The following is a 144,179-nucleotide window of genomic DNA, read 5'->3' as shown; positions in this document are numbered from 1 at the left end:
ATTTTGTTGCATGCATAGATTATGTAGTGGTCAAGTCAGGGCTTTTAGGGTATCTATCACTCAAATAACATACACTGTACCCATTAACTAATTTCTCATCATCCATCCCTCCTTCAGCCCCCTCACCCTTCTGAGTCTCCATTGTCTGTCATTCCACTCTCTACATTCATGTGCACACGTTTTTTGGTACCCACTTATAAGTAAGAACATGTAATATTTGACTTTCTGCGCTTGGTTGTTTCACTAAGATAATGGCCTCCAGTTCCATCCATATTGCTGAAAAACACATGATTTTATTCTTTTTATGGCTGAGTAGTATTCCATTGTGTAAATATACAACATTTTCTTTATCCAGTCTTCCATTGATGGACACTTAGGTTGATTCCATATCTTTGCTATTGTGAATAGTATTGTGATAAACATACAAGTGTAGGTATCTTTTTGATACCTAGAAAAGGCAAAACAACATGAATTCCAAATAATCTTTGACTGGTCTTTTTTTCTTTTTTTTGGTCACATGTGATGCATTCCTCAGGACAGTCATAAATATTAGTGTGGAAGACAGGGGACTTGAAGAGCAAGTGAGAGCAAAAGCCAGTGATACACTAGATTTTTAAATCTGATACACTAGATTTTTAAATTCCATATATGCCATAAACCACAATTCCCAGGAAGACAGTGTTTTCAATTTTTAAGAAATTGGAAAGTTGGGTTAGGTAATCATGCTTACTTTATTTTCTTCTTTCTTTTTTAAAATTTGTGAGTGGTTTGTATATATGTGAGAAGTACTGGCAGGGTTATAACTTTACCTTTGTTACTCCCAAATTGTTTAGTAGTGATTATGTAATCAACTTCCTCCATTGGACTGAAGCCAAGGTTGATTTTATACTTACAAGGTCATATATGTTTTTAATAAAGGTTTAGGAGGGTAATGTAATTTCTAAACAATGTGAATGTTTTCAGATATTATTAGACATCTTTTTTTTCCCCTTTAAAATGTGCTACGGGGATTCTTTGATGACTTTGATTTAACGAAACATCTTTGTTAAGTAGAATAAAAGTAGTAGTATCAAAACTCAAACCTAATATGTTCACCAAAAAACACAAAAATATCTTTAAATAATAATAATCACAATAATAAGGAGCATTTATTGAACACTTAGTATGTTTTAGGCATGTCATAAACATTAGTATTAGTTTATTTACTCTTCACAACATTTTTTGAAATAAATAGTAGTAAAAGATATTGGTTGTGTTTTAAAACTTTCTAAAATGTTTTTTAAATGTAATAATGGTAAGTACATTCATACCAATCAACTACTAAATTCATCTGAGTTTAAAACAGAGAAGATATCCTTGACCAAAGAAATTGAAATCTTCCATTCAGATATTCTTTAAAAGCTATATAATAAAAATATGTTGTTATGCCATCTTATTAATATTTTTATTTCTTCTTTTTATAGCAAATATCTTCCATTCAAATTAAAATGACAGAAATTCTTTGAATTGATTTTATTCTTCATTTTCTGCCAGAAGATTCCCCTGGCAGAATCTTAAACTTTATTTTCAGAATATTAATCATTTAAATAATTATTTTACATAGTTTTATTAAAACTATTGTCTTACTATCTCATTCAACATTATTGTTTAGTATATTCTTTGAAATTTAAATGACAATTGACATATGGGAGAACATTTAAATTGGTTTTCTTAGCCATTTAAAATTGGCTCAAGGAGTAATATATAATATCCCCAATTGAAGCATAGTGGAAGTTCAATTCATTTCAATTGTTTAGCAATTTTTCTGAATTATCCAGAAGAAAGAGAAATACAATGTATACTTAAGTTGCACATAACATGATTGAGGCTGTTCACCTAGATTATTTCTGTTAGTGTCCTCTTGAGAGTTCAGTCTAATCTCTCTCTTTCAGAGATTATATCCTGAAGATCTTTTATCTTCCTATGTTTTCATTATTGAAGAAATTCTTTTTCTAAAAAATCTTGGATAATCAAGTCTCCTCTGAAACTCTATAACTCTTATATAACAGAAATTAATTTTAGACTTAAATACTTCTAATTTACTCAGTAGTCTGGAATGTCTGTATCAAACTTGACTTTATTGATCTCGATAAAAACTGTAAATTTCACTGAACTAAGTGCTAATGAAAGGAAGTGGTATGCTCTATGGTGAAGGTGAATTCAAGAAACCATGCTGCTCCCTATCTGCACCTCCTAAAGACATTTAGATTAAAAAATTTGAAGATACTATCCTTGTCAAATAAAACTATGGTCACTGTTCACACTCATTCAATGATAAGCACAACCCTTTCCTTACACATTTGTGTTTGTGTACTCTTTACGGGAATTTTTTTTTTTTTTTTTTGCGGCGGGGGTGGGGGTGGGGGGGCGGGGGGAGAGTGTGAAAACAAAGTGGGAGATTTGAAAGAAAGGACACCATGATTTTTTTAAAAATATGGACCTACTTATAATTTTTAAGTTGTTCTCAATGATTTTCTACCATATATTTAAATAGATTTCTTTTTTGTTTATATTAGGCAGGAAATTGTAAATATTTCATAAGATGAGATTTGGCTAACTGGAATATTTAATTATATGATTTGATACATTTGATTTTAATACCTAATTGAATAAAGCACACCATGTATCTATAGGTTTTAGTCAGTGCATCTGAAAAAATTTGGGAGTCCCACAAAATATTCTACTTATATTTACAAGAATAATCCTGACTAATATACTTATTTCATCTGTTCTGAATTCATAGTATCCCAATGTGGACCAAATTACCCAATCTCTAATGCCAAGCCTTACTAAGAAAGATGGGAAGCCCTATGGATTGGTGTGCTTTGATTCATTGTTAAGGGGGATTTCTTCCACACTACTATTTTCATTTACGCTTTTGTTTGATACTCTGGAGGTATAACCCAGGGGAAAGTACCACTGTAAGATTTGAGTTTGTTGAGGATATGCATTTCTTTTGTAGAGTGAAAGACTTTTATGAACATAGGCTCATTCTCAGGTAGATCAATTGTAGACAAGTTTTCTTGAAGATCTGGAGGTTGATTTCTCAAAAACATCCTTGGATGATGTAATAAAGTTTTCATATGTGTCCAGGGCTACCAGTATCCCAGTTTGGAGACCACTGCTTTATATCATGTCTGCAGGAATACCCTTTCTTTTGTGAACAAAGGCATTGGTTGTCTGAATTCTTCAAACATATTTTCCGTTTCCCTCTCTTTTTTGAAGGTTGACTTTCCCTTAATAATAGTCCCCTTGAACACTCCCCAAAAGATGCTGCTCGCTCTTCACCTCCCATTGTGTCATAGTTCCAGAAGATGAGACATCTAATCTGATCACTGGTCTGACATTTTCATTCTTACATTTCTGCCTGAGTTTCTTTACGGCCCAACACAAAGGTCCTATTCTTCAGATCTCAATGCAAGTATTTTTCATGAGGGAAGCCTTCTGCAACCCCTCAGTTTTGGTTAGGTTCCTATATTACATACTGTCATAAAATTATGTTTTTACAAAATATTTACTTCATTTGGAATTATATATCCATTAGGGAGATTGTGAGAATATTTCCTATTTCCCCACAAGACTCCAGTAGGGACAATGTTTGTTTTTACTACCATTGATCTCTAGCACCTGCAGAGTGCTTGAAAAATAGTAGATACTCAATAAACATTAGAAGGAATGAATGGTGTCCTCCAGGCTTCTTGATCAAATACCTTTATCTTGAATTTGAAAGCTCTTCAGTTTGATTCTGAAAGTCAGCCAGATTGGGGGACCATTTCCACAACTACATTACATATGATAGAGGGTCCTGTTTAATATCCTGGGCTGGATCAACAGGTGGAAATATGACAGAAGAAAGGCTGGCTACCACTTATTAATTTCTATGTCTACCAAGATTCTTATAATCTTGCTAGCTATATAAATAAATTCTGGTTGGTTTGAGTGGAGAACCATTTATTTTAAGGATATTAGGTTGCCTATAGAATGATTAGGAAGACTGGAGAATTGGGTTTACAGGTGTGCAACCAGGAATAACAATCAAAATCATGTTGCAGAACTGGTCCAGTGAGAACATTGCAACTAATGTCCTCACCATTAGTTGTTTCAGCTTTCTCTGCAGACAGTGTTCAAATACATCTGCTGCAGTTGCTCCAGGAGCCTTATCTGCAATTGCAGCTACTACCGCAAAGAGAGTTCTATGCAGTCTTTACCACTGGGCAGAGTTGGTGGGTGATGTCTGGTCAGCTGAACTTAAGTCATGGGCCTGTGTTCTAGCTGCAAGGGAGAATGGAAAAGTCACATTTTTAGTTTCCATAGTGCAAGTTGGGCTCTGCCTTACTAAAAATCAAAGGTGAAGGAATTTTTACAAGCATAGTGAAAAGTGTTAGATACCAGGTAGCTAGAAGAGTGGTAAATGTCAACTACAAGTGCTTATTGTGGGCTGCGGTAATTGTTTATTTCTCCCTTTGCCATGTCCCAGTAGTTCTTTCTTTGCATTGTGTTTATCATGTTCTACACTGTGTAGTGTTACTTGTATACGTGTCTTACTTCCCACCTTGAAAGGAATTATGTTGTATTTACCTCTGCATTCCTTTAGTAGCTAATGAAGTGCCTAGGTTATATGATAGCTAGGTGGCAAGAGGTTTGGGGTAGTCATTAGCATTCATTGAGAATCTTCTATTGAGGTATGCTGTGAATAGCTGTAAGTTGAACTGAATTTAATTTGTCATTGGGGGCCTGCTATCTAAAATATTCTGATCTAAAAATTCTTCAATCTAGAGTTCTTAAGTAATGTATAATAAATCAATTCCTGATACTATCAATTGTATAATCTTGAAATGTTGCAGATTAAATTGTAATTGTAGTGAATGTTTCTAAAATCTCTCTGACACTTAAGTTTTACTAGTCATAAGTGAATAGAATTATCTTAATTAACACTAAAACAACTATTTACACTCTCTTCTAATGCCTTCACTGTTGATCGCATTTATTCTTTTTAGGCTGAAGAGAATAGATCAATTTTTACTCTAATTTTTAGTGTTTAACTTCAGTTTGATAAAATAGTTAAATGTATATGGCCAAGTGAATAATGAGGTCACTAAAGGTTAATGCTTTAATGCTTTTAATAACTATCAGTGCTACTTCTGCATCTTGTCAAAATGATACAAGTTCATTCTGGTAGGACCCAGAAGAGCTGCTAACAAAGAATTACTTGATTTAATTAAAAAACAAGAAAGAGTAACCATCCTTTTCTGTACATAATTTAAAAAATACCCATTCCAACTCTGTCATAAATATAAAGAAAAGTGCCAAATATTCATAAACATTATGTTAAAATTGTGAGTAACTTTTTATCCTTACTAATCCTCAGATTAGTCTGAGCTCATCTGTCAGTGCCCCATTACACAAAACAGACTGACAATGACAAAGTCTGCACAAATAATGTGCATTTCTATATTATGCCAAATATATGATTAAAGGAAAAGGGTGGTATAATGAAGAAAAAGTCTTAGAATATTTAATTCTACATTTTAAAGTGCATTTATACAAAATATCTGACAGTCCAAAGTCAATGGTGAAATTTCAGGTAAAGAGTGTCGGGGTCATCAATGGTGAAACCCCAAATTCTCCTTGATATTATTCAATTCTTTAATTCATACAAAGGCAATTCACCTGGCCATTTAAACCAGGCCCTCCCCCCAACTCTTAGCAGGTGCTCATACCCCCTTGATGCTTTGGAGAAAAACTATTAATAATATATTTCCTAGCACATTTTGACTGGTATATGGAAAAATATTGGGCAGTATTATTTTCCAAATTCTCTAGATAAGAAGTCTAGTTATAGAAGTAGCTGGAATACTTTAGAAAATTTTCCTGCCCTTGAAACTGAGATTGTCATGAGATTTAATTTATTTATTGGTGATTTTATTAATATGATTTAAAATATATATATTCTGTAAAAGATGACTGTAGAAACTTTATGAAATATTATTTATTGCTAATTAGTAGCTATATATTTTTGGGACTGTCTTTTTTTCCTAATGTTCTTCAATCCTCTGATGGAGCTGTTTCTTTATAAACAAATGCTAATCAATAAGATTTAGAAAATATATTAGTTATATAGGTAGAAATGTCCCTGCCATTTTCTACAGGTTTCTTCATTTTGAAAAGTCTGATTACACTAATGTACTAGAAACAAAATAAAAATGAAGAGGAAAATATTTTAGAAAAAATATCAACTTTGGGCTAAACAAGCATTTATTGTGTATTTCTTATATGCAAGTCACTGTATCAAGCACCAGGGAGATAAAAACAACAACAATCTCTGCTTGTAAGGTATACACAATGAATTGGTTAGATAAATATGAATAAAAACAATTATAGTCCAGTAAGATAAGGTACTAATATATGCATAAACAAATTGTCAGCTACTAGCGCTCAATTTTCCTCCTACAAAATGAGAACAAATGAATCTTGAATTCATTTATTGAATGAAAATAATTCCTTGAAAATGAAAATGAACTCCTTAATTGAGTATTCTGACTTTCTTAAATGCTAGCAGCAGCTCAGTTGATTAACATAGCAGCCATTTATTCTTTATCATTCATTTGTTTATTTGTTCATACAAAAAATAGTTATTGAGTGCCTATTTTAAGCCAGGCCCTGTGATGGGCACTGGGAACACAATAGTGAAAAAGATAGTCACAGACTAAGAGTCTAATAATATAAAAAGATAATGGATCACCAGTCATGGATTGGAGCCTTTTCCTGCTCCATAGCTATAGATTGATGCCTTTGGCCAGCAAAATGCAATTATGAATTGTGAAAAGTGATAGAAAAGCAGCTCAAAGAATATACTCAATTGATGATCAGTCACTAGTATCATATGTATATAAAACAAATTAGCATTCTAAGGCCGGGCGCGGTGGCTCACGCCTGTAATCCTAGCACTCTGGGAGGCCGAGGCGGGTGGATCGCTCAAGGTCAGGAGTTCGAGACCAGCCTGAGCAAGAGCGAGACCCCGTCTCTACCAAAAATAGAAAGAAATTATATGGACAACTAAAAAAAAATATATATATATATATATATATATATATAGAAAAATTAGCCGGGCATGGTGGCGCATGCCTGTAGTCCCAGCTACTCGGGAGGTTGAGGCAGGAGGATCGCTTGAGCCCAGGAGTTTGAGGTTGCTGTGAGCTAGGCTGACGCCACGGCACTCACTCTAGCCTGGGCAACAAAATGAGACTCTGTCTCAAAAAAAAAAAAAAAAAAAATTAGCATTCTAGCTTTTTGCCTTATCTTTCTAAATTAGTAATATTCTCAATAAAGCATGAAAACTTGGGGAGAAAGGATTACAACCAAGAAGCATATTTTCCTATAAGTTACTTAAAACTTTGTGGCATTGTCATTAAATCCCAGTAAACTGTCTTTTTTAATTGAACATTTAAATCTAATTTTGTTTGGGGGTACATAAATTGATAATTTTACTTATGCCATCTCATAAGAAATATATCTTAAACTAAGAAATATATCTTAAGCGTTCTCCCACACTCTTCACTCAGTCAACTGAAAACTAAGTAGAATAGAAAATAATGTCTCTAACGGTTGCTTAAGTAGGAATCTGACTTTTGTAATTTGTAGACATAAATAAGCAGCAAAAACTCAGCATTTCACATCAGTGGATAAAATCACTATTAAAATAATTACCCTTATATAAAAAAATTCAGATAGACTGTCTAGAACAGCTATGCCAAGAGAAATGCTGTGGGTCCTGAGGATTCTTTCATAATAAATGGAAGGCAACAAAATGCTAGCATACTCTTATAATTAGTGGCAGTAGCTTTTAAAGGGCTGTTACTTTGCCCAGATCCTATTTTTTGTTTAGATTTTGTGTGACAAGTGTCAGATTAATGAGTAGAAGAGGTGGTTTCTGCTTCATTAATGAGGCTGATGATGGTTAATTGCTAAAGTGGAATAAACATTTCAAAATCAGATCAAGAGTGAAAAGCCAATTATGTAGAAATGATCCAGCTGTATTGAATATGATTTCCTTGTACTATTAAGAGCCTAAAATATATTTCAAAATACCTGAGGGGGAAAAAAAAACAACTAAACCACCTGTCTTATTTCTATATTTCTTTCTGTTTTGTTTGGGATTGAAGCTATTAATATATCTAGTTTAGTTTTCAAATCCAAAGAAACAGCTCCAAAATACAAAATGAAATTCACTTGATTTAAATATAAGGTGAAATCAGTAGTTTAAGAGGCATTCATTTTGGTTACTAAATATGAACTCCATCTGTAGATCCTGGATTTTTGAAAGAAGTTCAGGTGAGATTCATACAACATAAAACAAACCATTTTAATGTGAACAATTCAGTGGTATTTAGCACATTCATGATACTGTTCAATTACCACCTCTATCTAGTTCCATGCATTTTCGTCACTCACAAAAGGAAAACCCATACCCCATTAAGCTGTTAATCCCCATTACCCCCACCTCCAGCTCCTGCAACCATCAGTGTGTGTTCTGTCTCCATGGATTTAACAATTCTGGATATTTTGTATAAATAGAACCATATAATATGTGACCTTTTGTGTCTAGCTTTTTCATTCAGCATAATGATTTTTGTTAGTTCGTATTTTTTTTAAATTTCCATATATTTAGGAAGTACAAATATTTTTTGTTACATGGATGAATTGTATAATGCTGAAGTCATGGCTTTTAGTGTACTTGTTACCAGAATAGTGTACATGCTACCCAATAGGTAATTATTTATCCCTCACCCTCCCTACCCTCCTGCCTGCTTAGTATCCACTGTCCATTACACCTCTTTATACCATATATATACCCATTGCTTAGCTCCCACTTATAAGTGAGAACATGTGGTATTTTTTTTTCCATTCCTGAGATACTTCACTTAGGATAGTGGTCTCCAGTCCATCCAAGATGCTGCAAAAGACATTACTTCATTTCTTTTATGGCTGACTAGTACTCCATGGTGTGTGTATGTGTGTGCGTGTATAAATATATATATGTATGTGTGTGTATATATATATATATATATCACATTTTTTATCTACTAATCAATTGATGGGCACTTAGGTTGATTCCATATCTTTTTAACTGAGAATTGTGCTGTGATAAATATGTAGGTGCAGGTGTCTTTTTGATGTAATGATTTTTCCTCTGGGCAGATACCCAACAGTGGGATTGCTGGATTGAATGGTAGGTCTACCTTCAGTTCTTTGAGAAATCTCCATACTGTTTTCCATAGAGGTTGTACTAATTTACATTCCCACCCAAAGTGTATAAGCATTCCTTTTTCACTGCACTTATGCCAACATCTGTTGTTTTTTGATTTTTTAGTAATGGCCATTCTGACAGGGGTAAGGTAGTATCTCATTGTGGTTTTAATTTGAATATTTCTTATAATTAGTGACGTTGAGCATTTTTTCATGTTTATCAGCCACTTGTATATCTTCTTTTGAAAAAATCTGTTCATGTCGTTTGCCCACTTTTCAATGCATTGTTTTTTTCTTGCTGATTTGAGTTCTTTGTACATTCTGGATATTAGCCCTTTATCAGATTTATAGTTTGTGAATATTTTCTCCCATTCTGTAGGTTTTCTATTTACTCTGTTCATTATTTCTTTTGCTGTGCAGAAACCTTTTAGTTTAATTAAGTACCATTTATTTATTTTTGCTATTGTTATATTTGCTTTGGGCGTCTTAGGCATAAATTCTTTGTCTAGGCCAATGTGCAGAAAGTTTTTGCTACATTTTCTTCTAGAATTTTTATGGTTTCAAGTCTAACATTTAAGTCTCTCATCCATCTTGAATTAATTTTTGTACATGGTAAGAGAGGGAGATCATTCTTTTGAATGTGACTATCAAGTTTTCCCAGCACTATTTATTGAATAGGGCATCATTTCCCTCGTGTGTGTTTTTCTCTGCTTTGTCAAAAATCAGTTGGTTGTAGCTGTATGGTTTTATTTCTGGGTTCTCTATTCTGTTCCATTGGTTTCTGTTTTTACTTTTATACCGGTACCATGTTGTTTTGGTTACTGTAGCTTTGTAGAATAATTTGAAGTCAGGTAATGGGATGTCTCCAGATTTGTTCTTTTTACTGAACATTGCTTTGGCTATTCAGAAATTTTTGGTTCTAAAGTTTAGGACTATTTTTTCCCAGATCTGTGAAATATGACGCTGGTATTTTGATGGGGATTGCATTAAATGTGTAAATCACTCTGGGCAGTATGGACATTTTAATGATATTTATTCTAATCCATTAGCATGGCATGTTTTTCCATTTGTTTGTGTAATCTGCAATTTCTTTCATTAGTGTTTTGTAGTTCACCTTGTAAAGGCCTTTAACCCTTCTTTGTTATGTATATTCCTCAGTATTTTATCTTCTTTGTAGCTATTGAGTCCTTGGTATTGAGTCCTTGATTTGACTCTTTGCTTGACTGTTAATTAGTGTATAGAAATGCTACTGATTTGTATGCGTTGATTTTGTAACCTGAGACTTTGCTGAATTTATTTATCAATTCCAGGAGTCTTTTGGTAGAGCCTTTAGGATTTTCTAGATAAAAGGTCATATTGTTATCAAACAGGGGTAGTTTGACCTCCTCCTTCCCAATTTGGGTGCCCTTTATTTCTCTCTCTTGTCTGATTGTTCTGGCTAGGACTTTCAATGGTATGTTGAATAGAAGTAGTGACAGTGGGTACCCTTGTCTTATTCCAGCTATTAGGAGGGATACTTTCAACTTTTACCAATTCAGTATGATGCTGGCTGTGGGTTTGTCATGTATAGCTTTTATTATTTTGAGGTATGTTCCTTCTATGCCTAATCCGTTAAGGGTTTTCATCATGAAGGGGTGCTAGATTTTATTGAATGCTTTTTCTGCATCTATTGAGATCATAATGTGGTCTTTGTTTTTTTGTTTCTGTGGTGAATCACATTTATCGATTTGCACATGTTAAACTATCCTTGCATCTCTTAGATGAAACTCACTTGATCATGGTGGACTATCTTTTTGATGTGCTTTTGAATTTGGTTTGCTAGAATTTTTTTTGAGGATTTTTGTGGGTGCCTTTTATTTCTTTCTCTTGTCTTATTGTTCTGGGTAGGACTTCCAGTACTATGCTGAATAGAAGCGGTGACCACGGACATCCTTGTCTTGTTCCAGTTCTTAGTAAGAATGTTTCAGTTTTTCCCTATTCAGTATGATGTTGGATGTGGGTTTGTCATATACAGCTTTTATTATTCTGAGTCTGATCTTTTTATGTCTAGTTTATTGAGGGTTTTCATCATGAAGGCTGCTGGATTTTATTGAATGCTTTTTCTGCATCAATTGAGATGATCATATGTTTTTTGTCTTTAATTCTGCTTATGTGGTGAATCACATTTATTGATTTGTGTATGTTGAACCCTCCTTGTTTACCTGGGATGAAACCCACTTGATCGTGGTGAGTTGCCTTTTTGAGGTTTGCATTTGGTTTCCTAGTATTTTGTTGAGAATTTTTGCAACTATGTTCACAAAGGATATTGGTCAGTAATTTTCATTTTTTGTTGTGCTCTTGCCTGGCTTTGGTATCAGGATCATACTGGCTTCATAAAATGAGTTAGGGAGGATTTCCTCTTTCTTGATGTCATGGAACAATTTTAGTAGGATAGGTGCCAATTCTTCCTTGTAGGTCTGGTAGAATTTGGCTGTGAATTTGTCTGGTCCTGGGCTTTTTTTTATTGTTGTTGGAAAATTTTTTATTACTGTTTCAATATTGCTACTCATTATTGGTCTGTTCATGATTTCTATTTCTTCCTGATTTAGCGTGGGAGGTTGTGTGCTTCCAAAAATTTATACATTTCCTCTAGATTTTCTAGTTTGTGTGCATAGAGGTTTTCATAGTAGTCCAGGATGATTTTTGTATGTCTGTGATATCAGTTATAATATCTCCTTTTCCATTTCTGATTGAGCTTATTTGAATCCTCTTCTGTTCCTGGTTAATCTCACTAGTGGTCTATCAATTTTGTTTATCTTTTCAAAGAAATAACTTTTTGTTATGTTGATGATTTTTATTTTTTTTGTTTCAATTTCATTTAGTTCAACTCTGATCTTTATTATTTCTTTTCTTCTGCTAGCTTTGGGTTTGGTTTTTTCTTCTTTTTCTAGTTCCTTGAGGTGTGACATTAGGTTATTAATTTGTGATCTTTCTGTCCTTTTGATGAAGGCATTTAGTGCTACGAACTTCCCTCTTTGCACTGCTTTTGCTATACACCAGAGAGATTTTGGTCGTATGTGTTTCTTTTGTTGTTCAATTAGAAAATATTTTGATTTCCATCTTGATTTTGTCATTGACCCAATGATTGTTCAGAAAAAAGTTGTTTAATTTCCATGTGTTTGTGTAATTTTGAGAGTTCCTGTTGGAATTGATTTCTAGTTTTATCTCACTGTGATCTAAGAAGGTACATGGTACAATTTCAATTTTTAAAAATTTGCTGAGACCTGTTTTGTGGCCTAACATATGATCTCTCTTGGAAATGTTCCATGTGCTCATGGGAAGAATGTATATTGTTCAATTTTTGGATATAATGTTCTGTAAATGTATGTTAGACCCATTTATTCTAGAGTCCCTTTTAAGTCCAGTGTTTCTTTGTTGATTTTCTGCCTCAATGATCTGTCTAGTTCTGTCAGTGGAGTGTTGAAGTCCCTGGATATTATGATGTTGCTGTTTATTTCTTTCCTTATCTATAGTAGTATTTGTTTTATGAATCTGGGAGCTCCTGTGTCATGCGCATATATATTTAGGATTGTTATATCTTCTTGTTGAATTGGTCCCTGAAAGTCTCCTGCACACCTCTTCCCTGGGTTTTGGTCAGGGGCTGCTCAAGGCACTCAAAAAAAGAAAAACAAAAAAACCCCTCATGCAGTCAGTAAATCTTCTAGCTTCACCCTCAGGTCCCCTGTCACCTCTCCATTGTCTTTACTCATTGTCCTTCTGATGATCTATTTGAAATATGGATTTTCTATGGATGTTCTGGTTGTTCCCTGGAGAAGAAGCATACACTGCTTCCTCTAGTCAGCTTTCTAGCCCCTCCCTCTCATTCAATATAATGTTTTTGAGATTCATCCACATTGTAGCATGCACTAGTACTTCGTTTCTTTTTGTGGTTGAATAATATTCCATTGTATGTGTATACTACAATTTGTTTATCCATGCATCTCTTGATGGACATTTGTATTGTTTCTGTCTTTTGGCTATAGTTAATAGTGCTGTTATGAACATGTATTTGTAGTATCTGTGTTAAATTCTTTTGGTTATGTACTTAGGAGTAGAATTGCTAGGTCACATGGTAATTTTATGCTTAACTCTTTGAGGAATCATCAAACTGTTTTCCACTGCACTGGACCACTTTATATTCCAGCCAGCAATGTATGAGATTTATAGTTTCTCCATATTCTCACCAACATTTATTTTCTTGATTTTTTTATAGCCATGCTAGTGGGTGGGAAGGGGTACTTCATTATGGTTTCGATTTGTGTTTCTGTAGTGGTTAAGGATGTTGAGCATTGTTTCATGTGTTTTTTGGCCATCTGTATATCATCTTTGGAGAAACGTCTATACAAGTCTTTTGCCCATTTTAAAATTAGTTTGTCTTTCTGTTGTTGAGTTGTAAGAGTTCTTTATATATTCTGGATACTAGATCCTTATAAAATATGTTATTTGAAAATATTTTCTCCCATTATGTACATTATCTTTTCACTTTATAAATAATATTATTTGATGCACAGAAGTTTTTAATTTTGAGGAAGTCCAATTTACCTATTTTTTTCTTTTGTTACTTGTGCTTTTAGTGTCATATCTAGGAAAACATTTCCAAATAGAAAATCATGAAGATTTACCCCTATGTTTTATCTTAAGAATTTTATTGGTTTAGTTCTTTTATTTAGTTAACTGACATATTTTGAGTTTGTTTTTTGCATGTGGTATGAGGTAGGGGTACAACTTCATTCCATTGCATGCGGATATCTAGTTGTCGTCTTAGCACAATTTGTTTAGACTATTGAATGGTCTTGGTACTCTTGTCTAAAATCAATTAGCCATAGATATATGAGTTATATCCTGGCTTTTATATAAATTACTGCAAAACCAGTGGACATTTTAATCTTATGACAGAGATTCTCAAAAATTTGGCTCCAGACTAACAGGGTATGTAAAGATTTTCCAGATGTTAGGTGTTTTGGCCTCTTGGTGTCATTTATATAATAGGATATAGCAGAGAAGAAGCATTCCATAGTCAAAACAGCCTTCTCTCTATGATGCCTAGGATTTGAATCACATCTCTAAATTCTCTAGTCATTGACCTCAGGCAAATAATATTATCTATAAAACAATGTCTAAAAGTTTCTTGTTTGAATTAATCGTGGTGATCATTATTGTGTATTATCAAAAACTTCAGGCATGTTTCTCAGTTTTTGTTTTTTTTTTTCTGCAATGACAACTGGGTGGGTCCACTTGATTTTTTTTTCTCCATAATGAAGAGTATTGTTGAATAAAGAAGTTTGGTGTTTACTTTGCTATTGTACATGATGTTCTCCCTACACCCTTCTAATCAGTGGTTTGGACTTATACCAGTTATGAAAGCTGATTGCGTACATCTTTTTGCAACTGTATGTTCCATGGCATTACACTAATAGCTTGAAATTGGCTGTGGTGGAAGTATAAACACCAGTGAAATTATAAAATAGTACAAATATAGTTTGTTTGATTTTTTCAGTGAGCTGTTTTTACCAGCACACCACTGCTTTTCCTTCTTCCTTGTCCTCGTCTTTTTTTTTTTTTTTTTTTTTTTTGAGATAGTCTCAGTCCATCCCCCTGGGTAGGGTGCAGTGTTGTGATCATAGCTCACTGAAACCTCAAACTCCTGGGCTCAAGAGATCCTCCTGCTTGAGCCTCACAGGTAGCTGGGACTACAGGCACATGCCACGATGCCCAGCTAATTTTTTTTTTTTCTGTTTTTAGTAGAGACAGAGTCTTGCTCTTGCTCAGGGTGGTCTCAAACTTCTGAGCTCAAGCAGTCCTCCCACCTTGGCCTCTCAGAGTGCTAGGATTTACATTCTACATGCTTCATAAACATTTTAATCTCAACATGTCCAAAATTGAACTATTGATTTTCCATTAAATACCTATTTTTCTTTCACTCTTATTTATCTTAGTAAACTGTAATATAATCCATCAATCAGAAACCTAGAAGTCATCCATGATTCCTTACTCTTTATCATCTGTAATGTGGCAGATACTGTGAGCTGGCTTATCTGATACTCATTGAAATAAATGTCTCTCTACTTTTCTCTATTTTAGGGGCTAGGAAATGAAATACTCAGGGATATGCAAATTAAAACCACAATTCAATAGCATCTTACCCCAATCAGAATGGCTACTATTTTTTTTTTTTTATTTTCTATTGGTTTGATGCTGTGCATAAGCAGGAATGAATGGCTACTATTAAAAAGTCAAAAAACAACAGATGTTGGTGAGGATGTGGAGAATAAAGAATGCTTATACATTGTTGGTGGGAATGTAAATTAGTACAACATCTATGGAAAATGGTATGGAGATTTCTCAAAGATATAAATATAGAACTACTATTCAATCTAGCAATACCACTTTTCAATATCTACACATTGGGAAAATTATATGAAAAAGATGCCCGCACTCATATGCTTATCAGAGCATTATTCACGATAGCAAAGTTAAGGAATCAACCTATATGTTCATCAACAGATGACTGTATAAAGAAAATGTGATGTGTGTGCACACACGCACACACACACACACACACACGCAACACAGAATACTACTCAGCCATAAAAAAAGAATGAAATCATATCTTTTGTAGCATCATGGATGGAACTGGAGGCCATCATGCCAAGTGAAATAATTCAGAAACAGAAAGTCAAATACTGCATGGCATGTTCTCACTTATAAGTGGGAGCTAAACAATGGGTACACATGGATATACAGAGTGGAATAAGAGATATCCAAAAGGGGGGAAGGGATAAAAAATTGCCTGTTGAGTACAATGTATGCTATTCGGGTGATGGGTACACTAAGAGCTCAGATTTCACCATTATGCAATATATCTGTGTAATACAACTGCACTTGTACCTACTAAATCTATAAAAATAAAAAAAGATAATTTTCCTTAAAAGGTTTTCTTAAGAAATAAATATTTCTGATATTTTACAAGTTAACTATGGCTTTTAAAAATATTAAGTACTATGTATTTCTTTTGCTGTATTTCAGCATAAGGTTGCTAGTAAAGTGTCACTTCTAAAGTGTAATTTGGAGCCTGTTTTTGGAATATTTTAGAATCAATACAAATGAATTCTAATGCTGTGATCATTATTCTTCACTTCACTGACTAAAATTCACAGATACAGGGCCTATTATTTCAAAAACTAAACAAAACTCCACGTGACATTACTTACAGATTTTATCGTAAATTCTGCCCTGTGTAGATGAGGATCCTTGAAGAATTCAACATGAATATAGTAGTTGTGAAGTCAGAAACAGGATGGGGCCAAGATCAGATGCCAGGAAAAGTAGAGGTCTATAATGAAGCTCTGTGTTTTTAATGTGAGTGTAGAACTAAGCAGGACTGAGACCAAAGCCTAGAGTCAGATAAAACAGGTCAATCATTAGGTCAGAGAATATGTGACCAGAAGAATCAGAGTTTAGTGGCAGAGCCTGTTTGTAACTTGCCTCCATAGGAATGTCTTAAAGGGATGAGATGCTGAGCTTACTATCCGACAGACTTGTGTTTGTGTATGTAGGTGACATTTAAAAAAATTATAAAATTATTTATATATCCCGTTCAAGTCTTGGATTTTCATTGACGCTCATCTCTGCTACTAATTAGCTAAGAGAACTTCTACAAATATTAACAACTATTTGTGTTGCAATTTTTCTTAGCAAAAAATGATGAGAGATTAGGTGACTTGTATACAACTAACATTGTATCAATCTATGAGTTATTTATACTTCTGATTGGTTTAACAACTTCTTTTTTTTTTTTAGGGTAACATCTAGTTGAGTTGTTACAGTACCTGTCTTAGTGAAGTTTGAATTAATAAGCTTTCTTTTTTCTCCCTTCTTGTATATTTTACTTATTAGTTTGTAGAGATCTAATGTTTTGTAACCAAAGTAGAAGAATGTCAAATTCAATGAAGAAAACAAAGTATTTATTAAGTAAACAATAAGGAGTGTGACCTGGAGGTTCCAAAGGCCTGAATCCCTGATGATCTGGTTATTTGATTTAATGTCAGCTAGTAATTGCCCTTGTTTTAACCCTAGAGAGGATTGTGTGGGAAGTTTGCCTCTGAGCTAGAGCTGAAGCATTGCTCTGCAATGTGTCTGGAGCCTAAGTGTATGCGGAGTGCACCCCCTCTCCATCCCTTGATAAACAAGGAGAAGGCCCAATTTGCTCCAGCTGGAAAGTTGAAATAATTGCTAAATCTATCTATGTCCATTCTGTGAGGAAAAGGACTTCTATAGTAATATCATCTAATTGTGAGTATTCTGTCTTCACTAAAATTAGAAAATTTTATAATTTTATGCTGTCTAAACTAAATATGAGTGTTAATTTTTTTGGCAATTTACTTTAAGCTATTATTAAACTGTAAGATGTTAATAAAAAGGATATTTTTGAGATCTTTGATTTCCAGTAACATTACATGAATTTTTGCAAAGTGAGTAAGCCAATTATTACTTTAAGAGTCAAACTATAAAAAGCAATTTCTCCTTGAAAATAAAAATGTTAATTAAGTAAAGTAGATTATGTAGTAATTTGGTTCTCTCCTAAAGAATATCAAGGCAATTTTGGACTGTAGATGGACTTTAGTTGACATTTGATGTAGTAATGTAAGTTGTTTCACAGTGATGTTTACTGTTATATTTTTTAAATGGAACTTGTTTTTAAATCAAGAAGTTCTAGATAAAATGTATTTTATTTCTTGAAACAAGAGATTACACGTAAATTCAAAGCAACCTGAAATACATTATAACAAAGCTGCATTCGCGTAATTACATTTCTGTTGAAAATGCTATGATAATATAATGATGAAAATTACCCTAGACTATGGGAATGGATGCAAAATATTTTTATATATCTCTGAAATGTATAAAATATTAATTTAATAATCATAAATTTAAAAAATATTAATCAATTTTCTCTTTCTGCTATTTTAAGCTGTGAACATTACTTAACATAATATTTTTTTTTTTTTTTTTTATTTTTTTTTTTTTTGAGACAGAGTCTCACTTTGTTGCCCAGGCTAGAGTGAGTGCCGTGGCGTCAGCCTAGCTCACAGCAACCTCAAACTCCTGGGCTCAAGCGATCCTCCTGCCTCAGCCTCCCGAGTAGCTGGGACTACAGGCATGCGCCACTATGCCCGGCTAATTTTTCTATATATATATTTTTAGTTGTCCATATAATTTCTTTCTATTTTTAGTAGAGACGGGGTCTCGCTCTTGCTCAGGCTGGTCTCGAACTCCTGACCTTGAGCGATCCACCCGCCTCGGCCTCCCAGAGTGCTAGGATTACAGGCGTGAGCCACCGTGCCCGGCCTTAACATAATATTAATGAAATAATTTTTTCATTTAAAACTACATGTGGAATTGTATGATTCTATTTGTATGAAATGTCTAGAATAGGCAAATCCTTAGAGACAGAAAGTAGGTTAGCGATTGCCAGGGACTGGTGGAAGGAGGGAGTGGGAAGTAACTGCTAATGGGTATGGGATTTCTTTTTGCAGTCACCACAATGCCCTGGAATTAGATGGTGGTAATAGTTGCACAGTCTGTGAATATTCTAAAACCCACTGACTTGTACACTTCAAAAGAGTGAATTTTGTCAAATGTAAATTATATCTCAATAAAGCTGCTATAAAGAAAACTATATGCGAAGAGTTTACAGTGTAAAATCCTCCCTATATTCTAAAGTTAAGAGATATATTCTTGTAAATAATTAAAAAAACCTTAATTTGTGTTGTTATTCAAATACATTCTTTTCAATTTTCTTAGTTCCAATAAGTTCTAACTAGAATAACATGCAAACCTTTTTATAATTATGTATCATACAGTACTATCATTCACTCTTTTAATATATGCTACTAAGAAAACTGAAGTGTTTTTCTTGTGAGGCAATATACTTTTCAGTTATATAAATTTCATGCAATGCATTATTCATAATTCAAATGACATATATTGCAAGAGTAAAACTGTAAAAAATATAAAATTCTTTTTTTTTGAGACAGAGTCTCACTCTGTTGCCCGGGCTAGAGTGAGTGCCGTGGCTTCAGCCTAGCTCACAGCAACCTCAAACTCCTGGGCTCAAGCGATCCTCCTGCCTCAGCCTCCCGAGTAGCTGGGACTACAGGCATGCACCACCATGCCCGGCTAATTTTTTGTATATATATATTTTAGTTGTCCATATAATTTCTTTCTATTTTTAGTAGAGACAGGGTCTCACTCTTGCTCAGGCTGGTCTCAAACTCCTGACCTCGAGCGATCCACCCGCCTCGGCCTCCCAGAGTGCTAGGATTACAGGCGTGAGCCACCGCGCCCGGCCTAAAATTCTTTAACATTAAGAAATAAGAATTCATTTATAGAATTAAACATCTTTTTGGTAGGATCTGTGAAAAATACAGTTTTTATAAAGGTTATATTTGTTAAAGAAAAAAATATAGACTTTGTTTATGCCAAATTAACTCTCTTGATAAAAGCTCCCCTTTTAACTAAGTTATTTTGCTTTAAATAAATATTTACTAAGAAAGATAACAAAACGGAATGATTCCAGACCCATTACAATTTTTCTCTTTAACAGGATAGGAAGTTTTTGATTACATACCTCTCTCTGTTATTAATAATTTACTTAAATGTTTTAAAACTAATTTCATGAGCACTTCAGTTTTGAAAGCTTTGTTTTACTGTGCTTATGTATTATAATACTTCTATTAAACATTTAAAAGTCTGAAGAAAAATTTAATTAGTAAAAAATCTTATGTAGAAAATAAAGCAAGTGTTACTATGAGCATATAAAAGAGATAAATATTGCATATTTATCTGTATCATATTATTTGTATTACCAGAGTCTTATTTATGTATCTATCGCAGACATATCCTGGAGTATAACTACTTCATAAACTGATAAAAACAGGTCTGCTTTAGATAATATTTTAGGGCATTTATTTACCAGTATTGGAAGGCCTTGATTTATAACATTGTTATTCATGATATGAACTCTGACGGTTACATTATTATCAGGTATTTATGTGTGTTTGTTAGGATATTACTGGTTTTATTTTAATGTATTACCTCTGGTTTGTTCTATATTATTTTACAAATGAACTCTCACCCAACAAAGTCTATTATCTAAACAGTAATGAATACTTTTTAATGCCTGTTTAAAAACACTTTTTAACAGTTCTGAGTACTTTTTAATTTTCAGTGGTCTTCAGATGTTTAGTATTATGTGAAGCTTAGTGGTAAATGGAGCAGTTTTAAAAGGAGGGTAAATAACAGCTTCAAGTTTTCACATTCATTTGTAATTTTCTAAGATCTAATTGAGACAAGTGAGAAGCTTGGAAAGACCTAAACAGAAATATTGTCAAAAAGTATCACACAAATTAAACGAATAACATTCAGAATTCTTTTTATGTGGAGAGCAAATTGACCTGTTGTAATATAAGTAGAAGTGTGTATTGACTGGTACGACTGATGTTAGTACTTACTTTTCAGGGAAAACGTCATTCTGCAAGTGCCCTTATTTGAAGGCACTGCTCTTGCTTCATCTGTCCCATCCAATACGCATTTTGTACAACTGATGCGCTGCTATCAGAGGAGTGGGAGATTCATGTCTTTTTTTTTTTTTTTTTTTGAGACAGAGTCTCACTTTGTTGCCCAGGCTAGAGTGAGTGCCGTGGCGTCAGCCTAGCTCACAGCAACTTCAAACTCCTGGGCTCAAGCAACCTCCTGCCTCAGCCTCCCGAGTAGCTGGGACTACAGGCATGCACCACTATGCCCGGCTAATTTTTATATATATATATTTTTAGTTGTCCATATAATGTCTTTCTATTTTTAGTAGAGATGGAGTCTCGCTCTTGCTCAGGCTGGTCTCAAACTCCTGACCTCAAGCGATCCACCCGCCTCGGCCTCCCAGAGTGCTAGGATTACAGGCGTGAGCCACCGCGCCCAGCCTGATTCATGTCTTTTAACACATTGACTGCCATGTGAGTTGTATTTAACTCAGGCTAATTTCAAGCCCAGGACCTCGTGAAGCAGTTGGTTCATGAAAATCTTACTTGTTGATGTTCTTATTGTTACAATTAATACTGACAATTTAATTCTAAAAATGTGGGTTGTGTTGCACATAACTCATGCACTGAAAACAATTAAAAAATAACAAATTAGAAAGGATCGTTTTGTTTTAATAAAACACCGTGATCTCTGGGAAAATTTTTCTAGGGTGGCAGTCAATGTGTTAAAGGAACCTACATCCTATTAGATGATAAAAGAGACAAATTTCAGAGATTTACTATTTGAATCATCTTCATGGATGTAGAAATCTTAGCCATGAACCTATCACATAAGTAATGAACCAAAGTAAAGGTTTTTCAATGTAGTCTCAGAAGCTATTTCAGAAGTTTGTCATGTACATATATCTTTTGACATGATTTAAAACTCATTTTCCTATTTTTTTGGTTCTTTTTAAAGTTGAAAAATAGTTTTTATCTTCTAATGGAGAGGGTAAAGACATAGAACGTGATGGCCTCTAGAGTGATGTTTATTTTCTTCCAACAACTGTGATTTCCTGTTTGATTCTATTCAAAGATGCATTCTTTTTAGAATTCCTTCCTAGGAAATAACAAAAATAAATAGTTTTACCTATAAAGGATAGTCTTCAATTTTGATAATTTTTCCTCACAACAGTTTATGATTTTCAGGTTTTACTATAATATTAAAACACTATTTTCAGTAATTAATAAACTATTGTCATTAGTCAAGCAAACCTAAAATTAATGTTTTAATGTTTAGCATAGCACAGTGTTGTGAAAATACTTTCAAAGGATTTAGAAGACAAAAAATGCTATGAAAGCCATTTTTTACTCTTTAATTTCCTTTATTTTCATGAAAAAGTCTAACTTTTCTTTATAATTCATCTTAATCTAGAACACTGAGATCCTGAAGCCAGTAGAATAACAATTATGAGAATCAATTATTAAGTCAAGAACTCTGCTGGGTTTTACACACACAAATTAAACTCTCCCAATAACTTTGCTAGGAGTGCTTTACTGTTTCTCCTCTAAAAATGAGGAAGCTAAGGTTCAGGGAGATTTAATACAGGACCCATAAGTAAGTGGTGAAAACAGTGTATGAATCCTAACTACAAAGCTTGGTACACTTTCAAGAGCCACAATGATTATTACCAAGACTTATTAAGTTACCGTAAAGAGCTGAGTGGTAAGAAATGGGCAGAATTAAATAATTTGGTGTATAGCGATATAAAAAAATCAACATTTCTCCAATTTAAAGTATAAACATAAATGTCTTATATATAAATTATGCTAAATCCTTAGTTTTTTAAAAAACAGCATTGTACTTTTATAAAATCATGCTGATTTGATGATCATACTTTCAAATAGTTTGCAAAGATTTTATTTCCCTCATGTTTTATTCTGAAAAGTCCAGCGTTGACTGCAGTGAATGAAGCAGTGAGAAAGGGACTGGAGAATGGCAAATACTTATGTCACTACATCTGATGGGTATTGTCGTGCTGAACCAGTGCAGTGCTATGGTACATAACAAAAAACTACAGTAAAATAGACAATAAAACATTTTTTTGGTGGGAATTACGGTTAATCACAGAGATTTAAAAAATAAATTTTTTTTTTTTTTTTTTTTTTTGAGACAGAGTCTCACTCTGTTGCCCAGGCTAGAGTGAGTGCCGTGGCGTCAGCCTAGCTCACAGCAACCTCAAACTCCTGGGCTCAAGCGATCCTCCTGCCTCAGCCTCCCAAGTAGCTGGGACTACAGGCATGCACCACCATGCCCGGCTAATTTTTTCTATATATATTTTTAGCTGTCCATATAATTTCTTTCTATTTTTAGTAGAGATGGGGTCTCGCTCTTGCTCAGGCTGGTCTCGAACTCCTGAGCTCAAACGATCCGCCCACCTCGGCCTCCCAGAGTGCTAGGATTACAGGCGTGAGCCACCGCGCCCGGCCCATTTTAATCTTAATATAAGATTTTTGTAAAAGAGAAAGAAATCTTAAATAGAAAACAGAATGCAGAAGACAATAGGAATTTTCTACAAAAAGACTGAGGCTATAATATATAATCTTTTTTTTTTTTTTTTTGAGACAAGGTTTCGCTCTGTTAACTGGGCTAGAGTGCAATGGTGTCATCATTGCTCACTGCAACCTCAAACTCCTGGGCCCGAGGGTCCTTTTGCCTCAGCCACCCAAGTAGCTAGGAGTTCAGGTGTGCGCCACCATGCCTGGCTAATTTTTCTATTTTTTGTAGGGGCAAGGTCTCACTATTGCTAGGCTGGCCTCAAACTCCTGGGCTAAAGCGATCCTCCTGCCTCCGCCTTCCAAAATTTTAGGATTACAGGTGTGAGCCACCATGCCTGGCCTATAATACATAATCTTAAATGCAGTTTTCTTTTATAGTTTGAACTCTGATTTCCATGCTAATGGAACATCACACAGTATTCTACTGAGGTGAAAAAGAGACAGTCTTTTTTGACAGTCATCCAAGAAAGGACCTCTTCTTTTTTTTTTTTTTTTTTTTTTTTTGAGACAGAGTGTCGCTTTGTTGCCCAGGCTAGAGTGAGTGCCGTGGCGTCAGCCTAGCTCACAGCAACCTCAAACGCCTGGGCTTAAGCAATCCTACTGCCTCAGCCTCCCGAGTAGCTGGGACTACAGGCATGCGCCACCATGCCCAGCTGATTTTTTTTTTTTCTATATATATTTTAGTTGACCAGATAATTTCTTTCTATTTTTAGTAGAGATGAGGTCTCGCTCATTGCTCAGGCTGGTCTCGAACTCCTGACCTTGAGCGATCCACCCGCCTCGGCCTCCCAGAGTGCTAGGATTACAGGCATGAGCCACCGCGCCCGGCCAAGGACCTCTTCTTTAAAAAAAAAAAGAAAACCTACTGTGCTTTATTGATAATATTTCTTCTTATATCAGGCTGTCATTTGGTGTTCATTCAACAATTAGTATTGAATTGGAGACTGTAAGATTATAAATTATTTATGTGAGTTAATAAAAATTATGGTGTTTACCTATCTTGTGGTAGAATTCTGAGGGTAAGGATAAGTCTAATTACCTGTTAATTCAGCACCAGGAAAACCACAAATATTACTAGTTATAGACATAGAGCAACTAAGTATTCCTGGGTTTTTTGGAGCCAATTTTTTGGAATTAAATTTAGTATTTCTCCTGAAAGCAGAAATTAATTTGGTGTTTGTGAGCTTCTGATAATAATAATAATGATATACATTATTTTATAGTATTCACATGCTTTTAAATACCATACAGTCATGCGTCCCTTAATGACAAAGATTGTTCTGAGAAATGCATACTTAGGTGCTTTCGTCTTGAGCTATGACTTTAGAATGGCTACAATGTCACTAGGCAATAAAAATTTTTCAGTTCCATTATAATCTTATGGGACCACTGTTGTATGTGTGGTCCGTTGTCTACCGAAACGTCTTTATGTGGCACATACCTCTATTTCATTTCATTCTTACAATAACCCTGAGAGATAGGTGAATTTATCCTCAGATAAATAACAAAACAGAGAGGAAACTAGTAATTTAAATCAGGCTACAAATGGTAAAGAAGGGTGTTAAGGCGTAACAAATGGAGAGTTCAAACAAAAAAAATTTTTTTTTTGGTTTGAAATAGCCAACTAGTAAAAGTATATTTCAGTTTGATTTTTTGGGGGGAGGAGTGATACAATTTATTAATTCATATAGGTTTTGACTTGATTTCACTGAAAATGGTTATATCTACAACAAAGGAAATGAAGACAATGGGGATAACTGTCTTCCATTCCAAACTCTGGGAAATACTCATTTCTACTTAAGGAGGGAAACCGGATTGGTATGTAAGCCATTAGTAACTAGTACCCTGTTTGCGAGCTCCTGAGCAGCCTCTGTGTACCTCTGGGATGGTAGCATTTATCATGTATTGCAATTCAGTTCACTGCCCATCATGTTAGACGCAAGCCTCTGAGATGTAGTGAACATGTTGAACTGTTTGTTGATCTTAAAACACTTAGAAATTTGAAAATAATTATGAAATTTTGACTTTTTATCATTTTTTATGTTAAAAAAACTAGATATTTTGCCAGAACAGATTAGTTATCAGCTGCACGACACTGATTTTCAAGAATCACCTTATTGTCAGTATTCTACGGCTCGGTTTCCTACAGCTTTACAGTCCCAATCTTTACAAAGTCATTTCAACACTTACAGCTTGGATCCACAGTACAGTAGGGGTGAACAGTGTGGACTTGGTTCCTGTGAATGAAATAAACCTATTTATATGGTTGCTTATGATGCTGAAGATGGATACCCTGGAATAAAAAGGTCCAGACCAACTTATTTTTCCTTGCAAAATAAAGGCCAGGAAGAACTCTGTATAATTTGTGGTGATAAAGTATCAGGATATCATTATAATGCACTTAACTTGTGAAGGCTGCAAAGGTAAGAATAAAGTTAAAACTGAAATCTTAGTGTTCACTGAAGAGTCACAAAGTTTTAGGCAAATGAGAATACTCTTACTTTTGAAAGTGTGAAAAATAAAACCAGAGAGAGCCATGATATGTTTAAAGGGATCAATCTGGGGGTCAACTACATGAAAATGGAGTGTGAAGTTTAGATTTAGTGTTCTTTTAATTTTCGATGTGGTTTTTTACATTTAAACATAAAATTCAATATTTATATAGTAGAAGGTTTCCATATTATATCCTCGATGAATCTGATGTTGGAATAGAAAACAATGTTTTAAAAAGCTCTGAATGCTAACATCTTTTTTTTTTTTTTTTTTTTTTGAGACAGGGTCTTGCTTTGTTGCCCAGGCTAGAGTGCAGTGGCATCATCATAGCTCACTACAGCCTCAAACTCCTGGGCTCAGGCAGTCCTTCTGCTTTAGCCTCCTGAGTAGCTGGGACCACAGGCGTGCACCACCATGCCCTGTTAATTTTTCTATGTTTTTGCAGAGATGGGTTCTCTCTATGTTGTTCAGGGGGTTCTCAAACTCCTGGCCTCAAGGGATCTTCCTGCCTTGGCCTCCCAAACTGCTGGTATTACAGTTGTGAGCCACTGCACCCAACCATTAACATTTTTATATGGTTGACATAATTCAAGCATTTGGAGGGAATTTGAATTAAATGACTTCTAAGATTCCATTTTTGGGGGAATGCCTTTTTGAATACAAATTAAAGGTCTGAAAGTGAAGACCATCATTGACAATGGCATTTTCAAAGAGTTAAACAGTCCTTGACAAAGTTTTGAGGTTTTGAAACATTCCTGCAGTGTTTTCATTCACAAATGCAGTGTGGGGATAGGACCTGGAAATGATTAGGCCAGTGTAGCATTAGATACACTTGTCTGTTAGAGGTTCAGGGTGAAGTTTCACTGTCAGAATCTCACAACTCATCCTCACAAAGAATAGCCAGATGAAGAACATGGGAAATGAGGTAACAGCTTTGTGAATAGTAATAGAAAGCATTTGCTTACTCTTGAAATTCAGGTCTTGTTAAAACTAGGTTGAACAATGAGGCATAGTTCTGGAAACCTAAGCTGAGATTTTTACTCCCTTTGTTGAATCTAAATCACGAAACTCCCACTCTCGAGTGTCTACAGGAAAAGGAGATAAGACAGGGCTTTAAGAGGGGTATTGACCAAGCTTATTGACTTCACTGCTTGGAATGGAAGGAGAGTAAGATAGCAGGGACTATTGTGTAGGAATGAGAAATGAAGAAGGAAATAGGAAGAGGAACTGCTATGCATGGATTTAAGGAAGTGAAAGAGAAAATGTAGACACCTCTTCTCTGCCAAACATGGCCCCTTCAATGTCTCGGACAAAATAAACTAGAAACACTTTCATCTGGGAAAGTCCTGAAAAGAGAAATGGACAGAGGAGTAAGTTCGAAAGAATATTTCTCCTTTTGTGGGTTGAGGTGGAAATGTGAGGTGAGAGGAAGGGAGGATTTCCTAAAAAAAACTATCAAAATATAGTTTTATTTTACATGACCACATATGCTTTTAAGGGAACCTTGAGGGATGCTTCATTAAAACTTGATATTTTGTAAAACATAGTTTTAAAAATGTTTTTACATGATATATAACCATAGTAAAATAGACAGTTGTCTATTTTAAATGTATATTTAATATACATTTATCTGGATAATTGCCTTAATCCTTTTCTGATTAATATATTTTATTACAAAGTTATTCCTTTTGATAATCACATCCAGAAATTAAACTAAATAGCTCTATCACATTAAGACAACTGTGACTTCAGTTTTTGATTCCTTTAGTAATGCAGTCTGATCCTCATTGGTCAAATTTTGAAATCCTTTAAGAAAAGATCACACAAGTATTCAAAATAGGTAATGAAAAGACAATTTTCAGATATAGTATTTAACATTTTAAATTATTCATTTGCTTATGATAATTCTAAATGTTCTCTCAGAATAATCATGATATGTAATTTCAAATCTGAATAAAATTCTTAATTCCATATGGTAATATTTTGGGGCACTTTTATCAGAACTAGATAATACTTTTCCTATAGCAAGAGCACATTAACATAGTTGATTTAGCCTTGAATAATTTATTTTTACAATAAGATATCTGTACATGTAAATAGCTAAGTTTTGGCCAACAGCGGCTTGAATTTTTAGTATTGTACAGGGAACTTTTTTTTTTTTGATGGAGTCTCGCTCTGTTGCCCGGGCTAGAGTGAGTGCCATGGCGTCAGCCTAGCTCACAGCAACCTCAAATTCCTGGGCTCAAGCAATCCTACTTCCTCAGCCTCCCAAGTAGCTGGGACTATAGGCATGCACCACCATGCCCGGCTAGTTTTTTCTATATGTATTTTTAGTTGGCCAGATAATTTGTTTCTATTTTTTAATAGAGACTGGGGTCTCGCTGTTGCTCAGGCTGGTCTCAAACTCCTGACCTCGAGTGATCCACCCGCCTCGGCCTCCCAGAGTGCTAGGATTACAGGCATGAGCCACCGCACCCGTCCCAGGGAACTTCTTTGTTTCATGTTTTATCTAAAAGAAAAAAAGTCATTTCCAAAAACTAAAATAAACTAAAATAAAACATACATACAACCAACTTTTTGTTTGTCTTAACTCTAAGTCTTGTTCATTTGAATATTTTCAAATATTCAGATTTTCATTCACCCGATTAATTAAAGCAGACAAACATGGTTTTGCTTTTAGAAGCAGCTTTGGTAGAAAAATAGAGGTTTTTGTTTTCCTAAAATGTCCCCTTGCTTTAAAACAGGGAACTTTTTAAAAAAATTAGTTTAATTATTAAACTAATTTTTTTCCAAAGGTAAAGTAATTACCTGGGAGTCCCTTGGTAAAATTTATTAACCCATGTCCATGTAAGACTGTTATCTTTGAGAGTCTCAAAAAGCTTAATTCAGGATTTGCATAATCCTGCAGCTAATCCATAAAAAGAAATAAGATTAATAAATTTTATTTTCTTTCAAATAACTGTTGAAATTTTAAACTGTTATGTTTGTGCTCTTATTTTCCAACATAATTATAAATTATTTCATATCAGTAATGAATATATACAAATTTCTTTGTTTCCTCTAAAGGAATTATGTATTTTTGATGGGCAGACACAATGTTATTAATGAGCTGATGTTCCTCTTGAGTTAGTTCCATGCGCTCCTGGATCTATAAGAAATTATAGGGGAAAAACTATAATGCATACTTACTAAACAAAACACCATCATTAAAGGAATAAGAAATTTTACAAAAAGAAATCCTTGCCACTTTCCCAGATCTAGTGGTGGATATTACAAGTTTGTCATCTACTCCCTCTTCCTCCACTTTGATGTTACAATAAAGACGATTGCTCTGCTTAAAGTTCTTTCGAAATCTCTTTGATTTACATTGGATTTCTGTGAGCAAACCTGTGATATTACAAAATTCATATAAAATGTTTTTAGTATGGCAGATAACATTATAGGATTTGATTAAAATTGTCTTGTACACATGTATGCTCATAGACTTGCCTTGTTACAAAGAACCCTTCTTTTTGGACAAGTATGTACACAGCAATTAAATTTACTACGCTACTTTTTCCTTTTCTTTCCACAACTGTCTTGTCTACTGAAAAGTACATAGTCATCCTAGACATTAGTTAAAAATTAATCTTGTTATCTCCAAATTATAAATTTAGACTTTTCATATTAGAGCAGTTTTCACATTAGTTATATCTTGGAAGCAACATAGAATATCAACTGTTAGAGCAGCTGAACTACCTTACCTAAAGGCTTTTGTCCTTGATTTTTATATCATAACGTCAAGCGAATACCTTGTCATTCTTTTAAATCAGCTAAGTCAGTTTTTTCCTTATAAACAAGATGAGGTGAACAATTCTTATTTTTGGCTTGTCACCGTTAAAGGTCTTTTAATCTTCAACTGGTACCTCTACCTGAACAGCAGCAGTTATTATAAATCACTACTAAAATTAACCAAATATTAATAATTCCCTTTTGTTATGTCTGTCATTTTTGCATAAGTATTTAACACATACCTATTATATAAAAAGTATTATATCAGGAGCTGAGGTGGAGAACAAAACAAAAGCCTTAGCCCCTTCCTAAATGATTTCATTACTTTGTTAGGGAACAAAAATATACCGAAATATGAAGCCATTCAACACATATCAAGTAATATTAAAATAATTTGAACTCAGTGCACAAATGAAAAGGAGTCAGAATCAGAAGGGATTAATTTTGGGAAGGATTACTAAAGAGGTATATTTAAAAGAGGTTTTAGTTTAATTCTGAGATAGAAGAGTACCCTAAAGGGAAAGGGAATGGCAGAGAAGTGAGGATAAACAAGTCATGAAAGGGAGAAAAATAAATTGATACAATCTTACACAGAGGCAGGAGGAAATGGTGGTAAGGAACTTCAACTGTAGAACTATTTCTAATTAATAAGGATAAATTGTTTGGAAAGAGAAATTATACACTCCTTTAAAGAAAGGAGTTTTGGGCTAGGCCTGGTGGCTCATGCCTGTAATCCTAGCACTTTGGAAGACTGAGGCGGGTGGATTGCATGAGGCCAGGAGTTTGAGACTCTGTCTCTACAAAAAATAGAAAAATTAGCTGGGCATGGTGGTGCATGCCTGTAGTCCCATCTACTCGGGAGGCTGAGGCAGGAGGATCGCTTGAGCTCAGGAGTTTGAGGTTGCAGTGAGCTATGATGACATCATTGCACTGTAGTCAGGGCAACAGAGTGAGACTGAAGGAAAAAAGGGAAGAAAGGAAAGGAAAGGGAGGGAGGGAAGGAGGGCAGGGAAGGAGGAAGGAAAGAAGGAAAGAAAGAAAGAAAAGTTACATTCAGAGCAAAAAATAATGAGACTCACAACTTGGGGTATATATATATATATATATATATATAAAATATTGATGATTACTTGAAGAAAAGAAAAGTCATCATCCTTTTTGGACAGCAAAAAATAAATTGGTCATCCAAATGAGTAAAGAAATTATTGCAGAACAAGTGTTCTTAATGGGTTTAAGAACCCAACTTCAACTGAAAAAAATAGTTTCTGTGGAATTGAACTACAGTCGGTGATATTGGAGGAGTGTTGGATAGTAAGAGGAATGTCATTAAAATCAGAAGACTTCATAATGATTTTCAGAAAATGGCAGAAAGATACATTTTATACAAACTATACACCTGCAAAATTGTTTATGGAAACCCAAAAGAAGAAGCAATGATCAGTGAAACCCAATATAAATTAATCAGAACAAATAATCATGTCACCTTAATTTCAGTTCTATCTTGGACAAAATACTTAGAATGGCAAATCAAGGAAATACTTCAAAGTATATATGGAATTTAACATGTCATTTAGCAACTTCTCTTAATACATGCTTACAGCCAGAATGGAGACATAGATTGGATTCCAGATTGTTGATATAGAGTAACAACTAGTTTACTAACCATACTCAAAGTAACTTGATTAATGGAAGAATGTCAATCTATAAAAATATTCTTAATTGTAAGTCACAGGGTTTCATCCTTCAACTAGTTCTAGGCAATATTTTAAACCACAATCTGAATCACATTTGTCAATTCTGGACATCTTAAAGAAGTAGCCCAAACATTATAAGACAGAAAAATAATTATCAAAGATCTTCAGACTGAATAATGTGCTGAAATGTAACAAAGGAAAAGTTCACTGAGCATAGATATTAGAACCTGTGTATGTCAGTCCCTGACTTTTCCAATGGTCCTTAGCAGGAAGTGCTAGTATCTTAAACCTGCAAGATCAGCCCTACGATGTTTTGAACCAATCTTGAATAACACAAAGGGGACACTGTCACACATAACGTATTTCTGATCGTTACACAGAATAATGGTTAACATAACAGACACTGGAGCTAGTCAACATGCCTGAGTTTAAATTGTGGCTCAACCAATTAGTTAACTGTGTGACTCTCTATGACTTGCTTTCCTTATCCATAAAATGATATGATAATAATATCTATTTCATTGTATTATAGGGAGAATTAAATGAGATAATGTGTAAAATGCTTGGTTCTATTTTTTTACTTTTATTAGCTTTTTATTCAGCTCCCCAGTGAGAATGAAACCTTGTCTTGAGCCCAAATATATTTTTCTAGGGACCTAAAACCATTCTTAGATATTATCAGCACCCCTGAAAGTAGAGGACTAACATAAGTCCTCAACCTTTGGTTAGGGTCTTAATTTACTAATAATCTGGAGCCATGGCATTACAACTCATCTGGTTTCAGATGACTTCTACCACCTTGGACACTATATAATAATCATATCTCAAAGTGTGGATAGAGAACATCCTTGTTAATAAATCAAGCCTTTGACATGCCACTTTTGAACATTGTAGAGTGAATTGATCATTTCCTCCCTCAAGATCTAGTCATACTGCTAGATCATTCATCCTAGTCCTGAATCTTAACCAATTTCAATTTCCTCTCATTTCCTACAAATCTATGCCTCTGAGGATTCATTATGTCTTAAGGCCATGCTCCCCTGAGTTTAGTCCAAATAGTTACATAAGGATGAGCAAATTAATAATAATACATGTAGGAGCAATGAGAGGTAGTTTGTCAACTCTTAGCCCAATATGAGACAATCACTTCAGGATCCAGATCTACAGGCAGCCTATAACATTGAGCTAAGATTAAAATAGAGAAAAATGGATCAGTAATGTATATGCCTTTAAAAGCCAATATACTTTTAAAATGTATTAATATATCCATAGTATCTAGAAAGATAAAAGTATTTGAACTCCACCCTTCTATGCACATGTAAAGCCACACATGGAGTAACATGTTTGATAGTGTCAGTAATAAAAATTATAAATCTATTATTTGTTGGGAATGTTTCCTAACAGCTATGCTGGATTTTGAAAAAGATTGAACTTACTATCTGTATAAAGATTAGAAAAAATTGGACTTCATATTTTTTCTTTTTACTAGGTACTGTGAGAATATCAAATTATTCAGATCATACACAGAATTGTCACAATCAGAGTGGTGACAGGAGTGTTATTTTTTCTATGGACAAATTTTGCAATGAAGACTGTCCTACTACTCTAACTGGTAATATTACATACAATACAAAATATTATAGTGGATGGAAAAATTTGATTGGATATGTTTTATTTTCTTTTACTACTATAAGATAAAATGATAATTACAATATCATAGTCATTCTGTACTATGTTCTGATGAAAAATATTTTGATATTACATTTTTTAGGTGTTACTGAAGAATTTATTACTGCACTGTTTTACTTCTACAGAAGAATAACTAAACTTAATATTACTAACACTGAATATGCTCTACTTGCAACAACAACGGTGCTTTTTTCAGGTAAAAACCATTCAGCCATACAAATATGGATTGAATGTGGCAATGAAATCATGAAGTTTGTGGTTATTAAATTATTCTTTGAAGCCAAATGTACCAATTTTGTTTGATCACAATTTCCTTCTCTATGAGAGTGTTCCTTTAAGTTTATGAACATGCTCTGATTTCTTGCATCTTAAAGAATGCCTTCTGGACCTTACATCCCCTTTCATCTACTCTCCCATTTCTCTGTTCCATTGTACAGAAAAATATTTCTTTAAGGAGTTGTGTATACTCTTGTCTCCATTTCTTTCCTTTTGTTAACTCCTAAACCCTCTACAGTCAGATTTTGCCCCCTCCTCTCTACACCATCATAACTTGTCAGTATCTTCAGGATCTTGTTATTGCTGATTCTAGTTGTCAATTCTTAGTCCTCATCTTACTTGAGTTATCAGCTATATTTAACAGAACAGATCACATCCTTTCTCTTTAGAACACTTTTATCACGTGGCTTCAGTTGATCACTTCCTCCTTCTTGACAAGAATTTTTTTCACTTGATTTCCAGAGTACCACACGCTCTTGATTTTTCTCGTTAGTAGCTGTACTTTCTGTCTTCTTTGTTAATTTCTCCTCGTCTCCCACAATGACAAATATTATAGTGTCCCAGGCCTCAGTTCTCTTTCTTCTACATCACTTTGCAATTTCATCCTATCTTATGGCTTTAAAGGTCATGTATGTTTATACTGACCACTCCTAAATTTATATACCAACCTGGAATGCTCCCCCAATCGCCATTAAATAGCCTACTTAAGATTTGAATTTGTATGTCTAGTAGGCATATCAAATTTAACATGCTTGAAGGTAAATTCCTAATCTCCCCTCATCCTCCTATATTTTTCTTCCATCTCTGCTAAGTGGTATCTCCACTCTTCAAGTTGCATAAGCAAAAATTATTTAACTTATTCTTAACTTCTTTCTTTCTCTTATACCCATATCAAACATACAACATATCCTTTTGGCTCCACCCTCAAAATATATCCAGAACTTGACCACTTCTTACTGTCTCTATCTCTACCACCATAATCCAAACTGTTCTCCTAACTGGCTTACCTCTTTCTACCTTTGCCTCTGTAGAGTCTATTCTTTGTATAGTAGCCAGAGTAATTGTTTGAAAATACGTCAGATCATGCCATTTCTCTGCTTATAACCCTTCAATGATTTCCTATGTTACACAGTCTAAAGCCGCAGTTCTTTCCATCATTGTCTACTACTATTCCTTTTGCTTATTCCACCCCAGCCACAATACTTTTGACACAAATGTTCCTTGAAAATTTCAAGCAGGCTCCTGCTACAGGTTCTACTGTACTTGGTAAGTCTTCTGCCTGGAAAGCCCTCTTCCTAGACACCCAAATATCCCCCTCCTTTATCATCTTGGATCTCTGCTAAATGCCCTTTTATCTTTCATTAGTCTTTTAAAAATAGCTACCACCCCCTGCACCCTAAATTCTTGTTCCCTTCCCTGTTTATTTTTCTCTATAACACATCACTCTGTTATATTTTTATTTTTACCTTTAAAAATGTTGTATATGTCTCTTTTCTCCTCTACTTATTTCAGACTCAAAATATAAGCTAAATGAGGGGAGGAAATTTTGTCTGTTATGTTAACGGCTGTATCTCTAGCACAATATCTGGAGAAATGAATGCTGTCTAACCATTAAAAAATTTTTGGTTGGCTTTTATATTTTACAGCTAGGTACTTAAGAAGCTTTGCCTTTTATTTACTGTTGACCTTGGGAAAATTACTTAATCTTATTAAGTTACAAATAGGCCCTTGGTTGCTCTTATGTTATTACAACTACTTACTGACTCTTCCTATGTGTCTTTGTGGAAATTACTTAATTCTCTAAGTTTCAAAAAGCTCATTTGAAAAATGGTGGCAATAATAGAACTTACCTAATAGAGTATTGTGAAGATTTAATAAAATAATGCACCGAGGCAAGTTACTTAGCATGATATCTGGCATATATTAAGGGTTCAGTAAATATTTGTTTTTATTATTTAAAAACTACACTGTTTTAAATGAGTTCATTATCTTCTATCACTTTCCAATATACATTAAGATAAATATGATGATGTTTTTCAGATCGTCCATGCGTTAAAAATAAGCAACATGTGGAAAATCCTCAAGAACTCATTTTACAAATTTTGTATAAATATTCAAAAATTTACCATCCAGAAGACCTACAGCATTTTGCTCATCTCAGGGAAGCTTACTGAACTGAGAACTCTGAATCACAACCACTCAGAAATACTTAGCACTTGGAAAACAAACGACCCTCAATTCTCTGAGAAATGGCATTTGTATTTACATTGCTAAAATTTTAGAAATGTTGTGGTTTGTCTTAAACTTCCTAAATCTGAATGATTACACGGTACTGTAATTGTTTACACATGTTTTCTTTCAAAGATTGTGAGCTCTTGGAGGGTAGAAATGGATTTTTCACTCCCAGCCTCAGTCTGTCATAGGACTGACAGTTTTCGAAGCATTCTTTGACAATAGCAGAAGCTTAAAGAACGTCAACTCCAGGGAGAACTAGAATTCCCGAAAGAATTGTTCCTAGCGACAAGGGAAATCTCGCGAGATGCAGGTCTGGGGAGCCAGGCCCGCCCACTCCGCGGACCGTTATTTAGCCGTTAAACGGCCGGTCGCCCGGCCATACCCTTCCCACCGCCCAGGGGGAGCGATTGCCGGCTTCTCTGAGGTTCGGAGGCAGAAGCTCTTAGTTCTTTCTGCTTCCCTCAAAGGCAGTAGGTAGCAGCTCGCGTGGGCACCCAGCCCAGGGTTTTCTTTTAGTTCTTCAAAAGTAGGGGCCAGTGTACCGAGTTCCTTCCCTGAGGACCAGAGCTGAGGCGGTGTTGGGCTACTGCTCCTTCTCAGAGCCGAGGCAGCCCGCCATTGCGTTCTTTTCGCTAGTAGTCCAAGAATTTAAGACAGTTCCTCCTGGCGATGTGGCGGAATTTAACAGGGCTGGGGACGGGAATGGGCTTTCTTTTCAGGCTGTCACTATCATGTCTTCTTCAGGTTTCTCGCTCATCTCCACCTGCGGCGTGACGACGGGCGGGGGGCGTGGTGGGAAAAACGGGGTGTTTTGCCTTTGACCACCCCGCAACAAGCCGCGCGGCAGGTGACACTGTAGCAAGGGTCACACCGATCGCCTTATCTAGCCGTGTCGTATACGAACATGACCTTTTTGGGATAAATAGTGTACTAATGAAACACTGTGTAAAACTTACCTCCTCTTGCCCCCTTCTCTCCCGGGCAATAGATATTTACAGCTGGAAGAGAGAAAATGGAAAAGCAAAAGCCTTTTAAACTGTTTGTACCACCAAGATTGAGCAGCAGTCAGGTATCTGCAGTGAAACCTCAGACCTTAGGGGGAGATTCTAATTTCTTCAAGGTAAATTTCTATAAGACTATTCGTAACTTTAGGTAAATGAGGCAAAGTATACTTTCCTACTGGCGATATCTTATAATTATTTCTTCTCAGTAAATATGGTCTGATTTATCCAAGAATTTTGAATAGCATTGTGTTGAGTGAATAATGAGCATTATTGTGTGTAGGCATCATTCATTTAAAGAAATAACTGCTGCCGTAGAACTCTGCATACATACATAGTAGGACCTACTTCTTTTAATCCTCCTCCTTTCCTTAAATGATTGGTGGCAGCTTATAAGACTTATACAATGAAATACTACAATATAGGTTAGAAGAAAATTAGGAAATTTTCCAAGGAAAATTAGGAATATTTGGATAAATGCCTACATATGGGCACTAATTAGTGTTGTGACTGAGCTTCAGATTTGGCCCTGAGCTTCCCGGTGCTCAGAATCAAGAGGGAAAATCATTTATATAGTAGAGTTCTCATTGGAAAGGAGGAATTATACTAAGTTTCTCAGGTGAAACAGAGCTTTTTAAAAAAACTACCGAATTATTTAAAAAATTTGTCATTGGTACTTTGTGTTGGAGGAGGAATGGTGCAAAGAATAATTTTATATGCTATAGAAAATTTCTTATGGCTGCTGTAAGCAAGAATATGCTATTCCGTGAAGTCAATTCTAGATTCTGTTTCAGAGAAAGATCATAATGAAATTGAAGAAAACTAATATTTTATACTGCTAGTTAAAATTACTGATACTATTCTTGAGTACCTACAAAGCCATGTATTGAGTAATTTAGTTTAGCTTCATCTTACAGGTAAAAATAACTAAAAATTTTTGCTTTGTTTATGTAACAAATGCATTTGATATTTTAAACATTATGTTCCCATTAAAGGATTTACAATTATAGTCACTTTAAGCAGATGTGTATTACATATGTATATATTACACTGCTAGGTATCAGCATATTTAAGAACTTCTTAATGAAGTTCTGAAATGAAACAGCATATTTAAGAACTTCTTTGTGTTTCTAGAGTTTCAACAAATGTATTGAAGATGATTATGACTTTCCATTTGCAATAACTACTCTCTCCAAAAATGGGGCAAACATTGATTCAGGTAGGAGCCTGGAAAAGCAATATATCATCTTGCATAGAAGCATTTTATTATATAAGTTGCTAGTTATTAAAAAATAACAAATATTATTGATATGCTTGACATGAAAGCTAGATGCAATGCTTAATATAAAAAATAAGATGTCGGGAAGGGGGGTGGAGGGGAGGGACATATACCTACATGATGGGTGCAACGCGCACTACCTGGGGAACGGACACGCCTGGAGCTCTGACTTGGGGGGAAAGGCGGTACATGGGCAACGTATGTAACCTGCAATTCTGTATCCCCCATAACAATAAGATGAAATAAAAAAAAATAAAAAATAAGATGTCGTATTTAATACCAGTTGTCTTTTATCTTGCAGATCCTGCCTTACAAAAAGTTAGCTTTATACCCATGCTTGAGCAGGTCAGTTAAGCATAGAGTATATAGATATAATGTGTTTAGGTACTGAATTGCTTACTTGAAGAAGAAAAAAACTCTTTACTTGTTGGATTATTGGTCTTATTTCTGTATTTAGTTGCTAATATTTGGAAGCTCTTATCAGAAATATTTTCTTATTGGAAAAATTTATTCTTTTTTTTTAGATTGGTAATTCTGACTGTTGTCACTATCAAGAAGGACTAAAAGACTCTGGTTTTGAGGTAAGATTTCCCATTCATATTAAATTTCTTATCATTGGAGTATAATTTGTTGTTTACATATCTTTCTTTTGAAGCTTCAGAAGGCTTAATATTTGGTTAATGTTTTAAAATATACCCTTTAACATATTGACTGCCACACTAGAAAAAAAATTTTTCCTTGAGGTCATGGTGTTTCTTTAAAAGGAAATGATCCTTTCTAATTTGTTACTTTTTATTGTTTTCTGTGCATAAGTTATATGCAACACAATCCACGTTTTTGGAATTAAATTGTTAATATTAATTGTAACAATAAGAACAACAAGTAAGATTTTCAACCGCAGCCTTTTGCTTCATGAGGCCCTGGCTCAAAACTAGCCTGAGTTAAGTACAACTCAACATGGCAGTCAATGTGCTAAAACCTTTTTTTTTTTAAAGTTGCTGAAACACTAGGCTTCTGTATTTTCCTGGACTGTAAAATCATCCAGTTCTTTTTAGATGTAACTTAATTTTAAACAATAGAAATCAAGAGTAGAAGAGAGGTGGATACAATATGTGAAAAGGCTGAGAATCAAGCCAGTATTTTATAAAATGATCTTTTAATAGATGAAATTGGTTGGCTTGTTTATTGTGTAAGGAATTATAGGACATGCTATACTTCTGATTTTAGTTATAAAAATTGTTCCTATAGCATATAGATGTCTTTAAAATGAAGAGAAATTAAAAAAAGAAATTCCATGCCCAATAAAGTACTGTATGTTTGTCGCTGTGATTATAGTATCACAGAATTAAAAACATAGTACCTATTCAAATATTTTGGTAACAAAAAGCTATCAGTAAGCAGAAATCAGTGTGATTTAAAAAAAATAAACTCTGGTATTTACAATATAATGTGGACCAAAAGAGCAGGAAATCCAAATAAAACTTCAGGCTTGATGCAAGTTATATCTAGTGTTCACTATCATTTTTCTTCTCATTATATTTTAAACTTCATGTCCTTTAGTTAATCCTCAAATTGTTTATATAATCAAAATGTTTTGAGACTATCAAGATTTATAGATTTCTTGTAAAGTGATTTATTTTAGATTTTAGCGAGACAGATACTTTCATTGACTAAAATACTTGTAACTTCTTAAGTACATTTTGGAGCCATTTGATATAGCAAGCTATATATTGCCTTAGTAGTTTAAAAGAGTTATTGTAGCTTTTAGTATGCTACTAGGGCATAAATTGAGGAGGGATGTGTCTCAACTGTTAGCATATGGATATTTTCAATACACAGGTATAGTTTGGTTATGTTAAAATTTTGAGTGGATTAATAAAATGTGGCATATGTACACTATGGAGTACCACTCAGCTATAAGAAACAATGGTGATATAGCACTTCTTGTATTTTCCTGGATAGAGCTGGAACCCATTCTACTAAATAAAGTATCCCAAGAATGGAAAAATAAGCACCACATGTACTCACCATCAAATTGGTTTCACTGATTATCACCTAAGAGCACATTTAGGAATAACATTAACTGGGTGTCGGGCAGATGTAGGGGAGTCGAGGGGATGGGTGTATACATACATAATGAGTGCAATGCGCACCGTCTAGTGGATAGACACGCTTGAAGCTCTGATTCGGGGGAGGAGGGGGGCAAGGGCAATATACATAACCTAAACTTTTGTACCCCCATAATATGCTGAAATAAAAAAAATTTTTGAACAATTAATTTTTGAAAACCTATTTTAATAGAATTCAGAGCCAATAAGCAGACTATATTCAAAACTATATAAGGAGGCTGAAAAGATCAAAAAATGGAAAGTGAGTGTAGAATCTGAACTGAAGCAGAAAGAAAATAAGTTGCAAGAAAATAGGAAGATAATTGAAGCACAGCGAAAAGCCATTCAGGAACTACAGGTATAATGGAATTTTGACTTGTTATATAGTATAGTAAATCTTGTCATAATACTGTTGAAAAGAGAGTATTATTTTGGGATAAACTGGGTTATTGTGATACAGATTTTAAGGATAGTGCTTTTTGAAGTTTCATTGATACTAATTGAATTTTAGCTTTAGAAATGAGCATAGAGGGCAAGTTGTACAAAATTTAAGCCAAATGATTAGAGAAATAATAAATTACTTTAGATAAATATTGATTTAATAATTCAAAAATTCTAATTTATTAGTTTTATTTCCTGTTATTGATTTGTTTCATACAAATGTTTTTTTTATTTTTAAAAATATTTATTTATTTATTGTTAATTTTTTTTAGAGATAGGGTCTTGCTCTGTCACCCAAGCTGGAGTGCAGTGGCACAGTCATAGCTCACTGTAACCGTGAACTCCTGGGCTTAAGTGATCCTCTTGCCTCAGCTTCCTGTGCCACCATGCCCAGCTAAATGTCTTTTATTATATTAGAATATATTTGTAGATAAAACTTTAAATTTGAAACTGTGGCTTTGATTTTATAGCATTAAGTGAAAATAATGTTGAGAAAATGCAACATTGGGTTAAGACAGAGAAAACATTACTTCAAAATGTTTATATTGTGTTAAAATATTGTTGAGTGTTTTTTGGAGATGATTCAGCAAACTTTATTTTAGATTGATGAGCTGAGATCCATATTTTTATGATAAATCCATAAGCTGTGACAAAAGTTCCTTTTGTGTGGAAAGAAAAGAATTCTTATAGACTACTGAAGTATGTTGCAAAGAAGTACTGCTTAATGATTTATACTCATGTTTATTTTGCTAAGCAAAATGTGGTGAACTGTTCTTCTGTTTTGTAAATTAGTTTGGAAATGAAAAAGTAAGTTTGAAATTAGAAGAAGGAATTCAAGAAAATAAAGATTTAATAAAAGAGTAAGTAGTAATTTAATGAATTTATTCTTCCAAATTTATTTTTATACCAAATTTAATTATTAAAATAATTTTCAAAAATTTATTGAGCACTTTCTATGTGTTACATAATATTAATTTATAAGTAGAATTCTACCTAATTGCTGTAGAAAAAGGAAGATATTACCATTCTACATTCTTGTATTTGGCAAACTGTGGTCACGGACTAGTAACTTTTCACTTTTTAAAATGTCAGGCATCAGAAAGAGCCATTCCTTGGTGTCAAAAAAGATGCTTGATAATGCTGTATCTACAACTGCCTATGCATATTGTCTTTCTGTTTCACTATTACCTTAGGTGCAGCATTTATAAAATAGGGCTCAACTTAGTTCCAAGCTAATTCTCACTCTCAAATTCCTGTTTTTGTCAGCATAACAATATATTTCAGAAAAACTGTAAGTTAGAAAATTAAATCTAACTGCTGTATGTGTTAGTAACTTCAACCAGACAGCTAGAGGCCTCATTATTCACATAATGAATGCCTAGTCAGAAGGTTACCTTATTTTATGTTTTGAAGGTTAGACATGTAGAACATTTCTGGGGTAATTAGTAAATGAAAGGCCCAATCCATTCTTCTCATTGTTTTTTTTAGGCAATTCTGGACGTTTTTACTGAAAAGTTATTGATAGCAACTTGGGTAGAAACTTCTTAAAGGGCTGTCACTTTTACTTTTAAAGGGAGGCAGCTACTAAATCATCTTTCCTAGTAGTACAGTGAACCCATTTATTCTTTTTTTTTTTTTTGAGACGGGGTCTCACTCTGTTGCCCAGGCTAGAGTGAGTGCCGTGGCGTCAGCCTAGCTCACAGCAACCTCAAACTCCTGAGCTCAAGTGATCCTCCTGTCTCAGCCTCCCGAGTAGCTGGGACTACAGGCATGCACCACCATGCCCGACTAATTTTTTCTATATATATTTTTAGCTGTCCATATAATTTCTTTCTATTTTTCGTAGAGATGGGGTCTCGCTCTTGCTCAGGCTGGCCATTTATTCTTCATATAGTAATTTATGAGTGATATGTGATATATATCAAATATTATATTTTAAAAACTTCTTTAAAAATTGCAATGATATGTTTTAAAATTTTTATGTATGATTTTGCTTTGAGATCATTTTACACTTAGGCAAACGTCTTCCTTTGTTTCAGGAATAACGCTACAAGACATTTGTGTAACCTACTCAAAGAAACCTGTGGTAGATCTGCAGAAAAGACAAAGAAATGTAAGTATCTTTCTTGTTTTATATGATTTTTATCAACATATTATTATTTTAATGGTAGAGGTTGAGAAGGGAAGAAATTGTCTTTTCACTTTATGGAACCACTTTTGATTTGAACAAGTTATGTGTGCCTCAGACTTTTTTTATTTTTTAATGTAAGTAGTAACTAGAGTGTCAGTTGAGTTTTGAGATTTTTGAAAGCTCAAAACTTTTTGAAAGGTAATGTATTTCAAAAGGTATATACTTGATATTTATAGTTAATTCCCATTTCATTTTAAGTATGATTTTGAGACTAACCTATTTATGTTTGGACTACCAGGAAATTGAATCAAGAATAATATATAGCCATGTACATAATAGAAAATACTGGTGGACGGCTTTGCTGAAGCCATAGTACTTAGGAACAGTGATGCATTATTATTATTTATTTCCAATCTAGATAGAATTGTCCAACTTCTCCTAAATAAACATTCTTTTAAAATATTCTAATAAGGTTGTGGTGTGTATATGAAAGAACAGTTTTTAAAATTTTATGCATGTTTTGATATTTTAATTGTAAAGTAGGATTTTTTTCATTTTGATGAAAACCAAAAATATCTGATTATCAAAAATAATAGTCTTTATCTTTGTCATTTATTTGACACTGGCTCTACTTTGTTTTTGCCAAGAATGCATTGTGAAATACTGTTTACCTTCTTTTTCAGGATATTCTCTATTTTTCTTAGCTAAAAATTTTAATTTATATCACACAGCTTACTGCTTAACAGCTTGGGCTTAAAAATTAGACAGCGTGTGTTCAGATTCAGACTTTTGGTTTCTACTTGCTTGAGCTTGAATAATTTGAATAAATTATGTAGTCTCTCTGACTTATTCTGTTTATTAAATAAAAGGCCTCTTAGTACTGTTCTGAGAATTAGTTGATAAATATAAAATGTTTAGAACAGTACAAGTGCTCAATAAATGTTAGCTATTTTATTATTATTAATATTGTTATTATTGTTATTTCTAACATGAACTATTGCTAGTTTTTTAAATTCCTGGTCCCTGCTTGTAGTACTTTGCTTTTTGAAACTATATATGTGTTCCAGAATGTACTATACCACTACCAGCTCTTTCGCTACATCCTGTCTATTCAACTTTCAAGATTAACTTTTTTGCCTAGCTATAGAAGGTGCTGAAAAGTACAGGGATGCGAGTAGAGGGTTAGTACATTACCTGTCTTGCAGAAAGTAAACCGGGCTAGAGAGATAGGCCCGCTACTTCTTTCTTCCATTTATTTTTTAGCTAAGTCAGAGATCAGATGGTGGGGGAGGCTTGAAGAATCTTCTAAACATTTTTTAGGTGATCTCTTAAATGAACTGAAGTTGGGGGGGTATGTCTTGATGTGACATGTAGATAGTTTTTTAAAAAAATCTTAATATTTGCTTTATTATTAGTATAAACTATCCAGATTCTTGCCTTAAGTTGTTGTCCAATCTTTTTGTTATTGTGATTTTTCTCTTTCTTTTATTTATTCATTCATATAACACTTTTTAAAATGCTTACTATGTGTTATGAAATGTTCTAGATGCTGAGGAAAAACAGCAGTGAACAAAGTCTCTGCTTTTATGGAGTATACACTCTAGTGAGGGGGATACACATCATGAATGAGTAAATAACTGTATATGAGGTGATAACTGCTTAAGGAGAGAATATTTTGGGATAGGGTGGTTGGGGAAGTTTTTTCTGATTAAGTGACATTTGAGTAGTGACCTGATTAAGTGACATTTAAGTAGAGACCTGAATAAAGTAAGGGAGTGAGCCAGGTAGCTATTTTGAGAAAGAATATTTCCGACAGAGGAAACAAGTGCAAAGCCCCTGGGATGATACTCTTCTGTATCTTCTATATTTCTTATTCTCTATGTATTTTTCATCTTTTTTCTCATTGTGCTCTTTAGGATGATTTCTCCTAGCCTCTCTTCCAATTCATTTGTATTTTCTATTTAGCTAATTCTTGTTTGTTTTAAAAATTTTCAATTGATGCCTTAATTTCCATAATTGTGTTTTCTGATTGAGCATTAGCTGATTCTTTAAAAATCTGTAGCATCATTTTTTTAGTATTTTAAGTTCCTTGCTGAAATTTTAAAGCTCAATTTTTTATCACTGTGAACATAGTAAATGTAGTTGTAGTATAGTTTGTGTCAGGGTTTCCTTTTTGCTGCTCATATTCCTGTTACAGTTCTGCAGAAGACTTAATGCCAGGAGACAAAGTAGGAAAAAAATTAAACAAACAAAAAACTCACCTTCACCTGAATTACTTCTTTAAGTTTTTACTCCTCTTCCTGAGTTTACCTGCTTTTGCTTACTTTCTTGAGTCTTCAAGGAGTTGCTTTTTGTATTTTGTTCAGAGGTTTTAATTGTAACCAATGGAATAGATAGGCTGTAGGACTCACTCTATCTTGGGTAGCACTGGAAAATGGTTTTGGTTTTTGAGTTTTATCCTCAACCTATTCTAGGCCTGGTGACCCATTATTATAATTTTATACATTTGATTCTTTTAATAATTAAAAAAGATTTCCTCCAGGTTGTCTTCATCAGGAAGGTTGGTTTGAATTACTTATCCATTAACAGAAAACAGAGTCCTTGATGCTTTTCCAAAATGTAGATTAAATCATGTCACTGTCTAATTCCTCCAATGGCTTTCCAAAATTTTCAAGATAGCTTGCTATTTGCCACTTCTCTCTACCTTGCAAAATGTCCTCCGCATGTCTCACATGCACAAGCTTATGGAAGACTACTTTCAGTCCCCTAAACACATTATGTTTCTGTGCCTTTGCATGTATTGTTCCTTTTATTGGCTGATTCTCCTTTCTTTATCTTCCAAATTCAAAACTCAGCAAAAATATTACCATCCTTGGGAATTATTCCTAATCTTGCAATCTAATTTAGATGCTCCTCTTGTTTCACTTAGTACTTTGAGTATATATATCTCTATCATGTATTTATTAATTCCTCCAGAAATATTTATTGAATACCTACCTATGTGTTAGACATCTCACTGCAAAAGATCATGTCTTATTTGATTCAGTATATTCAACACTTAGCACAATGTCTGTGAAGATGGTAGGCAATAAATAAATAAATACATTAATGAATAAACAAAAACAAATCTGATCTTAGATATCCCTTAACAAAAAAACTTTATGGCTGTCTGTTGCACAGATAATTATATTGAGATTCTTTAGCCTGCTATTCAGAGTGCTGCGTAGACTTTTTTCTAGCTTTACTCTCTAACCTACTTTAGAACTGGAAAGGACCTTAAAACTTTTGTAATCCACTTACATTTCTATTGCTTTAATTTCTTTTATAGCATTTCTACTAAATGGTAATCTTTCCTATGCTTGAATATAATATTTAATAAAGGGATTTGTTCTGTGAAGTTTGGATTTGGTTGAGGGGCCACTCTTGGGGATCTGGAGGGCCACATGGGGCCTTCAGGCTGCAGGTTCCCCACCCCTGGGTGATTTCTCTTTTCTTATAATTATTCTTTTTATGACATACAAAAAAAGTCTAAGGCATGTTTTTAAAAAGAATTTATCTTTTAAGAGCAGTTTTGGGTTCACAGCAGTATTCAGAGGAAAGTATAGAGGTTTCCCTAATACTCTCTGCTCAACACATGCATAACTTCCCCCATTATCAACATCCCTCACCAGAGTGGTACATTGGTTACAATTGATGAGCCTACATTGACACATCATAATCACCCAAAGTCCATAGTTTATATTAGGGTTCACTCTTCGTGTTGTACATTCTATGGGTGTGGAAAAATATATCCACCATTATCTTAATAGTATAATACAGAGTAGTTTCATTACTTTAAAATTCCTCTGTGCTGTAACTATTCATCCCTCTTTACCCCACCCCTGGCAACCACTGATCTTTTTACTGTCTCCGTAATTTTGCCTTTTCCAGAATGTCATGTAGTTGAAATTATACAGAATGTAGCCTTTGCATATTTGCTTCTTTCACTTAGCAATATGCATTTGAGGTTTCACCATGTCTTAAGACTTGATAGCTCATTTTTATTTTTAGTGCTAAATAATAGTCCATTGTTGGCATGTACCATAGATTATTTATTCATTCACCTACTGAAGGACATCTTGGTTTATTACAAGTTTTGGCAATTATGAATAAAGATGCTATAAACACCCATGTGCAGGTTTTTGTATCGACATAACTTTTAAACTCCCTTGGATATATAAAGAAGCATGATTACTGGATTGTGTGGTAAAATATTTTCAGTTTTGTAAGAAACTGCCAAACTTTCTTCCAAAGTGGCTGTACCATTTTGCATTTCCATAAGCAGTGAATGAGAGTTCCTGTTATTCCATACCCTCACCAGGATTTGGTGTTGTCAATGTTCTAGATTTTGGCTACTCTATTAGATGTGGTATCTCATTGTTTTATTTATTTATTTATCTCACTGTTGTTTTAAATTACATTTTCCTGATGACGTATGATGGGGAACATCTTTTCATATTATTACTTGCCATCCGTATGTCTTCTTTGGTAAGGTGTCTGTTAAGGTCTTTGGCCCATTTTTTAATGAGGTTGTTTTATTATTGTTGAGTTTTTAAGAGTTCCTTGTATATTATAGATGACAGTTCTTCTTTTTTTTTTATCTCAAAGTTGTGATCTTTTATTTTATTTTATTTTTTTATTTCAGCTTATTATGGGGGTACAAAAGTTCAGGTTACATACGTTGCCTATGTACCGCCTATCCCCCTGAGTCAGAGCTCCAAGTGTGCCCATTCCCCAGACAGTGTGCATTGCACTCATCGTGTAGGTATACACCCATCCCCTTCCCCCACCCCCCCACCTCCCCGAGTCAGCACCTTCAAGCGTGACCATTCACCAGACGGTGCACAACGCACTCATCATGTAGGCATTGTCAGATATCTTTTGCAAATATTTTCTCCCAGTCTGTGGCTTGTATTCTCATTCTCTTGATGTTGTCTTTTTGCAGAGCAGTTTTTACTTTTAATGAAGTCCAGCTTATCCATTATTTCTTTTTATGGGTCACATCTTTGGCATTGTATCTAAAAAGTCATCTTCAATACCCAAGGCCATCTAGGTTTTCTCCTATGTTACCATCTAGGAGTTTTAGAGTTTGTGTTTTACCTTTAGGTCTATGATCCATTTTGAGTTAATTTTTCTGAAGGGTGTAGGTCTGTGTCTAGATTCTTTTTTTTTTGCATGTGGATTTTCACTTGTTTCAGCATCATTTGTTGTAAAGATTATCATTCCTCCATTGTATTGTCATTTCTCCTTTGTCAAAGACCAGTTGATTATATATATGTGGGGCTATTTCTGGGCTCTATATTCTGTTCTGTTGATCTTTTTGTCTATTTTTTCACCAGTACCACTCTATGTTCATTATTGTAGATTTATAGTAAGTCTTGAAGTTGAGTAGTGTCAGTCTTCCAACTTTGTTCTTTTCCTTTTATATTGTGTTGGCTATTCTGGATATTTTTCCTCTCCATATAAACTTTAGAATTAGTTTGTAGATATCCGTAAGATAACTTGCTGAGATTTTGACTGGAATTGTATTGAATCTCTAGATCAAGTTGAGAAGAACTAACATCTTGACAATATGAAGTCTTCCTATCCAGGAACATGGAATATCTCTCTATTGATTTAATTATTATTTGATTTCTTTCAGAGTTTTGGAGTTTTCTTCATATAAATTTTGTACATATTTTGTTAGATTTGTACCTAAATATTTCATATTTTGTAGACCAATACAAATGGTATTGTGTTTTTAATTTCAAATTCCACACTTGTTCATTGCTGGTATGTAGAAAAGTGATTGACTTTTGTATATTAACCTTGTATCTTGCAACAATGCTATAATTGCTTATTAGTTCCAAAAGTTTCTTGTTGAGTCTTTCAGGTTTTCTGTATAGACAATCATGTCATCTTTGAATAAAGACAGTTTTATTTTTTCCTTCCTTATATGTATCTCTTTTATTTTATTTTCCTTTTTTATTGCAGTAACTAAAACTTTCAGTACAATATTGAAAAGGAATGGTGAGAGGGGACATCGTTGTTTTGTTACTGATCTCAATGTAAAAGCCTCTAATTTCTCACCATTAAGTATGATGGTTAGCTATAGGTGTTTTGTAGATTTTTTTTTTTTTTTTGCCAGATTGAGGAAATTCCCTATATTTCTAGCTTACTGAGAGTTTTTTATTATGCATGGGTGTTTGATTCTGTCAAATGTTTTTTCTGTAGTTATTGATATGATTATATAATTTTTTTAGCCTGTTTATGTGATGGATTTCAATAATTGATTTAAAATGTTGAACCAGCCTTGCATACCTGGGATAAATCCCACTTGCTTGTGGTATGTAATTCTTTTTTACATTGTTGGATTTGATTTTGGTACTATTTTGTTGAGGATTTTTGCATCCTATTTCATGAAGGATATTGGTCTGTAGTTTTCTTTTAATGTCTGTGTCTATTTTTGAAATTGGAGTACTGTTGGCCTCATAGAATGAGTTAGGAAATATTCCTTCCGCCTTTATCTTCTGAAAGAGATTGTAAAGAATTGGCATAACTTCTTCCTTAAATGCTGGTGGAATTCACATGGGGAACCCATTGTGTCTGGTGCTTTCTGTGTTGGAAGGTTATTAATTATTGATTCAATTTCTTTAATAGATATGGGCTTATTCAGATTGTCCGTTTTTAATTCTGTGAGTTTTGGCAGTCATATCTTTTGGCAGTTGGTCCATTTCATCTTGGTTATCAAATTTGTGGGCATAGAGTTTTCATAATATTCCTTTATTATCCTTGATATCCATGAGATCTGTAGTGATGTCTTCTCTTTCATGTCTGTATTAGTAATTTGAGTCCTCTCTCTTTTTTCTTAGCCTGGCTAGAGGCTTATTTATTTTATTGATCTTTTCAAAGTACCAGCTTTTGGTTTCACTGATTTTTTGGTATTGATTTGATGTTTTCAATTTTCTTCTGCTTACTTTGGACTTAATTTGCTCTTCTTTTTCTAGTTGCCTAAGGTAGAAACTTAGATGATTGATTTTAGATCTTCTTTTCTAATATATGCATTCAGTGCTATGAATTTCCCGCTAACCTTCTACTGTATTCCACACATTTTATAAACTGTGTTTTCATTTTCATTAGTTCAAAATATTTTTCAATTTCTCCTGAGATTTCTTCTCTGACCCATGTATTATTTAGAAGTGTGGTGTTTAATCTCTATGTATTTTGGGATTTTCCAGCTATCTTTCTGTTATTGATTTCTAGAATCAATTTAATCAATTTAATTTCTAGAATTAAATATGTTATTGATTTAATTCCATTGTGGTCTGAGAGCAATGTATGATTTCTAATCTTTTACATTTGTAAAGGTGTGTTTTATGGCCCAGAATGTGATCTATCTTGGTGAATGTTCCATGTGAGCTTGAGAAAAGTGTATATTCTGCTATTGTTGGGTTAAGCAGTCTATAGATGTCCAGATGATTAATGGTGTTGTTGAATTAGCTACATGTTGAACATCCCTAATCCCCAGATCCAAAATTCAAAACCTTTTGAACACTGAAATTATGCTAAAAAATGCTCATCGAAGCATTCAGGTTTTAGATTTTTAGATTAGGGATGCTCAACTTTGTAAGTATAATGCAAATGTTCCAACGTCTAAAAAAATCTGAAATCTGAAACACTCTGGTTCCAAGCATTTTGGATAAGGGATACTCAACCTGTATATCTTACTGATTTTCTGCCTGCTGAATCTGTCCATTTCTGACAGAGGGATGTTGAAGTCTCCAACTATACTAGTGGATTCATTTATTTCTTCTTACAGTTCTATCAGCTTTCCCTTCATGTATTTTGACACTGTATTGTTAGGGACATGAACATTGTTATGCCTTCTTAGAGAATTGACCCATTTATCATTTTGTAATGGCCCTCTTTATATCTGATAAATTTTCTTCCTCTGAAGTCTGCTCTGCCTGAAATTAACATAGCTACTCCAGCTTTTTTCTTTATTAGTATGAATATGGAATATCTTTCTCTATCCATTTACTTTTAATATAGATGTGTTTTTATATTTAAAGTGGGTTTCTCATAGACAACGTACAGTTGAGTCTTGTTTTTTTGGTCCACTCAGTCTGTTTTTTAATTGGTCATTTGGACCATTGTCATTCAAAGTGATTATTAATATAGTTGGATTATCTACCATATTTATTACCATTTTCTATTCGTTTTGTTCTTTGTTCTTCTTTTTGTCTTTTATTCTTTGTCTGCCATTTGTGGTTTTAACTGATTGTTTTATGTGATTCCATTTTCTCTGTTAGCATATCAGTCATGCTTTCTTTTTTGCTTTTTTTTCCCAGTGGTTTCCTAGAGCTTGGAATTTACATTTGCAACTAATCCATGTCCACTTTCAAATAACACTATACTGCTTGATGGTTATTATGAGTACTTTATAATAACAAAATAATCGTAATTCTTCCCTCCTGTCTTGTGTATCATTGTTGTCATTCGTCTTGTACATAGGCATACATAATCTAATACATTATTGATATTAACAAACTGTTATATGTTAGATCAATTAAGAGTAAGAAAAATAAAAGTTTTTATTTTACCTTCACTTATTCCTGCTTTGATGTCTTCTTTCCTCTATGTACATACAAACTTTTTATCTATATCATTTTCCTCCTCTCTAAAGAACCTTTAACATTTTTTGGAAGGCAGATCTACTGGCAACAAATTCTTTCAATTTTTATCAGAGAAAGTCTTTATTTCTCCTTCACTTTTGAAGGATAGTTTCTCAGGGTACAGAATTCTATGTTGTTTGTTTTTTTTCTTTCAATACTTCATATATTTTACTTCATTTTCTTCTTGCTTTCGTGGTTTCTGAGGAGAAATGGGATGCAATTTTTATTTTGCTCCTCTATAGGTAAGGTGTTTTTTCCCTCTAGCTTCTTTATCATTGATTTTCTGTAGTTTGAATGTGATATGCCTAGGTGTAAGGGGTTTATTCTTTTTTTTTTTTTTTTTTTTAATCTATCCTGCTTTTTGTTTTGTGAGCTTCCTGGATCTGTGATTTGGTGTCTGGCATTAAATTGGGGGAAATTCTCAGTCATTATTGTTACAAATATTTCTTCTGTTCCTTTCTCTCTTTCTTCTCTTTCTGGTATTCCTGTTACACATTCATTACACTTTTTGTAGCTGTTGTATAATTCTTGGATATTCTGTTCTGTTTTGTTCCAGTCTTTCTCTTTGCTTTTCAGTTTGGAGGTTTCTATTGAGGTATCTTCAAGCTCAGAGATTCTTTCTTCAGTCCTGTCTAGTCTACTATTAAGCTCTTCATTTCTGTTACAGTGTTTGGGATCTGCAACGTTTTGTTTTGGTTCATTCTTAGAATTTCCCTCTCCCTACTTCAATTGCTTATCTATTCTTGTGTGATGTCTACTTTATCCGCTAGAGCCCTTCTTGAAGTAATCACAGTTGTTTTAAATTCCTGATCTGATAATTCCAACATCCCTACCCTATCTGAAACTGGTTCTGATGTTTGCTCTGTCTTGTGGAACTATATTTTTGCCTTTTAGTATGCTTGTAATTTTTTCTTGATAGCTGGACATGATATACTGGGTAAAGGAATTGCTCTAAATAGACCTTTAGTAATGTGGTGGTGAGGTGTAGGGGGAGGGGAAGTGTTCTATAGACCTATGATCAGGGCTCAGTTTTTTAGCAAATCTTTGCCTCCAGACTATGAACTTCTTAAGTTCCCCTACCCCTCTCCTCCTTAGCTGGGAGAGGGTGGCTAGAGTGGGCTGGAGTTGGGTATTTCCTTTTTTCCATGTGTAAGACTAGAATGGGGATGGAGTTGGATATTTTCTTTCCTCCGCATGGAAAGCTAGAGCTGTATGGAATTGGTTATTTTCTTTCCCCCAGGTCAGTTAGGCTCTGATAAAAGCCCAGCCGGTGTGCTCTGGTTAAATAGTTTCTCCTGAGGACAGAACTTGTTAAGAAGAACAGGGTGCTGTAAACATGAGGGGATGTTTTTCCTTTGTTCACTGTGAGAACCTGGTGGAGCTTCAGGAGATAAAACTCAAAAGAGTGTGGAGTCCCTAGGGTCTCCCTAGAGTTTTTAATCTCTCAGATTTGTTCACACTGAATTTCCAGCAATCCACCAATTATAATTCAGGTTTTCTTTCTCTGACTCTGGTTTCCATAGTGTTTTCTGCTTGTAGGTTTCTGCCTTGGTAAGTTATGATTCTTTCTGTGTTTGCCTGACACTCCAATTTTGGGGTAGTGATTTGCCCTATGACCTCACTGCTCTTAGGGTTCTGAGAATTGTTAATTTTTCAGTTTGTTCAACTTTTTACTTGTTATTAGGTTAGAGTTGCGACTTCTAAGCTTCTTACACACTAGACTGGACCAAAATTGCTTTTGATGCAATTAAAAAAGACCCAGTACTGAATTATTAACAGATATTCCAATGCCTTTCATTAACACAGAATTTTAAGTATTGTATTGTTTCCCTGAGGCATTTTGAGTATTTTGTTGTTATTATCATAAGTGTTCTAAAATTTAATTTTGAATTTTTTATGTTAATAATAGATGAATATGAACGGGAAGAAACCAGGCAAGTTTATATGGACCTAAATAATAACATTGAAGTAAGTGTTAGTGAAAATTTGAATATCTTAAACAGAAGAATTTCTAAGCAAAGTAGAATGATAGCTACAAAGACATGGACAACTGTTCTTGCTTAAAGCATTATTATTTATGTCTTGATAGATTATTGTGTCACTAACAAAATCCCCAAGGTTCTATACCCCGAGTATTAATGTTTTGTTAAATAGTAGCTTTTTGATTTACATGTTAGTGACACCATTTAACTTAATTTATCAAATATTTATTGACTGTGTGTCAGAGACCAGCACACTTTGGCACATAACCGTTAATTTGAAAACATATCAAGTATTATTAATCTGTGTGTGTGGCTCCTGCCTACCTTTGTTTTCTCATCTTCTATCATTCTTGTCTACTATAGTCACTCTTTATGCTTTTCAGGTTTGCTAAGCTTTTTCTTATTGTAATTCTTTGAATTTGTTCCCTTTGTCTAGAACTTTTATGTTCAAGATCCTGTGCACACTTCTGAACTTCATCCTGCTTTTCTGTTATCTTCTTTACTACTTTACTAAAATGCCTTTACATTCAATTATTCTATATATCTCCATTTCATTTGACTTTTCTGAAGAGTGCTTAAAACTACATGATATGTATTTGAAATACGTGTGTGTGTGTGTGTGTGTGTGTGTATGTGTATTCTTTGTTACTCTGGAATATAAGCTAGTTCTAGTAGGGTAGAGACTTTTTCTTCTATCCCAATTGCCTAAAACAGTTCCTGGCACATAATGGGCACTCAATAAATATTTAATGAGTGAATGAATGAATTCATCTGATTTTGTAAAGCAAGATTTGTTGAATGTTGAATGAATGCATGCTGCCAGATGATGGAAGTGTAATTTTGGACTCTTATGGGGAGAGGCCTCACTTTAGTGGAGAAGACAGAAATTAAATAAGTAAGCACAAATAAATATAAAATTATGGATTTTGATATATACTATTAAGTAAGTGGCTAGAGTACCAACAATCTTTTTGCTGCTGTTTGGTATTATATAACATATTGCCAGTGCCTTTAACATCTGGGAAATTAACATACTAGGTACTCTTCATACATGTATAGTAAATTATTCAAACTATGGGGTTTCTATTATTCAAAGTTATATGGCTATAAATCTTAATGATCATATGATACAAATTTACTAATATTTTAGTAGTTTGAAGAAAGCTATTTAAAAAGTCTGATTCCTAAAAGTTAAACTTTATATTCCAGAAAATGATAACAGCTTTTGAGGAACTTCGTGTGCAAGCTGAGAATTCCAGATTGGAAATGCATTTTAAGTGTAGGGATCCTATTTCATTTTTATATTACTGTTCTGCTATTTATATTTTTATTCTGTTAATTCTGTTAATGTTTTCATTCCTTCAGCCTGATGCCCCTCAACTATTTTATATTTTGTATTTTCTTTGTTTTCGTAAGCCTCTCAAAATCTTGTGGAATGTGGCAGGGAATTAATATATGTTAAAAATACTTTTTGGCTTCAAAACTACATTTTCCATGAAATCAAACTTAATGTTTGCATTTAATTTGTTAAAAGTGGGATTTGGGCCTTATTTTTGCTTTTCTTGGTAAAATATGCATATTAAAATACCTATATAGATATTTAAAATCTGTTATTTCAGATTAGAGTGTTTTAAAGAATAAACTTTTATATTTGTAGTGTTATAAGAGTTGTAGATTTTAAGTTATTGTAACTTCAATACTATTTAAATTCACTATTTATTAAACAGAAAGTTAGCAGCAAGGAAACAGCAGTTTTAGCATGTTAGAAACTTTTGAAGTTTAATATAATTTTGAGATAAATAAGGAGGTGAAATAAACTTTAAATTTTGTTTGTAATAGAAAGCTTATACAATTATTTTAAAACAGTACAGTATATTTGTTTTATTTTTGAAGTAAAGGAAGATTATGAAAAAATCCAACACCTTGAAGAAGAATACAAGAAGGAAGTAAATGACAAGGAAAAGCAGGTTTAGAAAAAAACAACTCTGTATTCTTTGTATTTGCTAATTCATAAAATACTTAAAATTTCAAATGAAATTTGTATTTTCTGACTGCATGATGAATTTCTATGAGAGAATTTAAATATTATACATATCCCAATATTTAGCCTTTTGCCTAGCCAAATTAATTTCATTGACTCTAAAATATGCACTCTCTGAATGCCAGCCTTTCTTCTTTTTAACTTTATTTATTTATTATTATTTTAATATTATTAGTTTTTTAGAAACAGGGTCTCTGTCACCCAGGCTACAGTGCAGTGGCATGACCATAGCTCACTATAACCTCGAATTCTTGGGCTCAAGTGATCCTCCCACCTCAGCTTTCCGAGTAGCTGGGACTACAGGTGCATGCCACCACACCCAGCTAATATTTAAAAATTTTTTTTGGTAGAAACAGGTCTTGCTGTGTTGCCTAGGCTGGTCTTGAACTCCTGGCCTCAAGCCATCCTCCCTCCTTGGCCTCCTAAAGTGCTGGGATTACAGGCGTGAGCCACTTCTATCCAGCCTTTTTATTTTTTTAGAGACATAGTCTCACTCTATTTTCCAGGCTGGGATGGAGTAATGTGATCATTGCTCATGGAAGCCTCAAACTCCTAGGCTGAGGTGATCCTCCCAAGAAGCTGGGACAATAGGCATGTGCCACCATACCTGGCTAATTTTTAAAAATTTTTTGTAGATATGGGTTCTCTGTTGCCCAGGCTGGTCTCGAACTCTTGGCCTCTAACGATCCTCCCTCTCAGCCTCCTAAGGTGCTAGGATTACAGGTGTAAGCCACTGTGCCTCACCTTTTTTGGTTTTTAATCAAGAAATCATCTACAGTATTTGTATCAGTGTGTAATAGGTCATTGCTTCGCAATATATTTTGTGAGAAATTTTGTTCATATAAAAACCTCATAAAATGTGAAGATGATCATTGACTACTCAACTCAAATTTTGCAGTTTACTTTGTTTTTTTTTTTTTTTTTTTTTTTTTTTTGAGACAGAGTCTCACTCTGTTGCCCAGGCTAGAGTGAGTGCCGTGGCGTCAGCCTAGCTCACAGCAACCTCAAACTCCTGAGCTCAAGCGATCCTCCTGTCTCAGCCTCCCGAGTAGCTGGGACTACAGGCATGCACCACCATGCCCGGCTAATTTTTTCTATATATATTTTTAGCTGTCCATATAATTTCTTTCTATTTTTAGTAGAGATGGGGTCTCACTCTTGCTCAGGCTGGTCTCGAACTCCTGAGCTCAAACGATCCACCCACCTCGGCCTCCCAGAGTGCTAGGATTACAGGCGTGAGCCACCGCGCCCAGCCTGCAGTTTACTTTGAAATATACTATCCATAACACCAGTGAAGGGAAACCAAAACATTCTTTGACTTCTTTCTGTTAATGTCACCTAGTGGAAGACTTGAAAATTCTGAGTCTATGTTTAGTATTTACAAAAATGTTGATTTTGGACTATGCCTTCTCTATCAGTTTCAATCCTTCTGCTTCCCAAAGGAAAGCTATAGGTAGAAATTAATCATCTTCTTTTTATTTCCCACTATTTTTGTAGTTTTTTTCTTCTTATTTGTCATGTCTTATAATCATATTTAACAAGAATATCTGTTTAAACAATAATAAAAAAGTTAATTGAAAGTAGAGAGAGGATACTTAGAGTTTTAAGTTGTGGTTAAATGATAAAAATTCAATTTATATGTTATGCTTAGATTTTTTGAAAGAGTTAACAAGTTTTTGTATTTTAACTTTATTGTAAGCCAGATTTCTAAAAGAAGAAAGTCTTTTTAAAAGTTAAAATTGTGCTTATTATAAAGAACACAAAAATAGAGTGAAGTACTAAAAAAGCTTGTTGGATTTCTGGGTGTATGGACAGAACCTACAGATTGTTCAGCTTCCTTGTGAAATGATGGTTTTTTTTTTTTTTTTTTTTGCTGGGTACTCCTAAATGTCATTATTTATAACTTTTTTTTTTTCTGGGGCTCTCCGAATTCCTGCTTGGGTATATGAACTTAGTTGATGGCATTATAAATCTGGGTTGGGCAGGATAGGAAGGATAGGCTGAGTCTCACAATTATATAATATATGCTGACTTTACCATTATATCTTTTATCACCACCCCTCCCTGTGCCTGGAATACCCATATTTAGAGATTACCTTTTTCTATTTGATATGCTCCTGTTTCTTACAAAGATAGAGTAGGGTTAGTTGGCTGTCAGGGAAGTAGAGTCCAGGATGGGAGGGTTGGCTGAACCAGCTGAAAAGCATATAGACAAGTACATAAAATCATTGTAGGTGATGATAAATGCTAAGGTATCATATTTAACTTTTTATATCTATAATGTAATATTTAAATATTTCATTTTAGGTATCACTACTATTGAATCAAAGCACTGAGAAAGACAATAAAATGAAAGAGTTAACATTTTTGCTAGACGAATGCAGAGATAAAGTTAATAAATTAGAGGAAAAGACAAGTAAGACTTTATATAAGAAAATAGAACAATGTGTCTAATGTATTGCTCTTGTTATGTTCTAAATCATGGCTTTCATTACAAGTTTGTTATAATGCTTTCTAATGCTGTTTTTTTTCAGCCTGGGTTGGATCAGTTGTAGGAGGGCATAAGAGAATCACTTGGGGAGCTCTTGTGAAGTACATATACTCCCCTTTTCCCTTTTACATACTCTTACCTTCTTCAAAGTTTCAACAACATGCTCCATAAAGACAGGGATCTTTGTCTTTTTTGTTCACTGATGTCTTCCAAGTGCCTAGAATGCCTAGAACAGTGCCTGGCACATATGAGGCACTCAATAAATATTTTATGAATGAATGAATCCTTAATGGAGGGAGTTACTGATTCTTCCTAGAGCAAGACATTTAGAAGGGCATTAGGGAAAAACTATTTGTTGAACCATATCTTATGATTAGAAGTTAACTAGATAGCATATTGTAGGAGACAATGTAGGCAGAAGAAATGGCTTGTGCAAGTCATGGAATTGTGAGTGTTTGGGTATATTTGGTAAACTGGAGTGGCAATATTTTAGCAAACTTAGGCAGATGAGACTATAAAAATTTGGATCCATTTATGAAGGACCTTGAATGTCATGTGATATTTATACTATCTTATTATTAAATATTTTTCAAACTTTTTCAAGTGGCAGGACAATTAGAAGGGTGATATACAAAGAAGTACACTATGTGAAACACCATGCACTTTCCAGAACATTATAGGGATGTTGTAGCATTTGTTGTTTTTCTATTCTTTAAAACATTTTCTCTTCTTCACATGGCAAGTAGTTATCTGATTCCTGCTAACCTATGTGCACTAATTTTACCTTACTGTCATTACTGTATGTGATGCTTGAGATATATTGAAATTGTTCAATTCTTATTATTTGATTCTGAATTTTTAGTCCTTTTTAGGGGAGTTTATTTGAATGACATAGCTCATCATTACACATCTGTAGTTTTCAGCTTTAATTTTATATGTCATTCCTTGAAGTTTTATTTGATTTATTGATATTTTCCCTACTTATTCTAGTTTTTAAAGAATGTTATAATATTTTTTAACTTCATAGTCAACAATTCTAACATCTGAAATCTTTGCAGATTCAAGTTGGCCTTTGTTCATTTTGCTGACTGCTCATGGTGCTTTGTTTCCTATTGTGTTGATTGTGAGGCTATGTAACTTCTTTAAGGACTGGATTAGAAGTATATTTTTATGGAGAAAATTTGCATTTGTATCATCTGGGATCCTGGGGAAATTTAGGAGCACTTCAAATTAAGTTTTGGCTTGAAGCTCTTTTGAACATTCGGCAGTATGATTCAGTTCCCATACATGCCTAAGGACTAGTTTGGGATTATGATTTTTCAGAGGAGACATTTTTTACCAGACTATAAGAAATAATATCATAATGGACACCACAATTATTAGTCATCATTTCCCTCTCTCCAGATCTACTTTTCTTATTTTTTTTCCAGAATTGGGCCACTGACCCTTTCATTCTATACAGTTTTTGCAAATGGAGTTTTCAAAAAATATAAACCTGTAACATCATCTGTTGCTTAATATCCTTCATTGTTTTGCTGGTCATCATGACTTAGGAAGCATAATACTCTGAACAACTCATATAAATCCTATTATGATCTTGTCTTTATTATTTTTCCAATCATATCTTCTATGACTCTTCCCTTATCCTTTAAGCCTCATGCTACTGAAATATATTTCCTTTAGGTGCCAGAATGTGTCATCCTATGTCTTCTATTTTTGCCTTTGTACGCTCTTTCATCTGTGATCTCTTCCTCTTCCAACTCGCATTACTTTTGCTAATTCTAACTGTCTTTCATATGTTTCAACTCAGCTGCCACTTTCTGGCTTTCCTTGAAATTTCTGTCTCTGTCTCTGCCTCCCCTTACCTCTACCCCTTAGTGATCCTATTTGGCTTAAGTGACCTCTCTGTGTATGCTCTCAGAACTTCTAGTGAGTAACCATCAGCACTTGTCATTGTTTGTTTGCCTGGCCAATGTATTATAAATTTCATGAATATTAAGGTCCAATTTCTAGCATACATCACAATTATCATCATCATAATAGTAGTTAACATTTATTGATTATATACTAGACACTGTGGTTAAGTATTTTAAGTTGTATTATCTTACTTAATCTTAACAGGTAACTCTTCATGATATGAATAATTATAATTATCATTATCTAATTTTCCAAGTGAGAAAAGTAGAGTCAGACCGATTAAGTATCATAACCAAGGCCAGGTATCTAGTAAGAGGAAATAGTATAATTTGAATCCAGAAAATATCATGAGCTGCTTTTTCCCCTAGTGTTTTTATGAAGTTTAAATGTACACATATAAAGCACATAAACTGGTATCTGGGACTTAGTATTTAGTGAACATTAGCTCTTAAGTGGGTTCAAAAGTTTTTTCATGATTTAATAAAGATATGTAATATTTTTTAAAAATTTAAATATCAAGGTGAGCAATAATGAATATAAAATCATGACTGATTTCACCATTAGAAGATAATTTACTTTTCATATTTTAGTATGTGTCCTTTCCATTTACATGCATTATTTATACAAATTAACCTGCTCTTTTTAATCTATAATATTTTATGAATATCTATACAAATTAGTAATCAGTGGATAAAATTTGGATCATCATTTTCAGTGGTTACATGGTATACCACCCTATGTATGTACCACTATAATTTAATCTAATTTAATTACAAATAGTTTTGCTATTATAAAAAAATGTAGCACTAAAAATCCTTAAATATTCATCTTTGAGTTCTTGGGAGATAGCAATCTTGAAAAGTCAATAAAGATTGATGATGACCAATATTAGTGTGTCTACATTTGCATATTAATTTGCATATTATCATTTTAGACTATTATCTAATGGAGGAAAAAGAGTAATTGTTACAAATAACAATTTTTTGGATGTACACCTTCTATTTAGTATTACCTATCTATAACCTTCTTTTTTAGAATTACAGAATGAAGACTTAAAAAAATCAAATGAGAAACAGGATCATTTGACTTCAGAACTAGAAGATACTAAAGTGTCTTTGCAAAGAAGCATGGTATGATTTAAAAACTAGTGTGTAATAAGTCTCACACTGTCAATCAGTCAACAAATATTGATCAAATATTAATACTATGTACAAGGACCTGGAGCTTCAAATAGAGAAGACACAACCCCAGTCTATAAAATGCTAAGTTTAATTATAGACATTGGATGAAAATACATCAAAAATATAGCTAAAATATAAGACCATGCTAGGTACCAACATGCATTGCTGTAATAGTTCTAAGAATTGAAAAAACACTATGGCTGGATTGACTAGGAAAACTCCATGGAGGAGTTGGAACTATAGGTGGGATTTGGAGAATGGTAAATTGAAATAAGAGTAGTGGGTGAGCATTCCAGGTTAAGGAGGAGAGATGATGGGTAGGAGGATGTGGAGGAGACGAGGGGCAGCAAATTTGTATAAGCAGATGAGTTCAGCTTTTTTTTTTTCTTAAACTCTTCGGTCATTGCTTTTGTTTTGCACTTTGTTTCATTTAGAGTACTCAAAAGGCTTTAGAGGAAGATTTACAGATAGCAACAAAAACAGTTTATCAGCTCACTGGAGAAAAAGAAGCTCAAATGGAAGAGTTTAATAAAGCTAAAGCTGCTCATTCATTTGTGGTTACTGAACTTAAAACTACTATCTGCAACTTGAAAGAATTGTTGAGAACAGAACAGCAAAGGTAAAATATTTCTTATTTTTAATAAAATAAATGAATAAAACCAGTTTACTTATGATATTCAGTGCCATTTTCTATTCATTGTCAACTGATGTGTAATTCCTATAACAACTTTAATCAAGTCTCTCTCTTTTTTTTTTTTTATTTTGAGACAGACTCTGTTGCCCAGGCTAGAGTGAGTGCCGTGGCATCAGCCTAGCTCACAGCAACCTCAAACTCCTGGGCTCAAGTGATCCTTCTGCCTCAGCCTCCCAAGTAGCTGGGACTACAGGCATGTGCCACCATGCCCGGCTAATTTTTTCTATATATATTTTTAGATATCCATATAATTTCTTTCTATTTTTAGTAGAGATGGAGTCTCGCTCTTGCTCAGGCTGGTCTCGAACTCCTGAGCTCAAATGATCCACCCGCCTTGGCCTCCCAGAGTGCTAGGATTACAAGCGTGAGCCACTGCTCCCAGCCAAGTCTCTCTCTTTTTTTTTTATTTCCGCATATTATGGGGGTACAAAAGTTTAGGGTACATATATTGCCCTTGCCCCCACACCCCACCCTGAGTCAGAGCTTCAAGCGTGTCCATTCCCCAGACAGTGCGCATCGCACTCATTATGTAGGTATATACCCATCCCCAAGTCTGTTTTTTAATGTATGAAGTGGGAGTACATTTTAAAAGTTTGTATTGGGTAGGCAGGTATCCTTTGAAAAAATTTAGAAGCAGGTATTTTCTAGGATAGTTCCCCTGCATGTTTTGCCATAAAGTCAAGCTATATAGGCAAGCTCATAAGAGCTGATGCAGTGATATAACATTTAATGAAACTTTGGATTGTTACTAGCTTCATAGAAATAACTTCAGGCCATGTGGTTTGTTTTACTGGGATCTGTAATGTTCTTTCAGATTTATAAATTTAGCAACTAGCCTGGTATACAGTAGGTACTATTGTATATTTATTAAATAAATTAATCATCACAAATTCAATATACAATTAATCTGTTAATTTATTGATAATAATTTATTAAATGTTTGAATGAATATGATTAGCTATATATAAATTAAACTATTCATTTGCATTTCATCTAAATAGCTTGTCTAAAACTTGAGTGTTAAAGACTTGGTCTATTTTTCACTACTTTATATTAAGGACATATTTATATAAAGCTGTGTTAGGAGACCTAGGTAATTATTTTTTGTCTCATTAGCATTAGGGTTAATTAAATTTGATAGGATAAAGGAGAGGACTGGTTTCTCACTGAAGTCATGGCCTGGGCCTAGCAGCATTTCTTCTGTACTGCTTGTGCTTGGTGAGGGAAAGCTAGCTTTTCTAGCTCCTCTAATTGTATATATTCTTTTTTTTTTTTTCAGAGATAGGGTCTCACTCTGTCACTGCTGGAATGCAGTGGCATGATCATAGCTCACTGCAACCTACAACTCCTGGGCTCAAGTGATCCTCCTGCCTTGGCCTCCCAAAGTGCTGGGATTACAGGCATGAGCCACTGCATCTGGCCTTATCTTATATATTCTTGATTGACCTATACATTCTAAAAATTTTTAACTTTTAGAATTGTAAGTTAGATTCCTCTGTCCCAGTTACCTCAGTTTTACAGTTTGAGGAAAAGAAAGCCAGGGAAGTTAAGCAAAATGCACCTGTTCTCATATTTAAATTTTTTCTAATGCAGAATTCAGTGTAATAGTAGTTACATACTCAGTGTCTTTCAGAGTTCTAGGATGCATTAATTTGATTATCATCAATAGCTAAGAGACAGATTATAACCATAAACTTTAAGGTTTTATGTAGATGTAATGAATATACAATTATGTATTTATAATATCTTATTTAAAAGTGTTACACTATACAGCACAGAGTAGGTACTCAATAAATGTCTAATAATTGAGTGGGCAAATCTATGCTAAGATTTTAATATATCAGTTGCTAAATGTCACCAATTTTAGTTACTAGATGAATTCTGAATAAAAGATTATTTTACATATTATTTTACAAGATTGGAGAAAGATGAAGATCAATTGAAAATACTTACCATGGAGCTTCAAAAAAAATCAAGTGAACTGGGTAAGACTGAGAGAATATGGGTACTTTGATGATATTAGCTAAGTATGAAAACATAAATGCTATTTTGGAATAAAATATAATTTCTCCTCTGTCATTTGCCAGTAGTGATTATTTGATAATTTTTACATTTGAATTTTGAAGATAGCAAATTTAAACCTTAAGAGAGACTATACGGTTTTATTATGCAGTTAATAGATATCTAGGAGTATAAGAAGCCTAAAAGAAAGTTGGTATTCTGTTTTCCTCATTTTGGGATCCAGAGGCCTTAATAATTCTTAGTGAGAAATGTCTATGATATTTTAATTGAATTTTGAAATTTCATTGCTTTGTCATGTTGGATTATGAACTATGTATAGGAAAATGTGATCTTATTTTGTCATATGGTGGTGTTAATATTCAACCAACATTCATAGACAAAAGAGAGAGTAGTTCTGTATAGTAGTTATTTTGTGAATTTATGACCATGTAGTTAGCTAGTGCTAATAACCTATGCTTCGTGTTTGTCAATCTTCACATCTACAAATGTGGAAAATTACAATAATACAATATATTTTTATCCAATTTAAGTGAAAAAAAGTATTTCTTTAAATTGAAAACATTCATGAATTGGCAGGTATTTTTCTAAAGTATCTCATAACTTTCTGTAAACTTAATTAGCTTCGAAAACTAGTATAATTAAAATAATTGCAATATTATCTAATATCTAAAATGGGTGCTTAACATTTCACAAGTGCTTAGGCTATTTGAACTTTTGAACTATATTTATGCTTTTCCCTTTGCAATGTGTAATTTTCAACTATGAAATAACCATTAATCATTCAAAATTATATTATCCAATGCAAATAATTTTATTTTCTTAGTATTATTTTATATTAGAATGGTTGTAATATGAACCATTCAATTTTTTATTCTTTCAGGGCGTAAAGTACTGTTTTAAATCATTGTATAGATCTACTTTGTTTAGAATTGCTTAATTAAATGTTGTAGACTAAGGAATAATTTTGGTCCTTAAAATATTTTTAATGGATGTTTATTTGTAGCAGTTAAGTATAATATTAAAATTAGGTGGCTACTTCTCATATTAAAATTCAATTATACAATGTAATTTTCTCATAATAGAGCAATACATTATGAGAAGTTTGAGTAAGGAATTCTAGAATTTTATGAAACAGTACTATGTGTGGTTTTTAGCATTGTATTATATGTTATAGGAACATATGCAAGAAGTAAAATATCATGTTCTTGAGAAATCTCTAATTATTGTGGGAAAAAGATTGAACACGTAAAGCCATTAGAGCCATGGTGTCCAAAATGAAGGGTGAGCAAAAATTCCATTAGGATAAAGGAAGAAAATATTATAACTACTATTTGTATTTATTTTTTATGTTTTACATATATTTTGTAATGAGTAATATAGTACATAGAAATTTATATAAATATGCATTTGTGTTTATACATATATATTTGAGGTGAATGCTCATAGATTTCTTATTGATGGGGGTGTGTTAATGCTGATGCCAAGAGGAAGCCTAAGATATCAATGTAGACTGCATAGTTGGGGAAGGCTTTATGGAAGAGGTAGATTTTAAAAGTAGACTTAAAGTATATAGAGGCTTTGGATAGTTGTAGAAGGATGATCGAGTGTAGAAAACATTGTGTATAGGAGAGTAGCATTAACAATGACATAGGTACTCAATGATAGTTTATTTCCTTCCTTGGTTAACAGTATAGTTCTCCAAACCAGAAATCTTGGAGGGTATTCTATACTCTTCTTTTTCCCTTATGCTTCACTTCTTTTTTTTTGAGCAATTTTTATTTTTATTTATTTATTTTTTTAAATGCAGGATATTATGGGGGTACAGACATTTTGGTTACATGTAATGCATTTGCCTTGCCCAAGCCAGGGCTACCAGTGTGTCCTTCCCCCACACAGTGCCCTCCACTTCTATTAGTTGTGGGTTTACTCCCCCCACCCCACCACCTGACCGGCACCCAGTGAGTATTGCTACCATGTGAACACCTTAATGTTGATTGGTTAGTACCAATTTGATGGCGAGTACATGTGGTGCATGTTTTTCCATCCTTGTGATACCTCACTTCCAAGTGCAGTCTCTATCCAGGATAATATAAGGGGTGCTAGTTCACCATTGTTTTTTGTAGTTGAGTAGTATTCCATGGTGTGTACGTATATATATACCACATTTTATTAATTCATTTATGTATTGATGGGCGCTTGGGTTGCTTCTACATCTTTGCAATTGCGAATTGTGCTGCTATAAACATTCAAGTGCAGATGTTTGTATTATAGAATGTCTTTTTTTCCTTTGGATAGATGCCCAGTAGTGGGATTGCTGGATCAAATGGTATTTCTATTTTTAGCTCTTTGAGGTATCTCCAAATTACTTTTCACAGGGGTTGTGCTAATTTGCAGTCCCACCAGCAGTGTAAGAGTGTTCCAGTCTCTCCACATCCATGCCAACATTTGTTATTTTGAGACTTTTTGATAAAGGCCATTCTCACTGGAGTTACTACTCTCATTGTAGTTTTGATTTGCATTTCCCTAATGATTAGAGATATTGAGCACTTTTTTATGTTTGCTGGCCATTATTCTGTCTTCTTTTGAAAAGTTTCTGTTCATGTCCTTTGCCCATTTATTGATGGGGCCTTTTGATTTTTTCTTGTTGATTTTCTTAAGTTCTATATAGATTCTTGTTATCAGCCCTTTATCGGATGTATAGAAAGCAAATATTTTTCTCCCATTCTGTAGGTTGTCTATTCACTCTAATGATAGTTTCCTTGACTGTGCAGAAGTTTTTTAATTCGATCAGGTCCCATTTGTTTATTTTTGTTGCTGCTGTGATTGCTTTGAGAGTCTTTATCATAAATTCTTTACCTAGGCTGATGTCTAAAAGAGTCTTCCCAACTTTTTTTTTTCCTAGAATTCTTAAAGTTTTGTGCCTTAGGTTTAAGTCTGTTATTCATCATGAGTTGATTTTTGTGAGAGGTGAGAGGTGGGGATCCAGTTTCAGTCTTTTGCATGTGGATATCTAGTTTTCCCAGCACCACTTATTGAATAGAGATTTTTTTCCCCCCAATGTATACTTTTGTCTGCTTTGTTGAAGATTAGATGACAGTATGAGGATGGTTTTATATCTGGGATCTCTGTCCTATTCTAAAGGTCTGTATCTCTGTTTTTGTGCCAGTACCATGCTGTTTTGTTTACTATAGCCTTATAGTAGAGTTTGAAGTCTGGCAGACTGATGCCTCCCAATTTGTTCTTTTTGCTTAAGATTGCTTTGGCTATACGAGGTCTTCTCTGGTTCCAGATGAAGCGTAGAATTATTTTTTCTCAATCTGTAAAGAATGATCATAGAATTTTGATAGGGATTGCATTAATTCTGTAGATCACTTTAGGTAGAATGGACATTTTAACAATATTTATTCTACCAATCCATGAGCATGGTAGGGATTTCTATCTGTGTACATCTTCTACAATTTCTTTTCCCAGGGCTTCATAGTTCTTCCTATAAATATCTCTCACCTCTTTCATTAAATATATTCCTAAATATTTAATTTTCTTTGATGCTATTGTGAAAGGTGTTGCATCTTTGATTTATTTTTGGCTTGACTGTTATTGGCATATATGAATGCCACTGATTTGCATGCATTAATTTTGTATCATGAGACTTTACTGAATTCGTTTATCAATTCCAGGAGTCTCTTGGTTGAATACTTGGGATTTTCTAGATATAATTAATAGCATATCATCAGCAAAGAGTGAGAGTTAGACCTCTTCTGGCCTCATTTGGGCAACCTTCTCTTGTCTGATTGCTCTTGCAAGGACTTCCAGCACTATGTTGAATAGAAAGGGAGATAGTGGGCAACCTCGTCTGGTTCCAGTTCTAAGCAGGAATGCTTTCAATTTTTCCCCATTCATATGATATCGACTGTGGGTTTATCGTATGTAGCCTTAATAATTTTAAGGAATGTCCCATCTATGCCTATTTTGTTGAGGGTTTTTATCATAAAAGTATGCTGGATTTTATCAAATACTTTTTCTGCATCTATTGAGAGAATCATATGGTCCTTGTTCTTGCTTTTATTTATGTGATGAATTGCATTTATAGATTTGTGTATGTTGAAACAGCCTTGCATCTCTGGGATAAAGTCCATCTGGTCATGATGAATTTTTTTTTTTTTTTGATGTGCTGCTGGATTCAGTTTGCTAAGATTTTTTGAGGATTTTTGCATGTATATTCATGAGGGATATTGGTCTGTAGTTTTCTTTTTTTGTTGAGTTCTTTCCTGGCTTTGGTATCAAGGTGATATTGGTTTGTAGAATGATCTGAGGAGGATACCATCCTTCTCAATGTTTTGAAATAATTTCTACAGTATAGGTATGAGTTCTTCTTTGTAGGTTTGGTAAAATTCAGGTGTGAGCCCATCTGGTCCTGGACTTTTTTTTTTTTTGAAGATTTTTTGTGGAAAATTCTCCAATTTCTGCACTTGATATTGGTCTGTTCAGGAATTCTATTTCCTCCTGATTGAGCTTAGGGAGGTTGTGTGTTTCCAAGAATTTGTCCATTTCCTCTACATTTTGTAGTTTTTGGCATACAGATTTTTATAGTATTCAAGGATAATGTTTTGTATTTCCATGATGTCTGTAGTGACCTCTCCTTTTTCATTTCTTTTTTTTGAGACAGAGTCTCACTTCTGTTGCCCGGGCTAGAGTGCCGTGGCATCAGCCTAGCTCACTGCAACCTCAAATTTCTGGGCTCAAGCAATCCTTCTGCCTCAGCCTCTTGAGCAGCTGGGACTACAGGCATGTGCCACCATGCCCTGCTAATTTTTTCTATATATTTTTAGCTGTCCAGATCATTTCTTTCTGTTTTTTTTAGTAGAGACAGGGTCTCGCTCTTTCTTAGGCTGGTCTCAAACTCCTGACCTCGAGCAATCCTCCCGCCTCAGCCTCTCAGAATGCTAAGATTACAGGCGTGAGCCACCATGCCCGACCTCCTTTTTCATTTCTGACTGAGTTTGTTAAAGTCCTTTCCTTTCTAGTTCTTGTCAAGAACCTAGCAAGAGGGCTACCAATTTTGTTTATCTTTTCAAAAAACCAGCTTTTGGTTTTATTGATCTTCTGTATAGTTCTTTTATTCTTAATTTCATTTACTTCTGATCTGATCTTAGTTATTTCCTTTCTTCTGCTAGGTCTAGAATAATTTGCTCTTCTTTTTCCAGTTCCTTGAGACAATTTATTAGTTTATTGATTTGTGAGCTTTCTGTCTTTTCAGTGTGAGCATTTAATGCTATTATTTTTCCTCTCAGGAATGCTTCTGCTGTATCCCACAGATTTTGATAACTTGTGTCTTTGTTATCATTTAATTCAAAGAATTTTTTGATTTTTTTTGATTTGTTGAGGTCTAATTTATGGCCTAGTATGTGGTTGATTTTGGAGAAAGTTCCATGAGGTGATGAGAAAAATGTATATTCAGCTTTATTTGGGTGGAATGTTCTGTAGATGTCTGTTAGACCTATTTATTCTAGAACTCTGTTTAAGTCCATTATTTCTTTGCTTATTTTTTGTTTGGAGGATCTGTCCAATTTAGACAGTGTGGTGTTGAAATCCTCTGCTACAATGGCATTACTGTTTAACATGCTATTTAGATCAAACAGGGTTTGCTTTATATATCTGGGTGCTCCTGTGTTGGGTGCATAGATATTAAGAATTGTTAAGTCTTCTTGCTGGATTTTTCCTTTCACCATTATACAGTGACCATCTTTGCCTTTCTTTACTTTTCTTTTTTTTTTTTTTTTTGGAGACAGAGTGTCACTTTGTTGCCCTGGCTAGAGTGAGTGCCGTGGCGTCAGCCTAGCTCACAGCAACCTCAAACTCCTGGGCTTAAGCGATCCTACTGCCTCAGCCTCCCGAGTAGCTGGGACTACAGGCATGCGCCACCATGCCCGGCTAATTTTTTCTATATATATTTTAGTTGGCCAGATAATTTCTTTCTATTTTTAGTAGAGACGGGGTCTCGCTCTTGCTCAGGCTGGTCTTGAACTCCTGACCTTGAGCGATCCACCCGCCTCGGCCTCCCAGAGTGCTAGGATTACAGGCGTGAGCCACCGCGCCCGGCCTTTACTTTTCTTATTTTAAAATTTATGCTGTCTGAAATCAGAATTGCTACCCCCACTCTCTTTTGGTTTCCATTTGCCTGGAAGTTTGTTTTCCAACCCTTGACCTTGAGTCTGAAAGCATCTTTGTGGGTTAGATGCATTTCCTGGAGACAGCAGATACTTGGCTTATAATTTTTTTATCCACTCAGCCTGTCTATGTCTCTTCAACAGACAGTTCAAGCCATTCACATTTATTGAGAGGATTGATATTTGGAGTAGATTTATGTTCATATTGTTGGGTAATTTTCTTTTTTTCTTTTTGTTTTTTTCCCTCTCAAGCCATTGTGGAATCTGGGTTCTGGACTTTAACTCTTGAGTGATTTTAATTTGATGGGTGTCTATTGCACTGTTCAGTGTATAATGCAGGGCTGAGTACTTCCTGCAGAGCCGGTCTGGTCTTCGCAAAATCCATCAGTGATTGCTTGTCTGGGACAGTCTTTATTTCTCTCTCATAGATGAAGCTTAGTTTTGCCGGGTAAAGAATTCTAGGCTGGCCATTATTCTGTTTTAGAAGATTAAGGATGGGTCCCCAGTCCCTTCTGGCTTCTAGGGTTTCATTTGAGAAGTCTGCAGTTAGTCTGATAGGTTTTCCTTGGTGGGTTATCTGTTGTTTTTGTCTTACTGCTCGAAGGATTGCCTCTTTCATGTTTACTTTGGCCAGTCTGGTAATTGTGTGACGTGGTGATTGCCTCTTCACGTTGAATCTCTCAGGAGTTCTGTGTGCTTCTTGTTTCTGGATATATAGGTTTCTGGCCAGGCCAGGCATATTTTCCTCCAGTATTCCATGAAATAGATTTTCCAGCCCTTGTGTATTTTATTCTTCTCTCTCTGGGGTGCCTATAATTCTTATATTTGGTTTCTTTACATCATCCCATATTTCTTATATGTTCTGTTCTTATCTCTTGCTTCTGTATTCTTTTTCTTCATCTGATTTGTTTAGCACATAAGAATTATCCTCAACCTCGAGATTCTTTCCTCTGTGTGATCTATTCTATTTTTAAGGTTTTCCAGGCTGGGTGCAGTGGCTCACGCCTGTAATCCTAGCACTCCAGGAGGCCGAGGCAGGAGGATCATTTGAGCTCAGGAGTTCGAGACCAGCCTGAGCAAGAGCGAGACCCCATCTCTACTAAAAAATAGAAAGAAAATTAGCTGGACAACTAATAATATATAGAAAAAATTAGCTGGGCATGGTGGTGCCTGCCCATAGTACCAGCTACTTAGGTGGCTGAGGCAGAAGGATTGCTTGAGGCAAGGAGTTTGAGGTTGCTGTGAGCTAGGCTGACACCACGGCACTCTAGCCCAGGCAACAGAGTAAGACTCTGTCTCAAAAAAAAAAAAAAAAAAAAGGCTTTTCACTGTGAAATTCCTTGAATGCCTCTTTAATTTCCAGGATTTCTGTTTGGTTTTTTGGTAATATTCCAATTTCTTTAGAGAATTTTTCATTCATTTCCTGTATTGTTCTCGTTGCTTCTTTGTGTTGAGTTTCTATTTTCTCTTCAATTCTACTGAGTTTCCTTACAATCCATATTTGGAATTATTCCTCCATCACTTTAATCATTTCATTTAAATTAGTATCCAATTTTGAGGGTCTCATGATTTCTTTTGGGGGTGACCTTTCTCACTACTCTTTCACATTCCCTGCATTCTTTCTCTGGTTCTTTCTCATCAGGGTAATTGAGAACTGGGAGTGCTAGGACTGGTTTGTGCCCTTGACTTCAAGCCCCCAAGGGATGTTTCTTGACAGTGGTAGGAGGAGGCACACTGGTCTTGTATTGCCTTAGAGGTATTTTGGCGAGTTGGGTTACCTCTGACCTGTTGTCTTCACCTATTGCCAGTGGAGAGTAGTGAATTTGTTCCCCCAGCTTAAGCTCCCACGTGGTGAATCACACCTGTGTGTATAACACCACTACCCTCTAATAGCTTGAGATGGAGGGTACTATATTAAGCTAAGGGGTTACCCTCTGTGTCGTTGGTTGTAGATTGTGTGGAGGAGCCAGTTATCGTGGTTATCTGATGCCTCTGTGTTGGTCTCTGGTCTCTGGGTGAGGAATACTAATGCCCTGATCTTTAGGAAGGATCTTGCCACTCCCGAGGGTTACTTGGACCCTATTCCTACTTAAAGTGGTGGTAGGGGCAAGGCAGATCGCAGCTGCTGCCTACCAGCCTGGATTTGTGTACTTCTGTGGTTGTTTGATCTGCTGCTAGGGAGTGCCGCTAATATGTTATTCAGGGTTCTTCCACCACACTTGGGAGGCTGCTCATGATGGGAGGGGTTACTTGGTGCACCTCTGGGGCGTCTCTGGCCAGGATTTTCCTTCCCTGACAACAAACCCCACTGTTGCAGCTGCTCAGATGCAGAGAGCAGGCCCTAGAGTTATGAGCGTACTAGATGAACTAAGCTCGACTGGTGGGCCGAATCTCTGGGGGGATCTGCGCCAAGGCGCCGCAGATTCATGCCAGTCACACAGGGAAAGTGGCTTTTCTTGCTTCTCCGTACCTCCAGGGGTGGAGCCCACCACTCCTGGGGTGAAAGTCACTACGCTAGGGGAGGGGTGATGGCTGAGACCGCCCAGCGCCCCAGTGCCTGGGAATCCCACTGGTGGTGGCCTTCCACTGCTGGAGAACTAGCGTTGTGGGGAAGCACTCAAAATTCACCCATGGATACAGGCCCGGCTAGCCGAATCAATAGGTCATGGAAGGGTGGAGTCTGTCGCGCCTTGTGCTAGAGTCCCCGGGCTGCAGGAGGGGTGCTGCCCGAAACTGTAGCAGCCACAGCATCTGGGTTGTGGACCACCAAAATGGCAGCTGCCCACCCACCAAGCGCTAGCACTGGAGGCGACTATTTAGGATTTGGCAGATGCCAGATCGGGGAGCTGAGTCAACAGGACGTCCGCTGTCTCTTGTGTCTCACTGTCTCGGAGTCTGGGACCTGTCTGGCAGGAGGTTTTACTCTTTCTGACCGGCTCTGGGCCGGCATAATCGTCACCGGTTTCTAGGGTAGAGCTCCCTTTTCAGTGTTTGCCTCCTTTGTTCTGCACTGGCTGACCACCAGAGGTGAGGTGCCTGTCTCCTAACTCCCTTGAGCGGTTGCTCAGACCAGTCTCTCCCCGTCCAGTGCAGTCCTAGCACAGAGCACTGGAGAATTCAAGATGTTTCCCGCTATTTTCCCCTCTCCACAGAGCCCGCTATCTCGTGCAGTGATTTTGCACCAACTTCAGGTACGTTCCTGTCTGACTGGGTGTGGAGGTCAGTGGGGGAGCAGGACGGTCTCCTATGGGTCAGATCCCATTCCACTCGCTGGCCGGGCAGGTGTGGCAGTCCCACACTCTGTTGTTTATCTCCCACTCTCCATTCACCGTTTTTTCTTTTCTGTGTTGTGTGTCCCACGCTATTTCTCTGCAGTTTTACAACGCTGTTCTTGCAGGGGAGTGATCCACTCGTGCGTAGCCATCCGAGTTCTTCACCTCTTTCTCTGGGAGCAGAGAGCCAGGAGATCACCTCTACTCTGCCATTTTCCACCCCCCCCCCGAAAGATTTTTCAATTCATTAGCATAATGTTGAATTCGTGAAAACATAGAAAGAAAAGCATTGTAAAGCATTATTATTTAGGGTGGCAAAAAAGAAGGGTGTTAGCAAAGAAAACAGGAACAGAAGTTAGAGAGGAAACAGGAAATATGATTAATTCAAGGTCTTGAAAAATCAAAGGTAAAAAGTCAGGAGCAGTTAATGGTATCAAATACCACAAAGCTCCACAATGATGAAGACTGATAATTGCATCACAAAATGGTTATCGGTGATCTTTAAGATCATAATTTTATTGTCATGGAGCTAGGCATTAGTTTTGCATAGAGTTAAGAAAGAATATAACAAACAGGAATTTGTCTGCAAAACAAATGAGAAGTTTGACAGTAGCTTGAAAGGAGGGCAGAAAGGTCACTTATATATTATTTTATATTCAAATAGGATGTTTAGGTGAGATAAGGGAAATTAAAGATTCCTCTACATAGAGTTAGTGTATATTGGTAATATAGGAGATAAAGTCTTAGAGGAATTGGGATTGTTAAGATGCAAAGTACAATGGTCAGAGTTAGCTTAAGAAAAAGTAAGTTCTTTTAAGTTTGCAGTGAAGATTAAAAAGCAAAATGTTTTGATAATTGATGAGTTGAAGGTAAAGGCACATTCTGACCTCATTTCACATATATTTTGTATAGATTTATTGCTTATTTTGCTTTATAAACTTTGGGCTTCTTTGGCTGTTGAATTAACTTTATAGAAACATTACTATTAATATTCCTTATTATTTTTGCGTTGTTAGATTTGGACTTTGTGCTTTACTATGCTCTAGTTGCATTAATCTATCTCTTTTGATTTTTCCTTTTCAGATAGTTTTATTATTATTTCTTCTCTTGCTTTTTCTATTCTTTTAATTTCAGCCTTTAAAATATTTATATTTTTTTGCTTATTTTAGAAGAGATGACTAAGTTTAAAAACAGCAAAGAAGTAGAACTTGAAGAATTGAAAAAAGTCCTGGTAAGTATAGTCTTTCCTACTAATATGTAGCAATTACTTTTCAAAATAATATTGATTCTCAACATGGGCAAAGCAGAGAAAGAATTTTAAAAAAAGAAAAATAATATTGAATCTCTTGACTTAGACTCTTATGCTCTAGATGCTTTGTGCTGATTTTTTTCAGTGAAAATATTAAAAAAAATTGGTTTTAAGTAAAGCTATGATTTTATTTTTTTTTATTTATTTATTTTTTTAGACAGAGTCTCACTCTGTTGCCCAGGTTAGAGTGCCATGGCATCAGCCTAGCTCACAGCAACCTCAAACTCCTGAGCTCAAGCGATCCTCCTGCTTCAGCTTCCTGAGTAGCTGGGACTACAGGTGTGAGCCACCATGCCTGGCTAATGTTTTCTATTTTTAGTTGCCCGGCTAATTTTTTTTCTATTTTTAGTAGAGGTGGGGTCTCACTCTTGCTCAGGCTGGTATCGAACTCTGGAGCTCAAGCAATCCACCAGCCTTGGCCTCCCAGAGTGCTAGGATTATATGTGCGAGCCACCACACCTGGTCCCTATGTTCTTAACTGTACCAATTTTTATACATCTTGTTAACTGTGTTTGTCAAGGTGTTTATATTATTTGAATATGTGTTGATGGTACCTTTAAATAAGATAAAATATTCATGTTATGTAGATAACTATAAATTTGGTACTTTGGGATGTTGTGTCTTTGATACCTTTGAGCCACAAAGATGCAAAAGACGTGTATGATGGGTATGATATGTATGATATATATTCAGTACCTATGTTTAGTGTTCAGGTAAAATCATGTTTAATGAATTTATAAGGTAAGGCTTCACTATATTTTAATTGATTGCAGGATATAGAGCATGACTTGGCAAACTTTCTGTAGAAGACTAGATAGTAAATATTTTAGACTTTGTGGGCCATATATGGTCTCTCTTAATTCTCTTCTTGTCTCACTTTACCTTCCCTACTTCTCTCTTTTATTTTTAACAACCTTGTAAAAACATAAAAACTATTCTTAGCTCAAGGATCCACAAAAACAGACTGCAGGCAGAATTTGTCTTGAAGGCTGTAGTTTGCCGGCCCCTGATATAGAGTACAATATTGTTTATGACTTACAGATATTTGAGTTTGTGTTTATCTGTCATATCTCTACCTGATTTTGCAGCTCCTAGTTCTTTTATCCCTTGGAAAGCATTATTTTAAAATGTTTATCCTTTCTCCATTGAATTGTTTATGCGTAAACTCTTTTAACTATTAATTAATGTTTCTTCCTTGCTTTCAGATTTGCTAATGCATATGTATACTTCAAGTCTCAGCTTAAACATCACTGCTTTACAAAACCTCTCTTGACATTCCAGGATAGGCTTAGGTCTCTGTGTGGCTTATTTCCATAGCATCTTTAATTTTTCCTTTAAAACACTTGTCACGAATGAAACTATTTTTGGTATTATTGAAGGCTTTATTCACCTTTTTAGACTCCTCCTTACGTAGGATACTAGATGGCACATAGTAGGTGCTCAGTAAGTAAATAGTGGAATGAATAAGTGCTCCAATAAGAGCTAAGAGCCTATGTCCTGTTTACCCTGTAACTCTGATACTTAGCACAGAGTCTGACACTTTGCAAGCACTTTATAAATATTTGTTGAATGAATACTATAGCATTATTTTTAATAAAAAATTTATTCCTACATACACAAGGACTGGCTTGGGGTTTTGTTATATGTGAACAGCAATAGAGCATAATATCATGTTTCCCAGGATCAGAATACCTTGATTGGTATCCAGCTCTTTACTTGCTAACTGTATGACCAACAGCAATTAACCTAAACTCTTGATAACTCAGTTTTTCTGTCTGTGAAATGGGGGAAGTAATTGTACATATTTTATAGGGTGGTTGTGAGGAATAAATAATTCATTTTACTCATTTAATAAAGATTTGTTGAGTTCTAATTATGCTATACTCTATGGATACAGTGGGAAGCAAATGGATGCATATTCTGCCTTCATGGGACTACAGTCATAAAATAGTCACACTTAAATTTAATCACTCATTGAAATGTAATATTACAGTGATGACAAGGCAATAAAAGGTTAGTTTACAGTATTATGAGGCCTATAATAAAGGGATTTGAACTAGTTAGGGAGGTCAAGAGAGGCTTTTTCAGAGAAGTAAAGTTGAATTGAAATCCAAAGAAAGAAGGAAATGCAGCGTATCAGGTAGAGCTGAGGTTCCCAATACCCACGTTGTGGACCAGTGCCACACCCAGGCTGTGGACCAGTACCTGATCAGCGGGCTGTTAGGAACCAGACCGCATAGTAGGAGATAAGCAGCTGGTGAGTGAGCAAAGCTTCATCTGTATTTACAGCCGCTCCCCATTGCTCACATCACCACCTGAGCTCTGCCTCCTGTCATATCAGTCACTGTCTCTCATCACCCCCGGATGGGACTGTCTTGTTGTAGGAGAACAAGCTCAGGGCTCCCACTGATTCTGCATTATGGTGAATTGTATAATATTTCATTATATATTACTATGTAATAATAATAGAAATAAAGTACACAAATGTAATGCACTTGAATCATCCCAAAACATCATCGCTACTAGATGAGGATATGATTGCTTTATCCCCTTGTATCCCATGTGATCTTGCAACATTTACTTGTTAGTTCTGAGATTTTTTAATAAATTGCTTGGAATTTTCTATACAGATAATCAGGTTGTTTGCAAATAGGGACAGTTTTTATTTCTTCCTGTCCAATCTACATGCATTTGATTTCTTTTTCTTGCATTATTCCATTGGCTCAGTCTTCCAGTGTGATGAATAGGAGTGGTGAGCATGTACATCTTTGATATCCCAATCTTGAGAGAAAAACAGTATTTCACCACTAAGGATAATGTTACTTGCAAGTTTTTTTGTAGGAAGTTCCCTTCTACTCCTAGTTTACTTTGTGTTTTTATTATGAATCAGTGTTGACTTTTGCCAAATGTTTTTCTGTGTCATTTGATATGATAATGTGGTTTTTCTTCTTTAGACTATTAATATTACATTGATTGATTTTCAAATATTGAACTGTCCTTGCATTTCCAGGATTAACCCTACTTGGTGTTGTGTATTATTATATTTCTATATTATTAAATTGTATTTATTGATTTTTTTGTTGAAGACTTTTATATTTGTGTTCATAAGAGACATTGCTATGTAGTTTTTTTGGTACTATCTTTGGTTTTGGAAGATGGTAATGCTGGCCTCATAAAATAAACTGGAAAGCACTTGTTCCTTTTATGTTATCTGGAAGAGATTGTATAGAATTGTTATTTCTTTTTTAAATATTTGGTAGAATTCTATAGTGAAAATATCTGGCCTAGAGATTCCTTTTTGGCAAGGGTTTTAGCTATGGATTTAATTTCTTTCATTGTTATAGAACTATTTAGGTTACTTGTTTTATCTTGAGTGATTTTGATAGTGTTTGGTTTTCAAGGAGTTAGTTCATTTCATCTAAATTGTCAAATTTCTGTGCACAAAATTGTTCGGAGCATTCCCTGTTCTCTTTTTAATGTCTATGGAGTCTATTAGTGTTACTTTTTATTTCACTACTGATATTAGTTGTTGTGTCTTTTCTCTTTGTCAGTCTTGATAGAGGATTATTAATTTTATTGACCTTTTCAAATAACAAGCTTTTTGTTTCATTGATTTTCTCTGTGGTTTTTCTGGTTTCAGTTTCATTGGTTTCTGCTCTTATTTTTATTATTTCATTCCTTCTGCTGTCTTTTAGTTTATTTTGCTCTTTTTCTAGGTTCTTAAGGTAGAAGCTTAGATTATTGTTTTGAAACCTTTATTAAAAGCATTTTAATGGGGTAAATGTCCTTTAGTCATTTCTTTAGCTACATTCCACAAATTTTAATATATTTTTATTTAGGTTAAAATATTTTCTAATTTCTCTTGAGGGTAGTTCTTTGATCCTGGGATTATTTAGAAATCTGTTGTTTAATTTCCATGTATTTGGAGATTTTCCTGTTTTATTTTTGTTGTTCATTTCTAACTTAACTTAATTATGGTGAGAGAATATACTTCTTTTTTTATTTGTTAAGGTTTATTTTATAAATGAGGATATGATATATCTTAGTGAATGTTCCATGTGTACTTGAAAAGAATTTGTATTCTCCTATTGTTAGATTGTTCTATGTTGGTTAGATCTAATCAGTTGATGTATGTATAAATCTGTTTTTTATTGATTTTTTAAATCTAATTCTATTATTTATTGAGAAAAGGGTATTAAAACTCCTATGATTTTGGAATTTCTGTTTTTCTTTTTAATCTTGTCAATGATTGTTTCATGTATTTTGAATTTCTTCTGTAAGTCTCACTTATATATATAAAACTATCGTATCTTTCTGATGAATTGACCCTTTATTATTAAATGCCCTCTTTATCTCTGATAATCTTTTGTCTTGAAGTCTATTTTAATTGATACTGTTATAGCCACTCCATGTTTCTCATGCTTATTGTTTGCATGGTATATCTTTCGGTATTTCTTAGTCTTTATATTTGTATGTATGTCTATAGATGTAGCCTGCATATAATTGAATCTTCTTTCTTTATCCACTCAGACAGTTTCTGCTAATTGGAGAGTTTAGATCATTAATATCTTTTAAAATTTTTGTTTAAATGCTGATGTGGTTAAATTAGATTCACCATTTAAAAACTTGTTTGTTCATTTTGTTTTGTTCCTCTATTTAACACTGTATGCCTTCTTTTGGATTATTTGAATATTTTTTAGTATTCCATTTTAATATATCTATTGGCATTTTATCTATACCTCTCTGCATTTATTTCTGTGGTTGCTCTAGGGATTACAACATATATATATATTACTTCTCTACATTGAGTTACTATTGTACCACTTCATGTAAAATGTTGAAACCTTTTAAGTATATATGTCCCTTTACCCACTTTGTCCTTTATATTAGAATTGTTTTATATATTACACCTACGTGCGTTTACATCCTCACAAGACAGTGTTCTAGTTTTTGCCTTAATCAGTCATATGTTTTTTAAAGGACATAATAAGAAAAAATAGTCTTTTACATTTTCCATGACATTTATTAATACTGGTTTTGATGTTCTTAATTTTTTCCTGAAGATCTAGTTTACCTCTAATATTGTTCTCCTTCAGCCTGAAGCATTTCCTTTAGCATTTCTTGTAGTGCAGTTCTGCTGGCAACAAATTCTCTTAGGTTTTTTTTATGAATATGTCATTCATTTAATCTTAATTCCTAAAGGATATTTTTGCTGGAAATAGAATTGTTAGTTGACAGTTTTTCTTTCAGCACTTTAAAGATGATATTCTATTGTCCCTATTTTATAATGAGAAGGCCACAAATACACTGTCAGGATTTCCTACTTAACTTTGATTTTTCAGCAGTATGTAAGTGAAGTTGTATTATTCTTTTTGGGATTCACTGCACTTCATAAATCTTTAACTCTCTTCAAATATGGGAAGTTTTGGCCAACATTTGAGATTATGATTATACATCTATTTGTCTTTTTACATTATTCTTTAGGTTCCTGAGGTGCTATTTATTTTTATTTCAATTTTTTTTACTCTCTGTTATTCATATTGGATCACTTCTGTTGTTCTGATATTCAAATTCACTGGCACTTGCCTTGTAATCTCCATTGTGCTCTTAAGCCTATCCATAAATCTTTTTTTTTTTTAACCAGTTTTTAAATTTTTGTTTGGTTTTATTTTCTATTTTTTCCTTAGAGTTCCTTTCTTTTTATTGATTTCAAGAGTATTTCCTGTAGCTGACTGAGTGTAGTTATAATAGCTGCATTAAAGTTCTCATCTTGTAAAGCTCTCACATTTTGGTTGTACTGGGGTTAGCATATGTTGGTTGCCTTTTTCCTTTAGAATGTTGATATTTTACCAGTTCTTTGTATGTTGAATAATTTTGGATTATATTGAGGACTTTGTGAAGGTTATGGTATGTATACTATGGGTTCTATTATATTCTTCTGAATAATGTAAATGTTTTTATTAAAAAATTAATTAGCTAGTTTCAAAAATAAGTTATATCTCACCTTATGTGAATGACATTTCAAATCTCAGTTTAATTCTCTGAGTGAGCTGCTTTTGAGTCTGTGTATGAACACATGCTTCACGGGCTGGTTTTAGATTTATTTAGTGTTCATATGTAGAATTGGAGATTACTTTCTCTGGTTCTCTACTCTGTATGATTTCTCCTTCATATTCTGACAGCCAGTCACAGTTCCTAGTGCTTCTTTCCCTGGTTCCTTCAGCAGGAAAGATGGTGGGGTTTCTGTTGTAGTTTTAGCTGATTATAGCAAGCTGCTGAGCAGTGACATTCCACCATTGGGACAAAGCTGCCAAAAACTGAGAAACTCACTCCTCTCCCAGTCACTTGTGCTATTTTTTTTTTATTCTTTAGAATTCTTAGTTATTATATATGTATACACACACAAAATACAAATATATATCACACAAACGTACATATACATATACTTTTTTAGTGTGTGTGTATTTTGTCCACAGTTTATGGTGGTTTTCAGTAGGAGAGTTAGTCTGTAAGTCTGAGGTTATAATTACATACTAAAACCTGGAAAACTGCTTCTATTTTTCAATCTGTCAAATGGAGATGCAAACATCTAATTTGCACAGAGTAGTATAAGAAATAAAAATATATTTAAAGCATCTAGTTAGGGCTAGGTATGTAGAAATTACTCAAAAGTGTGATTATTGTCATCATTCTATCTCCACAGTCTTTGACATAATTTAAACTCTTGTCATCTCTTGTTTGTTTTGGCATAGTAGTCTCATAACTGATTTTCTCATTAAGTCCACACTACTTAAGCTTTCTTCTGCCCTATTGCTAGTATTATCTTTTTCAGTCACAAATATGATGATGTTATATTGCTGTATGAAAACTTTTAATGGCTTCACATTGTCTACAGATAAAATTCAAAATCTTTAACTACAATTAGTAGTTTTTATAGTTAATAATATAGGACCTTTTATTGTTAGGCTTTTCATAAAATTGTTGTGACCTCATGCTTGAATAAACAAAGTAAAAAGTGAGTTCATAAATATATATTGTGTTGGATAGTAGAGGGAATGAATAGAAATTAAGCACCAGATCCTTTTGTAGTTCATAAGTTTGATGGTGGGGTTTTCACACTCATGTGTGAGATATACCTCCCTCAAATTTTGCTACAACATTGGCACATTACCTGTCTGACACGGATAAAAAGAAATTAAGCACGCATAATAGAAGAATTAATGATTGTGTTATACTTGCTCAGTTTTTAGAGCTGTGCTGTCCAGTGTGATAGTCGCTAGCCAAACGTGGCTATTAAAATTTAAATTAATTAAAAATAAATGAAATTTATCAGTTTCTCAGTTGCTATAGCCATATTTGAAGTGCTCAATAGCTATCATATTGGATAATGCAGAAAATGATTCCATTGTTGCAGAAAGTTGTATTTATACAGGACTTATCTAGAGCAGGCATTGACAGAATTTTTCTGTAAAAGGTCCGTATTAAATCTTATAGCCTTTGTGGGCCACATGGTCTCTGTTACAGCTATTCAACTTTGCTATTACAGGCAAAGTACAAAACAGGCACAGACAATATGTAAACAAATAGGTGTGGCTTTATTACGGTAAAACTTTATTTATAAAAACAGACAGTGAGCTAGATATGGCTTGTAGGCTTAGTTTGCTGATCCTTGGTCTAGAACATTGAGTTAAATTCTTGACTACTTGTTTAAAACAGCGTATTGACAAAGTGAGCCCATCCTGAGGGAATGAGGTAATTCAAAATCATTTCTTTAGAAGAATGATACTAAGAAGTACTAGAGATTTTAGAATAGTTAAGAGAAAACTTAGGGAGTGATGATACTCTCCTCAAACATTTGTCAGCTATCATATAAAAGAAGAATCAGACTTCTACATGATTATGGAAGGAAGAATAATGACCATTGCATAAAAATTATAGGGAAGCACATTTTAGTGCAATATAGGGACAAAGAAGATTGATAGAATAGTGAGTGACTACCTGCTTGCTAATAATTTGGAGTGATTTATGCATAAGATAAGGTTTGAATTCAATGAACTGTATGACTTTTTAAATTAAAATTCTATGGCTTTTGTCTCGGGGCTCTGCCTATTAAATTCTCTGTGATCATATTTAGTGTTTGGGTTTCCTTAGTATTGACTTATTTTCTCCTTTAAAAGAATGTTAGCCAAGGAAAAGGTCATAGTTCTTTCCACAACTCTATTTGGGCAGTTTGATTATTTTTAATATGTGTATGTTTTGGCTCTCCTGATTTGTTAATGTTTTTAATTAGGCAGAAAACCAAAAGCTTTTAGATGAAAAGAAACAATTTGAGAAGATTGCCGAAGAATTAAAAGGAACAGAACAGGAACTAATTGGTCTTCTCCAAACCAGAGAGGTTTGTTTAGGGATAAAGTTTTATTTAAAATATTTCTTGAATAGAATATAGATTTACAAAGTGGATTATAATATAGCTATTTGCTTTGTGAAAGATTTCTTCACAAAATTCCTTTGAAAAGTGTTTGTGTTACACTTTGCTAATTGAATTAAAGCACATCTATGGAAACTTCGTTATTATAATGTGGGAGAGAAAGGTCAATATTTAAGATATCAATACAATGCATAATGCTGTGGTTTATAACAAATACATTTCTTGCTGTCTAAAGTATTTCTTTTTATTTTTTGAGATGGAGTCTCGCTATGTTGCCCAGGCTGGAGTGTAGTGGCTATTCACAGGCATGATCATGTTGCACTACAGCCTTGAACTCCTGGGCTCAAGCGATCCTCCTGCCTCAGCCTTCTAAGTGGCTGTGACTACAGGTGCATGCCACTGTGCCTGGCCAAGTATTTCTTAATTGGTACATTTAAAGTTTAGTTTTCATTAAGTTAGATTCTTAGTGTGATACTTTTTATACATGTTATAATTTTAGAATTTGTCTTTTATTTTAAAGTATGGTTATTATAACTTATCTTTTTATAAGAACATGTTAGTTTTAAAGATACTACCTGAATTCATTAATTAATGTATTTCTCCTTAATAGTATAACATTTTAATTGAAATTAATTACTTGGTAGAGTAAAATTGATAAAAATATTTTATCATATGTAAATGTAATTCTACCAGTTAAGCTTAGGAATATCAAGATAGAATTTACTTATATTGAATTTGTCATTGCTCATTGTTTTAAAATTATAATGATTATCACCTTAAATCTACTTAAATTTAAAATGTTTGATATAACCTGCCAAATTTTTACCAAAAATATTGCGTGATTACACCATAACTATACCTTTTAAGTGAGAAAATTGGGAAAACACTCGCCATAGTTCTACATGTTTATTTTGCAGAAAGAAGTACATGATTTGGAAATAAAATTAACTGCCACTGCAACAAGTGAACAGCATTATTCAAAACAGGTTCAAGATCTGAAAACTGAGCTTGAAAATGAGAAGTATGTTTTCCGTCTATCTATAAATAGCTTATGTATTCAATTCCTATGCTTTCTGGTAATAAATAATATGAATATATTAGTAAATTATGTTCAAATTTATTTGAATTTGAAATTGTATTTTATTCCTTCTTAAATATCAAATAATTTACCAATTTCATTGCTAAGGGAAGTACAAATCACTGATGTAAAAAGAATATACCACAAAGTTGAGAACCACTTTAGAAGATCAATGTATTATTTTTCTTAGAGGTATTTAATTCCCTATAAAAATGATAATTTGCAATTCTAACTAGTTATTCTGGCTGTTTTGCTATCTTATATAGGTTTATATTTATAAAATGTCAAAATACAAATTCATTTCTTACTTATCCAAATAAAATATTTAATCAAATGATTTCACCTACTCAGTAAGTTTAATTTGGAGAGAAAGCAGGGGAAATAATTATTGCATTATTACTCAGAAGTAAATTCAAGTAGCCAGTCTAGTGGTGAGCATGGTTTTTCCCTTTTGGTTGCTTCTCAGCACTAGATAAAAATGAAAAGTACACAGTTTATGCAGCCTCCTCTTCCTTCTCTTTTAGCTCCCATTGTCTGTTTCTGGTACCCTATTAACAGTACTTTTTAGGACCCCTGGCTAAAATTCATCTATTAACCAAAATCTCTTTAATGAGTGGATTGGTTAGTTATTTGTACTTTAGTGTAAATTTATGTTATCCTGGGTGTATTTGCTTTTCAGCCTTTTGTTGCTCAGGGAAAAGCTTTATGTCCTCTTTTATGAATTTCTGGTATTATTAAGTAGGAGGAGATAATAGGTGCTCCTGAAATCACTCCATAGAAGCCACATACTCCTCTGCATTCATTTAAAATTGATCCTAGCTGCATCCAAAAGCAGCAATAATCTCTCTTCTGATGCAGAACATTTGGGACCTTCTAAGAGCAGGTTGGGTATTGTACATGAAACCCAGTTTTATTTATTTTAATGAATAATTTTAAAATTAAAAATAGCTCATGCTCATGTACTACTTTAATCAAATTACCAGAAGTTTGAAACAATTTTCAAGAGACAGTCTACTAGAGAGAAAAATATATGTGAAGGAAATAATGTACCCTTTAAAATTTGTAGGAAAGTATGGGAGGGATGAAAATATGGGGAATATGCAAGAAAATTTATTTTATAACATTTTGAAAACTTACTATAGAAAAACATTAAACATTACAAAGTAGAGGGAATAATGTAATGAACTACCAGCATGAACCTATCACCCCGCTTTAGGAATTATTAACCAGTGGCCAATCCTGTTTCATTTATCCCCCCAGCCCTTCCTCCCTTTCCCCGAAGATTATTTTGAATTAAATTCCATATCATATAATTTCATATGTAAATATTTTGGCATGATGTATTTTTTTTAAAAAGGCTTAAGAATACCGAATTAACTGCAAGCTGCAACAAGCTTTCACTTGAAAACAAAGAACTAGCACAAGAAACAAGTGATATGGTCCTAGAAATCAAGAAACAGCAAGAAGATATTAATGTGAGTTGACAAAGAAAGAACTGGTGACTTAGTTTTCTAACCTGTAGACTTAGAGTATTAGAATAGATGACTTCTAAATATCCTTTAACAATGTTGGTTCTTCCTATCCACGAGCATGGTATGGTTTTCCACCTATTTACATGCTCTGTGATTTCCTTCCTCAGTGTTTCGTAGTTCTCCCTATAGAGGTCCTTTACCTCTTTAGTTAAATATATTCCTAGGTATTTTATTTTCTTTGTTGCTATTTTGAAGGGTATCGAGTCCTTAATTTGCTTCTCTGTTTGACTGTTATTGGCATATATGAATGCCTCTGATTTGTGTGTATTGATTTTGTAACCTGAGACTTTACTGAATTCATTGATCAATTCCAGGAGTCTCTTGGTTGAATCCTTGGGGTTTTCCAGATATAACATCATATCATCAGCAAAGAGTGAGAGTTTGATCTCTTCTTTACCTATTTGGACTCCCTTGATTCTGCTCTCTTGCCTGATAGCTCTCACAAGGATTTCCAATGCTATGTTGAAAAGTAATGGGGACAGTGGGCAGCCTTGTCTGGTTCCAGTTCTAAGTGGGAATGCTTTCAATTTTTCCCCGTTCAGTATGATGTTGGCTGTGGGCTTGTCATATATGGCTTGTATCATTTTTAGGTAGGTCCCCGTCTATGCCTATTTTGTTAAGTGTTCTTATCATAAAGGGGTGTTGAATTTTGTCAAATGCTTTTTGTGCATCTATTGAGAGGATCATATGGTATTTATTTTTGCTTCTGTTTATGTGGTGAATTACATTTATAGATTTGCATATGTTAAACCATCCCTGCATCTCTGGGATGAAGCTCACTTGGTCGTGATGGATTATTATTTTGATAAGCACTTGGATTCGATTTGCTATGATTTTATTGAGAATTTTTGCATCTATATTCATAAGAGATATTGGTCTGTAGTTTTCTTTTTTTCTTGCATCCTTTCCTGGTTTTGGTATCAATGTTATGTCTATACTACCCAAAGTGATCTACAGATTCAATGCAATCCCTATTAAATTACCAACATCATTTTTCACAGATATAGAAAAAATAATTTTACACTTTGTATGGAACCAGAGAAGACCCCGTGTAGCAAAAGCAATTTTAAGTAATAAAAACAAAATGGGAGGTATTAATTTGCCAGACTTCAAACTATACTACAAGGCTGTGGTTCTTAAAACTGCTTGGTAATTGGCACAAGTGCAGGGACACAGACCAGTGGAACAGAACAGAAAATCCAAATATAAAACGATCCTCATATAGCCATCTAATCTTTGACAAAGCAGACAAAAACATACTGTGGGGACAAGAATCCCTATTCAATAAATGGTGCTGGGAAAACTGGATAGCCACATGTAGAAGACTGAAACAGGACCCACAGCTTTCACCTTTCACAAAAATCAAATCACGGTGGCTAACAGAGTTAAACCTTAGGTGTGAAACTATTAGAATTCTAGAAGAAAATGTAGGAAAGACTCTTACAGACATTGGCCTGGGCAAAGAATTTATGAAGAAGACCCCTAAGGCAATCACAGCAACAACAAAAATAAATGAATGGAACCTGATTAAATTAAAAAGCTTCTGCACAGCCAAAGAAACAGTCACGAGAGTAAACAGACAACCTACAGAATGGGAAAAAAATTTCGCATACTACACATCAGATAAAGGACTGATAACAAGAATCTATTTAGAACTCAGGAAAATCAGCAAGAAAAAAATCGAACAACCCTATCAAAAAGTGGGCAAAGGACATGAATAGAAATTTTTCAAAAGAAGATATAAGAATGGCTAACAAACATATGAAAAAATGTTCAACATCTCTAATCACCAAGGAAATGCAAATCAAAACCACAATGAGATATCACTTAACTCCAGTGAGAATGGCCTTTATCAAAAAGTCCCAAAACAGTACGTTGGCGTGGATGCAGAAACACAGGAACACTCATACACTGCTGGTGGGACTGCAAACTAGTGTAACCCCTGTGGAAAGCAATATGGAAATACCTTAAACAGATTCAAGTAGACCTACCATTTGATCCAGCAATCTCATTATTGGGCATCTACCCAGAAGAACAAAAGTCATTCTATGACAAAGACACCTGTACCCGAATGTTTATAGCAGCACAATTCACAATTGCAAAGATGTGGAAACAACCCAAATGCCCACCAATTCACGAATGGATTAGTAAAATGTGGTATATATATACCATGGAGTATTACTCAGCTATAAGAAATAACGGTGATATGGCATCTCTTTTGTTCTCCTGGAGAAAGTTGGAACCCATTCTATTAAGCGAAGTATCCCAAGAATGGAAAAATAAGCACCACATGTCCTAACCAGCAAATTGGTTTCCCTGATTATCACCTAAGTGCACATTTGGGAATAACACCAAGTGGGTATTAGACAGAGGTGGGGAGTTGGGGGAGGGGATGGGTGTGTGCCTATATGATTAGTGTGATGCGCATTGTCTGGGAAATGGACATGCTTGAAGTTCTGACTCAGGGGAGGGGGGTGGGGGAAAGGGATGGGTGTATACCTACATGATGAGTGCGATGTGCACTGTCTGGGGAGTAGACATGCTTGAAGCTCAGACTCAGGGGGATGGGGGGGCATGGGCAATATATATAACCTGAACTTTTGTACCCCCATAATAAGCTGAAATTAAAAAAAAGGCTGATTAACAAATAAATAAATAAATAAATATCCTTTAAGCTTTAAAATTCTGATTGTTTTAGAGCTGAAACTTTGTTTTAGAAGAAAAATATGCATGCTGATCTTAGATGGTGATAATGGACAAGAAAGGCTACCCTTTGATGATACAGGCTACTCAGAGATATTAATAAATTTTAATCCAATTTTAAGCATTAAGATTTAAAAAAATATTTAGCCAAGAAGTATTTATTAAGACATATAAGACTGTGGAGTATGCAATGATGAATAAGATAGCCTTTCTTTTTAAGAACTTATGACTTCATAGAAAAAAATAACAAATACATTAAATAGTATGTCACGTGTTATTAGCGGGACAGTGTTATCGGAGTTCACAGGGTCACTTTTGCCTTGGTTGAAAAGAAATCAATGCTATATTCAGAGAGAACATAGGATTGATTTTGGCCTTAAGAGATGAATTATGAGTTCAGTAGGTAACAGTGAGTGGAAAACATTCCTTGAATCCACAACAATGTGAACAAAAGCTACAAGACTCAAAGTAGTACCAGGAAACAGCAAATAAGACTTGTCGTATTAGCTGTTTTATAGAGATTGTTAGGAAAATATTTAAAGTAACACTGGAAAAGTAGTGTGGAACTATCCAAGTTAAATAGCTCATTCTTTTGTTTTACATATAACTAAATTCATGATGAAAGATAAAGGTCTTAAATATTAGTTTCAATTTTATTTTTGTTGAAACAAAATAATTAATATAAACAACATTGATTATTTCTTTAGAATAGAAAAAAGCAAGAAGAGAGGATGTTGAAACAAATAGAAAATCTGGAAGAAGCAGAAACACAATTAAGGCAAGACTAATGAGTTGGCCTTTTTTGTCTGGAAAAAAATTTTTATATTTCTTTTCTGTTGTTAATTTAGATTAAACTTAAGTTGAATATTGTATAAAGTGAAAAATTAGACTTAAATTACTGTTTTGGAATCCTGCTTAGAAATAAAATTGTAATAATCTTTACTTTCTAATTAGTGTTGAAACACTGAGATTAGACAAAGTAATTTTAAAGCATCATAAAATTTCTAATTCTTTAGCATTTATTTAATTTAGTACACTAATCATATTTCAGAAAATTTAGAAGAGAAATTTTAAAAAATTACTTCTAATCACATTGGCTATTATAATATTGAGTGTTTATAGCCACTATATTTTAAAGAATATATTTGGGCCTTGCTTGTAATTATAGATATGTAATTTTATATGTGGCTCTTCTACTTATTATTTTTAGCATTATTCATATTTCTAGGTGTTTTGATAATCATCTATTTTAGTGCCTATGTATAAACCAATCAAGTGATATAACATTATTTATTTTAACCATTTTTATTTTTGAATGTTTATATTTTCCAGTTTTTCACTATCATAGATAATACTGTAGTAAACATCTTGTCATATATAAACTTTTTAAATTTTGAATTTGGTAGGATAAATTTAAAGCAATAGAATTTATTAAGTCATAGGATAATGATTTCAATGACTTGATAGTCAAATAGTTTCCATTAAGTTGTGTCTGTGGTAAACCATGCAATACAACCAACATTATATGAAAATGCTAGTTCTAAAATGTTTTAATTGATATTAGGTATTATGAAATTATTGATAATTTAAAAGATAAATAACTCATGATTTGTAAATTTTATTTTTTGGATAAGCTTTGGAATTTTTTATATTTTCTTATTAGAATTTCTTCTTTTTAAAATTATCTGCTTATAGCTGTTGCCCTCTAATCTTTTGAGGTTTTTACTATTTCTTTATTGATTTGTTTAAGCTTTAAAAAATGTGTTAATCTTTTATCTGTTTAATTTATATGTATATTTTCCCTAACGTGTTGTTTTCCTTTAACTTTAGAGAATTTTTTGTTATATGGAAGTTTTAAATTTTGTATCACATTTGATTATCTTTTCTTTTGTTATTACACTATTGCTTTTATGCTTAGAAATTTCTTGCGTGCCTGAAATCAAATATTAATATTTTCTTTAGTTCTTTTAAAAATTTGTGTATTGATATTTAGTTTATCTTTCTTTTTTAAATTACACAACATTTCAAGCCATCAGTTTTCTGAACACAACTATGAATTTATGACATGGCATTTGATATGCAGTGTTTCCATGTTCCTTATTTTCTAAATAACCTGTTTTTATATTTTAAGTTTCTTTTAAATCCATTCATAACTTAGATGATTTCCAAATATTTAGGCACTCTTATTTGTACATATAGTCTGAAGTATTCAGTTTTGGTCTTCTACAGTTGCTTAAAGAATATTGTCTTTAAAACTTCTTTTTATTTTAAATTATATGAGATCTTCTTTAGAGCTAATGTATCTTCTTCACAGGATTGTTTGAGAAATTATAGGAAATAATGTGAATAAAATGTTGAGCATTGTGCCTAGCACACAGTCAGTGTTTAATAATTGTTAGCTGTTACTATTTTCCAGATTTGGAAAGCCATCATTTTTATACTTCTGATGATTGTTTTGGTCTTTTTTCCTCCATTTTCTTCTTTAGAAGTAGCTGTTATTTATAGATTGAATCTCTGTAATTAAGCAACTGTATAGTTTGGGCATAAAATGTGAAGATACATTTAAGAGAGAAGCTGCTTTTTATTTAAGAGAATTCCAATTATTTGGATAATCCCTTTATGGGAGTAAATATCCTGGATTCAGTTTTTGCAAGGCCAATTATTCCACACAGTTGAACACTATTCCATGGTCATAGGTTATATCCAGCAAGAAACATATTGATGATAACCAGGTAGACTACAATTAGAAAAATAGTTTCAAGTATCCATAAGAGAAAAGCCACCATTATTTTCATGTGCAAAAGACAGGTTTTTAATTAAATATTTTTGAAAGGGCAATACATGCACATGGCACAAGATTAAAAGGGACAAAGGAGCACATAGGGAAAGAAAAGTATCTTTCTTACCTTCTATCTTCATGCTATATCCACTTTCCCTCCCCAGAGGTATCACTGTTTCTTGTGTAGGTTTCCAAAGTCTATGCATATACAGTGATATGTGTGTATGCAAATATCTCAGTCATGTAGTTCTTCATTAGAATCACTTGTATTTATATCCTAATTTATTTATATAAAATTATGAATGTGTCTTAGAATAATGACTAGTTTATGACTAAGAAAACATTAAAATGAAATCTTAAGAACTAAGTGTTTCTTTCTAGGGTTTTTTGAAATAGAAAAATGACTGTAAGGATCCAGATAATTAATTTCAAAATAAATGTATAAATTAATTTAAATGTAGAAGTGGAAGTATTATCAAATGCATAAAAGATTTCCAAACAAAATGAAAAAATAAACCAACTAAAAAATCAACCCTTTTATAAATTCCAGAAAGGAAATAAAATGAAAATGTAATGTCAACTCTTCCATTTCCTTTTAGGAAGGAACTAGAATCTGTGAGAGAAGAGCTAAAACAGAAAGGAGATGAAGTTAAATGTAAATTGGACAAGAGTGAAGAAAATGTATGTTATATTTATTTTACCATTCATATTATGAATTTAGTCTACTAAATATGTGGTATGTAACTCGCTACTTTAAAATTTGTGTCACAGGCTACTTCAAAGCACTAACCCTGTTGTTCGTGATGGGGAAAAAACATAAATTTGATGTTTAATATAAAATCAAAACCCTCCATTAAGAATTTAAAGTATAATTTATTTTGCCAATGTAAAAAATATTACATTGATAAGTTAAGAAAAAAATGAAATGCAGGACAAATTGTTAGCATATATCAACTTTCCATGGTTAGATTTCTACTTACCTATTGAAACAGTCTCCCAGAAAGAATCCAAGTGGCAAATATCTCTCAGATGTGTTGTCTGACATTGAATTTCATTACACTCTTTTTTCCCAATCCACTGCCTTCGTTCAGACATTTATTATTTTATACATACTTTACCTATCTAAGCCTTAGTTTCCTCCTTTCTGAAATGGAGATAATAATACCTGTCCTTTCTATCTCATTGGGTTGTTGCATAGTTCAGATTAACACATGTTTATTAAAGTTATAGTTGAAAGATTATAAACATTTATATATAAGACAATTAAAGAAAATTCAAGATAAGCTGGAAAGCTGATAAAATATTACAAAGATAAGAATGATGAACATTAACATATAAGCATTATCACAAAAATGACTTTTTAATTGACAAAAATTATATAATTTTTGGTGTACAAAGTGATGTTTGATACATGTATTAATATAAATCATGAAATGATTAATCAAACTAGTTAACAGATCCATCACCTTGCATACAAAAGTGATTTCTTTTTAAAAAAGGATACTGAAATAAACTGGAAAAACTGATAACTTTTTTTGTATAAATACAAGACTAAGTTTTATAATTCCATTTCTAAAAGATGCAGAAGAAAATAGAAATTCTGTTAACATTGTCAATCTGTATTAAATAATATTTTTTAGGCTCGAAGCATTGAATGTGAAGTTCTAAAAAAAGATAAACAAATGAAGATATTAGAAAACAAGGTACTATCAAATTGCAAAAAATATTTGTGAATAGAGACTTTGTAACAATATATGCGTGACTGGATTCTTTAGGGCCAGCCTTTATTTCGTCCTGTACAAAGAAATCTCAATTCTTTTTTGGAAGTTTTCAGGGATAACCTACAATAGGATTTGTATTGCAGGTTTCCTTGAAGAGGCTCTCGATTCATGGGTTCTATTAATACATAGTGCCTCAAAGAGCAAAGTTTCATTAAACTCCTCTTATATTTATTGTGGAGGTACTTAGAGTGGTAAGATACTTTTAGAAATCATCATTGACATCTCTCCCATTGCTATGATCAACAGACATGCAGAAAAATTTCTGCTCTTTGAGGGAAGTGTTTTTATTGCCTGGCTACCCATCCCAATTCACTTCTTTCTTCTGTGTACCTTCTTTTCACCTCACTACACACTTATCCTAAACTTGACCTTCCCTAAACAGTCTTCTGGAAAGAGTAGTTCACTTTCTGAAATTCTGACATCTAATAATCCACATCATTTTCTTCTACCTGAGAATTCTGGTAAATAAAAATCTTCATTTCTGTACACATGAATTTTGCTTAAATATTAATTTTAGCAGTTGAAAATATTTTCAAGAATTCTAAAATATTTTTTAAATGTCTTTAAATATTTAAAAGGAAAGAACTGTTTTTATAAAGACCATATAATCTTAAGTAGCTGCAGGTGTGAAGATTATTTAAATTTAAAAGGGGTGAAAACTGAACTTACTTTAATCTTCATTAGCTTATGCAGAAAGAAGGGAGAGTGGGATCATTGGGTTGAGTTGGGCAGTCAAAACAACATCCACAGTTGGTAGCTCTCATATCATTATGATTTTAGTATAAATATTCACTTCTTTTGGAATGTATGGTAATGCCAATTCTAAAGATGGATTTTTAGGAAAAGCTGAGCAGGTGAGAAGTATGGGCATCAACATTAACTCTGACGGGAATAGGTTTTGATGGCCTGAAGAATGGAGGACTAAGAAATACATGCAACATGTGCTTCATCCAGAAAAGTAATAACGTGATGATGCTTTAAACTGATATTCTTTAAATTTTTCCACGATTTATTTGGTGAGGCTAAGAAGTAACTAATTTTCCTGTCTATTGAGTTTTAAAGTTCAATTAAATTTTTTGTTGCTAGAAGTTCTAATTTTTTCTTTTAAAAATCTGCTCAATGTCTTTTATGGTCTCCTGTTTCTTGTTCATAGTTTCAAGTCTTTAATTCTTTTAAATATAGTAAATATATTTATTTTATATTCTGTATCTGATAGTTCCAGTATCTAAAATCTTTTCATATCCGATTCTGCTCTCTTTTTTCTTCTTGCTTTTACTCATTGATCCTTATTTTTGGAGTTTTTATGATTCATTGGAACTTTGTCTGTGGGACTTCTTTGAGACTTGTGTCGAAGGTGTTATCCTCCCAAAAAGATTTTCTTGGGAGCACTACTAACCAGAGACCATTTTAAATTATATTTTCCATTTGAAGTTTTTCTGGACCATACACATAGCATGAATTCAGTATGAACCTATATAAGACCACCTCATGGTTACAAATTTTTAGGGAAGATTTTTTTCCTTTTTACTCAGTGCCAAGGTAAAGAGAGACAAGTTTTCTTACTGTACCTTTCCATGTGGCAGATTTATTTCTTGTTTATTCCTTCTCTAAGTAAGTAGTTCTATAAGTTCTTGGCTTAATGCAGGGTTGTCTTACTGGATTTCCTACTTTCAGTGTGCCCTAAGTTTTGTCTCATGTCTTTCTTATCTGGTGGGTATAACATATTACACTTAAGGCAAATGCTGGCTTTGGTGCTAGCCTGAAACCTATGATCGCTTTAAAGTAATAATTTAAAATAATCAGATTTCTTACCTTCTAGACATTTATTTTAAAATTTTTATCAGGAAGGTCATTCCGAGGATCTAGGTGGCTTTTCTGGCGAATGTTTTTTTAAATAAATAAAAATTATATATAAAAAATTTCAACTGCTAATATGTTTATACCAATCAAATTGGTGTGAAAATCAGTGAAATGTTTCTTACTTTTCTACAGCTTTTTTCTTTAGTTTTCTTTTGAATTTTTTGAAGGAAGACGATTGTGGGCATGGGGCATATAAAACTTTAGATAAAATAAATTACTTCTAAACAGCAGTGCAATATATTATTCAGTTTCAGAATGTTAACTGACTATAACTGCATGTGATTGTTTCAAGAAACATATTTAAGAATATTTTGTGCTAATGAGGGAGATTTAAACGTTTTTCCATTGAGGTTTCTTTCTACATTGATGGAAATTAAAACAATATACATATCTGTGATGTGTTAAGGCCCTTTGGAAATCTGTACTTTTATGGTATTCCAAATATTTCTTGGGCTAGTATCTCTTAATCCAGTACTGCATGTGTACCCGGATGAAATAGTGCTGCAAAGTGAGATGTCAAAAAGTGGTTTAGTCTAAGGGATGGACATGCTTGCAGCTCTGATTCGGGGGTGGGGGCAAGGACAATACACATAACCTAAACTTTTGTGCCCCCATAATATGCTGAAATAAAAAAAAGTGGTTTAACTGCTATTTCAATAAGAGGGATTGGAATGAAGTATCATATTATTCCTTTTCCAAAATATAATAAGTAAAAGAAATCTCAGAAATGAGAAATGGGTAATAATGAATAAGGAAGAAGACAAATAGTTTTTCTTATGACTGGTTTCTGCTTTTCACAATCTAATTAATAATATGATTCAGCTTTCTGTATAGGGTTGACCAAGAGGCACATTTTACTTAAAGTAGTTAAATTCATATGTCCTGTAAGTAGATTAAGAAATGTTAAGAACTTCACTTTATTAAAATTTGTAATATTTACCTAATTTTATATTAATAGAATAATTTAATAACATGATTTTCAAAGTGATCATTATCAATACTTTTTTTAATCTGAAATTGCTTATGTTGACTGTAATAGTGAATAAAATAATTATAATTTCTAACAATTTTTTAGTGTAACAATTTAAAGAAACAAGTTGAAAATAAAAGCAAGTATATTGAAGAACTTCAGCAGGAGGTATGTACTGTTTATAAATATTCTCGAAATCAAACTTATATTTTCACCATAGTTTTAGAGAATAATTCTTTCCATTCCATTAGTAATTTAGGTCTAAGTCAGTGGCAGTGTAAGTTTGATTCACTTTGTTACTAAATATAATTCTTTATTTTAACTTTTAACAGAATAAGGCCTTGAAAAAAAAAGGTACAGCAGAAAGCAAGCAACTGAATGTTTATGAGATAAAGGTATTTGGCATCTTTGGTTTTTTTTTTTTTTTAAATACTAGCAAATAGATGAGAATTTAGAAATTTTATACCATTTGTTTAAACAAATTTCAAAGATTGTTATCTTTTTAGATTGAGAAGATCAATCCTGTTAATTGTAATAGAGTGCTAACCTGTGGTTTAGCTGGATTAGATCACCTGAGTAGCTTAAAAATATATGTGTATGCATATGCTTTATGTGTGCTCATATTCCTTACCCCCCATATTGAAAAGTGAGATTAAGTAGGTTTGAGGTAGGGCCTTGGAATCTACATTTTTTAAAAGCTCTATATATGATTATCCTGCTGCACACAGGTATTGAGAACTATACATTTGTAGAAAACAAATTAAAGCCTTAGAATGTAAACTCATGATGTCAGAGCTACATTTTGTCATCTTATTCCTAAGTCTTTGAACAATGACTGATACTTAGTAGGTACTCAATAGATAGTTTTTGAATCCTGAATGGAAAGGAGTGGTTCTCAGTGTATTGAGTATGTGCTTTCCTGGGGGGAGACATAAAAATCTTATACCTTCCCTTAATGCTATTTGAAATTAAAAATATGCAAATGTTGTGATTAAAAATTAAGACAGGTCAGAATTCTTCTGAACTGCTGACATTATATAGAAGATCAGCAAGAAAATAAAAGCAACCCCATTAAAAAGTGGGCAAAGGACATGAACAGAAATTTTTCAAAAGAAGATAGACTAATGGCCAACAAACATATGAAAAAATGCTCAATATCTCTAATCAGAGAAGTACAAATCAAAACTACAATGAGATATCACTTAATTCCAGTGAGAATGGTTTTTATTAACATCAAAAGTCCCAAAACAACAAATGTTGATGTGGATGTGGAGAGATAGGAGCACTCATACACTGCTGGTGGGATTGCAAACCAGTGCAACCTGTATGGAAAATAGTATGAAGATACCTCAAAGAACTAAAAATAGAACCACCAATTGATCCAGAAATCCCACTATTGAGTGTCTACTCAAAGGAAAAAAAGACATTCTGTAAAAAAGACATCTGCACTTGAATGTTTATAGCAGCACAATTGACAATTGCAAAGATGTAGAAACAACCAAAGTGCCTATCAGTATATGAGTGGATTAATAAAACGTGGTATATGTATACCATGGAGTACTACTCTGCCATTAAAAATGGTGAACTACCTATTGTATTATCCCGAATGAAGCTGGAGCCCATTCTTCTAAGTGAAGTATCACAAGAATGGAAAAACAAACACCACATATACTCACCATTAAATTGGTACCAGTCCATCAACACTAATGTACACATATTAGAAGTAACATTCATAGAGTATTAGGCAGGTGGAAAGCAGGGAGGAGAGGATGGATAAATTCACACCTAATGGATATGGTACATGCTCTCTGGGGGATGGACATGCTTGTAGCTCTGACTTGGGCGGTACAAAGGCAATTTATGTAACCAAAGCGCTTGTGTACCCCTGTAATACTCTGAAATAAAAAAAATAAATACAATAATAAAGAAGTAGCTGATACATATATCCTATAATTCAGCACTCCTGGGTAGAGTCAGGAGAAATGTAAAAAATTATTCTTACCAGCATTATTTGTAGTATTCCCAAATTGAAGACAACTCAGATTTCCATCAATAGTATAAAAATCAGTCAATAAAAAATAGCACCAAGTTGATCGCAGAGGGATGGGGAACCTGTGGCCTTGGGGCCATGTGTGGCCTTCTGGATCCTTGAGTGCTGCCTCTTGACTTAATCCAAATTTCACAGAACCAATCCCTTTATTGTAACAAACTAAATGTTTATTAAAAGGGATTGGTTCTGTGAAATTTGGATTCGGTTAAGGGACTGCACTCGGGGATCTGGAGGGCCACATGTGGCCTTAAAGCCACAGGTTCCCCGCAACTGCATGGGAGTCTGAGGTGTGAGGATTACTTGAGCTCAGGAGTTCAAGACCAGCCTGGGCAACAAGGTGAGATACATTTCTAAAAAAAAAGATGGGAGAAAGAAAAAGGATGACACCAAGATAACTTAAATGTTAGAATTAGCGGATAAAGTCATTTATACAGTTATTATAAGCATGTTCAAAGACAGAAAGGGAAATATAGTCATAATGAAAGACCAGATGGAGGATCTTGTGAAGAAATGGAAACCATGAAAAGAAACAAATGGAAGTTCTAGAACTGAAAAGTAAAATATCTATAAAAACAAACGAACAAAAAAACTTCACATGGTCTTAATAGTAGATTGAAGACAAATGAATTAAGTGTCAGTGGACTTGAGGCTAGATTGGTAGAAATGATCTAGTTAGAGAAACACAGAAGATTAAAAAAAAAAAAAAAAAAGGAATAGTACCTCAGTGGCCTGGAGAATAATATGAAGTGGTTTTATTTATTTATTTATTTTAAGATGATATCTCATTATGGTTTTATTTATTTTTTAATTCAGGATATTATGGGGGTAAAAACATTTTGATTACATGAAATGCATTTGCTTTGCTCAAGCCAGGGCTACAAGCATGTCCTTACCCCATACAGTGTGCCCCCTCTCCATTAGGTGTGGGTTTACTCACCGCACCACTCTAGCCCCCATCCTCCACCCCCTCTACCTGACTGGCATCCAGTGAGCATTACTACCATGTGGACACCTTAGTGTTGATCAGTTAGTACCAATTTGATGGCGAGTACATGTGGTACATGTTTTTCCATCCTTGTGATACCTCACTTCCAAGGATGGGCTCAATCTCTATCCAGGATAATATAAGAGGTGCTAGATCACCATTGTTTTTTGTAGTTGAGTAGTATTCCATGGTATACATATGCCACATTTTATTAATCCACTCATGTATTGATGGGCACTTGAGTTATTTCCACATCTTCGCAATTGTGAATTATGCTGCTATAAACATTCGCGTGTAGATATCTTTATTATAGAACATCTTTTTTCCCTTTGGATACATGCCTAGTAGTGGGATTGCTGGATCAAATGGTATTTCTATTTTTAGCTCTTTGAGGTATCTCCAAATTACTTTTCACAGGGGTTGTGCTAATTTGCAGTCCCACCAGCAGTGTAAGAGTGTTCCAGTCTCTCCACATCCATGCCAACATTTGTTATTTTGAGACTTTTTGATAAAGGCCATTCTCACTGGAGTTACTACTCTCATTGTAGTTTTGATTTGCATTTCCCTAATGATTAGAGATATTGAGCACTTTTTTATGTTTGCTGGCCATTATTCTGTCTTCTTTTGAAAAGTTTCTGTTCATGTCCTTTGCCCATTTATTGATGGGGTTGTTTGATTTTTTTCTTGTTGATTTTCTTAAGTTCTATATAGATTCTTGTTATCAGCCCTTTTATCGGATGTATAGAAAGCAAATATTTTTCTCCCATTCTGTAGGTTGTCTGTTCACTCTAAGTACAGTTTCCTTGGCTGTGCAGAAGCTTTTTAATTTGATCAGGTCCCATTTGTTTATTTTTGTTGCTGCTGTGATTGCTTTGGGAGTCTTCTTCATAAATTCTTTACCTAGGCCGATGTCTAAAAGAGTCTTCCTTACATTTTCTTCCAGAATTCTTAAGGTTTCACACCCATATCAAGTGGTTTTAAATGTGTAATTGGAGTCCCTGAAGAGCAGGAGACAGAGAGATTAGAGGAAAAGAAAATTATCTGAGGAATTTCTCAAAAATATCTCAAATTTAATAAAAAACATAAACTTGCATGCCTATGGCTCTCAGCAAATCCAAAGCAACATAAATAGACAGAAAACCATAGCCAGGTAGGGTATCTTAGTTAAAGTGCCAACATCAAATATAAAGTTTTATGAAAAATGCAAATTAAATGACAAAACTTCAAATAGTTTTGTCTGACATTATCAGCTAGCTCTTGGTGAGCTTGTGAAGCAGGCTAAAGTCATAACACTGTTGCTGGGAATTTAAATTGGTACATGTACTGTGACCCAGCATTTCCAATCCTGGGTATATACTATAAAGAAATTCTATATATTTGCACCAGCAGATGTTTACAAGAACATTCACAGAAATATTGTATTTATTAACCCCAAACCAGAAATAATTGTCTGTGAACAACTGAATACATAAATAAACCAGGATATATTTGTAATAATAGAACAGTACTCAACAGTGAAAATGAATGAGCTATATTTACACACATAAATATCTAGAACATACTGTGGAATGAAAAAAGAAAAACAGAACAATACATGTACTGTGAAAACATTTATATGAAGTTCAAAAAGAATCTCTGAAATATTGTTTAGGGATACATAATTATGTAATAAAGCTATCAAGAAGAGCAAGAGAATAATATTAAATTAAGAATATTTGTCACATTTGAAGTGGCAATAGGGGAAAACTAATGAAGAGGGATACTCAAAAGCCTTTATCAATATTGGTAATAGTCTATATTATATTTTAAAGTTGTTAGTTAACTCATGGATACAGAGTACAGCCTGATTCATTGTTAAATTACCCACCCCTTCCTTCCCAATTCCTATCCCTGCTGTATATACCCCTCCTCAATTCTACTTTAGCTCTAAGGTTAAAGTGAATCTGGAGGATGGATGTTAATTCAGGGCACTCCTTCTCTCTTGATAATTGCTATATTTGAGGCATATCTATATTACAGTAAATATTTATACAACATATATGATATAAATTGAAGATATTACTTCTTTATAGAAAATCTCCTTAAGAATATGCTTTTTTATTTGAATCACATGGGTTTTCTCTTCAACTGGAATAGTTATTGTAATAAAACATACTGAGCTGAAACTAACCAATGTAAATATCGAGAAATTCATTGAAAATAAATATATAGCTACTTATTTTATATTACTTGTCAAGTCAAAATATGTATTTTAGGGGATAAGGTAGATTTTTTGAAAAATAAAGCACATCTCAGTATATGAAAAAGATAAGGAAAATGATCCAACCATAATTTCCATGAATAAGTAATCCTTTAAGATTCACAAAACCACAAAATGAATATGGAATATTTTCAAGTAATCTACAGCCTTTACTAATATTCATGCTATTTTCTTTACTTAAAGGTCAGTAAATTAGAATTAGAACTAGAAAGTGCCAAACAAAACTTTGATGAAATGACTGAGAGCTATCAAAAAGAAATTGAGGACAAAAAGATATCAGAAGAAAATCTTTTGAGAGAGGTGGGAAAAACTAAATGTTTTTAGAATTATACTAAAATTTTGTATTTATTAGCATTTTAAGAAAAAAGTAATCTTAATTTTTCATTTATGATTTTTAAGAAGGTTTAGTAAATTTATATTAGGGACAGTCATTAATTTCTATAGAAGTAAAAAATATCGTTGTATTCTAAGTATTTGAGTATTGAGTAATATGCAATTATTTTGAAAGGATTAAGTGATTGTCACAGTATTATACTGTCATCTCACTTGATAGAACATGCTAAAAGAAATCAGAATAGTAGTACATTTTTGTACTTGGTTTTTACAGTTTCCTGGTGTTCAGGCTTTGCATTTTATATAAGCAGAACATATGCTCTTTGCATTGAAGTTAAATTTGTTTTTGTGCATTAATTTTAAACATTTTGATAGGTTGAGAAAGCAAAAGTAGTAGCTGATGAAGCAGTAAAATTACAGAAAGAAATCGATATACGATGTCAACATAAAATAGCTGAAATGGTAGCACTTATGGAAAAACATAAGGTAATTTTTTCTTTTAATATAATAAAAATTATTAATTGGAGCCATATTTTTGTTAACAATTGGTCAAATCATGATAGTGTTGTGATTTGTAAGAGAAAATTGTTGTCTGTGCAACAATGGCTATAGCTGGAATGCTCTTGATCCACCATTTCCTCAAGTTCAGATCTTAACCATACAAAGCTGAGCCTGAGTGTCATTTCCCTGAGGAAATCACTCCTAATCATTTGTGTTGGATGGAAGTAATCACTTTTTCTGGATTCTCCTAGTGGTCTCTTATAGCACTTTCCACCTTACCTTTATTTAAGTACATTTGTAGGATATGTATATCATTAATATTTGTATCCTCTACATGTATCTAACATATACTATGCTAAACCATTTTTTATCAAAGGAATAAATTGATGAAAAGCTTAATGTTTGTTTTATGTGTTAATGTCCTTTATTTTTTAATTGTTATTCTAGAGTAATCCTTCTGTTAGGGAATTAAGCCTCATTCCCCTTAAGATTTGGAGAGGAGGTAGGATATATCTACCTATTCATTTTTAAAAATTGCTGCTGGAATATAACATCATTATGAGGTAACCAGTGAGGATTTAAAAAAATAATTTAAATAACATTGTGAACTCACAGATTTAAATAAATTAGGTATGTTTCAATCCAGTGTAGCTTTTATCATTATTGATAACTCAAATTTTCCCACCTTTGGCTAGTGGGATTTTGACTTTACACTAATAGTCTCCAATTAAATAGACTAAGAGAATAACTTTCTTTTTGTTAGACAAAATATTCCAGGCTTATCTTGTATTTTGTGTGGCAGATTTGGAATTAATCACTTTTCTATAAGTCCTGGTGTTTCTAGCATGTTTTTTTAAATGATAAAATTCAGTGTTTCCAGTTAAGTTATTTCTTGCTCTAGTGTTATATAGTCTTATTTCTAAGACTGTTGTCTTGGAACAAGTGTTTTGTTGTTTAGGTTGTTTGAATGAAAAGAATATAATTGAAAAAATTTTTAAAAATATGTACTCAAAGATATATATTACTGAATTTATAAACATCATTTTCTGTAACTATGTTAATATGTTAGAATACCAATCTTATTAAAACATCTATTCAGTTTTAATGTACATAAAATGTTTTCTTTGTTTAATATAGCACCAATATGATAAGATTGTTGAAGAAAGAGACTCAGAATTAGGACTTTATAAGAGCAAAGAACAAGAACAGTTAACAATGAAAGCATCTTTGGTAAGATACAGAACAAACAGCAATAAAAGCCAATTTTCATATTGTCAACATGGCTGGTGGTAAAAAATAACATTAAGGAAAACTGTAATTTTTGAGCTATAGAATCAGAGTCTTAAATCTGAAAGGGATCTTATAGATCTTCTATTAATAGTTAAGTGTTTTTTCAAGTTATTTTTTGAAATAGTGGAACATACTCTTTTTTCACGTGAAATGTTATAACCTCTAGTTAACAAGTTTGGTGCTCTGATGGAGATTGGGAGAGGAGGGTGGCATAAATTGGGAGAGTAGGAAAGATACACATAGTGTTAAATCTTTCTTTAGAGGAAACAATAAATACTTGTTTAAATGAAGTCTTTAGTTATGTTCAACTGGCAGCCTTTATCTCTCAGTAGACTTTTAAAATACAGTGAATTTATTTCTCTACAAAACTGAATTTGCTTGAAGCAATAATTTACATTTTCATTGTCTTGATAGCATTTATAAACTTCATGTTTCTTTTTCTTTAGGAAATTGAACTATCTAATCTTGAAAATGAACTTTTGTCTATTAAGAAGCAACTTGAAATAGAAAGAGAAGAAAAAGTAGGTTTTGTGGCATTACAGATAAAATGATTGTAATGTTTAGGTGCAACTTTGCATTTTTATAAATATCATATTAGAAAATAATTTGATAAATTTTAGTATCTAGGGGTGAGAAAATATAGTTTTTCCCTGTTAGCTTTTTTCCAGAAGTATTTAGAATATTCTCTCATTTAAATGCTAAACATATGTAAATATAAACATACTTTTAAGAATATGAATGCTTTTAAATACACTATATTTGAGGAATATTATTTCATGTTAAAAATTGTTATATATTTAGCTTTTTTAAAGTTTTTCATCATGTTTCAGGAAAAATGGCTATCTGTATAGTGTTTTTGCAGTTTACAAAGTGAACTGATTCACAATTTAAAATGACAAATACCATTTTTTTGGCTTTCTATATGATAGGCATTGTGTTAAATACCCTACCTACATCTAATTTAATTCTTATGTTACCAAGCAATCAATGGGCTCACTGCCTGATGTGTGTAGAAGTCAACACCATGGCACCAGCTTTTGAAAAAAGAAAGGGTTTATTTTGAGTCTACTGGCAAGGAGACAGAAGACAATGCTCAAATCTGTCTTCCCGAGCTGGGGACTGGGGCAGGTTTTATAGGGAGAATGTAAAGAGGTGTGATCTCATTGGATCTTGCAATGAGGTAATGCTAAGAGGTGTAACCTGACTGGATAATGCCATGGGGTAATGCCAAGACTTAATTTAATTGGATCATGGATCATGCCATGTGGTGTCTACTTCTTAATTCATCCCCGTTCCTTGGTGTGAGCACTTAGGTTCCACCCATGATTGCACGCTTGGTTCATCTGGGCATATTCAGGTTATGTAACTTGGCATCTGAAAAATAACTCACCATTTTATTACACAAAGTTGAACCAGAATGGGCTAGTTCTGCAGTTACAAGACAATGTTATTTATTATTATCTTTATTTTTATAGAGGTTAGTTAATTTATTCAAGATCACACAGAGAGGCCAGGTGCGGTGGCTCACACCTGTAATCCTAGCACTCTGGGAGGCTGAGGCGGGCGGATCGTTTGAGCTCAGGAGTTCGAGACCAGCCTGAGCAAGAGCGAGACCCTGTCTCTACTAAAAATAGAAAGAAATGATCTGGACAGCTAAAAACATATAGAAAAAATTAGCCGGGCATGGTGGCACATGCCTGTAGTCCCAGCTACTAGGAAGGCTGAGGCAGAAGGATTGCTTGAACCCAGGAGTTTGAGGTTGCTGTGAGCTAGGCTGACACCACGGCACTATAGCCTGGGCAACAGAGCGAGACTCTGTCTAAAAAAAAAAAAAAAGATCACACAGAAAGTAGAATGGCTGGAATTCAAATCTAGGTCTATTTTGCATGGCTTCAAAACCTGTTCTCTTAATCACTCTATAATAGCCTACATAACATACATTTTTAATTTCAAGTCTCTGATCATTTGTTTACTTTGTTTCCTGCATTTGTGTCCATCTGTGGAAAATCTCACACATCTTTTTACCTTGCAGATGTGAGCTTACTGTGTATGTGTAATCTCATAGCACTTTGTTCTTACATTAAAGTAGTTATTTCACACCATGTCCCCTATTATAGTGCAAGCTCTTCACGGGCTAGGATTACAACTTATTTTTCTTTGTTTTCTCTATTTGAGTACAGGGCTTTGAAATTTTTATATTTTCAATAAATATCTGTTAAAGGAATGACTAAATTGTTTTCCCTTCACCTGCAGTAGTACCATTCATGGTTATCCTACTGTTTCAGTAGAAGAGGAATTCTTCTATGGCTTAACATGTCATATTAGTAAACCCTCAGCAATCTTTAATTTGTACTCTTTAGCCAATAAACGTGAATAAGACTTGTATCATCTTTAAAAAATCTTAACACATTTACCTGCTCCCTAAACTACTATACTATCTCTGTTCTTTTCTTAAGCATCAAATTTTTAGAAAGCATAACCTATAATACTATCTACTTTTTCAACTTTCATATCCTCACCTATTAGAATTTAACTATTGCTCTAACTACTTTTTAACTTGGATTACATTGAACTCCTTATTGACAAATTTAATGGCTTCTTTTTTATTTGTATATCAAGAATAATTCAGGGTCACTGTTTACATTGTATGTGTTCCTTTGTTATTTATCTATGAATAAATATATTATATATACACATGCACATGCACACATACAAATATGCCTGTATGTAGACATAGTCAAAAACTTTGGCTTGTTGCAGGTTATATCCTTCAAAAAATATATGCTCCGTTTCTTTGGGGTCCCTCCCAAAGGGAGGGTTATGTATTTCCACCTCATTGACTTCAGATTTGGCCAAATGATTTGTTTTAACCAATGGATTGTTAGCAAAAGTGGCATTTTTGAGAGGAAGCTTTAAGAGCTACCACATGGTGCCCCAAGCCTCTCTTTTTCTTTGGCCTGAAGGCTGACATAGAAGTTGCTCCTCCAGCCTGGATTCCTGAAGATAATAAGGAGGAGAGCAGAAACCAACCTGTAATTGATATGTAATGTGAGTGAGAAATACACTTTTGTTGTAATCCACTAAGACTTCGTGTTTGTTACCACAACATAATTTAGTCTAAACTCATTGATATAGGGATCATATTGTATATGCAAATTTATATTGTTTTATAAAAATACATTATATTTATATGTTATAAAAATTAATACAGAAAAGTACAAAAAGAGTAAGTATAGTCCACAAACTCATCCCTCAGAGTTTGCCATTTTTCCATCTCCTATCCAACTTTCCAAATATTCAGAGTGATAATAGTTATAGAGGTCATGTCTTAGGTTTTCCTAGTAATTTCCTAATAATGATAATGTTCTCATTTCTTTCTACTATCTATTTCCTTCTGTTTTTACCTTGCATTGACTTCTATTTCCAGAACAATGTTAAATAATATTGGTTATAGAAGACACACTAGTCTTATTTCTAACTTCATTGGAAATGTTTCTGGTCCTCACTATTACCTGTGATGCTTTTTTTTTTTTTTTTTTTTGGTTTGAAAGGTATTTTTCATCATAAGGAGCCAGTACTTGTCTAGTGTATTAAGAATTTCTGTACTGAATGGATGAAAAATTATATTAAATACCTTTTTTAGCATATACTGAAATTTCCATAAACGCTCAATTTGTGTTTAGTTTTTCTTTTTTAATAGTATGTGTATCATGCTAGGGGTTTTCCTTGGTTTATATTAATTTTATTTTCCAAATATTTTTTAGGTTGATTTTCTCTTGGCCCCACAAAGTCTAAGGAAGAATTTTAACATATTATAGCCACTTGGGGTTGTAGTTTCTATTTTTTGTTTTAAATTTCCACTCTTGTTGTATCATCTATAGTATTGTTACTTTTTGGAATTTTTTTGGCATTTTCTTTGTGCTATAAAATATAGTCAGTGTTTGTAAATGTCTATGAAGATATAAAATGAAGATATATTTATAATCTATAGACTGATTTATCTAGCCAATGATGAATGCCAATTATATGAATTATAATGTTAAATTATACTTTTATACACATTATAAGAATGTAAGTAATACATATAAATGTAAACATTAGGTAAATGTTAACAAAATTCCAGAGCCCACATTCCAGAACAACTTTTATCAATTTTGGCTATATATCACTTCAGATGGCTCCTCTATGAAAAAACAAAAACAAACCCAAACAGACACATTCACATGTATCAAGAGAGATAACGAAAAAGTACCTTTGAAAAAAGGCCATGTTATATTAGTTATTTTAAGCTTAAATATATATAATTATATTTGAATTCATCAGAAAAATAATTTGAAATTGGAATTGCAGAAATTATTAAACTTAAGATAGATTTTTTTTTGCCAAAATATTTGCTCCTGAAAGAGCTTAAATTCTAAGGTGAAGAAAACAGAAAACAGATTATGAAAAACATGAGGAAGGAGGAAAGTTGTAGGTGCCAGCATAGTTTGTTTTAATTAAGCTTTTTATTATATTTTGAAATAATTGTAGATTCATATATAGTTGTAAGAAATAATGCAGAGAGATCCCATATACCCTTTATCAAGTTTCCCCCCATGGTAACATCTTACAAAATGAAGGACAGTATCACAACCAGGATATTGACAATGATACACAGAAGAGTTTCACCTCCGCATAGTATTGCCCTTTTCTAGCCAAACCTCCCTCCCTCTCCTGATCCTGGACTCCTGAAAACCACCAATGTGTTATCCATTTCTAAAATTTTGCCATCTCAAGAATGTGATGTAGATGAAGTCATACATGATGTAATCTTTCATGACTGGCTTTTTTCACTCAACATAATTCCTTGGAGATTTATCCAAGTTGTTGTGTCTATCTATATTTGCTACTTTGTATTGCCAAGTAGTATTCTATGGTATGGGTGTACCACAGTTTAAACATTCACCCAGTGAAGGACATCTGGTTGTTTCCAGGTTTTTTTTTTCTTCTTTTTTTTTAAATTTCAGAATATTACGGGGATCCAAATGTTTTGGTCACATAAATTGCCTTTGCACTGCCCGAGTCAAAGCTACAAGCGTGCCGATCCCCTAGACAGCACGCACCACACCAATTAGGTGTGAATTTACCCATCCTCTCCACTGCCCTCTCACGTGCCCAATCCCAGATAAATGTTACTTCCATATGTGCACGTAAGTATTGATCAATTAGTCCCAATTTAATGATCAGTACGTGTGGTATTTGTTTTTCCATTCTTGTGATACTTCACTTAGAAGAATGGGCTCCAGTTCCATCTAGGTTAATACAAGAGATATTAGTTCATCATTTTTTTATGGCTGAGTAGTATTCCATGGTTTACATATAACACATTTTATTAATCCACTCATGTAATCATGGGCACTTGGGTTGTTTCCACATCTTTACAATTGTGAATTGTGCTGCTATAAACGTTCGAGTGCAGATGTCTTTTTTATAGAATGTCTTTTTTATTTTGGGTAGATACCTAGTAGTGGGATTTCTGGGTCAAATGGTAGTTCAACTTTTAGTTCTTTGAGCTATCTCCATACTATCCATAGAGGTTGTATTGGTTTGCGGTCCTACCAGCAGTGTATTAGTGTTCCTATCTCTCCACATCCACATCAACATTTGTTGTTTTGGGACTTTTTGATAAAAGTCATTCTCACTGAAATTAAGTGATATCTCATTGTGGTTTTTTTTTTTTTAATTTCAGCTTATTATGGGGTAGAAAAGTTTAGGTTATATATATTTCCCATGCCCCCCACCCCCCGAATCAGAGCTTCAAGTGTGTCCATTCCCCAGACAGTGCGCATTGCACCCATTATGTAGGTATACACCTATCCCCTCCCCACCCCCAACATCTGCCCAACATCCAATTGGTGTTATTCCCAAATGTGCATTTAGGTAATGATCAGGGAAACCAATTTTCTGGTGAGTACAGGTGGTGTTTATTTTTCCATTCTTGGCTTACTTCATTTAGTAGAATGGGTTCCAACTCTTTCCAGGAGAACATAAGAGATTCTATATCACCGATATTTCTTATAGCTGAGTAATACTCCATGGTATACATATACCACATTTTACTAACCACTCATGTATTGATGGGCACTTGGGTTGTTTCCACATATTTGCTATTGTGAATTGTGCTGCTATAAACATTCGGTGCAGATGTCTTTGTTATAGAATGTCTTTTGTTCTTTTGGGTAGATGCCCAATAATGGGATTGCTGGATCAAATGATAGGTCTACTTGTATCTGTTTAAGGTATCTCCATATTGCTTTCCACAGGGGTTGCACTAGTTTGCAGTCCCACCAGCAGTGTATGAGTGTTCCTGTGTCGCCGCATCCACGCCAACATGTATTGTTGTGGGACTTTTTGATAAAGGCCATTCTCACTGGAGTTAGGTGATATCTCATTGTAGTTTTGATTGGCATTTCCCTAATGATTAGAGATGTTGATCACTTTTTTATGTTTGCTGGCCATTATTCTGTCTTCTTTTGAAAAGTTTCTGTTCATATCCTTTGCCCATTTATTGATGGGGTTGTTTGATTTTTTCTTGTTGATTTTCTTAAGTTCTATATAGATTCTTGTTATCAGCCCTGTATCGGATATGTAGAAAGCAAATATTTTTCTCCCATTCTGTAGGTTGTCTGTTCACTCTAAGTACAGTTTCCTTGGCTGTGCAGAAGCTTTTTAATTTGATCAGGTCCCATTTGTTTATTTTTGTTGCTGCTGTGATTGCTTTGGGAGTCTTCTTCATAAATTCTTTACCTAGGCCAATGTCTAAAAGAGTCTTCCCAACATTTTCTTACAGAATTCTTAAGGTTTCGCACCTTATGTGTCAGTCTGTTATCCATCGTGAGTTGATTTTGTCAGAGGTGACAGGTGGGGAATCCAGTTTTAATCTTCTGTATGTTGCTATTCAGTTTTCCCAGCACCGTATATTGAATAGGGGTTCTTTTCCTCAGTGTACGTTTTTGTCTGCTTTGTCAAAGATTAGATGGCAATATGAGGATGGTTTATATGTGGATTCTCTGTTCTGTTCCACTGGTCTATTTCTGTTCTTATGCCAGTACTGTGCTGTTTTGGTCACTGTGGCCTTATAGTATAGCTTGAATTCTGGTAAATTTTTTTTTTATTTCAGCATATTATGGGGGTACAAAAGTTTAGGTTATGTATATTGCCCATGCCCCCTACCCCCCCGAGTCAGAGCTTGAAGTGTGTCCATTCCCCAAACAGTGCACATCACACTCATTCTGTAGGTATATACCCATCCCCCCCCACATCTGCCCAACACGCAATTAGTGTTATTGCCAAATGTGCACTTAGGTGATGATCAAGGAAACCAATTTGATGGTGAGTACATGTGGTGCTTATTTTTCCATTCTTGGGATACTTCACTTAGTAGAATGGGTTCCAGCTCTATCCAGGAGAACGTAAGAGATTCTATATCACTGTTATTTCTTATAGCTGAGTAATACTCCATGGTATAGATATACCACAGTTTACTAATCCACTCATGTATTGATGGGCATTTGGGTTGTTTCCACATCTTTGCGATCGTGGAATTCTGGTAAATTGATGCCTCCCAATTTGTTCTTTTTGGCTTAGGATTGCTTTGGCTATACAGGGTCTTCTCTGGTTCAATACAAAGTATAGAATTATTTTTTCTAGATCTGGGAAAAATGATGTTGGTAGTTTAATAGGGATTGCATTGACTCTGTAGACCACTTTGCGTAGTATAGACATTTTAACGATATTGATTCTGCTGATCCATGAGCCATGGTATGGTTTTCCATCTGTTTATATCCTCAGCTATTTCGTTCCCCAGTGTTTTGTAGTTCTCCCTGTAGAGGTATTTCACCTCCTTAGTTAAATATATTGCTAGTTATTTTATTTTCTTTGTTGGTATTATGAAGGATAGTAAGTCTTTGATTTTGTTCCCAGGTTGACTGTTGTTAGCATATATGAATGCTACTGATTTTTGTACATTGATTTTGTAACCTTAGACTTCGCTGAATTTATCTGCCAAAGTCTCTTGGCAGATTCTTTGGGGCTTGATAGATATAAGAATATGTCATCAGCAAAGAGCGATAATTTGGCCCCTTCTGCCCCGATTTGGATATCCTTGATTTCCTTCTCTTGTCTAATTGCTCTGGCTAGGACTTCTAGCACTTTGTTGAATTGAAGTGGTGATAGAGGGCAACTTTGTATGGTTCCTGTTCTAAACAGGAATGCTTTCAATTTTTCCCTGTTCACTATGATGTTGGCTATGGGTTTGTCTTATATGGCTTTTATCATTTTTGTGTAAGTCCCATCTATGCCTATCTTAGTAAGAGTTCTTATCATAAAAGTGTGCTGAATTTTGTCAAATGCTTTTTCTGCATCTATTGAGAAGATCATATCATCTCTGTTTTTACCTATATTTATGTGGTGAGTTACATTTATAGATTTGCATATGTTGAACCATCCCTGCATCTCTGGGATGAAGCCTACTTGGTCCTGATGGATCATTTTTCTGATGAGCAGCTGAATTCAGTTTGCTAGGATTTTATTAAGAATTTTTGCATCTATGTTCATAAGGGATATTGGTCTGTAGTTTTCTTTTTTTGTTGTATGTTTTCCTGGCTTTGGTATCAAGGTGATGGTGGCTTCATAAAATGTGTTGAGGAGCAATCCTTCCTTCTTGATGTTATGGAATAATTTCTACAGGCTAGGAATTAGTTCTTCTTTGTAGGTCTGATAAAATTCAGATGTGAAGCCATTTGGTCTGGGGCTTTTTTTTTGGAAGATTTTTTATTACTGCTTCAATTTTGGTACTTGGTATTGGTCTGTTCAGGAATTCTATTTCCTGCTGATTGAGCCTAGGGAGGCTGTGTGTTCCTAAGAATTTTTCCATGTCCTCCATGTTTTTATGTTTATGGGCATAGAAAGTTTTATAGTATTCAGAGATGATATTTTGTTTTTCCATGGTAAGAGTTGTAATTTTTCCTTTTTCATTCCTGATTGAGCTTATTAGAGTCCTTTCGTTTCTGCTTCTGGTTAATCTAGAGAGAAGCCTATCAATTTTGTTAACCTTTTCAAAGAACCAACTTTTTGTTTCATTGCTCTTCTATATAGTTATTTTGTTATTGATTCATTTAGTTCTCTGATCTTGGTTATTACTTTTCTTTTTCTGGGTGGTATTGACTTGTTCATCCCTTTCCAATTCCTTGAGACAATTCATTAGATTGTTGATTTGTGATCTTTCTGTCTTTTGGATATAGACATTCATGGCCATGAATTTTCCTCTCAGGACTTCTTTGGCTATATCTCACAGATTTTGATAACTTCTGTTCCCTTTATCATTTAGTTAAAAGAATCTTTTGATTTCCATCTTAATATCCTCCTTGACCTGACTATCATTCAGCAGTAGGTTGTTTAGTTTTCATCGCTTTTTGTAGAGGTGAGTCTTTCTGTTGGGCTTGATCTCTAATTTTATGTCACTGTGGTCTGAGAAGATGCATGGTATAATTTTTATTTTGTTTTTTCATTTGTTGAGACACATTTTGTGGCCTAGGATGTGGTCAATCTTAGAGAATGTCCCATGAGCTGATGAGAAGAATGTATATTCAGTGGTTTTGGAGTAGAATGTTTTGTAAATGTCTGTTAGGGCCATTTGTTCTAGGGTTCTGTTTAAGTCCATTGTTTGTTTATTTTCTGCTTGGAGGATCTGTCATGTTATGTCAGAGGGGTGTTGCAGTCCTGGCTATTACGGTGCTGCTATTTAGCATTTTGTTTACATCAAGTAGGATTTGTTCTATGAATCTGGGTGCACCTGTGTTTGTTGCACAAATATTTAGGATTTTTTTTTTTATTATTTCATCTTATTATTATGGGGGATACAGAATTTCAGGTTACATACGTTGCCCATGTACCGCCTTTCCCCCCAAGTCAAAGCTCCAGGCATGTCCGTTCCCCAGACAGTGCGCGTTGCACCTATCATGTAGGTATATATCCCTCCCTTCCCCACCCCCCCCCTTCCCGAGTCAGCACCTTCAAGTGTGACCATTCCCCAAACGGTGCGCAATGCACTCATTATGTAGGCATACACCCATCCCCTCCCCCCATCTCCACCTCAGTCTGATATCTGATTGGTATTGTTCCCAGATGTGTATTTAGGTGATGATCAGGGAAACCAATTTTGGTGAGTACATGTGATGCTTCTTTTTCCATTCTTGGGATACTTCACTTAATATGATGGGCTCCAACTCTCTCGAGGAGAACCATAGAGATGTCGTATCTTCATTATTTCATATAGCTGAGTAATATTCCATGGTATACATATACCACAGCTTACTAATCCAATCATGTATTGATGAGCATTTGGGTTGTTTCCACATCTTTGCTATTGTGAATTGTGCTGCTGTAAACATTCGGGTACAGGTGTCTTTATTACAGAATGACCTTTTTTCCTTTGGGTATATGCCCAATAATGGGATTGCTGGATCAAATGGCAGGTCTACTTGAATCTGTTTAAGATACCTCCATAATGCTTTCCACAAGGGTTGCACTAGTTTGCAGTCCCACCAGCAGTGTATGAGTGTTCCTGTCTCTCCACATCCACGCCAACATGTGTTGTTTTGGGATTTTTTGATAAAGGCCATTCTCACTGGGGTTAAGTGATATCTCATTGTGGTTTTGATTTGCATTTCTCTGATGATTAGGGATGTTGAGCATTTTTTCATACGTTTGTTAGCCATTCTTATATCTTCTTTTGAGAAATTTCTATTCATGTCATTTGCCCACTTTTTGATAGGGTTGTTTGATTTTTTCTTGCTGATTTTCCTGAGTTCTAAATAGATTCTTGTTATCAGTCCTTTATCTGATGTGTAGTATGCGAAATTTTTTTCCCATTCTGTAGGTGGTCTGTTTATTCTTGTGACTGTTTCTTTGGCTGTGCAGAAGCTTTTTAATTTAATCAGGTCCCATTCATTTATTTTTGTTGCTGCTGTGATTGCCTTAGGGGTCTTCTTCATAAATTCTTTGCCTAGGCCAATGTCTGTAAGAGTCTTCCCTACATTTTCTTCTAGAATTCTAATTGTATCACGCCTAAGGTTTAAGTCTGTTATCCACTGTGATTTGATTTTTGTGAGAGGTGAAAGCTGTGGGTTCTGTTTCAGTCTTCTACATGTGGCTGACCAATTCTCCCAGCACCATTTATTGAATAGGGATTCTTGTCCCCAGAGTATATTCTTTCCTGCTTTGTCAAAAATTAGGTGTCTATATGAGGATGGTTCTGTATTAGGATTGTTATGTCTTCTTGTTGAATTGTTCCATTCACCATTATGTAATTACTGTCTTTGTCTTTCTTTACTTCTGTTGATTTAAAGTCTAAGTTATCTGATATGAGAATGGCTACACCATCTTTTTTGGTTTCTTTTGCATGGAATATTGTTTTCCATCCCTTCACCTTGAGTATGAATGAGTCCTTGCTGGTTAGATGTATTTCCTGGAGACAGGAGATATTTGGCTTATATTTTTTTTTATCCATTCAGCCAGCCTGTGTCTCTTCAGCGGAGAGTTCAAGCCATTCACATTTATTGCACTAATTGGTAAGTGGGGTGGATTTCTGTTCATCTTGTTCCATAGAACTTTATTGCTTTGTTTTACCTCTTGAGCCATTGTGATAACTGAACTTTAGCATTTGGATGATTTTACACTAGTGGGTGTCTGTTGTGCTGATCAGTGTATAATGCTGATCTGAGTACTTTCTGCAGGACAGGTCTGGTCTTGACAAATTCCCTCAGTGTTTGCTTGTCAGAGAAAGTCTTTATTTCTTCCTCATATAAGAAACTTAGTTTTGCAGGATACAAAATTCTAGGCTGGCCATTATTCTGTTCAAGAAGACTGAGAATGGTGCCCCAGTCCTTTCTGGCTTGTAAAGTCTCAGTTGAGAAGTCTGCAGTTAGTCTGATGGATTTTACTTTGTAAGTTACCTGATGCTTTCACCTTAGGGCTCCTAGGAGTGCCTCTTTCATGTTTATTTTGGCCAGTCTGATGACTGTGTGTCATGATGTTTGCCTCTTTGCAATGAATCTCCCAGGAATCCTTTGAGCTTCTTGCACCTGAATATCTAGATTTCTGGCAACGCCAGGGAAATTTTCCTCAATTATTCTCTCAAATAGGTTTTCTAACGCTCATGTATTTTCTTCTTGACCCTCAGGCATGCCAATAATTCTTATGTTAGGCCTGTTTACATAATCCCATGTTTTTTGTAGGCTTTGCTCATTCCTCTTATTTCTCTCCTTTCTCTCTTTTACTGTTATGTTTAATTCAGAGGTATTGTCTTCAAGCTCTGAGATTCTTTCTTCTGCATGATCTAACCTATTCTCAAGGCTTTCCACTGTGTTTTGTAATTCCTTGAATGAATTTTTCATTTCCAGAAGTTCTGTTTGATTTTTCTTTAATAATTAAATTTCTTTAGTGAATTTTTCATTTACTTCCTATATTGTTTTTGTGGCTTTGTGTTGGGTTTTTATTTTCTTTTGTATTTCATTGAGCTTCCTTATAATATATGTTTGAAATTCTTTATCTGACATTTCAATATTCTGATTTTGGTTGGTAATACATTGCTAGAGAGCTGGTGTTCCCTTTTAGGGGTGTCCTTTTGCTCTGATTCTTTATACTTCCAGAATTCTTTTGCTGTTTCTTTCTCATCTGGAGCAGCTGTTGCTTCTTACTTTGGAATTTTCTTTTATTTGGGTAATGACATGACCAGTTTCATCTCTTAGCCAGTAGATGGTACTTGTGCATGAGAATCAACCACACCCTCAATGATTGAGTGAGTAAATGCTGTAAAGGGCATGCAAATTGACCTCCCTGTCAGTAAGTGGTGCTTACTGGAAGGAACAAGCTGCAGTGTTGTTTTTGGGTCCTGTGACTATGCTCTAGTCCCTCAGCATAGTCCCTTGAATGCCCCAGGTGGGTGGGGCCCTGGAACTTCCAGGTGAGTCCTTATTCTCCACCACAGCAGAGGCCAGTGGTAGAGTGAGACTGTGTGGGGCTGGGTTGGGTGAGCCTGCCCTCAAGCTCCACAAATGCTAGCAAGGGATCTGTTTCAGCAGGGGTCAAAGGCCCATTTCCTGCCTCTGGGTAGAGTTGCCAGGGAGGGGCTGAGGTAGACCTACTCAACCAGAAAGTCTGCATGTGGAGTTGGGGCTATCTGAGACCCACAATCTGGCAGTCTAGAGCAGGCCTCACTCCTTTCCACCCTCCCTATTCTGCAGTTTTCCTGGGCCTTGGCTGAAAGGCGGGACCTCAAGCTGGCTGAGTTCCCCTACAACTGTGATACAGGATAGGAGGTACCCTGCTAAGGATTATGGCCTGAGATGGGAATATGGCCCCCCTGTGGGAGGAGGCACACCCCATGAGTACATCACAGCTATGACCCACACTGCACTCTACCCCCTGATCTGCTCCTGTGGACACCCACACCTCCCGAGACTAATTCAAAAATACCTCCTCTGTGCCCCCGGGCAATGTGATTGAGACCTGGGGGTATGGGATCTGGCCTGCCAGCCCATTCCCAGGGCCCAGGAGATCAATCCCTGATCATGTCAAGGAGAAGCATGCTTGTCCTGAGCCACTCATGGGGTGCTGAAGCTGGTTCGATGTCCCTCCACCTCTGGGTGTGCCCTACTCTGATGGGGGCCACCAGGCAAGCAGCACCAGGGAGAACTGTCAGGAAGGGAGCTCACAGTCTGAGCACCCCTCAGTCTGCTGCAGGACCCTAAAAGGAAAGGTCTCAGCCCCACTCCCTGTGGAAGCCTCGATGTGGTGGCTCAATTATCTTTCTTGGCAGCTGTGGGTGGAGGAAAGGTAGGGGAGAAAAATAGACTAGGTGGAGGAAAGTCCACACTCTTCTCATTCCTGACCCTCTCTTTGGTAGGCAGTCATCCCAGAATGACTGGGGTCTGGAGTCACACAGATCACCCGGGACCCACTGGACCCCCATGGCTCCTGCAGTCTGGGATGGAGTTGGGAAATGTCTGTGGGGGGATAAAAAAGCCATGTAGAGAAGCAATATAGTGCCGGTTGTCTGGCTGGGGTCTGTGTGGTTGCAGGCTCCCTGAGGGGCTGAGATCCTGGTGCCCTATCCATGTGGAGGTACCAGCTCACAGGTGGCAGCAGTCTCTGGGTTCATGTGGGAAGAAGGTCTGTCTAGCAGCTTGGGATCCCACAGACAGTCCAAGATGTGAGAGAGGAAGAAACTAACCACTCTACCTACCCTTCTCACTGATCTCTAGCCTCTTGGGGATAATCTCCACCAGTGCCTTTCTTCTCCCAGTTCTGCTTTGTAACCTCTTCCTGTAGAGTCTCCTGTAGGTTCTGGCACCCTTCCTTCAGACCCTCATCTGATCTATGTTTGTCTGTCTGTTTTTTCTCTATCATCTAAAACTTCTCCTTACTGAGACACTCTGGTTAGTGGTATCTCTGGTCTGCCATCTTGCTCGAATCTCTGTTTCCAGTTTTGAGTTATTTTGAATAAAGGTACTGTGAACATCTGTGTACAGGTTTTGGTGTGAACATAAGTTTTCATTTCTCTGAATACTTGCCTAGTAGTATAATTGCTAAGTTGTATGATTGTTGTGTTTTAATTTTATAACTGTTTTCTAAAGTGGTGGTACCATTTTATTAATATATTCCCAATGGCAATGTATTAATCTAAGTGATCCAATTTCTCTACATTCTTGCCATCCACAACTTGCTCTTTTTTTATTTTAGTTATTCTGATAAGTTTGTAGTGATATTTTATTGTGGCTTTAATTTGCATTTCTGTGATGTTAAACATCTTTTCAAGTGCTTATTTGTCATCTGCATATCGTATTCTATGAAATGTTTGTTCATATCTTTTACCCATTTTCTAATTAGAGTTTTTTTACCATTGAATTTTGAGAATTCTTTATATATTCTAGTTACTAGTCCTTTGTCAGAGGTCTTAGTCCATTTGTGTTGCTATAACAGATACTTGAGATGGAGTAATTTATAAAGAATAAAAATTTATTTTCTAATAGTTCTGGAGGCTGGGAAGTCCAAGATAAAGGCTCTGGCATCTGGTGAAGGCCTACTTGCTGCATTCTCCAGAGTGAAGGAACTAGAAATTTCTCCCTGAGCACTACTTTAGTTGCATTCCATGTGTTTTGATATGTTGTGTTGTTGTTTTCATTTATTTCTATGTAATTTTAATTTTCTTTTGAGACTTCTTCTTTGACTAATGGATTATTTAGAAGTGTTTTTAAAATTTTCTTGTAATCAGAGATTTTTTTCCTAGTATTTTGTTACTGATTTCTAATTTGATTCCATTATGGTTGGAGAGTACATTCTGTATGATTTTATTGTTTCAAATTAGTTGAGGCTTGTTTTATAGCCCAAGATGTGGTCTGTCTTTTTGAATAATCCATGGGTACTTGAAACAAAAGCATATTATGTTATTATTGGCCAGAGCGTTCTATAGATGTCAATTAGATCCAATTATGACAATCCTCGTTTTTATCTATAAGTCCATTGGCATGAAGAAACTGTTAATAGATGACAGTCTTAACTTCCAATTAAAATAGATTCACTTCATAGGATTATGATAAATCACCTTCTTTACATCTTTTTTAGTTTTGGGGGGCCTTAATCTCTGCCTAGTGATTTTAAGTTTGTTTCTTTACTATCTTGATGTGGAGGGAGAATTTCAGTCTTCCAGTTGGTTCTTCCAACATTAAAATCTCTCACTCCTGTCAGAACCAATATGGGGATTATGCCTCTTACTGAATTTATCTATTCAAACTATATACTCAGGATCTAAACAAATGACCACAAGATAGTTTTATGGTTCCATGGGCTCACCAAGAAGTGGACTCAGATTAAATTCTGTTGATCACCCAACCCTGATATGCTTGCACTCTGACTAATGAGAAGATAATGACATTATGGATCCTCAAAAATTGGTATTAGTCAATGCCCAATTACCCATAAGTCTTAGTATTTTCATCCTTAGTGGATAAAATAGTAAGAAGGACACAGCATGTATTTGTGATATTATTGCAGAAACTTTCCACAAGAGTACCAGGTTTCCTTTTTATTCAGAGGTCTCTAGGCTGGTAAATTTGTCTAGGTCTGAAATTTATTCACAAGGCTGTCATTCTCTACTCTGGTGGCTCAAGTCAATCCTCTATTTGCCAGGACATATTATATGCACATTTTACTTATTCAGATTAAATAGCAACCTTAGTAGTCTGCCCATCTCTTTGGTCTTAGGGAACCCATGGTCATTTAGCTACTATCAAAGATACATGTTTGTGTATAAGCTAATTCATACCTGGAAAATTCATACTGTATACCTAGTACAGAACAGATTGTACTAAGATCTCCAGAACAGCAATGTCAGGATTGTAGAGACTGCATTTGTGGGAGGTGCTTTCTTCCTTCTGTCCTCTAGAAGCCAAGGTATGTATTCTAACTGAATATTGAATATGAAAGTCAGTGCAGTATTGCTAGTTTATAGAATATACTTTTTCCTAGAAGACAGCGTTATAGCCTCTTAAAGTAGACCCCAACTGTCACTATAACTGAAGAGCAAGCATTGGCGGGGGTGATAAGATGCATAATAATGATATTAATACTATTACATCAGCTTACCACCATCTTCTTTCATGGTGAAGTGAGTACTCTGGTTAGGAGCAATACTGTGGGAGAGATAACAGGGTGTGCACAAGGCATTCAGTGACAGTAGATATTAGCAAAGGTATCATGGGCAGACAAGGCAAGTTTTATTGCCGAAAGTTCTGCACATTGGGAAACTTTCTCTTCTCTGAGATCTTTAAAGCTTCCTGGGGCTGTAAACAGTTCTGTTCTTCAGATGGCTGTCATATTATAGGCCTGCTACATATTCATTTCTGTAGGCCAGGCTTAAGTTTTCTTTTTTCCTACTGAAAAATTTTATAGATTAGCATATTACACTTTCTACTCTGGCCACAACTCTCTTTTCTATTTTTATCTTGACTACTTCTATACATAAACCCTATTCCTCAGCAAAAGTTATGTATTATTTCTTAAGTATTGTATGCTTTTCTATATTTATGTGATTATTTTGGTTTCTCAGCTTTTTCTTTTTATCCCTCATCTCTATCTCATGTTGAAAGCTTATTCATTATTCAAAAATCCAACTGAAATGCACCTTTTCTTAACATACAGGGAAAAAGCTGATTCTGCCTTTAAAGGCTCATAGTGTTTTAGATCTCTTTACAACACTTCCCACTTTAGTTGTATCTCTCACTCTAAAATCTGGTCCATCCACTTCATTTTATAAACAAGAAAGTTAAGAGACTTATTCAAGATTCCACAGGTACCCAGTAGAGATATATTAGAATAAAAAGAAAAGATAATTGAAACCAAATAGCACCTCTGTAGAAAGGAATTAATTTATTTGTCTTTTTTCTTTTTATTATTTTATAAGATTGAGAGGTTAGTCGTCTTTCTTTGTTAATACTTATTAGGAAAGATTTTGATAATAAGAACATTTATTTGGAATAATAGTAATGATTATGTTGTATGTACTTGATATTCATTTTTAATAGGAAAAACTCAAAACAGAGGCAAAAGAAAACATAGTTACTCTCAAAGGAAAAAAAGACAAGGTAAGAGTATATAATTTTTATAGTTTTCTTTACAACCAATTTATTTTTTAACATCTTAGAGATAATTTTTTATAAGCAGGAAAATATTTTAAATATATCATACAATTTCATTTCCTAAATTGTTTCTTGCTATTAATTTAAAAGCATTAACTAAAAATTTAAAAACATTTGTCATTTAGAGAATTGGAAATGATTTCAGTCTTTCTTTATAATTTTTACTGCAGTATTAAATTAGGCACTTCTGTGTTTCTCTCTTGAAAAATTTACAATATTGGAGACAAAATATTTTCATAAAAATGCTAAAGCTTAAATTTTGTTTACGTCTAATTTTGGGTTTAGAAGGGGCTTAATAAATGACATACTGTTTTCCTCACTTAAGTTCTGAACCAATTGAGAAAGACAAAGGAGAACCAAAATAATATCTTTATTGTTGATAACTAATATTAGCTTATATTTAAAAGCAAGAGGATCTCTTATTCCTGAAATTCCCAATTAGACAGACTTACTCTTTCAAAGGTAGAGCTTGTCTGGGACAGGTTTACCCATTTGATGGCCTGCTCTTGTAAAACTTATGGCATAAAGGAGTAGAGCAGAATGAATGTGTGCTGGTTCTCAAGAAGAGGAGTAAGGAAGGGACTAAACTATATGTGTCATTTCTCCTTTCCTTCCAAATTCACCAATCACATTAAGTCATTGTTCCTCCCCTAAGGAAGCAGAGAGAGGTTAGGAATGTTACCTTAGGTTGTTCCCTACATGTGGAAGGAAGCACTAGTTACAGGGGAGAGTACTCCTCAGCCTCTAACCTATTTGATGATACAGGATTGTTGCAGGAAGAATTTGATTTAACCAATTTTTGGTTAAAATGATTAAGCATTTTCTTTATACACAGTGATATAGTCTCCTAAGTCCCCACAGAGTTTGCTCTGATTATAGTTAAACTGAAAATGATACTCAGAATAGTCTGGAAAAAGTTCACTTGTTAGGTATAGACAGTACTACAATTTTGTTAAATTTAAGTTCGAAGAAAGAGAATAAGGAAAGAAATATTGAACCTGTGAGTGAATATTGAGTGTTTCGTATGTTCTAGATACTGTGCTACACATTTGAAAACATTATATTTGGAGAAATTATCATCATCGTAATAAAATTAGCCAGCAGGGTTAGATATAGTCTTTTTTTTTTTTTGAGACAGAGTCTCGCTTTGTTGCCCGGGCTAGAGTGAGCATCAGTCTAGCTCACAGCAGCCTCAAACTCCTGGACTTAAGCGATCCTACTGCCTCAGCCTCCCGAGTAGCTGGGACTACAGGCATGTGCCACCATGCCCGGCTAATTTTTTGTATATATATATATATATTTTAGTTGTCCATATAATTTCTTTCTATTTTTAGTAGAGACGGGGTCTCACTCTTGCTCAGGCTAGTCTCGAACTCCTGACCTCGAGCGATCCACCCCGCCTCGGCCTCCCAGAGTGCTAGGGTTACAGGCGTGAGCCACCACTCCCGGCCGGGTTAGATATAGTCTTAAGGAAGTACCTGATGAATAAGCACGCTAGTTAATCTCTAATATTCTTTTTTAAATATAGAATGTGTTCATATTATGAAAGTATGTATTATATATTCTTATAGAGATGTTTTGATTCATATATAATTCTCATTATTTGTAACTGTTATCAAGTAGATTAGTAAATTTCATATATTTTATCTGGGGGTCTGAATATATATGTTACAAAGTAAAAAAATGAAATAAAGAAATTTAACTAGACAAAATTTCTTTTGTCTTGCTGTACTTTATTCTAACTACTGAAATGCAAGCCTTATATGTAATAATCATTAAATTTACCAAATATTTCTGAGTTTGAGCAAGTTACTTAACTTCTTCATACCTCTTAGTTACCTTATCTATAAAGGGATAAATAATAGTAGCTACCTCCTAAAGTTGTTTTGAGGATTAAATGAGATGATATTTGTAAAGTATTTAAAATAGTGTGTGGCATATAGTAAATGCCATGTAAGTGTTTGTTTAAAAAATACAACCGAGAAAATTGTGAATTTTCTGTATATATGCATCACTGGAAAAGTAACATTCAGAAAAAAATATACCTTGTAAGGAAGTACATATGTTTCCATCATGTATTCTGAAGAGGGATAGTTCAGTATTGAACATTTTCTTTTAGGCTACCAGGGAAATGTCAATTCTCAGATATGGCCACAAGGTGGTGCAGTGAGTTTAAATTGCCATTCTCAGGACTATTGGGAGGAAAAATTTGTCCATGAAAGCAGTTACATGTTGTAAGTTCCAAGGGGTGACCCCTGATGAATCCAGGGAGCAGAAAATAATTCGCTTTAATCAAAATTGTGTCATCAGCTATGATGGAGAAATATGTAGGAAAAAGGAGACAGAAATTCAACTCTGAAAAAATGCTACCCAAAATACCTGTTGGAAAAGGATTATGAAATGACCGATCATCTCATTAGCTCCAGATCATCTCATTAGCTGCAGATCATCTTATTAGCGCCTTGATTTTATAGATGGATATATTTAAGCCTGGAGATAGTTGGAGATTTACTCAAAATCACCTGGAAAGATAGTAAAAGATTCAGGAGAAAAGAACATATTCTGTACTTGGATTCTAGTTTAATGTTTTTTTAAAGTACACGGAATTGCCTCTTATACCTTATGCCTTCCTAATTTAAACTTACTGCAAGTTTAACCTCAATGCTTTTGAAGTATTGTTCTTGAAGCCTCCCTTATTTGATGCTCCGTTCTTTCATGTGAGTGATTGCCTTGATTGTATTCATGGAGTTGGTGGTCACCAAAGGAGGTGGTAAAATAGAAAGTGATGAACATGGGTTTCATATAGGATCCCACTAAAGCTACTATTATTAGCTTTTATTAGAAAGGTAGACTGGTTGCTTAAAGAAGCTGAATACAATGGTAGAGTGAAAGAGAGCTGAGGAAATTGAGTGGAAATAATGTCTAAATATTTAGAGTAAATTTGCAATTTGTTTACTTTTAGAATTGAAGCAAATAGCCATTTTATGATTTTTTTCCTGAAAATTTCTCTCATTCTTTATGTTCGTAATTTTTTTCTCCCTGTTTTTGGAGTCAAGTAAGGCTGGTAGATAGAGAAAGGCTAATATTTTTATACGTAAGAGAGAGGAAGTATCAATGCATGAAAGAGAATGAATGAAAATGAAAATAGTCAAACTGACCTACAGTCCTCCGCCATACCAACTGAGCTATTGAAGGATTTTTAATTGATTAATGAATAAAGTCTCAGGTTACACAATCAATACACACAAATCAGAGGCATTCATATATGCCAATAACAGTCAATCAGAGAACCAAATTAAAGACTCAGTACCCTTCAAAATAGCAACAAAGAAAATAAAATATCTAGGAATATATTTAACTAAAGAGGTAAAGGACCTCTGTAGGGAGAACTATGAAACACTGAGGAAGGAAATAGCAGAACATGTAAATAGGTGGAAAACCATACCATGCTCGTGGATCAGAAGAATCAACATTGTTAAAATGTCTATACTACCCAAAGTGATCTACAGATTCAATGCAATCCCTATTAAATTACCAACATCATTTTTCACAGATATAGAAAAAATAATTATACACTTTGTATGGAATCAGAGAAGACCCCGTATAGCAAAAGCAATTTTAAGTAATAAAAACAAAATGGGAGGTATTAATTTGCCAGACTTCAAACTATACTACAAGGCTGTGGTTCTTAAAACTGCCTGGTATTGGCACAAGTGCAGGGACACAGACCAGTGGAACAGAACAGAAAATCCAAATATAAAACCATCCTTATATAGACATCTAATCTTTGACAAAGCAGACAAAAACATACTGTGGGGACAAGAATCCCTATTCAATAAATGGTGCTGGGAAAATTGGATAGCCACATGTAGAAGACTGAAATAGGACCCACAGCTTTCACCTCTCACAAAAATCAAATCACGGTGGATAACAGACTTAAACCTTAGGTGTGAAACAATCAGAATTCTAGAAGAAAATGTAGGAAAGACTCTTACAGATATTGGCCTGGGCAAAGAATTTATGAAGAAGACCCCTAAGGCAACCACAGCAACAACAAAAATAGATGAATGGGACCTGATTAAATTTAAAAGCTTCTGCACAGCCAAAGAAACAGTCACGAGAATAAACAGACCACCTACAGAATGGGAAAAAATTTTCGCATGCAACACATCAGATAAAGGACTGATAACAAGAATCTATTTAGAACTCAGGAAAATCAGCAAGAAAAAAATTAAACAACCCTATCAAAAAGTGGGCAAACGACATGAATAGAAATTTTTCAAAAGAAGATGTAAGAATGGCTAACAAACATATGAAAAAATGCTCAACATCCCTAATCATCAGAGAAATGCAAATCAAAACCACAATGAGATATCACTTAACTCCAGTGAGAATGGCCTTTATCAAAAAGTCCCAAAACAACACATGTTGGCGCGGATGCAGAGAGACAGGAACACTCATACACTGCTGGTGGGACTGCAAACTAGTGCAACCCCTGTGGAAAGCATTATGGAGATACCTTAAACAGATTCAAATACACCTACCATTCGATCCAGCAATCCCATTATTGGGCATCTACCCAAAGGAACAAAAGTCATTCTATGACAAAGACACCTGTACCCGAATGTTTATAGCAGCACAATTCACAATAGCAAAGATGTGGAAACAACCCAAATGCCCATCAATTCATGAATGGATTAGTAAATTATGATATATGTATACCATGGAGTATTACTCAGCTATAAGAAATAATAGTGATACATCTCTTTTGTTCTCCTGGAGAGAGTTGGAACCCATTCTATTAAGTGAAGTATCCCAAGAATGGAAAAAGAAGCATCACATGTACTCACCAGAAAATTGGTTTCCCTGATCATCACCTAAATGCACATTGGGGAATGATACCAACTGGATATCAGACTGAGGTGGGGGGTGGGGGGAGGGGATGAGTGTATGCCTACATGATGAGTGCGTTGTGCACCATCTGGGGAATGGTCACGCTTGAAGGTGCTGACTCGGGGAGGGGGGGTGGGAGGAGGGGATGGGTGTACCTACATGATGAGTGCAATGCGCACTGTCTGGGGAACCGCACGCTTGGAGCTCTGACTCGTGGGGATAGGCAGTACATGGGCAACGTATGTAACCTGAACTTTTGTCCCCCCATAATAAGCTGAAATTAAAAAAAAAAAAGAATTCATAATATAGTGTGGTCAGAGCAAGTTTGCTTCTCAACACAGAACATCTCTTGAGCAATAAAATATGTGCCATTCTTCTATTAAAAAAAAAAGAAAGAAAATGAAAATAAATTGCTCTCTGGCTCTTTTAGGCTATTGGAGCGAACCACAGATTAAGGCTTTTTACCACTAGGAATAGAGATTTGTGTTTTAGAGAATTCTTAACTGTTGGTGAAATAGAGAGTTGAGATATCTTATTTCTGTGAAGACAGAGAGGGGCAGATACCATTTTCATCTTAAATGGGCAAGTAAAGTGATAAAGAGAATTAATACAATTTATTCAGACTTATCTAATCAGTAATGAATTTGGGAGTAAATTCTAGTTTATTTCAGTGTTAATTCTACTAGTTGCTGTGTTTTAAAGAAATAAATAATTAAAATGACATTTAATGATGGTTTTATTCACTTTTGTTATTCAATGCAGAAAACACAGACATCTTTGTTGGAAACACCTGAAACTAGTTATCGGAAAATTGATTCTAAAGCAGCTACTTCACAAAATATATCTCGAAATTTCACATCAGTTGATCATGGCAAATCCAAAGATAGAAGAGACTATCTGTGGACATCTGCCAAAAGTACTTTATCTACACCAAAGGTTGGTGTCTAAAATTTCCAATATAGTAATTTTTTAATAAAAAAAAGAAGGTTCTGGTGTCAGCATATGTCTGGTATCTCACACATACACACATGCATACACACACAACACCCAAAACTAGTTTGATGAAAGTTTCAACTTTTTTGTGGTATCAGCATGAAATGGTTTTACTTCTTTCTCTCACTGTCCACAAATTAATGGCATGTTTGGGCAGATTCTATAAGTTGCTGGTCATTTGCCAATGCATAAGTCCCTGGTGTGGGAAATCTGGTTCTGAATTGACATTTTACAGTATCACCCCAGTTTCCTCACTTTGCTGTTTACCCTCACATCATCTTGCTGCTAGAGTCCTTTACTTAACAGTCATCTTGGAGGAGTTGCCACTAGCAAGGTGGCTCAATTCTATCTTACACATATCCATTTAATCCATGGGGAAGTCATACAACTTTGCCATGCTAAATGGCAGTGCAGAATGGTTTATGTTGACCCCTTTCTCCTCTCTGCTATTTATCTCTCTTAAATTTCCTTTTCATCTGGTCAGCTAAATATAAAGACAGATAAACAAATTGGCTGTCCAGGTTCAATATCTAACTAGGGAATGCAATGTCAGTCTTCCCTTCTTATGGGCACCCCTAGTCGTCTTTATAAGTATACTCTTGGAGTTCCTGCCTCACTTGTTTTGGGAGTTGCAGGAAAAAGTATCTCAACCTGTCTCCATCCCTCTAAACTAATATTTTATGCTTTTTCCCTCACAATTTTCTTAAGATAACTGGGAAGGAGAGAAGTGTTTGTTGATTATAGGGGTTGTTCTATCACTTTTTAATAAGTCCTGGAGAAGGATCTGGCCTCAATCATAGGTCACTCTTTAAAATATGGATTATTAGCACTTTTCTCCTGGCTTTGTGTCCCAGTTGCAAATTCCAGAGCAAAAGGAAGAGTCCCACTCATATCCTGGTAAGTATACACACAGTATTCTGTATCTTGTGAAAATTATGAAAATTAGTATATTATATAGCTTAGAGAAGTTTTTATATAAAATTATTCCATTTTATTTATTACAGTTTTATTTATTTCATATTTAAAATATGAAATGATTTCTATGATTCTCTATTAAAGAATAACCTGAACTTTTAATTGAAATGTTTCTAAGAAAAATGCACACATCTTAAATATTCAACTTGAATTTTCACAAACAAAACATAACCTTATAACCAGCACCCAGATTAAAATACAGAATATTGCTATCTATCGCCTCTTGTTCCACCTTCCGATCACTAGTCCCTCTACCAAGGCCAATTGCTATCTCAACTTCTAATACTAGATGTACCTGTTTTTGCATTTTCTACAAATGGAATCATACAGTATGTATTTTTGCCTGGCCTTCTTTCATTTAATTTTATGTTTGTGGGACTTGTCCATATTGTTGCTTGAAGCTGTGGACTATTTTTATTTTTATATAGTATTCCATTGTGTGACTATACCACATTTTATTGATCTATTGTATTATTAATGGAAATTTGGGTAGTTTCTAGATTCGACTTTTATGAATAGTGTTGTTTCAAAAATTCTAGTACCTGACATGTACACATTTTGGTTGAGTATGTGCCTAGGAGTGAAGTTGCTGAGTTTTTGGGTTATACATATGTTTCATTTTAGTACACACTGTCGTGGGGGTGTGTGTGTTTTAGTGATTGCACCAATTTACATTATAGCCAGCAGCGAATGAGAGTTCTAGTTGCTCCACATCCTTTCCACCACGTGGTATTTTTTATCTGTTTTATTTTAGCCATTCTGGTGGGTGGGGTCACCTTACTTTTTTTTTAAATAAACTTTTTACTTTGTAATTGATTTTGGATTTATGGAAAAGTGCAAAAGTGATACAGAGAATTCCTAAATAGCCCTTACCCAGTTTCCCCCATTGTTAACGTTTTACATTACTGTGGTACATTTGTCAAAACTGAGAAACTTACATGAGTACATTACTACTAACTAAACTTCAGACCTCATTCGTACTTCATAGTTTTTCCATTAATGTTCTCTTTTTGTTCAAGGATCCAATCCAGGGTACCAAATTGCATTGAATTGTCACCTTTCCCTATTCTTGATCTTAATTTTTAATGAAAGCATTTTCAGCTATAAATTTCTCTCTAAGCATTGATTTCACTGTATCCCATAAATTTTGGTATGTCATATTTTCATTTTTATTCATCTCAAAGTACTTTGTAATTTCCTTGTGATTTATTCTTTGACCCTTGGTTATAAAGAAGTGTGTTGTATTCACGTATTTTGAATCTTGTAAATATCCATTTGGTTGGTTAATAGTGTTGTTAAAGTGTCCTATTTACTTGCTTATCTTCTTTCCAGTTGTTCTACTTACTACTGAAGGTAGAGTATTAAAGTCCCTGACTATTATTGTTGAACTGTCTATTTTTCTCAGCTTTTGGTTCATATATTTCAGGATCTGATGTTAGGTAATATGTGTTTATAACTGTTATATTTTCTTGATGGATTGACCCTTTCACCTTTATAAAAAAATCCTTCTTTATCTCAATTTTTGTTTGATATTAGTCTAGCCACTTCAGATCTCTTTTGCTTCTTGTTTGCATGGTGTATCTTTTCCTACCCTTTTATTTTCAACCTATTTGTGTCATTGAATTTATTTATTTTTATTATTTATTTATTTAAAACATCAAGGCCTTTATTATTTCACAGTGAGAGACAGGCAGGTGCAGGTTTGGGTGATTGAGACTGAACAAATCACTCTGAAGTGTCACATGTAGACTAAAAAAAACTGTCCACAAAGAAGAGAAACCTTTCCTGGAATGCCCCAGAAGATACCAACTCAGATGTTCTTGCCACAGCTGTGTAATACCCACACCTAAAGCCATCAATGAGGAATAAAATTAGGGTCCCCCCAAAGGGATCAGTCTCAATATGATTCCCTTCAGAGAATGAGAAAGGGACCATAGTCTGCCTTCCCTAAGCACAGTGGGGGAGACTTGACATACGCCATGGGATCTTGCCAGCTAGTAGAGAATAGATGGTGTGGGCCAGGCGTGGTGGCTCACGCCTATAATCCTAGCACTCTGGGAGGCCAAGGTGGGAGGATCACTTGAGCTCAGGAGTTTGAAACCAACATGAACAAGACCGAGATCTGTCTCTACTTAAAATAGAAAAAAATTAGCTGGCCGTGGTGGTGCACGCCTGTAGTCCTAGCTACTGGGGAGGCTGAGGCAGGAGAATTGCTTGAGCCCAGGAGTTTGAGGTAGAGCAAGACTCTGTCTCACAGAAAAAGAAAAAAAGAGAATAGATGTTGTGGTACCCAGCATCTGACATGGCTCCAGTGACCCATGTCCTTTGGTACTCAAGCCCCTGTGTAATCCTTTCCCCTTGACTGTAGGCTGGACCCAGTGACTTGCTTCTAACAAATAGAATGTAGCCAAAGGTGATGGGATCTCCCTTCTGTGATCAGGTTACAAATGACTGATTTGTCTTGTTGGTATTCTCTAAAGCTTTGATGAAACAAGCTACCATTTTAGAAAGGCCCATGTGGCAGGGAAGTACAGATGGTCTCTGACCAAAAGAACAGAGAGGCCCTGAGTCCAACAGCCCAGAGAACTGAATACTGCCAACAACTATGTTAATGAGGTTGGAAGCAGATCCTTCCCCAGTTGAACCTTTAGGTGATTATACCCTCAGCTGACACCTTGATGTCAGCCTTCTGAGAAAACCTGAAATAAAGGACACAGCTAGGCTGCACCCAGATTTCTGACCTATAGAGATGGTGAGATAATGAATACTGTTGTTTTAAGCTACTAAGTTTTGGGTGATTTGTTACACTGCAGTAGGTAACTAATAAAAATGGATTCTGCAACAGCAAACAGCCGTGATATAATGCTGCCTAGGATTCCAGTAGCTGTGGGTAGAGGCTTTCCCACATTTGTTGCCCTTGTTCTCTCTCTGTTGTGAATTCTCTGGTGATTAAAAGGGGAGGGGGGGCACTGAAGAGACATAGACTGGCTGAATGGCTAAAAAGATACAAATCAAGTATTTACTGTCTCCAGGAAACACATCTAACCCACAAGGCCTCATTCAGACTCAAGGTAAAGGGATGGAAAACAATATTCCATGGAAATGGAAAACACAAGACAGCTGGTGTTGCCATTCTCACATAAGATAAGATAGACTTCAAAGCAACAAAAGTAAAGACAAAGACAGTTTAATGGTGAACAATTCAACAAGAAGACATAACAATCCTAAATATCTATGCACCTAACACAGGTGTGCCTGGATCTAAACAAAATGATAAACAGCAGCATGTGTCATTGAATTTAAAATATATCTTTTATTAGCAGCATATAGTTGGATCAGGCTTTTTTTCAGCATTTGTTCTGTCAATCTCTGCCTTTTGATTGAAGTGTCTAATTTATTTGTATTTAATATAATTACTGATAAGGTAGGATTTACTTCTACCATTTGTTATTTGTTTTCTATGTGTTCTCATGTCTTTGTTCATTTGTTTCTCCTAATATCTTTTTTTTAAGTAGATACTATCTACTGTGATATTTTAATTCTTTTGTTTTTTGCTGTATTTTGGACTTATTTTCTTAGTGATGGCCTTGAGGATTATAATTAACACCTTAACTTAAAATGACCTAGTTTGAATTCATATTAATGTAATTTCAATAGTATACAAAAACTTTGCTCTAATATAGCTTCATTCCAACCCCCTCTTTTGTGCTGTTATTGTCATAAAAATCACACATTCATATATTGTAAGCCTGACAAAGTATTATAATTATTGCTTTATGTGTTTATGTTTTAAACCACATAGGAAAAGAGTTATCAACAAAGATATGTTTATGTTATCTTTTATAGATACCTATGCAGTTATCTTTACCAGTGCTCTTTATTTCTTCATGTGGACTCAAGACTAGTATTCTTCTATTTCAGACCAAAGGACTCCCTTTAGTATTTCTTGTAGGGAAGGTGACAGATTTTCTCAGTTTTTGTGTATCTAGGCATGTCTTAATTTCTCCTTCATTTTTTGAAAGATAGTTTCGCTGAATATAGAATTCTTTCTTGACAATTCCTTTTCTTTAAGCACTTTGAATATGTCAGCCCATGACCTTCTGGACTGTATGGTATCTGATGAGAAATTAGCTGTTAATATTATTAAGGATCCCTTGTACATGAGGATTTGCTTCTATCTTGCTGCTTTCAAGATTATCTTTGGCTTCGGACAGTTTGATTATAATATGTCTAGGTATGGTTCTTTTAGAGTTTAGCCTACTTGGAGTTTGTTGAGCTGTTTAAATGTATAGATTGATGTTTTCATCAAATTTGGGAGGTTTCAGCTATTATTTTTTTCAAATATTCCTTTTGTCCTTTCTCTGCTCTTCTTCAGTAACTTTCATTGTGTGAATGTTCATGTGTTCGCCAGTAGACACAAGTCTCTGAGGCTGTTTGCTTTTCTTCACTCTTTTCCTATTCCTAAGACTGAATAATATCAAAGAACTATATTTGGCTTCATGGATCCTTTCTTTTGCTTGCCCACATCTACTGTTGAGCCCCTCTAGTGAATTTTTCATTTCAGTTATTATACTTTTTAATTTCAGAATTTCTATTTGGTTCTTTTGATAATTTCTATCTCTTTATTGATATTCCATATGGGGAGACATTACTTTCATGTTTTCCTTTAGCTCTTTAGACATGATTTTCTTTAGTTCTCTGGATATATTAAAAATGACTGACTCTAAATCTTTTTCTAGTAAGTCCAATGTCTGGGCTTCCTTAGGAAAAATTTCTATTGTTTGCTTTTCCTTGTCTCTATAGGCTATACTTTCTTGTTTCATTCCATGTCTCATAATTTTTTTTTGTTGAAAACTGATATTTAAAAAAATATAATGATAATTCTGGAAATTAGATTCTCCCCTAACCCAATGGTTTATTGTTTTTTCTTCTTTAGTTGTTATTGTTTGTTTAGTAATTTTTCTAAACTAATTCTGAAAATTTTATACTCTTGTGATTGAAACTGGTCTCTACTTGATTAGCTTAGTGTTCAGCTAATGTTTGGACAGAAATTTCCTTAAATCAATAAATTTCTCAATCTTTGCTAAGGGTCTTTTTGTGTGTATGAGGGCATACCTTCAATATTTAGCCACACAGTTGGCAAATCTACCTTAGCTTTCAAATTCCTGCTTGTACCAGAACCTCAGTATAAGCCAGCGGTGAGAGCTTATGGCCTTCTCAGGTCTTTCCTGAACTTGTATACAGCCCTACACATATGTGTGGGCTTCTGTATTTCCAGGAATATTTCAGAGAATTTCTTAGCCCCTATGGATATCTCATTTTCTAGCTTTCCTTTTAAGGTTTTTGGTTAGTCCTTTGTTTGCCCTGTTAATCACTGCCTCAGGTTACTGCAAAGTTAAAACACATTCTTGTAATTGTTTTTCACAAATGCTGCCCCCTACCTCACACACACACTAAAGAGAAGGCCTTTTTCACTGAGTGAGTTCTCTGGTTGAATATAATCAGCTTTGTAAGTGGGATCTTTCAGAGACCCATCAGACAGATCAAAACATGACAAATCTTCAGGAGTAAAGCTTTGAAAGAGCTTCAGTTCTGTTCTGTTCTGTCTGGTGGTTGCCAGGTTGCATCAGGAATGTGGGCTGTTATTTTTTAAGGATAACATAGAGCTGGAGAGCAGGGGATGGGATCTGGAAATGTTAAGATGTCATAAAGCTTGCTGTTCTTACAAAGGTTCAACCATTTTTTGGGGAGGGCAGAATAAATAACTCTTCAAGTTGCTGCAAGCCTTTGGTTAATTTCCAGAAGTTTGAAAAAAATCTGACTGTGCCAAATTGTACCAGTATTTTGATAGCTTTTATAGAAGAGTGAATTTTTGGAGCTCCTTACTCTACCATTTTTGCTGTTGTCATTGACTTTACTTTTAAAGATACTTCTTTAAATTATAAAAATTACAGGGTATTATGGAATCCTAAACATTGACTAATGTAAATAAATTTACCAACAAAAAAATAAGCCAATATATTTTCTTACAAAGCAATAAGGAATTTTGTGAAGAGAGCAAAGCTCACTCAGTTCTTTGTTTTTAATCATGATTAGAAAAGTTAAAGTCTCTCTTATCTTAAGATTGTTGATTACTGAAGCTGGAGTAGCTCTTTCTTTCTTTCTCTCTCTCCTTTCTTTAGCAAGTCAAAGGGAAGGACAAAGAAAGTCCACCATTGTAAATGTTTTGAAAAACATTAGAAAATTTCTGGAATCTAAAAACTTGAATTAAAATTTTATTTAAAATTTTTGCTTCATATACTTGCCAATAATAATGGAGATTTATAATTGATAAAGACAAATTATATTGAAATTATTTATTAAATCATTTTTAATAGTATATGCTTTATCTGATGTGATAATATATTATTTTTTATTTTTGGATAGGCATATACAGTGAGGACACCAACAAAAATGAAAATACATCAAAGAGAAAACAAGAATATACCCATTGAAGAGAATAACAAAAAGAGAAAAATGGTCTTTGAATTCGATATTCATTCAGATAGCTCAGAACCTAATGATCTTTTGGTAAAAATATTACAAATAATCAGTATTTATATTATTTGCATACGTTATTATCTTGATGTATATGTATAATATATGCACATAGTACCTACCATTGCAATATTGGGGGGAGGGAGCAGTGGTGCTCAGGCAGTAACTCAAGAGATGGGGAACGGCTGTAAATACAGATGAAGCTTCGCTTTCTCACTTGCAGCTCACCTCCTGCTGTATGGCCCAGTTCCTAAGTTTCATGGAAGACAATTTTTCCATGGATAGGAGGGTGAGGAGAGGTGGTTGGGGGTTCAGAGGCAGAAGTTGTGTGTCCCGGTTCCTAACAGGCCGTGGACTGGTACTGAGCTGTGGCCCAGGGATGGGGACTGCAGATTTAAAGTATACAAGAGGATATAGGTAGGTTATATGCAAATACTACGCCATTTTATATACGGGACTTGAGCATAACCAGATTTTGGTATCCACAGGGAGGTCCTAGAACCAATGTCCCATGGACACTGAAAGACAACTGTATAGAAGTGTTATTATTTCTAGTTTACAGATGAGGAAATGGAGTCAAATGAATACCTTTTTCAAAATCACATAGCTGTAAGGCATGGAGCCAAAATTTGAACACAAAAAGTCTGGTTCTGTATCCTATGTAACTCACTGTATATAGTAACTGCCAATTTAAACTACAGTTCAGATATATAAAAATGTATGAGAATTAGTAGAAAGAGCATGGTCTTTGGAATTAAACATTCTAGGGTTGTAACCCTGCTATTTTTACAGCAGTGTGAATTTAGGCCACTTTCTTAGCTGATAAAAAATTTAGAATGATTCCAAATTACTTCATTTTCTTTTTCAAAGGAGCATCAATCAATTTTGCAATACAACAAAAATATTACAATCATAGAATTACACACAATCTTTGAACTAGTCTAAAAAAGACATTTTACAGTGAGTTTCCTTGATTATAATTATCGCATGAATCTATTAGTCATTTTTGTAGTTTTCCTAGCTTATGTAGTTCAATTTTGGTGAACATTCAAATTATTATAAAAATTAAGATTTAAAAATGGATTGTTGAACATGACCCCAGGAAGATGGAATAGGAAGTGCCAGTAATCCATCTCTCCATCTAGACAACAAGTGTACTGGCATAAACTGTCTGAAGTAACTATTTTGAAACTCTGGAGTTTCATTTGAATGCTTGTAGCTTCCAGAGGCAACCTTGGCTGGTAAATTGCAGTTAACTTTGGTCAATTTCAGCCTTAAGCGTGGTAGCGGCTACCAGTCTCCTAAGGCACAGCCCCATGATAGGTAGCCATGTTCATGTTCCTTGTGTGGCTTGCTGGAGCCAGGGTGAGCAATAAAGACCTTATGTTCCAAATATCAGGGTTCAGTGTTCCAACTCCCACCGGCTGAAATGACTTCTAGAAATTTACATGGACTACACCTGTTTGGCTTCCCCCACCCCCTTTTCTCTTTTTCCATTTTAATTCTTTGGGGAGACAGGTATTTAAGGAGTAGGGCATTCAAAAACAAAAGCTAAAAGGAATTTAGAAAGCCACTGCACATACCTGGGGAAAGACACAGGCTCAGAGAAGACTGCTTACCTGACTAAATTGTGTAGCATATTCTTTAAGAGAATGGATTTTAGAGCCAAACTAACTGGATTTGAATTTCCTTCCACCTTTTACTAGCTCTATAGTCTAGGACATGTTACTTAATATTTGTGTGCCTGAGTTTCCTCACCTGTAAAATCAGGATAATAGTATACCTAATTCATAAAACTATTTGAAGCTTAAAACTAATTAAAATATGAAAAGTACTTAAAACAGTGGCTGATATATAGAAAATACTATATATGTGTTAGCTATTGTTATTTTAGAGAATTACAATATTCTTAAATTTATAATTATAATTTTTATTTTGGTAAAATACACATAACATAAAATTTACATCTTAACTATTTTTAACTGTACAGTTCAGTGTTATTAAATGTATTCATAATGTTGTATAAGCATCACCACCATCTATCTCCATAACTGTTCATTTTGTAAAATTAAAACCTTACACCCATTAAACAGTAACTCCTCATTCCACCCTCCCTGCAGCCTCTGGCAACCATCATTCTACTTTCTGTCTTTATGATTTTGACTACTCTATGTATCTTATATAAGTGGAATCATACACTATTTGTTCTTTTGTGACTAGCTTTTTTCACTTAGCATAATGTCTTCAGCTTCATCCATATTGTAGCATGTGTCAGAATTTTCTTCCTTTTTAAGGTTGAATAATTTATTGTATGTATATACTAAATTTTGATTATTCACTAATCTGTTAGTGGATACTTTGGTTGCTTCCAGGTTTCAGCTGTTTGAGTAATGCTGCTATTAACACGGGGTACATGAGCTCTTCGGATTCTGCTTTCAGTTTTTTTTTTTTTTTGGTGTATACCCAGAAATGGAGTTGCTGGATCATGGATTATATTGTAATTTTTATAGGATTATAAATGTTTATTATAAACATTTCTAGAAACTCATTTTTAGACCTTAGCAGGGGTAGGAGGAGGAGAAAAAAATGGTAGCATAAAAACTCTGGAACTGAAATAGAAATCAGTAGTAAAATGCTACTCATTATACACATCTTGTATCTCACATAGTATTTCAGGATTATATTTAATAGAATAAAAATCTAGGTCCTTGTCTGGCCAATCGAGAATTTATTTTGTTGTTGTCTTCTTTCATTGGTCATTCTTCTTTCTTTACTCTCTCCTACCTCCTTCCTTCTCTTCTCCCTTTTCCCTCCCTCTTTCTACTCTTAATTCTTCTCATATGTATATGTTAACATAATTTTAATAATATAAAAATGATAATAGCTCAACATTATATATTTTTGTATTTTTCTTCAAGAGCCTGGTTTCAGAGGAAGAGACAGTGAAAAAACTAGGCAAGAATAATAATCCACCAACTTCTCATCTTTGTGTCAGAACACCAAAACAGGTAGCACTTAAATTTTATTTCAGAAAGGAAATTTTAAAAGCTGGATATCTTTTAAAAAAAATTAAACGTTATGATTTTATTTTATTTTGTATTTAGACTCCTTCATCTCTAACAGCCCTTGGATCTTCAGTGAAGACTGGATCTGTGAGAACAATACGGGAGGACCATTGGTCTATAATTTCTAAAATGGATAGGAAAAAAAAAGTAAAGGAAGCAGAAAAGCTGTTTGTGTAGTTTCAGAAAATCAGTGTGATTAAGGAGCCTAATAACATCAAATGTATAGTTAATTTTTTATTCTTATTTTCCAAAGAGCCAAACTTTATGTGGAAATTGAGACTTTGGAAAAATATTAGCAAAAATAATTTGTTTCTTTATATTTTTGGCCTAAATTTAAAATAACTACATATTATTTGAAAACTTGTCATTATATTCAGATAATTAGATGATTATATTTGTTGTTACCTTTTCTTGTATTTGTGAAAACTGTTTTTACTAAGTTTTCAAATTTGTAAAGTTAGTCTTTGGTTGCTAGGAATACGTTGTAGAGATGTATTCTTTATTCTTTACTATTAAAATATTTTGGATGTAAATAAATGCTTCTCATTGATTCTGTGAGGTCATCTGAACAGCTAATTGTTATAACTTTGAGAATATTATTCATTTTTAAAATCTTGAGAGCATTGTATTAGAGTTTTACACTTCTGAAGCAGCTTTGATCTCTTTATTTACAAAATTGACAAGTGCCCTTTAATAGCAGGAAAAAAGGGATATATCAGTATGACTTACTGAAATACTTCATTTATACAACACTTATTTTTCTTATTTCACAATATCAAGGGGATATAAATGTTTTTGTTACATGGATACCTCGCATATTGCTTCACTTGGGGCTTTTAGTGTGCTCATTACCAGAATAGAGTTCTGGTTACCCGACAGGTAAGCTTTTACCCCTCACTGCTCTCCCACTCTCCCCCCTTTTTGTTTTCCAACATCATTTATCTCTCCTTGTGCCCATGTCTGCTTATCATTTAGCTCCCAATTATTAGTACATGTGGTATTTGTTTTTCCATTCCTGAGATATTTCACTTAATGGTCTCCAGTTTCATCCAAGTTGCTGCAAAAGGCATTATTTCATTCCTTTTTATGGCTGAGTAATACTCCATGATATATATCCCCCACAATTTCTTTATCCACTCATAAATTGATGGGCACCTAGGTTGATTCCACATCTTTGCAATTGTGAATTGTGTTGTGATAAACATTCAAGTGTAGTGTCTTTTTGATAAAATGACTTCTTTTCCTTTGGGTAGACACTAAGTAGTGGGATTGCTGGATCGAATAATAAGTATACATTTATTTCTTTGAGGAATCTCAAGAATAAACCATAAAAATTCTAGAAGAAAATGTTGGAAAAACTCTTATAGGTATTGGCCTAGGCAAAGAATTTATGAGGAAGACCCCAAGGGCAATCACAGCAACAACAAAAATAAATGTTTTTTAATTTTTTAATAATGGCCATTCTGACTGGTAAGGTGGTATCTCATTGTGGTTTTAATTTGCATTTCCTTGATGACTAGCGATGTTGAGCATTTTTCATATCTTTGTTGGCCATTTGTCTATTTTCTTTTGAAAAACTTCTGTTCATGTCATTTTCCTACTTTTTAATGGGATTATTTGTTTTTTTCTTGTGGATTTGTTTGAGCTCTTTGTAAATTCTGGATATTAGCGCTTTATTGGATGTATAGCTTGCAAATATTTTCTTCCATTCTGTAGGTTGTCTGTTTACTCCATTGGTTGTTTCCTTTGCTGTGCAGAAGACTTTTAATTTAATTAAGTGCTATTTATTTATTTTTGTTGTTGCTATATTTGACTTTGGGATCTTAGTCATAAATTCTTTGCCCAGACCAATGTCTAGACGGGTTTTTCCTCTATTTTCTTCTATAATTTTTATGGTTTCATGCCTTACATTTAAGTCCTTTATCCATCTTGAATTAATTTTTGTATATGGCAAGAGGCAGGGGTCCTGTTTCATTCTTCTGCTTGTGGCTATCCAGTTTCCCCAAACCATTTATTGAAATCGGCTGCTTTTTCCCAGTGTATGCTGTTGTCTGCTTTATCCAAAATTGGTTGGTTGTAGATAAATGGTTTTATTTCTGGTTTCTCGATTCTATTCCATTGGTCTATATGTCTACTCTTACACCAGTACCATGCTATTTTAGTTAATGTAGCCTTGTATTAATAGTGTAATTTGAAGTCAGGTAAAGTGATGCCTCCTGCGTTGTTCTTTTTGCTTAAGATTGTCTTGGCTATTCAGGCTCTCTTTTGGTTCCAAATGAAGCTTAGAGGTTTTTTTCCCCCTAGATCTATGAAATATGACATTGGTATTTTGATGGGAATTGCATTGAATCTGTAAATCACTTTGGGCAGTTGCAAATTTTAATGATGTTTATTCTACCAATCCATGAGCATGGCATGTTTTCCAATTTGTGTTTTATCTATGATTTCTTTCATCTGTGTTTTGTAGCTCTCCTTGGTTAAGTATATTCCTAGGTGTTTTTTTCAATAGCTATTGTAAATGGTATTGAGTCCTTGATTTGACTCTCAGCTTGACTGCTATTAGTGTACAGAAATACTACAGATTTGTGTACGATTTTGTAACCTGAGACTTTGCTGAATTTATTTATCAATTCTAGGAGTCTTTTAGTGGAGTCTTTAGGGTTTTCTAGATAAAATATCATTTTGTCAGCAAATGGGAATAGTTTGACCTCCTCTTTCCTGATTTGGATGACCTTTATTTCTCTCTCTTGCCTGACTGCTCTGGCTAGGACTTCTAGTAGTATTTTGAATAGACGTGGTGACAATGGGCATCCTTGTCTTGTTCCAGTTCTTAGGGGGGAATGCTTTCAACTTTTCCCCATTCAGTATGATTTTGGCTTTGGGTCTGTCATATATGACTTTTATAATTTTGAGATAAGTTCTTTTTATGCCTAGTTTTTGAGTGTTTTTATTATGAAAGGGTGTTAGATTTTATCAAATACTTTTTCAGCCTCTCTCAGTTGGTCTTTGTTTTTGTTTCTGTTTATGTGCTGAGTTACATTTATTGATTTCCATATGTTGAACCATCCTTGCATCCCTGTGTTAAAACCCACTTGATCATGCTGAATCATCTTCTTGATGTACTGTTGAATTCAGTTTGCTGGTATTTTGTTGAGGATTTTTGCATCTGTGTTCAAAAGGGATATGGTCTATAGTTTTCTTCTTCTTCTTCTTCTTCTTTTTTTTTGTTATGTCCTTTCCTGGCTTTGGTATCAAGGTGATACTAGCTTTGGCTCTGGGTGTTTTCATTGGCAAAGAATCTGTATGAGTTCCTTGGTTATTGAAAATCTTTGTGTGGCTTTCTCACATACTTCTTGTAGTAGCAATGTGTACTGGGTATGTGAGCAGGTTTGCTGTCTCCTGCAGCACCAGAATGGCAGAGGTCTCCTGAAGCTTATCTCGTTCCCCAGTTCTGTGCACCTTTTCCCCCAGTACTTTTTTCACTGGGTTGGACAGTTCAGCCTTCAGGACAGTAGGTGGCACCCACGGGTAAAAACTGGCTGCAGCTGAAGTAGATGGGTATATGTAATTCCCTAATGGTGGGCAAAAGCCTCAGCCCTGACAGAGGTGGCTGGGGGAGCTCCCAGTGAAATGCACTGATGTTTTAGTGAGGGTGGAGGGAGGGAGCTACCTCAGCTTCACTACCAGGCCAGCAGAAAAGCGACCTACCTCCCTGTCATGCCCCTGTCCCGATGTTCTGGATATTCAAATCAGACAGGCACCTCTGTCCATCTGCAGAATGTTGCTGTTCCATCTCGAGAAGGAGGGACTCTGCCCCTCATGCAGAGCTGAACATGGAGGGTGCACCTCCCATGAGGTCACCTCAAAATTTCCCAGAAAGGCTGTCCGCAGGTTTACCTTGCACCAAGCTCCTATTGGAGAAACCCCAGCTGTGTCTGCAGTGGTCAACAAGGGGGAGGAGAAGTCCCTCCTTCAGGGCCCCTCATGAGTACCAGGACTGCTTGACTGCTGGGGCAGAACCACAGTTTTCCCCAACTGAGCCCAACATAGCACCTGTGCCTCTGCTGAAAGAGGTGCAGCCACACGCTGCCCACAGGTAGGAAGTTCTGGGACACAGAAGGGCCCACACTCTGGTTTCTTTTGTCCAACAAGGTGCTCCTTTGGTGTGGTATGCTCCCCTTTCTCCCATGAGTGGCAATGGCAGTCCCTGAGGGATCCTGCTGCTCCTCTGACTCTAGCTGTCCTGTGGAGTTGCCACAATCTAGGTGGGTACTGGGAAATGCCTACAAGGAGTCCAGTGATGTAAAGACATGTGGGTTGGGGGTCACTAAACAGAACAAAGTCCCACAATGGGTATGCACCCAGTATGGTGCCCACTACCACAACTTGGGTCCAGGGGAGAAGGAAGGGACCCTATGTGAGGTGATAATGACCTTGAGAAATTGCCAAGTTGCAGCCCACTCCAGTGCTTGGGATGATGAGGGAAAACAAGCTCTCCTTAAGTTCAGATATTGACAGTCTGCCACAGGGGCTAGAGGAGCCAAAAGCACTCCCATCTACCCCTTCCATGGAATACTGAATCTCTTGGGGTTTGATCTCTCCTATTTTCTTCTTGCTTTCTTTTTCTGTATCATAAATTCTTTCAGTGAACTCTTTGATAGGCTCCAGCAGCCTCTCCTTAACACTGATTGGGGCTATAATTATTTGAATGTAGTTTTGGTTCTTCCTTCTGAGGAGAATTTGTTACTGGTGTGTCTAGTCAGCCATTTGGAGTAGCTCTGATGCCTCTCTGATAGACTGGTCTGTGGTACATGCAGTGGCTTGGGCTTCATTCTCAGCCCCAGATGGGGGCAATGTTGGGTGAAGCTGGACTGAACTGACCTGCCCTCAGGTCTCCCAGTGGCAAGTGCAAGCCCCTGTCCTTATGGGGGTGGTTGGGGAGTGGCATAGACTCTATAAGATTTCCTTGGTTATAAATAGCCTTAGTGTGGTGGCTTTGTCAATTGTTAGCTGTAGTAGTAATATACTGGGCAAGTGAATAGGCTCAGGGCCTCCTGAGGAGCTGGGGTGGTGGGAGCAATGGTAATAGCTGAGGTCATGCAAAAGTTTTCTCCTTCCCAGGCACTGTATTATGTTGCCAACAGATGTTGGACTGTGCTGGTTGACCTCTGGCCAGGAGGTAGTGCTTGCAGGAAGGAGCCAGCTATGGTGGTGGCCATGAGGTTTATACTTGGCCTATGTTAACCAGGAGAAGTACTCAGATGCCCCAGGTGATGGATGGGGCCTTGGAACTCTCAGGAGTCCCTGCGTGTGGTCTGCTACCAAGGCGGATGGAAGGGCAAAGCCAGGTGGAGGCTGGGTCATGCAAGTTGATGCCTTGGTTCCCCAAGTGTGGGCACAACTAGTGGCCCCAGATGGGGTATGAGGGAAGCTCCTTGGCTGCTGGGATAATGTTCCTGGGAGGAGGAGTAGAAACACCTCTGCTGCACACAAGAGTCTGCGTGGGGAGAGAGGGACAGTCTGGGCTCCACATCCCAGCAGACAGCAGTGAAACCTGCCCAGCTATCATGCCCTTGACAAGGCAGGTCTCACATCTGTGGCCTGCTGTTGGCAGAAAGCCAAAACAGCCAGCTGGGTCCCAGATAGACTGTGCTCAGATGGCAAAAATGCCCCATGTCACAAGACTTCCTACTAAGGACAAAACCCTCCAGGTTCAGACAGTGAAGGGAAGGCACCCAGCTCCCATGCCTGTGGCAAGAGCCCACTTCTCACTCACCTCTCAGTTCTGGCCTTGGGGGTTCATCCCTGCTTGAGATAAGATTTCAAATCTCAGTTGGGAGCTTCTCCGAACCTGTGACCACTGCCTGAGTTAGTGGGCAGATTTCCAGGAGGTCCCCTTTGAGTTAGGATCATGAATGACTTCTGTCTCCTCTGGAGTCTGGGAGTGCATGCAAAGCACATTGCAATGCTTCTCCTTCTCATATACTCCCCTCCACTCAACAAATCAGATCCAGCACTGGATAAGGTTAAGGTAGCCTGGATTGCCCAGATCCCCAGTGGGAATGTATACCATGGAGAAAGTCTCTCCCTCTTTCTCTGAAAACTCACAGTTTTCCACGTGGCTCATGGTGCAGGCTGCTGCTCATTGCTGCTTTCAAAGTATTCCATGTTTCTCTTACTCTTTCTGTTGAGCACCCATGTTCCTTCTTGAATAAAATTTTACATTGTAAATCTCTACACACTTATTTTACTCTTTCTAAGTGCGTGAGGCATGCTAGCAAAGCCTCCAATCCACCATCTTGAAAGAAGAAGAAAAAAACTATTTTTACTTTTAAACAACTCCTTTTTTTAACTTCAGCATATTTTGGGGGTACAAATGTTTAGGTTACACATATTGCCTCCGCCCCACCCGAGTCAGCTTCAAGCATGTCCATCCCCCAGATGGTATGCACCACACCCATTAGGTGTGAATCTACCCAACCCTTCCTCCTCCCTCCAATCTGCCTGACACCCGATGAATGTTACTACTATATGTGCACATAAGTATTGATCAGTTAATACCAATTTGATGGTGAGTACATGTGGTGCTTAGTTTTCCATTCTTGTGATGCTTTGCTTAGTAGAATGGGCTCCAGCTCTATCCAGGATAATACAAGAGGTGCTAGATCACCATTGTTTTTTATGGCTGAGTAGAACTCCATGGTATACAAATAACAAATTTTATTAATCCACTCATGTATTGATGGGCACTTGGGTTGTTTCCATATCTTTGCAATTGTGAATTGTGCTGCTATAAACATTCTAGTGCAGATGTCTTTTTTATATAATGTCTTTTTTCCCTTTGGGTAGATGACCAGTAATGGGATTGCTGGATCAAATGGTAGTTCTACTTTTAGCTCTTTGAGGTATCTCCATATTACTTTCCATAGAGATTGTACTAGTTTGCAGTCCTACTAGCAGTGTATGAGTGTTGCTGTCTCTCTGCATTCATGGCAACATTTATTGTTTTGGGACTTTTTGATAAAGGCCATTCTCACTGGGGATAAGTGGTTTTGATTTGCATTTCCCTGATGATTAGAGATGTTGAGAATTTTTTCATGTTTTTTGGCCATTAGTCTATCTTCTTTTGAGAAGTTTCTGTTCAT

General features: G+C 34.7%; 1 protein-coding gene and 1 non-coding gene across 5 annotated transcripts; both read left to right on the top strand.

Moving 5' to 3' along the window:
• The first annotated feature begins 35,947 nt into the window (after positions 1-35,947).
• On the top strand, positions 35,948-137,567 carry SYCP1 (synaptonemal complex protein 1). Of its 4 annotated transcripts, XR_011234521.1 has the most exons (34): positions 35,948-36,083; positions 36,546-36,677; positions 37,693-37,777; positions 38,139-38,182; positions 38,362-38,418; positions 40,139-40,303; positions 41,179-41,246; positions 42,426-42,499; positions 53,120-53,178; positions 54,402-54,471; positions 55,086-55,159; positions 57,541-57,649; positions 60,677-60,771; positions 61,257-61,441; positions 63,434-63,501; positions 74,147-74,208; positions 82,577-82,681; positions 83,632-83,735; positions 85,150-85,267; positions 88,735-88,805; positions 91,406-91,487; positions 95,523-95,585; positions 95,750-95,812; positions 100,896-101,012; positions 101,421-101,531; positions 102,684-102,776; positions 103,283-103,357; positions 120,458-120,517; positions 126,227-126,404; positions 129,840-129,845; positions 133,859-134,002; positions 134,525-134,630; positions 136,888-136,977; positions 137,074-137,567. XR_011234521.1 is itself a non-coding variant. In XM_069478937.1 (32 exons), the coding sequence occupies exons 1-32, from the start codon at positions 36,570-36,572 to the stop codon at positions 137,209-137,211; spliced, it is 2,937 nt and encodes a 978-aa protein (XP_069335038.1). The 4 variants fall into 4 exon arrangements, 2 of the variants coding, with proteins under 2 accessions (XP_069335038.1, XP_069335039.1); XR_011234522.1 differs by lacking the exon at positions 134,525-134,630; XM_069478937.1 differs by lacking the exons at positions 35,948-36,083; positions 134,525-134,630 and having other exon boundaries at positions 36,570-36,677; positions 126,227-126,400; positions 137,074-137,211.
• Positions 81,364-81,467, top strand: LOC138391215 (small nucleolar RNA U13). The gene has a single exon (XR_011234824.1). It is a non-coding gene; the product is annotated as a small nucleolar RNA U13 (small nucleolar RNA).
• Positions 137,568-144,179: the final 6,612 nt, after the last annotated feature.

Source organism: Eulemur rufifrons, chromosome 8 (assembly GCF_041146395.1).
Source record: "Eulemur rufifrons isolate Redbay chromosome 8, OSU_ERuf_1, whole genome shotgun sequence".
Taxonomy (NCBI): domain Eukaryota; kingdom Metazoa; phylum Chordata; class Mammalia; order Primates; family Lemuridae; genus Eulemur; species Eulemur rufifrons.
This window is presented reverse-complemented; position numbering and strand designations above follow the sequence as displayed.

Bases quoted from the DNA above. Each gene is read 5' to 3' on its own strand.
- SYCP1 (XM_069478937.1), top strand. From the start codon at position 36,570: ATGGAAAAGCAAAAGCCTTTTAAACTGTTTGTACCACCAAGATTGAGC. The intron at 57,650-60,676 runs GTAAGACTTTAT...CTTCTTTTTTAG, and splicing joins TAAATTAGAGGAAAAGACAA to AATTACAGAATGAAGACTTA. The intron at 101,013-101,420 runs GTGGGAAAAACT...ACATTTTGATAG, and splicing joins AAGAAAATCTTTTGAGAGAG to GTTGAGAAAGCAAAAGTAGT.